This window comes from Cenococcum geophilum, assembly GCF_001692895.1.
Source record: "Cenococcum geophilum 1.58 unplaced genomic scaffold K441scaffold_48, whole genome shotgun sequence".
Taxonomy (NCBI): Eukaryota; Fungi; Ascomycota; class Dothideomycetes; order Gloniales; family Gloniaceae; genus Cenococcum; species Cenococcum geophilum.
Genome location: NW_027137606.1, coordinates 1,230,238 through 1,374,416, shown reverse-complemented (window position 1 = coordinate 1,374,416; position 144,179 = coordinate 1,230,238). Strand labels below are relative to the sequence as shown.

The 144,179-nt window shown below is 37.1% G+C and overlaps 15 protein-coding genes and 1 non-coding gene across 16 annotated transcripts; 8 read left to right on the top strand and 8 right to left on the bottom strand.

Moving 5' to 3' along the window:
• Positions 1-1,789: 1,789 nt before the first annotated feature.
• Positions 1,790-2,158, bottom strand: K441DRAFT_666481 (uncharacterized protein). The gene has a single exon (XM_067649668.1). It carries the CDS (start codon positions 1,989-1,991, stop codon positions 1,824-1,826), a length of 168 nt encoding a protein of 55 aa, XP_067499874.1. The 5' UTR covers positions 1,992-2,158; the 3' UTR covers positions 1,790-1,823.
• Positions 2,159-76,206: 74,048 nt separating this feature from the next.
• Positions 76,207-76,716, top strand: K441DRAFT_666479 (uncharacterized protein). The gene has a single exon (XM_067649667.1). It carries the CDS (start codon positions 76,316-76,318, stop codon positions 76,493-76,495), a length of 180 nt encoding a protein of 59 aa, XP_067499873.1. The 5' UTR covers positions 76,207-76,315; the 3' UTR covers positions 76,496-76,716.
• Positions 76,717-78,576: 1,860 nt separating this feature from the next.
• On the top strand, positions 78,577-80,928 carry K441DRAFT_579708 (dual specificity protein phosphatase-like protein PPS1; the record flags this gene model as incomplete). Its single annotated transcript, XM_067644340.1, has 6 exons — positions 78,577-79,348; positions 79,426-79,512; positions 79,564-80,469; positions 80,524-80,644; positions 80,695-80,751; positions 80,805-80,928. The coding sequence occupies 6 exons, from the start codon at positions 78,577-78,579 to the stop codon at positions 80,926-80,928; spliced, it is 2,067 nt and encodes a 688-aa protein (XP_067499872.1).
• A 476-nt stretch (positions 80,929-81,404) lies between these two features.
• On the bottom strand, positions 81,405-82,520 carry K441DRAFT_643633 (uncharacterized protein). Its single transcript, XM_067646725.1, has 2 exons — positions 81,989-82,520; positions 81,405-81,875 (listed from the first exon to the last, which is right to left on the bottom strand). The coding sequence occupies exons 1-2, from the start codon at positions 82,412-82,414 to the stop codon at positions 81,705-81,707; spliced, it is 597 nt and encodes a 198-aa protein (XP_067499871.1). The 5' UTR covers positions 82,415-82,520; the 3' UTR covers positions 81,405-81,704.
• A 523-nt stretch (positions 82,521-83,043) lies between these two features.
• Positions 83,044-84,610, top strand: K441DRAFT_707870 (scavenger mRNA decapping enzyme). Its single transcript, XM_067653744.1, has 4 exons — positions 83,044-83,332; positions 83,391-83,847; positions 83,915-84,105; positions 84,157-84,610. The coding sequence occupies exons 1-4, from the start codon at positions 83,251-83,253 to the stop codon at positions 84,414-84,416; spliced, it is 990 nt and encodes a 329-aa protein (XP_067499870.1). The 5' UTR covers positions 83,044-83,250; the 3' UTR covers positions 84,417-84,610.
• Positions 84,419-85,463, bottom strand: K441DRAFT_246974 (uncharacterized protein). Its single transcript, XM_067640745.1, has one exon. It carries the CDS (start codon positions 85,355-85,357, stop codon positions 84,821-84,823), a length of 537 nt encoding a protein of 178 aa, XP_067499869.1. The 5' UTR covers positions 85,358-85,463; the 3' UTR covers positions 84,419-84,820.
• A 147-nt stretch (positions 85,464-85,610) lies between these two features.
• Positions 85,611-86,333, bottom strand: K441DRAFT_580114 (uncharacterized protein; the record flags this gene model as incomplete). The annotated part of the gene is made up of 1 exon (XM_067644363.1): positions 85,611-86,333. A coding segment is annotated over one exon (723 nt), but the record flags the coding sequence as incomplete, so codon positions are not given.
• Positions 86,334-87,796: 1,463 nt separating this feature from the next.
• Positions 87,797-89,855, top strand: K441DRAFT_643628 (Clp1-domain-containing protein). Its single transcript, XM_067646724.1, has 3 exons — positions 87,797-88,669; positions 88,762-89,022; positions 89,080-89,855. The coding sequence occupies exons 1-3, from the start codon at positions 87,847-87,849 to the stop codon at positions 89,385-89,387; spliced, it is 1,392 nt and encodes a 463-aa protein (XP_067499867.1). The 5' UTR covers positions 87,797-87,846; the 3' UTR covers positions 89,388-89,855.
• Positions 89,276-90,744, bottom strand: K441DRAFT_643626 (SAICAR synthase-like protein). Its single transcript, XM_067646723.1, has 2 exons — positions 90,627-90,744; positions 89,276-90,566 (listed from the first exon to the last, which is right to left on the bottom strand). Exons 1-2 carry the CDS (start codon positions 90,686-90,688, stop codon positions 89,516-89,518), a joined length of 1,113 nt encoding a protein of 370 aa, XP_067499866.1. The 5' UTR covers positions 90,689-90,744; the 3' UTR covers positions 89,276-89,515.
• Positions 90,745-91,473: 729 nt separating this feature from the next.
• Positions 91,474-93,667, top strand: K441DRAFT_689586 (uncharacterized protein; the record flags this gene model as incomplete). The annotated part of the gene is made up of 4 exons (XM_067652315.1): positions 91,474-91,692; positions 91,771-92,157; positions 92,211-92,575; positions 92,638-93,667. The coding sequence occupies 4 exons, from the start codon at positions 91,474-91,476 to the stop codon at positions 93,665-93,667; spliced, it is 2,001 nt and encodes a 666-aa protein (XP_067499865.1).
• Positions 93,668-115,601: 21,934 nt separating this feature from the next.
• On the bottom strand, positions 115,602-117,510 carry K441DRAFT_699290 (uncharacterized protein; the record flags this gene model as incomplete). Its single annotated transcript, XM_067653144.1, has 4 exons — positions 117,181-117,510; positions 116,937-117,128; positions 116,694-116,883; positions 115,602-116,639 (listed from the first exon to the last, which is right to left on the bottom strand). The coding sequence occupies exons 1-4, from the start codon at positions 117,504-117,506 to the stop codon at positions 115,602-115,604; spliced, it is 1,746 nt and encodes a 581-aa protein (XP_067499864.1). The 5' UTR covers positions 117,507-117,510.
• A 357-nt stretch (positions 117,511-117,867) lies between these two features.
• K441DRAFT_666470 (uncharacterized protein) lies at positions 117,868-118,727 on the top strand. The gene is made up of 3 exons (XM_067649666.1): positions 117,868-118,045; positions 118,107-118,338; positions 118,390-118,727. Exons 1-3 carry the CDS (start codon positions 117,916-117,918, stop codon positions 118,490-118,492), a joined length of 465 nt encoding a protein of 154 aa, XP_067499863.1. The 5' UTR covers positions 117,868-117,915; the 3' UTR covers positions 118,493-118,727.
• A 2,215-nt stretch (positions 118,728-120,942) lies between these two features.
• K441DRAFT_580223 (uncharacterized protein) lies at positions 120,943-122,071 on the top strand (the record flags this gene model as incomplete). The annotated part of the gene is made up of 4 exons (XM_067644370.1): positions 120,943-121,130; positions 121,312-121,762; positions 121,887-121,952; positions 121,994-122,071. Coding segments are annotated over 4 exons (783 nt in total), but the record flags the coding sequence as incomplete, so codon positions are not given.
• A 2,098-nt stretch (positions 122,072-124,169) lies between these two features.
• Positions 124,170-124,848, top strand: K441DRAFT_487840 (ankyrin; the record flags this gene model as incomplete). The annotated part of the gene is made up of 2 exons (XM_067641956.1): positions 124,170-124,390; positions 124,680-124,848. Coding segments are annotated over 2 exons (390 nt in total), but the record flags the coding sequence as incomplete, so codon positions are not given.
• A 1,582-nt stretch (positions 124,849-126,430) lies between these two features.
• Positions 126,431-126,621, bottom strand: K441DRAFT_t27. Its single transcript has one exon. It is a non-coding gene; the product is annotated as a tRNA-Tyr (tRNA).
• A 3,866-nt stretch (positions 126,622-130,487) lies between these two features.
• Positions 130,488-130,661, bottom strand: K441DRAFT_579824 (uncharacterized protein; the record flags this gene model as incomplete). The annotated part of the gene is made up of 1 exon (XM_067644343.1): positions 130,488-130,661. A coding segment is annotated over one exon (174 nt), but the record flags the coding sequence as incomplete, so codon positions are not given.
• Between the last annotated feature and the right edge of the window lie 13,518 nt (positions 130,662-144,179).

Genomic DNA, 144,179 nt, shown 5'->3' with positions numbered 1-144,179 from the left:
TATTTAACTACGTAGCACCAAAGTTTAACTAGTATATTTCCTTAAAATAGAAGTAACCTTATCTTATAGTTAACTATATAGATTACACACTTAATTACACTATTATATAAGTACTTATATAGCGGACAAGGCTTAAAATTAATACCTTAGGGTATTAATTCGTCTTAAAATCTACGGCCGAATTCCCCCTTTTTATTATCTGCTTAAATCCAGACAGCTCTATTACTAGTAAATCTCTCTACTCTTACGATAATCTCTTTAATATATAGCAGTACTTCTTTAGTTTAGAGGGTTTTAAGAGGAATAACCTAGGTATAGCGTGTGGCGTTATTTAGGGCTAGGAGGTAGTAGTTATAACCTCTAATTAATATACTAATTCATCCCGTAGTATTAAGGTGTAGCCCTTAATTAGGTACCTTCTCACGCCTAGTCATCTTCTTACTTAGTATTTCTCGCATCTTCCCTACTAGGCAAGCTTCGCATATACTCTTACTAATTAGTACTACTCTCTTCTTAAGCCTTATACCTAGTAAGGAATGCTATAGCTTAAACAGGTCGCTATAATTTATATATCCAGTTCGGCGGTGCTATAGCTTAGCATCTGTTTTACTAACGTTTAGTTATAAATTATATACTTTTACTATTGTATTAAATGCTTCCTAATACTCTTATAGTACATAGAGGTTATTTCTTATAATAGCCTTAAATATTACACCTAATCTATACTTGCTAGTAGCTTAATCGTCCATATTAAAAGTAATTAAGTAGCCTTCCTAAGTAAGAGTCCTTACTAAGATCAGCTTAATTGTCTTAAACGAAGGTATAAGCCAGACGTCTTTTAGCTTTAGGGTACCGATTTAAACTTAACCATAGCCTATAGTAGGTACAATAGTCCCATTCGCAGTACGGACCTATTATGGCATATTCCATCTCTTTAAGTATATTAGGTCTAATTGGTTACTAGTAAAATACTTAGTTGCTCCTAAGTCAAGAGCCTAAGCTAAAGACATCGTTATAAGTATAGCACGTTTAGGGTCAGGGTTAAGGTAGATCAAATCGCTATTAAATTCTTCCTCAGCTATTGCTATATTCCCTACTTCCTCTACCTTAGAAGTACCTTAATCTATCTTCTTAGCATTATTAAGTTGGAATTATCTAAGCAGGGGATAGTCCTTTTAGTAGTGACCTTTCTAATAACATATTCTATACTCGTCTCTTTCTAGTTGTCTTAGCTCTTTACTTACTTAAGATAACAAGCTATGGCGATTACGTAAGGAATGGTTAAATCTACCAGTACGACCTCTGCCCCTTATTCGACCTTAACCTTAGTTTCCCCTTCTCCCCCTAGGTTCGTCTTTCCTCTTATATACGAGTGCAGCAGTCTATATAGGGAAAGCAGTCTCTTGCTCCTAAAGAAGGGTAATACAGCTCTTAAGGTCTTGTTTGTCTTGTAGGCACTAGGTCTTCGTATTCTACCACGTAACATCGCTTAGTAGGGCTAGAAGGAGTTGTTCTTTAATATCGTTGTTAGTTAGTGCTTAAGATGTTAAGGCTAGATTAATCTTAAATCGATTCAGTATAGTCAGGAACTTAATAATTCGCATCTTTATAGGGTTGAATATAGTGCTATAGAACTCTCTGCGAAGTCTAGAGATATAGACCTTGTCATTAGCCTTATTAAACTTCTTTATTCCTTCCCACATTTCTTAAATATTATACGCCTTTATTATTATACGCATCTCTTCCTAACGGTCGTCTCCTATTAAATTATAAATGATCTTATTTGCTTCCCCTCGTCTTCTTCTCCTATTAGCTGAATTAACTCAAGCTGGGTCTTCTATACCGGTGACGAAATCCCATCCTTCTGCCATAATTAGGGCTGCCTCGCAGGTGCGCTCCCAGTCTGCAAAGTTATCTCCATTAAAAATGACAATTTTGCCTACCTTGTGATCGTACGTAGGTGTTGTTGAGGTTGAGGTAGAGGAGGTCATTTTTAGGGGTCGATTTTTGAGTTAGGAGGTATTGCTACCCAGGAGAGATTTGCTACCCGGGCTCATAACCTGTTAGAATTACAAGGTTATAGGGTCACAGCGGAGCTTTCTTGAGGGTCTACTTGATGATAGAGATGACGCAGACGATGAATATTGATTGATTCGTGATGCAGTAGATGCGGTTGATGTCTATCTAGATTGCATGCAGAGCTTGACCTCGCAAGGTGTCCAGAGCTTAGTCAGCACCTCATCGCTAATTTCTGACAAGCTAAGCTAACATCTTATAGCAGGTCGTCGCAACTAACGCGTCTTAACGCATTACGATTAAGAAAGTAAATAAGAAAAGGAGCTTTAGGAAATACTATAACTAAGCAGACAAATAGAAATCTTCTATACGGCCATTACCTACATTCCCTCCCCCACCTTAGAACTTAACTATCCCCTAGTTAAACATCCTACACCTACGGCGAAGCCTACTACGGAGCCTACTACAGAGCCTATTACTTAAGCGTCCGTCTCCAAAACCATCTCTAAGGATTAGACGATTCATTCTTTTTCCTAGCTTTAGCTGTCTTATCTATAGGCTATAACCTAATCTAGATGTAATCTCCTAGTTATACATTCCTCTCCTATAGCTGTGCCTGCTGCTGCTTAACGGTTGTCCTAGTTATACGGCTGTCTCTAAGGGTTAAGCAAGTCTGCGGATATTGCTAGCTAGGCGTTACTAAGTCCATAGGCCGTACTTAATAGCAGTCCTCCTAGTTCGTCTATATTTCGTTATTATTCTATAGTACTACTCTATTATAGAAAGCTGGTTGCTACATCTGTTCTTTCCTTAGTTTATCTAGGTTAATTCCTTAGTATATACAAAGCTATTCCTTAATACCCTCTAGCCGTGCTTTATTACCGAGCCACGGAAGTACTAGTCTAGGTCAATCGCGCGTCCCTACTACTAGCCTTTCTTAATTAAACAGATATACAAGTCCTTGCTAGATAAGATCCTTAAGCCCTTAGCATTTATACTTAGTGAAATAGTGTTTGCCTCCGCATCCAAAACAGGTCTACGGGCCTTGTCCTTACGGGCCTTGCTAACCCTATATATCCTACTATAGCCGTCTAAAGGTAGTAGAATCTTATAGATATTAAGAGCTTTACGGATATTAAGAACCTTATAGAGGTTAAGAGTCTTACAAATATTAGGTGCTATTCCGCTAGTCTTTATATCCTAGTGCTGGGCTATATCCTTATACTAGGCCTTAAGCTAGGCCTTAAGCTAGGCCTTAAGCTAGGCCTTAAGCTGCAGCCTAATTTAATAGCGTTGTAAGCTCCTTTAGGTCTATCTATATTTAATTAAAAAACGGTATCAATTGTGCAGCTACCGCAAGCTCCGTCTTAGTCGGTTTTAGACCCCTTAGCTAGCTTACCATTTCGTCCATTTTCTGGTCTACGGTAGGGGGTAACTACTACTATATTAGGGCTCCTCCGTATATACCTAGTCTTTGCCGCCGTAGCTCTTATATAAGCTAGATATTTAGGACATCTTCTTCCAGAAGGACATCCATTCGCTTAGCGCCCTCTATAGCCACTATTCTTAACTCTACGGCCTCCTTTAGTCTTTCAAATATAAGGGTTCTAGGCTCGTCTGCTACGGCCCCTGTCTTTTCTATTACGTGCCTATAGAATTTAATAGGGAGACCTTACATAAACCACCGCCCCTTCTCTTGCTTAGTAAGGTTTCCTACGGCTACCGCTTTAGCTAAAAAGATAGTAAAGTCCTACACATAGTGATGTAATTCGCCTGGCTGCTTCGCTAACTTTCTAACAAATGCTTCCACAAAGTCTCTTATCTCTATACGTCAGTAGTAGTCCTTAGCTTAATATTCGGCTTAAAGTTTAGTTACTAGTCGGCTCCAGTCGTCCTATTTAAATTCCGGCATCATCTAAATAGCTTCCGCGTATAAGCCTTCGTAATAGTTAGGGAGACACGCGAGCCTACGATCTTCGCCTACGTAGTACCTTTAATATATGCCCTCGTAGTCCTTAATAAACCTAGAGATATTCTTTCCGTTAAACTGTGGAACTCCCTACCTAAAAGGATCTGGTATTGCTACCGTTAGAATAAATACGTAGTGTACTTCCCTTGCTGCCTAAATAGGTAACTACTGCGGTTGGTCTGCTTGTATAGCTATCTAAGGTAAGAGTATCCCAGATAGCTGTCTTAGTGGTACTTTAGTACGTGTATGCTACGGCTAGTCCACTTATATATCTATATCCCTAACGGAAGGCACCTACTTCTTAACGCCTAAGGGGGGGTCTCCCTAAGAAAGTATAGAGTCTTCATTATCTATAGCCGCTGGGCCTTAATACGTCCGTCTGTTTTAGCCTACTATTATTCCACGCGGTAGGGTACTGCTACGCCTTAGGCTTCCGCTTGCATCTGCTCCTTTATAAAACGCCTCTAGAGCCGCCGCTAATATAATCCGGATAACTTAAAAGAAGATAAAGCTAAGCCAGAATAGGAAGCTTTTAAGGACAGATCCGATCTCGTGTGCTTGCGACCTTACTTAGTATTGTCTCTGTTCTTAAAGGACAGTACTAACTTCCTCTGTCGCCAGATGTCTTAGATCTCATTTCTATCTAATTAATTGGCCCTTAGCTACCTGTCGTCTCTATATCTTTAACAAAGCTCTAGCTATGTCCGTGCGCAGGTAGAAGAAATATTAGCCGCTGTTAAAGTTGTCTAATTGGCTCACTGGTTCACCTAACGTCCTTACTCATAACTTTCCAAGACACTCTTTTGCCACTCTTTAGCCTATACGTCGAGTCTAATGTCTATCTTTTTCGCTATCTTTCTATTTAGGGACTACCTAATTCCCCTTGCTATCCGATACTGCCTAGTTCTCTACTTTCGTCTCGTCTATCTAGCTGGTCGTTCTTCTATAGCTGTCCGTTCCTTTACAGCTAGTTGTTCTTCTATAGTCGTAGTATATTCCTACATATCTTCTATATATAGAGTTGTGTATAGAATACCAGACTTCTAATCTAAAGAGCTTGCCGTCGTCCCTATATGGAATGCCATAAAATATATAGGAGGGTACGACCACTCTTAGATAGGAAAGTCATAGTGCCGTCTATCTGTCTGTCGGTCGGTCAGTTAGTTAGTCAATCGTCAGTCGTAATCAATCAGTAGGAAAGCAGTTAGTAAGAAGAAAGGAAAGAATGTATTCCGGTAGGTTGTGATAGAGAGAAAAAGAGAAGCCAAAGGCTCGATATATATAGGAAAATGCCAAGGCACTAAGCAGTGGCCCATTTTACCCCACTACACTAGGAAGGTTACTAAGGAGTATTTAAATTATTAAAGAAATAAGCTAATAAGGTATAAGCTATATAGAGGGCTATAACCTATTAAAATACTAGAGAGATTATAGGAGGTTATATTATAGGACTTTATTATTAAGTTACTAAAATTAAGAGACCTTATTACTGGATAAGATCATGACGTGATTTTAGTAATAGTAGATAAGCTTATAAAGTGGGGATACTTTATAGTATGCACGGAAGAAATCTTAGCGGAAGATGTTGCTAAAATCTATATTAAGGAAGTGTTTATAAGATATAGAGCACTAAGTAAAATTATATTGGATAGAGATCTAAGATTCGTAGTAGTATAGGAGGGTACGACCACTCTTAGATGGGAAAGTCACAGTGCCGTCTATCTGTCGGTTGGTCGGTTGGTCGGTTAGTCGGTCAGTTAGTCAGTCGTTAGTCGTAATTAATTAGTAGGAAAGCAGTTAGTAAGAAGAAAGGAAAGAATGTATTCCCGGTAGGTTGTAATAGAGAGAAGGAGAGAAGCTAAAGGCTCGATATATACAGGAAAATGCTAAGGCACTAAGTAGTGGCCCATTTTACCCCACTACATACCTCCCCTATTAAGAACGTTGTCCCCTAACGTTCTATACTATAGAAGAATAGCAAAAGTAAAATAGAAAAAGGAAAGTATATCCTTAAAAGAATACAGGTAACCTTATCCTTAGCCTTTCTATAGAACTATCCTATAGTGTCCTTTTTACTAGCGGTAACTAAAATAGCCGTAAACCAGAAATGATAATAGCAGTAGCAGCAGTAATAGTAACGGTAGTAGTAATAGTAAAAGGTAGATAGTTAACACAGTAAGATAAAGCAAAACGGTTAGTAATAGAACAGTCGGTAAAAGAACTTAGTTTATATAGTAAGTAATAGGACATCTAGCAGCAGAACTTTTAGTAGCAGAAATCTTAGTAGTAGGACGGCCAGTAGCAGTTAGTTAGTAGTAGTTAGTTAGCGGCAGTCGGTCAGAATAGTAGCGGTAAAATAGTTGTATCGGTGGAATAAAACGGTGAAACAGTAGCAGTAGAATAGCTAGTTAGAACAATAGTAGTAGTAGCAATAGTAGTAGAATAGTCGGTTGGCGGCGGTCGGTTAGAGTAGCGGTTGGTGGAAACTAGAACGGAACAGGTTAGTTAGAATAATTGGGCGTTATAGCAGATCTAGTAGATCTAGCAGTAAAATAGATCTAGTAATGGTATAGATCTAGAATAGTAGAGATAGAGCAATTGGTTAAGATAGTAGGGATAAAACAGTTGGATGGAATAGTAGCAGCGGCGGTGGTAATAGGGTAGTTAATTAAGACGGTAGAGGCTATAACCCGACTTAATTGTTTGGCTGCCGTTTAATATTAAAACTCTATATTTAGCTCTATATTAGTCTGCATCTAGCTATACATCTAGTTGTGCATTAATAGCTCTGTATTGTATACCCTGCGCCTATATCTGCGTCTGCGTATATACGTGTATGGCTGCCTTAACTGCTAGCCGAAGACTATCTAATTGGTTGGCGACGATATGCTATAACTAATCGTTCGGTTGTTCGATTAAGATAGAAAGTTGGCCCAATTGAAGGCTCTGACTATTCTAACTTGTATGCGGAGACGGCGTTTAAACTAATTAAGATTTAATAAGGCCCTGGCTTAACTTAAGGTATCCTCTGCTGTATATAAAGCTCTATATCCGTAGGCAGCCGATTAAAGCTTCTATATAGACGTCTGGTCGGTTAAGGCTTCGCATCTACCGTTTAATTAAGGCTTTGCATATATAGGCGTCTAGTTAAGCTACCGTACTGTTATCCAATTAAGGCTCTGTACCTATATACTTACTATTTATAGACTCTGCGTATAACTCCGTGTAAGACTCTGTGTAAAGCTCTATATCTATATCTATAGGAAAGATCGTTCTAGGTAACTAATCCGTGGGTGTTAAGATAGGCGGCAATTGATCTATAAGGGGAGGGGTAGTTAAGGGAAGAGGCTCTTATAAAGGCTCTAAAACGTTAATTAACCGTGTTTCTAACGTTCTTTTAGCCATATACTGGTTTCTTAATTAATCTAACTTGACTGCGGAGACGGCGTCCGATTGATTAAGATTTAACTAAGGCTCTAGCTTAACTTAAGGCATCCTCTACTGCACGATTAATTAAGGCTTCGCATCCGTAGGTTCCGCATTCGTAGATAATTAATTAAGACTCTAGCTGCGTAGTTGTTCTGTTAACGCTTCTATATCTATATAGTCGATTAAGGCTCCGTATCGTATAATTAGGGCTCTTAGTGTTTACTAGATGTCTAATCCAGAGGCCTGTCTTAAGACTTCCTTCTTTGCGAGCACTAACGGTAGCTTTCTCTAAACCACTATAATAGGCCTAGTGCTTTTTTGGGATGTCCTTAATAGCTGCTTCCTTCTCTTTCTAGGCCGTCTTTATACTTAGCTTCCTTAGTATATCCTTAGGCTTTTGCGGCTGCTTCTTTGTTCCCGCTGCTAGCAGTACACTTGCGTATCCTTAATCTTCTTCCAGCTTAAGAACCCTCTTAAGATTGTCTTCTGCTTTTAGTCTCTTTATTACTATCCTACTAACTTTATACTTTATTTAAGTCGTCCTTCAAAACCATCCGGTGGCAGCTTCTCGGCTATTATAACTACCTTTGTTGTATATCCCTTGGCCTTATATCTATAATGCAGCCCTTTATTAGACAACCTCTAAGGAAAAGCGCTGGTTCCTGTACGTCTAATTCCTATTCCCTTTATAATCCCTAATAAGGTCCTTTACTAGCTTAGCCAGATACGGCTCGGTCCTATCTTTAGTCGCATGAAGATGGCTTAGGCACGCGGTGCTTTGTTACTAATATCGTGCTACTGCCTTTGTATAAGTCCCTTTCTTGTTACGGTGTCCGTTCTCGTCTTATAGCTGGCGCAGTACTGAATTTAGATAGAGGTTGCGAAGCTATAATTAGCTGTCGTTTAAATAAGGAATAAAGTCGGCCTGGTTAAAGGCTCTAATTTAACGATATTTAACTGATTTAATTTAGGGACAAGACGTGCTAATATTAAGGCTCTGGCTTGGTTCTTTAGCTGGCCGTAGGTCTGCATCTATATACGGCTGATTATGGCTTCTATATAGTTGTTTGATTAATGCTTTATATATAGCTCTACGTCTAGCTTTATATTATACGACCGGCTTTATATCTATGCAATTAATTAAGGCTCTTGGTGCCGTTCTTATTGTATAGCTAGTATATTACCAAATTCTAGGGGCGGTATAGAGTTCTGCCGGCTTTACTGCTGAATAAACTAATTAGGATTTTCCGTGCCCGGTATAGAAAATCGCTATTAGCTTAGTAATAGGCGGTAAGCTAAACTAATATCTCTGCAGTAGGTTATCTTAATTAACGCGTTAACGCGTTGTAATTAGGAAAGTAAATAAGAAAGGAGCTTTAGGAAATACTGTAATTAAGCAGATAAATAAAAATCTTTTATACGTTACCTACGTCCCCTCCCCCACCTTAGAACTTAACTGTCCCCTAGTTAAATATCCTACCCCTCGGTAGAGCCTGTTGCGGAGCTTACTATAACACCTGCTACAGAGCCTACTGCGGAGCTTACTGGTTAAGCGTCTGTCTCCAATGACCGTCTCTAAGGGTTGGACGATTCTAATAGTAGTCCTCCCTAGCTTTAGCTGTTTTCTTTATAGGCTGTAACCTAATCTATATATAATCTCCTAGTTGTATATTATTCTCCTACAGCTTAGTAGCTGTCCTACTGTCTCTAAAGATTATGCGATTTTAATAGTAGTCCCCCTAGTTTATACTTTTCTTATTACTAATCTTTAGCGCTACTCCGTTATAGAAGGCCCGCTATTACGTCTATTCTTTCCTTGGTCTGTTTAGGTCTGTCCCTTAATATATATAAAGCTAGTCCTTAATACCCTTTAGTCGTCCTTTATTACCAAGCCATGGAAGTATAGGTTTAGGCCGCTCGCGTATTTTAGCTACTAGTCTTTCTTAATTAGACAGATATATAAGTCCTTGCTAAATAAGATCCCTAAGCCCTTAGCATTTATACTTAGTGAAACGGTAACTCCCTCCGTATCTAAAACAGGTCTATTAGCCTTGTCCTCGCGTGCCTTGCTAACCCTATACGTCCTACTACAATTGTCTAAAGGCAGTAGAATCTTGCGGATATTAGAAGTCCTACGGATATTAATAATCCTATAGAGGTTAAGAGTCTTACAGGACAAAGGGAGCTTAGGCACTGTTCCGCTAGTCTTTATATCCTAGTGCTAGGCTATATCCTTATGCTAGGTCTTAAACTATAGCTTAATCTAATAGCGTTATAAACCTGTCTAGGTTCTTTTAAATTTAGTTAAGGAACGGCATTAACTATATAGCTGCCGTAAGCTCTATCTTGCTTAATTTTTAACTTAACTAGCTTGCCATTTCGTCTATCTCCTGGTCTATAGTAGGTAGTAACTGCTACTATATTAGGGCTCCTCTATATATACCTGGTCTTACTAGGTCTAGAAGTCTTCCTTCTCTCCTATAGTTAAGCTCCTTAAGTTCTAGGTCCGTTTCCTAGCTAGCTTAACGGGCGTTAGCTATCTTATTTGGCTAAAAGATCGTAGGTAGTTAAAGGGTAGTATCTTTACTTATAACTATCTGCTAATTATAAAACTACTTAACTAGCTAATAAAGGCCCTAATCCTTGGGGTCTATTTTTAATAGACGATCTGCGCCCTTATATAAACTAAGTTTGTCCTTTATAGCTTTTTACAGCTAATAAAAGTCAAAGGACGTTTGTCTATCTAGGTTAGCTCCCGTTTTAGCTATGGCGTATCTTTAATATTTAAGCGGAAGTCCTTTTATAAACCAGTATCCTTGCTAACCGTTATCTAAATTACCAGCTTTATGTTACGGGACGGGGCAGTGGCTACAAGACGTATGTATTCGAGGAGTCTACAAGACGTTGCGCGATCGATCGTAAGGGTCGAGGGCGTAAGGAGGTGATATACCTACGCGTAGCTGATATAAGCTATACGCGAGGTGTACGCGAGAGCACGGGGCTCTCCTATGGAGGCCCCTACAGTAAGGTTCCGTAACACTACCCCCCCTCCTATAGAGGCGGAGCTCCGGCGACGCTGTGGTTACTATATACATATAGAAGGGACACTTAGGGTATAGAAAAGAAGAAAAGGGGGGTATTACTAAAGGCTTAAAACAACATCATATAATAAGGCTTGGCATCTAAGAATTTAACCAATTAAACAACTTCGACCGCCGGTCGAAGTTCCTAGACATCTCAACAATATTCCAGTTACGTAATCGCACTTTACCGCAATCTAACGGCAATCTAACGGCAATTTGCCCCTACGTGGCAATATATAACGGTTTAACTCTATAAGGGCTCCCATAGAGGATTAGGTATAAAATCTCTACTTAGGCCCAGTTTCTATAGGTTCGTGTGGTAAAAGTCGCTAATTAAATCCTTTGCATTTTTAAAGTCTTTCTATAGTTGCCATTCTAGCTGGTCTATGTCAAATCCTATATATATAGCTCTATAGTAGAGCCGTCGTCCTCTACCTTTACTAAAGTATTTAGAGTTAATAATTCGTTTAACGGTCCACTCCTTATGGTTCTCGTCTTTATTCTTATCTTAGATTAGTACTAGTAGGGGTTTAGGCTATATCTACCCCGGTAAGGGGTTAGGCTAATAAAGGTATAGTAGCTATAGGTAAAATACAGGCTATATCCTATAGGTGGCTAGGGCAGGCGGGAGCTCTAGCTCGTATACGGCTCCCCTATTAATAACTCGTTTAATTAGGTAGGGGCCAAGGTTCTTATAATTAAGTGACTTTATAGGCCTCTGCGTAGAGATATTGCGTGCATTTAGCCATACCTAGTCGCCAACACGCATCTCCGGTGGTAGCGTTCTATAACAGTCAGCGAAGTAGGCCTACTTTACTTAAGCCTAGGCCATTTCTCCCTTACAGTAGTTGAGTAGATTTTTTATGCGGTCTACATGCTGGTCGGTAAGTAATATCTTAAGGCGTTTTCCATATAGTAGTTTCTTATTAATAGGTTCTAGTGGTTCTATGCCAGATTAGGGGTAATATCCCTTGTTCGCGAAGAACGGGGTAAGTCCTATAGTAGTTAAGACGTAGTTATTCGCTACGAATTCACCTAGTAGGAGGTAATCCACCCAGTTATCTTAACTATAGGCAACTACCTATTGTAGGTACGCTTTTATGCTAGCATTAGCGTTTTCCGGTTGCCTAGTAGTTTTATAATAGAAGAATATAGACATCTTAACGGAGATACTAAGGCGTTAGCAGATTTATCTCTATATATTAGAGCCGAACTATATGCCTTAGTCGGACGTAATTAAGTTAGGTAACCCATATAATCAGTAGATTTCGCGGAGGAAGGCGTTAGTAACGTCGCTAACGGCTACGCCTTTAGTTAGGACGTAGTGGCGCTCTTTTATAAGTCGGTATATTATTATAAGGATATTCTTATAGGTATGGCCATGTTGCTTATAGGGTAGTAGGTTAACAACGAAATCTATGGCGATATCTGCCCATCGTCGTATAAGTACTAGTAGAGGGTGCAGTAGTCCTTAGTACTTTGTATTAAAGGCCTTAGCGCGCTTATAACCGTAGTAGGCGCCTATAAAGTGTTTAACTAAGTCTATTATTTTAGGCTAGAAGTAGTATCGGCTAAGAAGCTTATAGGTTCCTTTTCTGCCTAGGTAGCCGCTTAATTGGAGGTCGTGGGCCATTTAGATTAGTTGCCGTTATAGATTTTCTAAGTTAGGGACGAATAGACGGCCTCTATAATAGAGCCTATTTTCTTTTACTTCTAAGGCTGCTATATTAATCTAGCCTAAGCTTTAGAGTTTAGTCGGCAGCGTATGGGCGCTAGCGGTCTTTACGGCAATAAGTTAATACAGTAATAGGTTAACAGAGGTGTTATATACCGTAGTGATAAGCTCGTTAATTTTAGGAGGTAATTTTAGTTCTATGGTATAGAGCTGAGGTACAGTTAGCTCTATTATAGGTAGCATACCTAGGGCCAAATTCCGTGCTTTTAGGATTGTCTATTGTTGGAACTAGTTATAGGGGTTATCTTTAGACTAAGGAAGGTCTTATAAGCAGCGTATTAGGCTATTAGGCTTAGTACCTTATACTCCTAGCCTGTATACAATTTTAAAGTTAAAACTAGAAAGGAACTCGTTCCAGTGTACTTGGCGTTAGTTTAGCTGTTTTATAGTTATAAAGTACTTAAGGTTGCAATAATCCGTAAGAACTTTAGTTGGCTAGTTAGGTTCTGCTAAGGAGAGTTCCGGTTGGAATTCCTTAAACGCTTATATAATTATAAGAAGTTCCTTATTATAGATCTTATAGTTATATTCTTATAGTGTAAGCTTAAATAAATAGAATATGACTAGGTAGAGGAGACCGTCGTCGCCTATTTAGAAGAGGACGCCTGCGTTAATATAGTCTAAGGAGTTAGTCTTAAGATAGAGTTATTGTCCTGGTATAAAGTAAGCTAGAATAGGTGCTTTAGTAAAAGCATCTTTAAGATCTTAGAACGCCTTCTTATATTTAGGCATCTAGATAAAACGTAGATATATTTTTCTTCCTTTTATAAAAAGGCCCTTTGTTTGTATTATTACTATAAGTGGTGCTATAACACCTAAAAAGTTATATATGAATTTTTAATAGAAGTTAGCAAAACTAAGGAAAGCTTGTACGTCTTTAATACAGTTAGGGGTTTGCTATTTGGTAATTATATGTACCTTTTTAGGGTCCATACGGACACCCTTAGTAGTAACGATTAGTTTAAGGTATTTTACTTCTGTAACTAAGAATTTACACTTCTTTAAATTAATATAAAGTCCTATATCCCTAAGGCGCTGTAGGACCTTTTAAACGTGCTTAGTATACTTAAAAGGGTCATCGCTATAAATAAGTATATCGTCTAGGTACGTAGAGTAAAAGTCGTTAAGGTAGTCCCGTAAGGCGTTATTAATATAGCTTTAAAAGCTGCCTAGGCCGTTATATACGCTAAAGGGCATAATAGTATATTTGAATTGGCTAAAGCGTAATACGAATGCGGTTTTCTATTTATCACCTTCTCGTATTTAGAGGCGGTTAAAGGCGGCAATAATATTAAGCTTAGTATAGATTTTGGCTTAGCTAAGCCGCTTAAGAGTCTCACGTATAAGCGGTATAGGGTATTAGTTTTTAATCGTAATAGCGTTAAATCCTCTATAGTCAACATAGAATTAAATACCTCCTCCTAGCTTCTTAGTAAGGAGAATAGGGGCGGCTGCTAGGGATATACTAGGGCGAATAAACCCTTTATTAAGGTGTTTGTTAATATACTTTTTAACAACTAGAAGTTCGTCTTTTAATATTAGGTAGGGTCTCTTATAAGATAGCGTTTTTCCTTATTTAATATTAATGGCATAGTTATTAGGTCAATATAGGGGGAGTGTATCTACGCTCTTTTATAAGTATATGTTAATAAAGTTATAGTACCTCTTAGGGAGGAGCTTACGGAGTTCCTCGTTGGTAAGTCCTTTTTTAAGCTTTATAAACTTCTTAAAGTCTAAAGGTAAAAGTCCGTAGAGTTCTGCGGGGGTATCGTTTTCTAAAAGGTTAATTATGTCTATCCTATTACTATAGAGGATATGGTCCTATTCTTTATCAAGCTTATATAGTTATAATTAGGAGGCTACGGTAACGGTCTAGCCTTTCCTACATGCTATGCGGTAGAAGGCCGCGGCACTTATATAGTAGCAGTTAGTTATAGGTAAGGTAATAAGGGGTTCCTTAAGTTAGTATCCTAGGGAGTAAATAGAGGCGGCTAGGCTATGTCCTAGGCAGGTCTCTCTACAGTATTTAAAGTTAAAGGTTACTTCTCTCTTTTTCTAGTCAATAGCGGGGTTATATTATTTGAGCCAGTTTATTCTAAGGATAATAGGGTAGTTAGTAAGTAGTATAATATAGGCCCAGAGTTCTTCCTAGTGCCCATTTATATCTAGGTAGAGTTGTGCTATATAGGTAATCTTCTATGCGGTATAACTACCGTTAGCGAGTTATAGGGCGCGGGCTTTAGTAAGGGGTAAGGTAGGTAGGTTATAAGTACGCACGAATTAGGTATCTATAAATTTATTAGTAGCTCCGCAATTAATTATAAAACGGCTTTTATATTATTTTTTAGCAGTAGTTCCTATTATAGGTAAAACTATCTATTTCCGTCCATTTATCTTTATTAAGTTATCTATTAAGCAGGCTAATATATAGATCCCCTTATCGTCAGGGCATCCTAACCTGCGACTTAGGGCTAGGACTTGGCGTTTTCCATTTCCATATCTAACTCTACCGCTATTACTACATCTTCGTCTTATACGGTAGTGGCATATAGCAATATATTTGGTGTTTAAGGTACTAGGTTAGGTATTAGGCGGCAGCTGCTAAACCTAGCTATTAGGCAGTTTAGGCTATAGCTATAATAGCCTTCTTAACAACATCTATAGCAACGCTTTAGCTTCCAGAGTAGCTCGCGTTCTCCGTCTAGTAGCTTCTACGGGAAGGTTAGTATAAAAAGGTCAATATTAGGACCAGTAGTGTTACTTAGGGTAGTAGGCGTTAGTGGTTTAGTAGGTCCGGAGGGCTTCTATAGGGAGGTCTTCAGGCGGGGGTTTACAGTAGCAATCTAATTTAGTTATCGTTTAATCTTCTATATAGCTGCTACCATATTATAAATATTATTATAGTTATAGCTGGCAGCTGCGTAACTAAGGCGATAAGTGACTTTTTTAAGGAGATCTTCCTAGTTTTTAGTATTATCTCGGGCAAGGGCTCCGGTATATTCCTAGAATTTAATATAGAACTTATTAAATAATTCGGTAGGGCTTATCTTTAGGGCACATAGTTTAGCTCAGTTGGTAGCTAGTAGGTTATAGTCGCGGTATATTAGGTTAAGATCATTAAGGACTTCTTAGTGGGACTACCACTTCTAGGGGCTATTGGTCTCCCATTAGGCGAAGAGTCTATTAAATAGTGTACCCTTTATTCGCCCAATAATGTAGCCAATCTTAATATCTTCCGTAGGAAAAAGGCAGGCGCTCTAAGTTAGTTTCTCGCGGATTTACATCTTCCAGTGGCTATATTCTTTGCGGTCTCCCTAGAAAACTAGGGGATTAGGGTAACGTACATTAGACCCTATAGTAGCAGCTTAGGTTTAGTTATTATAGCTTTTATTATCGCTTTAGTAGGGGTTTCTATTAGGTAAGGCTACTCGGCGCTAACTCTCTATTAAGCGTTAAGTAGGTGAAGTTGCCGGGGACATAGAGACTTAAGTGGCGTTATATACAGTAGAGAGGTATCTAGCATTATTACAAATATGCTCATTAAGCTAAGATTATAGGTATTTAATTATGCCTTCTCTTTTAGTAACTATAGCAATAAGTGCAATCTTAGCCTTCTTTAACTATTAGACGTCGCGTTTAAACATACGGAGGTTGTCTTCAGTTTCTTAACGCGTGTTATCGGCGAGCGCCTCACGAGCTTGTAGGTCTTAGATGATATCGTGATCTTAGGTAGTATGCATCTTGGCTTATATAAGCTTTAGGTGGTAGTTCTATAAAAGGCGGTAGTATTTATCAGGTTCTTATGCTACCATTTTTACAAACGTCTCGGCGTCTTATATTTTAATTTCAATAGATAGTAGCCCTTCCACTTGCTTATCCGTAGTTATATAGTTAATAAAAGATAAGACATTATTAGTGTTTATCTCCTTAGGGGTTAAAGCTAGGGCTAATAAATCAAATTCTCCTGGAATTAATTGGCGTTGTAGGTTAAGTATAGGTATTGGATTATTCTTTAGGTTTAATATAGTAGCTAGTAAGAAATATTGTCTTACTATCGTGGGTTCCTTAGAAGTATAAAGTAAGGTAACTCATAGGCACGCTACTTTTAGCAGCGCCTATAGTATTACAGAAACGTAGAATTAGTTATAGGCTAGGTGTTAGTAGTAAAAAGGCGCAACGTAATATCATGGGACGGGGCAGTGGCTACAAGACGTATATATTCGAGGAGTCTACAAGACGTTGCGCGATCAATCGTAAGGGTCGAGGGCGTAAGGAGGTGATATACCTACGCGTAGCTGACATAAGCTGTACGCGAGGTATACGCGAGAGCACGGGGCTCTCCTATAGAGGCCCCTGCGGTGGGGTTCCGTGATATTTAGTAGCCTTTTAAAAGATTAATGCGAACTATCTATAGTACTCGCGTATGCTATTTAGCGGATTGTCCCTATACTACTATATATAGGCTTCTAAGAATTCTACCGTTTCTATTTATTAAAATTAGTCACTTTCTTAGTATTCTGCCCTAAGCTTTCTTATAAGCTCCGTCTAGTTACTAGCTATAAATTTAGGCAAGCTTCGGATCTACATCCCTATTTAGTAATTATAGTACTTTAAAAGGCCCTAGTACTTTTCCTTACTTATTATATAGTGTTGGACGTATAGCCGTTCGTACTGCTTAATAAACTATAATATGTTCTACCCTATAAAGTACGGAGTTCTAACGGTTCCTAGGGCTAGTATAGGCTGGACTATAATGTAGACCTTATCTTAAGCCGTTAACCGCTATCTACGTATATCTAGAGCTTCCTTAGGAGCTTGTAGGTGGTCCTTACGGCTCTTATCCTTTATCTACTAAGGGCTATTGGTCCTAGGTGTTATGGGTAAGCGCTGCGGTAGGTTTACTTATATGGCCGTAGTCTTAATAGAGGGTATCCTAGATAGCTGTCCTAGTGTTAGTTTATACTTAGCAAAAGAAGTATAGGCTTTAGTTCCTTCTGGCTGCTTCTTAACGCCTAGAGGTCGGTCTTTGTAAAAGAGTATAAAATCGCCATCTTTTACTACTGCTGGGTCTCGATACGTCCGTCTATTTTGGCCTGCCGTTACTCCGCGCGGTAGGGTGCTGCTAAGCCTTACACTTCCGCCTGCATTTACTTCTTTATAGAACGCCTCTAGAGCTACCGCAGATATAATCTGGATAACTTAAAAGAAGATAAAGCTAAGCTAGAATAGGAAGCTTTTAAGAGCAGATCTAATCTTATATGCTTATGACCTTACTCGATATTATCTCTATTCTTAAAGGGCAGTACTAACTTCCTCTACCGCTAGATATCTTAGATCTTGTTTCCATTTAATTAACTAGCTCTTAATTACCTATTGTCTCTACATCTTTAATAAAGCTCTAGCCATGCTCGTGCGCGCGCAAGTAGTAAGATATTGGGTAACTCTAACTACCAGTCAACGTCGTCTAATTGGCTCGTTGGTTTGCTTAACGTCCTTATATATAACTTTCCAAGACCTTTACCACTCCTTTTTGCCACTGTTTGGCCTATGCGTTAAGTCTAATGTCCGTCTTTTCCGCTGTCTTTCTGTTTAGGGACTACCTGGTTCCCCTTACTATCCAATACTACCTAGTTCTCTACTTTCGTCTTATCTGTCTAGCTGGCAGTTCTTCTATAGCTAGTCATTCTTCTACAGCTAGCGGTTCTTCTATAGTCGTAGTATGTTCCTATGCGTATATAGTTATATATAGAATGCCAGACTTCTAATCTAAAGAGCTTGCCGTTATCCCTACGTGGAATGCCATAAAATATGTAGGAGGGTACGACCACTCTCAGATGGGAAAGTCATAGTGCCGTCTATCTGTCGGTCGGTCGGTCAGTCGGTCAGTCGGTCGGTCAGTCGGTCGTCAGTCATAATCAATTAGTAGGAAAGCAGTTAGTAAGAAGAAAGGAAAGAATGTATTCCCGGTAGGTTGTGATAGAGAGAAGGAGAGAAGCCAAAGGCTTGATATATACAGGAAAATGCTAAGGCACTAAGTAGTGGCCTATTTTACCCCACTACAGTAGTATTTTAGGAAGTATTTTTAGCGGAATAAGGAGTTTAAGTAGTAACTTCTACCGTATATTACCCGCAGACAGACAGTTAAATAGAAAGATTAAATTAGATACTAGAGCAGTATCTAAAGTATTATATTAATTACGTATAGAATAATTAGGTATCGTTATTACTAGTTATATAGTTTGTATATAATGCAACACTATAAAAAGGAATGGGTATATTACTATTTAAGGCGAATTACGGATATAAGCTAAAGACATTACTATTGCTATATTAAGCGAAGAAGATAAGTAGTAGAGCTAATTAAAGAATAGAGACTTTAATAAATCTTTATATAAACCTTATAAAAATAGCTAAGGTAATATAGCAAAGAATAAAAAAATACTATAACGCTAAGAGATCTAAGGGACTAGATCTTAAGGAGGGAGATAAAGTATAGCTACTATATAAAAATTTTAAGAGTTAATAACTAAGTAAGAAGTTAGACTATATTAGACTAGGACCTTTTAAAATTACATAGAGAATTTTACTAGTTATATTTAAGTTAAACCTACTAGCTAAGATAAAAATCTACCCTATATAGTATATTGTAATACTAGAGCTAGCATACGGGAATATTAAACTATTAGCCTATAAAGCAGATACGTATAGAGGATAAGAAGAGGATAAATAGTAAGTTTTAAAGATTATTAATTATAAGGATATCGATAATAAAATATAGTATAAGGTTAAGTGGATAGGCTATAATAAGACTACCTAGGAGCTACTAGAAAATCTAAAGAATGCTATAAGAAAGGTATAGGAGTATTAGAAGAAAATAGGTTAGGCAATATTAATAAGGAAGGATTGCTAAAGAATAAGTTACCTAAGGGGGACCTAGGAAGAGCGACTACTAAACTACTTAGAGTTGTTCCCTTTATTATAGGAAGAGAGTTAGTTCTCTTATTACTAAGTTCCTATAGACCTTGTTCTATAAGTTTCTACTCCTTAAAATAGACCTTCTTATGTACTTTCTTAAGACGAATTAACTAAGTAGACGTAGCAAGACGAGACTCGAGGGCCCGTTGTTAAGTATTGGTGGCCTCTTTCTTAGCGTCCTAAGAACAATGAAGTTCTGCTAGCGTAACTAAGAGCTTATTATTAAGCTTTGTAGTAGCAAATTAAACGCAAGACCCTATAATAGATTACTTAGGGAACTTAAAGACTATTAAGAGTTATAGGGCGTGTATATTTAGCGTTAGAAATAGAGCGAATATTATAAGATAATTGAATATTTGCTTTAGTGCACTCTAAATAAGAGAATAGTTGCCGAGATAAAGGACTCGCCAGCGTAATATAAACTAACCCCTTTTTCGCATAACGAGAACATGGAGACGGCATTATTTCACCTAGTAATAGTATAGAGGCAATTGTACGCGCACGACAAAGGGTTAAAGAAGAAGAAATTGCTTTAGGTATTATAAGTAACGATATTAACCAAATTAATTAGACGGATATTATACCTCTAGTAAATAACTTAGAGATACTAGGAATCTTTAAGGACGAAGATAAAGAGAAGGGAGATGGTGTTATAGATGCTTTAAGTACAATATTATAACTACTAGGAGAGGAGTTAAAAGAAGCTAGTTAGTTAATAAGAGCACGGTCTAGAATGGATTTGGTAGAGCTATATAATAAGGAATAGTAACTAAGGTTATATAATATGATCTATATAATCTATAGGATCTATATAATCCGTGATAGAGTAGATAGAGCGTACATATATTACGTATAAGAAGGATTTTATAGGAGTACGGTTGTGTATTTAAGGACCCTTAGTCCCTACCTAGATAGTTCCTTCCTTATAGTGATTTTTAGAATATAATTGGAGTTAATCTATTAGGCAACCACTCCACCAGTTATTATTCGTTGTTAACTTTAATTTATATCACCTATATACCTAGCCCATTAATAGAACCTATTATAGTACTTGCTATAAGGTTCTGTTATATTACTACTAATAATAATTTATTAAATAACGCTATTTTTTAAAAACTTTTTAGCTAATAAACGCTTGCGGATTCTTTTAAGAAATAGTAATTAAAGTCTATAGGTGCGTTAGGGATTAAAAGTTTAGTTAAAAGTTAAGCCGCTTCTATAAAGAGAGTTAGCTATATTATATTATTTATAAGAAGTATAGGATATTACAATATTACTAAAGCGGCTTTAGCTATTAGATATAAAATTAAGCTTTATATTATATAAAGGCCTAAAGGGGTAGGGCTATTAGTTCTTTTAGCCTTTACCTATAACGCTTCCTAGAGATTAAATTTACCTAATATTAACAATTTTCTTATAGCTTTACGGCACCGGTCTTATTTTATAATATTTAAAATTGTATAAAGATATTTAGTTTAGATAGGATAGTATTAAGAGCTTTATTTTAGTTAGATACTTTCTTTTAGACTAATATATTTTAGCACTACTAACCGCCCTAGCTAAGCCTAAAAAAGCGAATATCCTCCCCTTATAAACGCCCCTATATAGAAGTTACTAAATATAAAGATCCTATATTAGCGTATAATTACTAACACGTAGATCTAATAATATTATACCCTCTTTAGCTACTAATAACGGCCTTAATGAATAGCATGTAGATATATAAGAGTAGAGTTATACTTCTAAATAGTAGTATCTCTAATTTATTATAGGCTATAGAATATCTTCTCTATAATTTATTAAACAATATCCTTAAGCCTTTAAGCCGGCGGGCGAATCCCTTATACTATACCTTAGTTAAAAACGCTTATTATAAGATTTCCTTACCCCTTTTAATACCTACGGCAACCTTATGTAAAGATACCTAAATATAAATAGTATAGCGTGTTTAAATGGAAACCCTAGCGGCTCTAGTTCTATAGACGTTAGTAGTAATAGTAAATAAATAAGCTATAATAAGGCGTAATAGGTATCTAGAGACTAAATTAACGGTAATACACTACTAGTAATTAGAAACAGTAAATAGATAAGCTATAATAAGGCGTAATAGATATATGGAGACTAAATTGACGGTAATATACTACTAAGAATTAGTAACAGCGAATAGATAAGCTATAATAAGGTGTAATAAGTATATAGAGACTAAATCAGTAATAATACGCTACTAGTAATTAGCGACAGCGAATAAATAAGCTATAGCTCTGCATAATAGGTATATAATAAGTCCTTTAATAGTGCGGTTGCTATAAATTCTACTTATATATATTAATAAATTTCTTCTAAAACTCTTATATCGTTATATACCCTAGTTTTAGGTTTTTAACGCGGTATAATAATAGTTTAATAGTATCCCTTATTAAGCAGAACTAGTAGTTTAAGCTTAGCTAATAATCGGCACCGTAATTATTACACTAATACTATTTCTACTCCCGTTCTATTCTACCCATTATAAACTAGCCTAGTAATAGCTCTACCTACTCTCTAAATACGGGATAGTATAACTAAGTAGGACTTAGGAGTCCTAATAAGGGCCAAAAGCTAACGTATATACTACTAAATTATTTAGATATTATATTAAAATGCGTCGTCCCGTAAAATAGACTATTGGGCCTATATATAAAGAGTTTATATTAACTGCTTTAACTCCTAACTTTAGTAGTATATCTAATATCTTTAACTTAAATTCCTTATTTGCGTTAGCCGCTAGAGTTACTATACTAAAGTAAACTATGTTAAATATACTATTTTCGTAAGCTTATACGCTTTATTACTTTCTATAGTATCTGTTAAGGTAATAATAGGTATAGTTTTGGTTAGCGTAGTCTTCTAAATCTTCTATATTGTCTCCTTTAGGCTAAATTATACGAGGTTTATATACGACTTATTAATTACAAATACTATATATATCCTATTCCGGTAATCCTTTATTAGAGTTTTATACTTACTTATTTTTTATATTACTATATCTAATTTTACAAGCTTACTATAAGTAAAATTGTCTAAGTAGTAGGGCAGTTTAGAGGGGTAGGCTTATTAGCCTATTTATATTTTACGCACTAGGTATACTAATTCACCAACACGCACGGATATTAAAATGCTTGGCATTTTAAATAAGCCTTAAACATTTAACACCCTAATGCTTAGGCTTTACCATTTTTATTAGCGAGGATTTAGTAGTAATGTTTTTAATGCCTTAAATATACCGCTAAAGGTAAGCAACTATATAACCTATGTTTCTCTACCTATAATAGGCTACTAACCCTTATTTTTTATAGGCATACTTATAACGTCCCTTCTTATCCTTTATAATATTTAGCGGCCTAATATAAACCCTATATATGCTCTAATAGAAACTACTACGCTATATAACCCCCCGTAACGGGACTAGCCTAATTATAGTAGAAATGTAACGGAACCTTATAGTAAGTACTATAATAGGCTCGTTAATGGGCTAGGTGTGTAGGTAATGCAAATTAAAGTTAATAACGTAATAATAACTGGTAAAGTGGTTGCCTAATAGATTAACTCTAATTATATTCTAAGAATTATTATAAGGAAGGAATTATCTAGGTAGGGACTAAGGGTCCTTAAATACACAACCGTACTCCTATAAAATCCTCCTTATATATAATATACGTACGCTTTATCTACTCTGTTACGGATTATATAGATCCTATAGATTATATAAATTACATTATATAACCTTAGTTATTATTCCTTATTATATAGTTCTACTAGATCTATTCTAGACTATACTCTTATTAACTAACTAGCTTCTTCTAACTCTTCTCTAAGTAGTTATAACATTATACTTAAAGCGTCTATAACACTATCTCCCTCCTCTTTATCTTTATTCTTAAAGATTCCTAGTATCTCTAAGTCGTTTACTAGAGGTATAATATCCGCCTAATTAATTTGGTTAATATCGTTACTTATTATACCTAAAGTAATTTCTTCTTCCTTAACTGCTTGTCGTGTCCGCACTATTGCCGTAATATTATCTCTTAGTAAGATTATATTATCTCCGTATTCTTATTATACGAAAGAGGGATTAGTTTACGTTATACTAGCAAGTCCTTTATCTTAGCAACCATCCTCTTATTTAGAGTGCACTAGAGTAAATATTTATTTATCCTATAATATTTGCTCTATTTCTAATACTAAATATACGCAACTTATTACTCTTAATAGTCGTCTAGTTCCCTAGTTAATTTATCTTAGGGTTTTATATTTAATCTGCTACTATACGGCTAGATAATAAACTATCTATTACTTTAGTAGAGTTATATTGCTTCTAGGACGTAGAATAGGAGGCTACTAATGCTTAGCAATGGGCCCTTAAGTCTCGTCTTGCGGTATCTACTTAGTTAATCCGTCTTAAGAAGGTTTATAAAAAGGTTTATTTTAAGGAGTAGAAGCTTATAAAATAAGGTCTATAAGAACTTAGTAATAAGAGAACTAACTCTCTTCCTATAGTAAAGGGAATAACTCTAAGTAGTTTAGTAGTCGCTCTTTCTAGGTCCCCCTTAGGTGACTTATTTTTTGGTAATTCTTCTTTATTAATATTACCTAACCTATTTTCTTCTAATACTCTTATACCTTTCTTATAGCGTTCCTTAAATTTTCTAGTAGTTTCTAGGTAGTCTTATTATAGCCTATCTACTTAACCTTATACTATATTTTATCGTTAATATCCTTATAACTAACGATCTTTAAAACTTACTATTTGTCTTCTTTCTCTCCTCTATATATATCTGCCTTATAGATTAATAGCTTAATATTCCCGTATACTGGTTCTAGCATTACAATATATTATATAGGGTAGATCTTTATTTTAGCTAGTAGGTTCAACTTAAATATAACCGGTGAAATTCTCTATATAATTTTAAAAGGTCTTAGTCTAACATAGTCTAACATCTTACTTAGTCGTCAACTTTTAAAATTTTTGTATAGTAGCTATACTTTATCTCCCTCCTTAAGATCTAGTCCCTTAGATCTCTTAGCGTTATAGTATTTCTTTATTTGTTATTATACTATCTTAGCTGTTTCTATAAGGTTTTTATAAAGATTTATTAAAGTCTCCATTCTCTACCTAGCTATACTACTTATCTTTTTTGCTTAACGTGGCGATAGCGATGTCCTTGGCTCGTATCTATAATTCGCCTTAAATAATAACGTGCCTGTTGGTTATATAAGGGGATATTACGTAGCTACGGTTCGTAAATAGTATAATAATTGTTCTATGTTCTTCTTAAAGAAAGGGGTGAGGAACTTAAGGTTCCTTACTACGCTAGTACCGCGGCGGCACGTAATGGCAACTTGCCGCACGTAACGGCAACTTGCTATATATGACGGCAATATACCTTATATAGTAACCATTTACCTTTATTCCTAACACTAGCAACTTTTCTTTTATAGTTGCCATCTATATATATATACCGCTTAACTAGCGGAATAAAAATTAATCCTCCTTACTTACTATTNCNATTATAATNTAAGTCTCGCTNTCCCAAAATTTGCCTNTTAGNANNTNGTNCTTTCTTNCTTATAAGTTATGGGTAGGTATCTTATTAGTAGGGCCGCTAAGGCGCTAGCGGTAAGCGAGCCAATAGCAATTTTCTATCCTAGGGATAGAAAATCCTAATTGGCTGGTTTAAGTTAGGGTCTGCAAAATCTAACTAATTAGACAACTTTGATTGCCGGTTAAAGTTCCTAGATATCTTAAGACCTTATATAACTAAGAAATTTTTAGGGACTCCCTTTTAACCTAACCTTTAACTTATATATATAGAGTATTCGTATTAATAAACGTCTCTAGTGCCTTATTTGGGTTCGCCTTCGTCATTACATCTACCAGGTTATCTTAGCTATTAATTTATTAAATCTTAAAGAGTTTTTAACGCTCGTAGGATTGCCGAAGTGCTATAATATTAATTATAAGGCGCTTCTCCTTTATAATACCGAGCTTAACTAAACACTTATAGAGGGAAAATAAATCGGTACACACGATTGTAGGGATAATAGGAAATTTAAGTCGATCTATAATTATCTTTAGGGTAGTTCCAATTGCAATTACTATATTAACTCCGCCAACTATTCTATATATCTCTAACGCTAAAACACTTTAGGTAACGCGCTTGCTCTTAGTTAAGCTCTAATAAATAAGATTGCTATAGATTATAAAGTTATTCTCTCTAGTAAATTCGTTCGCAATAATAATCTTATATCCTAACTAGGAGCTAAAATCTTTATTATTTATAAACAATCTATTAACAAATATAAAGAGCTTGGTAGTAAGAAGATTAATAGGCACGTAGAGTAGTCCCCAATTGAGATGGTTTATTTGCTAGAAAAGACGCTTATTTAGGGTAAGGATATTATTCTTAATTAGTTTCTAGTATTAAGCCGTAATAGAGAGATTAAATAAAGCCTTAGGTTAATAGATAGAAGTAATATAAGCTTCGTAAGCACGTTACTCCACATATCCTTACTTTGGAGAATTAACGTTAATAACGTCGATCTTCTTACCTTAACCCTTCTAGCGCAAAGCAATGGAATCCTTATTTAGGGAGAGGATGCATCTATTAAAGAGTAATAGTGTTGTTAAGTTAAGCTTTTTCTTTAGCTTTGCTATAAGATTTGCCTTTACTAGCTTATCCTCTTTAAGAGCTAAGAATTGGTCGTCTCCTAAGATAATTATATTATTAGTTTATATACCGACGATTCTAAATAGGGTTCCCGTAGTTGTAATAAGGAAGTAGGGATTAAATATAGAAGTAGTTATTAAAAGCTTCTCTTTATGGTGCTTGCTATAGGTAGCCTACTAGTAAGTTCCTACCTCTGTAATTCTATATAATGGCTTAAGCACAACTATAATCGTGTCTTTAGGATACTGGTGGCGAATTTACTCCAGAAGGTATGCCAATATTAAGCGCTAAAGGTGCGTCTCTAATTGGGTGTAGGCTTAAGTAATATCTTATAAATAAACTGCTATTTTATTCTTTATTAAGGAGGGAGCTAATATAATAATAACTTGCTAACTAGCTCGTTAAATTATAGGAGATTGTATAAGAATTATCTCTTTACTATTATTGTTATAACCTTAGATAATAAGCCTTAATTTCTTAAATAGGGCGTTAGTAGCTTTGCCCTTAATCTTATTAACTATTTTTAACTTAAAAATACAAACTCCATTAAACTTAGTAGGGTTATATTTCTTAAATTTAAAGACTCCTCTTGCGATAAGACCGTCGATCTCCTGCTTGTTGGATGCTTGGAAAGGAGCTCCTAGGGTTATAATATAACCTTTCTTTTAGAGCTGTTTTACGAGCTTAAAGTTAGCCTTCTCTTTAGCTGTTATAAAGGCCATTAATAACTTAACTTTATTCTTAATAGCGGCAACAAATTGTTCTTTAAAATTAATAAGGTGTTAGCAATTTTATAATCCCTTTGGGCGACCTTTACCGCGTTATAGTTGTGGTATATCTACTATAATTATATCGGGATTGTAGTTACCTTTTAGAGTATATTAATTGTGGTTCTCTTCTAGGGCATCTTCTAGGGCATCCTATAAAGGCTTAAAATTGTTATCTTTATAATAAGGCTTAATAACAGTTAAATAAAATTAGGTAGGTCCGTAAGGCATCTAAATAGTATAAGTTTAACTATTAATTATAATAAGTTAATATAGGCCTAACCATCCTCCCCTTTTACGCTATACGCGTACTTTAGACTAAAGTGGCAGATCGAGCGTAGTTAAGGTATTTAGGCCATTTCTTATTCCTAGTACGTTATTAACCTAACGTATAGTATAGAGGCGTTGCACCTCCTTTATTGCCTTATAAATTGCTTTAGCTTATTATATAACGGAGGGAGATAGTAAAGAATTATTAGTTATTCGTAGGTAGGCGCTAAAGACTAGTAATATAGGTATAAGTCTATCCGGGCTAGCGGAATTATTAATAGCTTTAACAGCTATTTATAAGGTAAGTTTTTCGCTAGTATCCTTTAGTTTTAAAGAGATAATCTTATATACGTGGCGTAATGGCGCGTAATATTGCTTTACTTTTCTAATACTATTATATGCCTTAATAGGGACTTCCTTAACCTTAATTGCTATTGCCTTTATTTATTATTAGAACTTTATAGATAAGAAGTTCTTTCCTATATTATGGACAATTTAATTAGGGGGTCCTAGGTAGACATTAATTTAGTATAACTAAAGGGTATTCTATATATTCCTAGCTAATATATCCTTTAAGAATTGTGCAGCTTAAAAGGAAGTTAAGAAGTTAATAACTTAGAGTACTGGCTTACCGCTAAGATATATAATATTAACAATAATATAGAAGTTAAAGTTATAGTTATCTTTAAGGGTAAACTTAAATCGGCCAGGGGACCTCTAGTTTATTTGGTAGTAGTAGTAGTATTTTATAAGATGCTTAATTGCCTTAACCTTAACTTTATAGCCTACTTGCTAAAGAACCCTAAGTAATTAGTAAACTAATAGGTAACTAAAACGACGGTATAGTTGGCGTAACTCTAACTTAGTTAAATAGCTTTAAGCAATACTCTTTTCTAGTTATTAAAGGAGCAGCTAAGGGTAACCTTACTTACGTATAATAGGCACCCAATTATCTCCCTACACGAGTATATTCTTAAGGTTATTAAGCTTAACGCCTAGTTTGTTTATATCTTTAATACAAAATAGAAATAGGGTGTTTATAGAAATAACGTGAAAAGTAATGTACCCTAAGGGGGTTTAAACCCTAATTGTGCTGAGAGAGATTGTAGTACCTTTACCAAAACGAATCGTATATTGGCCTGCCGTTAAATAGTTAATCTAAACAGAGCTATTAAGCTACTAAAGGGCTTAAACTTAAGGTTCTCCTACTATAGATACTCCTGCGGCTTTAGTATCCGGTATAATACTATAGAAGATATTTGCCGAGTATCTGTTGTTAAAGGAAAACACAAAGCTCTCCTTTGGCTTATTAAAGATATTTAACTTTATAATAAAATGGAGCGTAAATTAGTTATTAAGAATAATAACAGTTTGTATACCATTTACCTTACCATACTTAATAAAGTATTGGTTAGGTAAGTAGTCCTTAATTTCTATATCTATAAGGAGCTGTTCGGTCTTATTAACCTTACCCTTAAGGTCTTTTACGCCTTTATATTAAACTAGGAAGCTTTAAAAGTAGGCCGTAGTAACCTTATAATTTCTAATATTTCTTATACTCTAACGGAACTTGTTATATGCCTCTTTTCGCTTATTAAGGGAGTGTCTAGTTAACTAGTAATTTGGCTTCTTATAAACGTAGTACTTCTTTTAGCAATTACTTTAAAATAAACCTCTACCGGGACCTCCATAGTTGCCTTATAGTTAACGTTAATTATACCCTCTTTTATATTCCCTACTATAGCTACTATATATTTAATTAGTCTAGTTATAATTATGTTGGTTAGGAATACTTAGTTGGGTAGGGTTTTTGGTATAGAACTATTAAAATTCTTATATTCGCATTATAGTACCTATAGTAAAGCGTAGCTTAGTATATACTCCTTTAAATATATCTATAGGTTTATATAGCGCTAAGTTGCACTTAGGAACGCTATAGCATACTAAGATAACCTGGTCCCTTAGGCTGTTCTTATTTTAGTAAGTTTTAGTAAAGCCACGTTAGATTTTCTAAAGTTTATTAAAGAGTAGTTAAAGGCACTCTAAATAAGTCTTTATTAGGTTAAAAGCGATAACTCTTTAGAATATAGTCTCCTGCTATTTAGATATATAAAGCTAATAATTCTTATTAGTCTTAAAGTAGGCTCTAGTAAGCTAAAGCATTATATTAAAGCTATAGTTTTTACCTATAATATGGTCGTAATAGAATATTACTACCTATCCCTTTAACATAATAGAGAAAGCGTAGTGGTACTAGTAGCGTTAAATTTTAACCTTATTACAACAGTTATAGAAGACCTATAGTTTTACTCTAAGCATATTATATAGTTTTTCTCTAAACTTCTTCTCTTTGTCTAAATATACCTTTATTAGATTTGTGACTTCTTATAGTAAAGGCTTACCGGTTAGCTAAAGTGGAGGAGGTAGAGGTAGAGCAACTCTAAGTAGGAGAGCACCTCTAGGTAGGGGAGTAGCTTTAGGTGGGGGGTTAGCGTTCTAGGGGTTTTAATATAAATTAAAGTTGCCTTCTAAAGAATATAGGTTGTTTTTAGGTTTCTATAGTTAACATATAATCTTAGCTTCTGTCTATATTAGTTTATCTATACTAGTAATAACGGCCTAAATATTACTAGTAATTAGGTTACCGTTCTTAGTAATATATACCCCATTCCTATAGAGAAAGTCTTAAAAATCCTAAATAATATTAACGTTGCTAAGTGCCTAGGTATTAGTAGTCTATCCTATAAAATCCTCCCCAAAATACTCCTATAGTTGTGAGTCGGCGTAGCATCTATTTTAGTAGAATATAATATAGTGTAAAAGAAAGCCGTTAACTTGTTTTACGGTATAAGTTATTATATTAAAGGCGAATTCGTCCCAGTCTTTATTAATAAATTTCGTGTGCTTAGCTACCCTTGGTGGTAAGGAGTCTTTCCAGTTATTTAAAGTAGGCGTAGCCATGTTTTTGGAGGAAGGGAAGTGTTATTAGTATAGGGATTGTCGTTTGGTACGCGTTCGTGACGTATATTTATAATTATAGGGCTTAGGACTAGTTTTAGCCTTAAATCGTAAAGACTTATAAAGCGTGTTGTTCTGCGTAATAGACGCAAGAATCTGTAATTTTAGAAAGGCTTAGGACTAGTTCTAGCCTTTAAATCCTTAGATTTATAGAAGAGTTTTATTTAAGGTTTAGGACCAGTTCTAACCTTAAAAGATAGCTTCCTCTAGCACAAGTAGCACTAGTACAGTGGCTTATCTCTTCTTAGTAGAATACCTTACTGTTCTATAGTATAACAGTAAAGTTAACTACTAATTAGTGTTGGTTATATAAGGGGATATTACATAGCTATGGTTCGTAGATAGTATAATAATTATTCTATGTTCTTCTTAAAGAAAGGGGTAAGGAACTTAAGGTTCCTCACCACGCTAGTGCCGCGGCGGTACGTGATGGCAACTTGCTGCACGTAACGGCAATATGCCTTATATGGTGACTATTTGCCTTTATTCCTAACAGTGCCCATTCCTTCTTATAGTATTATATTGTATATAAACTATATAACTAGTAATAATAATACCCAATTATTCTATGCGTAATTAATATAATATCTTAGATACTATTCTAGTATCTAGTTTAATCTTTCTATTTAACCGTCTGTCTATAGATAATATATAGTAGAAGTTGCTGCTTAAACTCCTTATTCCGCTAAGAATACCTCCTAAAATGCTGCTATAAATCTTAGATCTCTATCTAATATAATTTTACTTAGTACTCTATGCCTTATAAATACTTCCTTAATATAGATTCTAGCGACATCCTCTACTAAGATTTCTTTTATGTACGCTATAAAGTATCCCTACTTTATAAGCTTGTCCACTATTACTAAGATTACGTTATAATCTTGTCCCGTAATAGGATCTCTTAATTTTAGCAACTTAATAATAAAGTCCTATAATATAATCTCCTATAGCCTCTTTAGTATTTTAATAGATTATAACCCTCTATATAGCTTATGCCTAGTTAGTTTATTCCATTAACAATCTAAATACTCCTTTATAACCTTTCTAGCTATCCTCTAAATTCTATTAATAATGTATTCCTCTTAGAGTCTTAATACTAAGCCTATAGCTCCGTTGTATCCTTATATTAGTCCCTTATAGAAATCTTCTATAAAGTGCTCCGCTATACTTCTTAGGATATACTTAGCTTTTTGGTTTTCGTATATATCCGTCTATAGCTCTTCTAGCTATACTTCTAGAATTCTTTATACCTAAAAACTTTCTAGTATCTTATAGACTTTCTTTAACTTATCTTCTTAAGTTGCTATAATTTTTAGATAATTGTACCTAATTAATCCGTCTATATCTTTTTATAGTAAAGCTCCTAATAGCTTCTTATCGTTTTATAGTTCGGCTTTTTAACTTAATACATTAGCTCGTATGTTGTCTATACCTTTAGTATACTAAATCTTAAAATAGTATTCTGTAAGTATTTCCGCCTATCTAACCTGTCTTTAGTTAAGTTCCTTTATTATTAGGAATCCTATTAGGTTCTTATAATCCGTTTTAACTATAAATAGTTTCTCTATACCCTATAAGAATGCTTTTTATTTCTTTAGTACTATAACTATACCTAACAACTCCTTGTTGTAAATATTATAGTTTAACTCTAGTAGTATTATCTTCCGACTATAGTATGCCACTAGGTGCTATCTATCTTAATGCTTTTATATAAAGTATACCCCTAGTATAAAGTCTAATATATTTGTTTCTATAACCGTCTCTAGTCCTAGTTAATAGATTTTAAGAACTAGCTCCTAGGTAAACAACCGCTTAACCTTTTTAAACAGCCTTTATTACTCCTCTCCCTATACCTATAATTCTTCTTTCTTCGTTAATCGCGTAAATAGTTTAATATCTTTTAACTATTACGCTATAAACCTTCTATAGTAATTATAAAACCCTAGGAATAATTTTAACTACGTAACGTTCTCTAGTTCTTACTAATTCACTATAACCTTAATCTTCTTTAGATCTATACTAAGTTAGCCTAGTTTAATAATAAATCCTACAAAATTAGTCTTCCTAGTAAAGAACTCGCATTTCTTAATTGCTACTAGCATCTATTCTTTTTATAGTCTCTTTAAGACCTATTTAATATATCCTCCATACTCTTTTTCTATCATTAAGTAGATAATAATGTTGTTAAGATATACCATAACAAATTTATCTAAGTATTCCTCTAATATATTGTTGATTTGCTTCTAGAACGTTATTAATATATTTATAAGCCTAAATTGCATAACTAATGGTTTATATAGTCCTTCCTTTGACCTAAAGGCTACCTTTTATTTATTACCTTCCTTAATTCTAATCTGGTAGTACGCCTATCTTAAATCTATCTTTATAAAGATTTGCGCATTACCTATCCTATCTTAGATCTTACTAATTAAGGGTAAAGGATACATATCCTTTTTAGTAATACTATTTAACTATCTATAGTCAATACATAATCTTAGTTTACCGTTCTTTTTTAGTACGAACAGTACTAGATAACCCGCTAATAACTATAATAGTTTAATATATCCCTTTTATAAGTTTTCTTAGACAAACTCTTTTAATGCTTTACCCTCTTCTTTAGTAAGCTTATAGATTAGAAAGAACCTTAGACTTATTCCTAGTTCCAATTCTATTTTATAGTCCTATACTATATACTTTAACAGCTTTTCACTTTCTAGTAACTATAGTTTTTTGCCATACTTATGGTATCTCTTTAGTATATAGCTTAATCCTTTCTCTATTTCTTTATAGGTCGCTTCTACTTAGTACTATACTAACTTAGCTTATTATTACATTTTGCGGCGTTAAGTATCTCTAATATTAACCTAGCCTATAACCTAATTAATCTTTAAATTATATTCCTATAACCAAGGCATTCCTAATACTGCCTTATTATTTCCTAGTGGTAATATATTAAAAGATATCTCAATTTATCTCCCTTTAATAGTTAGCTAAATTAGTCCTATTTTAAGATTAATAATGCCTCCTCCGTAGGCTATTAGATCTCCTAAAATTGTTACTAATAGGTAAAGATACTCCTTCTATCTATATGGTAACTCTATTCTTTTAACCACTACTAGTAAGATATAGTTCCTTATTACTCTACTATCTATTAGTGCCTTAAACTGTTAATCTTACCACTTTACTTATAAATTTAGGTGTTATTCTTAAATTCCTTTAAGGGTTTAAGGCTCTACCACTAGTTCCCTTTAGTTTTATAGGCCTCCACTTTTCCTAACTATTAGCTGCTTAATTCTGTTTATACTTAGTTTAACTTAGGCCAATATTTAGTTCGCTTTTTATCTTTAATATACTATAGATAGGTATTCTCTAGGTATTCCCACTATTGTTATTTATCTAGGCATTCTTTTATAAGGAATCTTCCTAGTTAAAGTATTAAGTCCCCTTATTCTTAAACTTCTATAGGGTGCCAACCATATATATACTTAGCGTTTTAGTATTTCACCTTATCTGTTAACCAATATATTCTTACTAGATACTTCCGGTTTTTATCTTTAGGTGCTCTATACATATTATATACATTATCTACGTATACTATCTATGCCAATATATAATATACTTAGTGTCTTAGGTTAACTCTTAGCTTATCTTTATCCTTAAGTTTAAACCTTTCTTATATTAATCTAAGCGTTATAACTTTATTTATAGGTACTAAGATTTATCTCTCGCTTCTCTAATCCTCTAATTACTCCTCTAGATCCTTTAATATTATAATTAAGGCCCCTTTAATATAGGTTATAGCCTTCTTCATAATCGGGTAGTCTTAGATAACTTTTTCGTCTAGCTATATATAGAAATCTTCCTACTTATTATTATATCGTTATCTATACTACTTTTAGTATAACCCTTTAAGTATATACGGCGTGTCCGTTAAGAAGTATCTCTTTATTACTGCGTCGTAATAGCCCTTTATATATTGTTCCTTAAACCTAGTTAGAATCCCTAGATCCTCTTCTTATTCTAGTTTAGTAAGCTACTTAGCTCTTAGTGTACCTATCTTAGGTTTATTGGTGATTTTTTACACTAGAGCTCTGTCCCTTATACGTCCCAATATACTAGATCTCTTATCTAGTTTCTATTCTTGCTATAAGGTAATTCTTACTCTAAATTCCTCTATAGTTTCTTTTATTTACGCCTTATAAGTAGATTCTTAAAGTCTTCTTACTTCCTAATCTTTGTATTAAACTTCCGGTCTTTAGGCTAAACACTACATTTACCTAGTAAGTCTTTTAGGTCTATATATCTGTCTCCTAGTCTAACCGCTGTTTATATTGCAGATTCCCTAATCTATAAAGAAGCCTCTTACCTCTTACTTATAGGTGTCTTAATTTATACTCCAAATTCTTAATCCCTTAGATTCTTTAATCCTAAGCTCGCTTCTAACTTAAGCTTAGCTCCCGCCTTAGTCTAACTAGGCGTTTATAGTATTTTTATCTTATCCTAAGAGTCTTAAATCTTACTTATCTTATCTTAAGAGTCTTATGCTATTAGGAATTCTTATCCCAAGCTTATTTATATGTTTCTAAACTAAGCTGCTACCCTACTCCATTGGTTTTCGTCCGTTATAGGTCCTTAGGTATACCTTATCTCATTTTAAGAATCTTAGTCGTCTCTTATCTTATCTTAAGAATCTTAAGCCTTTAGCCTTTTGCCTTTATTAAGTGCCAAAGTAGTTCATTATCCTACTTCTCTTACGTCTTATAAAGTAATAGATATTATATCTAGCGGGGTTTCGATCCCTACTAATGTTCCCTATTCTATAGTGGAATTATCCTCTGCCTTTAATATAACATCTCCAAGGTCTACGTGCTCTTAGTAAGCCGCTCTTATTGCCTTATTATTATAAAATATTTCGCCTACGTTAAATTTATTATTCTTAATATCCGGTCTATAAACTGGTTTATTAGTTCCCCTATACTCTATAGATTTTAGCTTCTATAGCTAATAACTTACGCCATACTTAGCGTCTTTATAAATTTAGTATGTATTATTATAACAAAATATAAAACTCCTAATTAAATATTCTTTTGTTCCTCGCAGTATACTATCGTCCCTCTATATATATATATCTTCTGCTAATTAGGTTCCCTTTATTACATAGTAACTTTAACTATCTTTATAATCCCTTGCGAAATAACCTTATTTCCCGCAATTTATATAAGCTCTATCTTTAAACTATTAACTTTGCTATAGAGTCCGCCTAAACATCTTCTGCTATTAAGATCCTTGGTTTAGCCTATGCTTCTTAGTCCTATAATTACTAGATCCTTAACCTTTAGGTTTTTATAGTTTCTTACTCTATTTTTTATAGGCTTCTTTAATACCGCTTAGGTCTATTAGCTCTGCGCTATACTATAGTTTCTAACTTAGCTTTGGTTATTACGTATTCTACGCCTTATATAACTATAAAACTCTATCCTGGCCTCTCTTAGCTTATTCCCTTTAGTAGATCCAATTATTAATCTTAATTACTTAATCTATTAATTCCCTTAGGGTATCCGCATCTTCTATTAGGATAATTGCGTCCTAGACTTTAGCTTTAAGTCCTTATTTATACTATGCCATAAGCGCCCTATTATTCCACTTAACTTATATAGCTAATATCTGGAATTATATCGTATATTCTATTGCTAAGGTTTATTACGTAATATCTTAAAGTTTTCTTTCCGCCGTAGTAACTGCCTCTAGGTCTCTAAATATCTGTATAAGTTATTCTATAAATCCTTCCTAGCTTAAAAATATAAACCGTACCTCCTAATTAGTAGTTGTTATTCCGCTTACTTATATTTCTATAAGGTAAGGTTTAAACTATTTAAGTGCCTTTCCTGTTAGGAATAATCCTACATAGGCTATTCAATCCATAGGTATTAGTAGCTTTACTCCTTCCTATATAACTTTAAAGTGCATTTACGTAAGAAATCCTTTAAGTTTCGACCTCTTTCCTAAGAATCTCTTAATTAATAGTAGCTTAATCTTTGCTACTCTAATCCCATTAACCCTTTCCTCTAACGTTATATTATTTATTATTAACTAGTTAACTATCTCTTATAGTTATCCGGCCATTACAGGTTGCTATATATTAGTATCTGCTATACTAGTATCGCCCAACCTTAAAGTAGTTACCTCCGTTAATAGTGTTATAGTAGCTGCTTTTAGTGGTATATTATTTAACTTTCTATATTTAATACCGTAACTAGGTAGTAATTATATAACGGAACCTTATAGTAAGTACTACGATGGGCTCGTTAATGGGCTAAGTATATAGGTGATATAAATTAAAGTTAACAACGTAATAATAATTGGTGGAGTAGTTGCCTAATAGATTAACTCTAATTGTATTCTAAGAATTACTATAAGGAAGGAATTATCTAGGTAGGGACTAAGGGTCCTTAAATACACAACCGTACTCCTATGAAATCCTCCTTATATATAATATATATACACTCTATTTGCTCTATTGTAAATTACGCAGATCCTATAGATTATACAGATCATATTATGTGACCTTAGCTACTATTCCTCATTATATAGTTTTACTAAATCTATCCTAAACCGTACTCTTATTAACCAACTAGCTTCTTCTGACTCTTCTCCAAGTAGTCGTAATATTGTACTTAAAGCGTCCGTAATAAGAAATGTCTTAGTAAAACACTCGATAGATGAATTCCGACGCTTTGACCAAATTCTACTAAATTTTGCTAGCTTAATTAACTTCTGCCAAATTCTGCCAGATTAATTAAATTCTATTAAAGTCCGTTAAAGACCGCGTGTGTATATGCGCACGCATCGACCACCAAGCCCCTAACTATTTAATTATATAATTCTCTTATTATTCCTTTCTCTTCTTTACGTAATGTCTTGTTCTTAGCAAGAGCTATATACCCTTAAATTTAGATAGAATTTATATCATTCCTTTAAATCTTCCCTAAAGTCTCTCCGCGCCCTTATATTATATTACATTAAGAATAACTACTATTAAAATAGCAAACGAACTTAAACCTACTGCGTTAACTACGAGTATTATAGCCCTAGTTAGGAAACAGTTAACTATAATACAACAGCTCTTTATAGATGCTTTGGCCCAATAGCAAGCAATATTAAAAGCTTAGTATTAGTAATTAATGGGAATAATCTATAAAGAACTCTGTAACCTTAAAGCACTTATATTAAAGACCCTAATAATAACACCTATAAATAAAATTAAAATAACTATATACGAACTTAGCCTGTTAAATATAAACCCTAAATTAGTAACGGTAACTTAACCTATACCTATAATAAACCTAATACCTACTATAAAATCTAAAAGGCTTTCTAACCCTCTAATATTTAATGGAAATTAAAATAACCTACGTCCCTTTATAACTAAGCTCTGTCTTAAACTTTTAATAAACTATAACTAATACCCTACTAAAGCTAGCAAGATTAGCTATAGAATATCTTATTTAAGTAAAGACGCTATATAAACTATAGACCTATTCTTCTATAACGGCACCTTTATTATTTTTAAAATCTTTATCTCTCTACTAAAATAAATATATAATAACGCTAGCCGTAAATATACAGCTGTTACTAAACTTAAAAACCTATAATAATAGAACCAAGACTTTACTAGCTTCTTTTTGGAATTTTTAGGCCTTATTAATAAACTAGATTAGAATAAAGCCACTAGAGTTACTACTCTCTATTAAGCTATTTTAGATAAAATTAGAGCATAGTTAGTAGGTAAAGAACTGCTAAAGGACTTACCCGAATTTGCTATAATATATTAACGAATTAATAAGGACCTTTAATATAATAAATAGACTTATTCCTTAAAGCCAACTATACCTTATGTTTAAAACTCTACGAAACCGGTATATACCCTAAAGCGCGACCTATCTCTAAGACCTAGAAGCCCTATATATAACCCTATAGACCTTAATACTAACCGATCCTATATATTCTTAGGAACTAATAAATAAAGAACTTAAGCTATAAATGGAGAATGCTTTAGATGCGGTAAAAAGGGATATATTTAAAGGAATTATTAAACTTACCCTTTTGAAAAGGTCTAATGTAGTTCCTCTTAGTCCTTAAATTATACTTATTCTATAAATTATACTTAATTTCTATAAAGCGTCTTACCTTTAGTTAATTTAGAAAATGAATTATTCTAAGGCTAAGTCGCGCCTTAGGATAAGAAGTGGAAGAGTATAAGTATCTAAGCTCTTCTAGCGCTGATATATAATATAACTCCCTTAATATACTTAGCGAAATTTAAATACTTAAAAAATAGAAGGAAGTATAAATCCTTATAAATAGCGGAGCCACTAATATAGGCTTTATTAATACGAACTACGCGAAAACTTAACGCTTAAATTTAAAGAAACTTAATAAGCCCTAAGGACTATAAGGCTTTAATAGTAAGCCTTTAATATACGGCGAATTAATATACTACGCTTTTATAAAGATGCGGATAGGCAAATACCTTAAATATATTTCCCTATTTATAACACCCTTAAAGCATTATAAGGTAATACTTAGATATAAATAGCTAAAATAATATAACCCTTTAATTAGCTGGGTTAAAGAAATACTAAAATTCCGTATAACCTACTATTAAAGTTATTACTTAAAATACCACTTGCCCTATAAATATACACATAACTATTTAAATTTAATATAATATAAATTACCCTTACTATAAACCTTAAATTAATATAATAAAGTTATAACTACCAATCGCGGTAAAGAATGCGAAGATAATATATTTAAACCCTTTAAAATTTATATAGTATAAGCCGCACCCTTTTATTTATTAGTAAGAAAATGAGACTATAAGATCTTTACTATAACACTAGAAGATATTAAGAAGGTATTAAAACTAAAGCAATATATTAACCCCCAACCTCTTATACCTAAAGAATATTATAATCTAATTAATATGTTTAAGAAACAATTTATAGACCAACTACCCCCGTATTAAGATAAGCATAATTTTAAGATAGAACTTAAACCTAGTATAATGCTAAAGTTTGGCCCGTTATATGGTATATCGCAAGAAGAGCTGCTTATAATGCGATAATACCTTAAAAAACACCTAAAGAAAGGATTTCTTCGCCCTAGTTAATTACTATTTACCTTACTTATACTATTTATTAAGAAACCTAGAGGAGGCTTAAGGTTCTATATTAATTATTAAGCTTTAAATATAATTATAATTTAAAACTAATACACAATTCCTCTGCTTTAAGAAACGCTTAACCGCTTAAAAAAAGCATAATACTTTATAAAGCTTAACGTAGTCACTGCTTTTAATTAAATCTATATTTATAAAGGAGATAAAAAGTATATAGCTTTCTATACACAATAGGGACTTTTTAAATACCTAGTAATGCTATTTAGTGTAAAAAACGGTCCTAGTATATTTTAGTAATATATTAATAATACGCTTCGCGAATTCCTTAATATATTTATTACCGCGTATATTAATAATATCTTAATCTATTTGTCTTTACTTTCTAAACATTAGAAGCACGTCTAAATAGTCCTTAAACGCCTATAAGACGCGGGCTTATAATGCGATATTAAGAAATATAAGTTCTATATATCTAAAGTTACATACTTAGGCCTAATTATATCCCGTAACGGAATTAAAATAGATCCTAAGAAAATTGCTATAATTATAAACTAAGAAAGTCTTAGTAGTATATAAAACATCTAAGGATTTCTAAGATTCGCAAATTTCTACTATTAATTTATTAATTACTGTATAATTACAGCACCTAGTATACAAACGCGTAAATACGCGTTCGTGCACCAACCACCTACGTGCTGACTAATTAGGGGGGAGGCGCATCAGTATATAGACCACGTAGTCTGCTTTATACAATTAACAGTCACTATCTAAACAAGCATACAATACTACATGTATTTCGTGCCCGTGGATACGACTTACTTATGCTATTAAGTTAGTATAAACACTAATTAGTAAGCGCGTATAGATCAGCAATTATTTAATACCTCCCCCCAAGCGATATATACGACAGCGACTACCTATTTAGACTCCTAGTACGACCTACTAAAAGGTTAAAAGTTAGGGATTACGGACTTATCTCTAACTTTATATACTTATTTAAGTCTTAGTATAGTTTATTAGAAGTTATAGACGCGAATATAGACCTATATGGAACCCCTATTCTTAACCCCCTCAAACCTTAAACCTCTTTGGACCTTTTGCGGAAACCTCTTACCCTCCTGCGAACTATTATAGACCCGTTAATTGATTTTACGGACCGTTATAAGACCTCCCCCACCCGTTATAAGCTGCTACTACCCGCTATGCACCACACTATACTATAATATGGTAGATATTAGCAAGCAAGTTAGCGAAGGTTAAAAGAAGTGGAGATAAGGCGTCGACGTTACGTCTATAAATGACGTTAACAACTATATTAGCTTTAAAATCCTTAAATATAGATACTTTGAGCTTATAAATAACGACCTGTGGGAGCAATATAAGGAAGACTTTACAGACTTTACGGAAGCTATTTTTAAGGCTTGTAACCCTACTGCTATCCGTAACCTATAAACCCTTTTACGTTACTAAGGCGTATGGGTTAAAAGGGATAAACGAGTTACTGTTGCACGGTCTCTATATAATATACTACGTAAGGAGGACTAAACGGAATGGACTAAAGAGTAGATCTTAGATTACATTAAAACCAGCAACCTCTTCGCCTCTTTTAAACTTAATAGAATCTCTAGCCTTATAGCTGACCCATTTAACTAAATTCGTTCTATAAACCTAAGTGGTATTAGAATTAATCTTACTGGCTAAAGTATATCTAATACTTAAGTTACGGACCACAATACCCCCGTAACCCAAATTATGGACTATAATACCCCTGTAAACCAAAATACGGACCAAATTACCCCCGTTATTTAAGTTATAGATCCGTAAGCTATATATCCGCAAGCCATAGATCCGTAAGTTATAGATTCGCAACCTACCTAAGTAAAGACCTACGGTAAGGAGCTAGCTAACCTGGCTAAGCTCTATACTGACGAATCTAAGTACAGCGGTAAAAACGATAACTTTAACTTTAAACTTACTATCTTTACGGACCTCTGTTGGAAGGCTGATATTCCTAAATAGGAATTTAGCTAAGCCTACTCCACTATGCTGCGCGGCCTAGCACTTAACTATTACTATACTAACCTTAAGAGCAACCCCCTTAGTGTTCCCTTTAATAAGCTATGCAAAGCTACGCGTAACTACTTTAAAGGACCAGAATATAAGTGTGATATTCTTACCTAATGGAATGCGACTAAGCTACGGACCGTAATTGATAAGAATACTAAAAAATCGACTATAGAGTGCCTACAAATTCTTATTAAAGACCTTCGGCACCTATAGTACGGCCTTAACACCAAGCTTTGAATAGACGACTTCCTATATAATAAACTTATTATAGCCTACTAGGAAGTAGAGCCCTGTAAGTATACCTACTATAAGCCTACAGATACCTTAGCTGGCCTCATTAATAACCTACGCTCCTTTATTGTAACGTATAAAGTCTTAAACCTACTAGGCAGCACTTAAGCCTTTATTGCGGATATTTAATATCCGTAAACAGACTTAGACGTCTACTTTACGGACCGCCGCTACCGCTAGCAGCACCTATACCGACTAAATCCTACCCGTAACCCTTATAGCAACCCCCGTATAAAAATATACCCCCGTAGACAAACCAGCTAGAAGTGCTTTGTGTGCGGTAAGGAAAGATGTTAGTCTATAAGGCATACCTAGGAAGAACGTAATAAATCTAGGAAGAGACTTAATAGCCATATTAACTAGTTTATTTTGGAATATAAAGGAAAGGAAGTAGAAGAGCCCCCTAATAAGTTAATAGAAGCCCTTATAATTAACTTTAACTTAGACGCTTAGGAATAAGAGACCTTAGAGATATTCCTAACTACTTTTAGACCTTTTACGGATAGCTAAGCCTTTAATATTACGACCGTATTAGCTAACCGTTTCTTTATACACTTAGTTACGCCCAAAAACTATTCCGTAAGTACCCCTATTATAGATATTATAGATTATAAACAGGACCTATTTGCATATATTACTACAAAACGCTATACCCCTAAAGAATTCTATGGTGTTATAATCGACACAGGTGCCTCTAAGAAGTCTACCGTAGGCTATGGATAATACCTCATATATAGGACTACTATAAATAACAATACGGACATTGATATTACGTAAACTGGGGCCGTAAACGTCTAATTCGGCATCGGCTTAACCGCATTAATTGGATTAGTTAAAGTTAAGACTCTAATTGGCCTAGTTAACTTCTATATAGTAAAAGCGGATACCCCCTTTCTACTCTGTCTTGTAGACATGGATAGGTTATAGGTGTACTATAATAATATTACGGACACCCTAATTAGCCCCGTAACTGCCCTAGGAAGCAAGTATATTACCCTACCAATTATATAACGATTTAGACACCCGTTCCTTATATAGGGAGAGACTTTACGGACCTACATTTAGGAATCTTTCGACTATAACCCGTGCTACCTTACCAGTACGGAGATCTACTACCTATACTGCTGTTTCGGCCACCTGTTAGCCGAAAAGCTGTATAGAGTCCTTAAACGCTCTGGATATAACAACATTAATAGAAAGGCAATTAACTACCTAACTAAATACTGCTCCTTCTGCTAGAAATACGGACGTTCCCTAGGCCGATTTAAGTTCACCCTTTATAAGGACCTTAACTTTAACTACTTAGTGTACGTAGATATTATATATATTAACGGCAGTCTAGTATTATATATAATTGATAAGGTAACCCGCTATTAAGCCGCCCGTTAGTTGTAAAATATATCCATAAAATATACTTGGGATATTTTACGGACCTGCTAGATCGATATATACGTTAGACCTCCGCAGTATATCACCTATAACGCCGGTAGGAACTTTATTAGCAAGGAATTCTAGCAGTATACTACGGCCATGGCTATATTAACAAAAGCTGTTCCAGTTAAGGCGCATTGGTCCGTTAGGCTTATTAAGTAAGCTTACCTAGCCTTATAGAGAGCTTACTAGATTATTACAGACGAATGCAAGGACATCTAAAAGGAACTGGCTCTATAGATGGCCGTAAAAGCCGTTAACGACACTGCTGGCCCGGACGGACTAGTACCTACCCTCTTGGTTTACGGAGCCTACCTAAGGATAAGCAACCTAGGCCCTCCTACCCCGTCTATTACGGAACGAGCAGCTACAATATAGAAGGCAATAACTAAAATAGTCAAGCTACGGGCCAAGTAAGCTATTAATAACGCCTTGTACTACCGCAACGGACCTAACACGACCCTAGTACACGACCTCCCACTTAACTCTGAAGTCCTTGTATGGCGTAAAAGCGGCAGTTAAAATGGACCTTATTATCTACTGGCCGTAGAAAACGAGACGTGCTGCGTATAGCTTCCTAGTGGGCCAACCAGCTTTAGAAGCACGTCCGTAAAACCCTACTTTTGGCCCAAAAATACCTATAACGTCAAACTAGACAAACTGGAAGCACCCGTTAAACTAGACGAACCGAAAGCACCCGCCAAATTAGACAAACTAGAAGCACCCTTACCTACCCCAGAAGTCCCCTAGAAACCCACTAAACCTACTAAACCTACCGTAAAGTATAGTTGAGGACGCCCCTAAAAGCACCCCATAACTAAGAATACTATAATAGAAAATTACCTAACCTCCGCAGGAATATCCGTAAGGTAATCTCCGCCTATAGATATATTAGTTCTAGTATAGGAAACCCTGTTTACGGACTTATAACATAAAGAGATTAATAGACTACTTAAAAAGGGTATCTTTGCGGTTATAATAGAGAAAGACGTCCCGTAAGGCGTCCGTATATTTAACTTACGCTTTATTAATAAGATTAAGCACCCTAGTACTAATAAAGCCTTTAAGAAATTAAGGCTTATTGTATAAGCTTATAACGACAAGGGAAAGAACTTAGTCCTTACGCAATTGCCTATAATTTAACGAGTTAGCTAACGAATTATACTTATACTTACGCTGGGACTACAGTAAACTAAACCCGTAGCCCTATACTTACAGGATATCTCGCAAGCCTATATACAGTCCAACACCTACCTAAGTAGGGACATCTTTATACGACCACCCCGTGAGCTTAACCTATAACTAGGAATAATTTTATAGGTTATAAAACCTCTTTACAGAGTACTAAAAGCTAGGAACCACTAGTTTAAGATATACCACCAGCATCACGTTAGTAAGCTTAAAATGGAATAGTTAACCTATAACCCCTGCCTCCTATACAGCCTATTAAACGGCCTTAGTATTATTAGACTTTAAATAAACAATACCCTATTCCTAGCAGACTAGACCTTTGCGGATGCTAAAGAAACTAAACTATAAAAGGCTAAGTTCTTAGTAAAGCCGTAAGAGTAGTTAACTAAGTAAAATCTAATTAAGTTTAATAGAGGCCTAATTATATAAAAGGGTAACCTAATTAAGCTAACTTAGGAACGCTAAGCTTAAAACCTAAAGCTTATTATAGTAAAGCCTACGGACCTTACTAGTTCCCGCGGAGAGACCTATAAGACCGTAAATATAAAGGACTAATACGCTATATAGCGTATAAGAGGCGCCTATATTACCATAGTCTGCTAACCCAAATCTACCTACGACTTATCCTTTACGGCCTAGGTAGTAGATCCATAAGAAGAAAATATTAAGCAGCTTAATAAGCGCATTTAGTAGCAAATTAATAATGCAGTAAGGGGACTTACTTTTATACTACTAGACCTAAATTCCCTTAGCCTACTGGTATTTATAAACGCCTCCTTTGCTAATAATAAAGACCTATTATTACAAATTGGCTTTATAATTGTACTTATAGACCGCAATTAGGACGTAAATATACTGTACTAGTCTTCAATTAAGTATAAATAAGTAACCCGTAGTGTACTAGCTTCTAAACTATATATACTAGCTTATGGATTTAATATAGCAGCTGCAATTAAATTAACGGTCTAGAAGATTCTATAACTGGAGCAGTTACCTCTGGTTTTATACACCAATTTAAAGTCCCTTTACGACTGCCTAGTTAAACTAGGTACGACATAAGAGAAGAGGCTTATAGTTGACCTAATGTGCTTACGTTAGGCCTACGAACGACGTAAGATTATGAAGGTTAAATAGATTAGCAGCGGAGATAACCTAGTAGACGCCATAACTAAGGCAAAGCCGTGTTAAGCCCTTAAAACCCTAATTAATACAAATAAGCTTAACCTAAAAGTTATAGAATGGGTAGAACGGGACTAATGGAGCACCTATGGTATATCTACGGCCCGTTAGAAGGCCGTATAACTCGTTATATGGTATAGGTAGAAAACGGTAGAAAGCTACGGTGGAACTTGGTAGACTCACGTAACCTACTAAATTTTACAGGGTGGTTAAATTAACCAATTACAATTTTCTATCCCCGGGATGGAAAATCGCCATTGGTTCGCTTAGCACTAGCGCCTTAGCGGCCCTTAAAATCTAACTTATAGCTCGTTTACTGCCCGTTAAAAGGCCGTATAGTTTATTTTACGGACCGTAAGTAGAACTTACGGCTAGCTTGGGGCACCGTTTGGAAGGCAGCCTAGACGGCACCTTAGGGAGATTTCCTATATATTTTCTTATGTGTTTTATGGTTCTATTAAGGCAATTACGGAGGCTGTATATAAGTGGTTTTATTTTCCAAGTACCGCTAGTGTATAATTATAGCACCTGGTGTATAAACGCGTAAATACGCGTTTGTGCACTAACTACCTACGTGCTAACTAATTAGGGGGGAGGCGCATCAGTATATAGACCACGTAGTCTGCTTTATATAATCGACAGTCACCATCCAAACAAGCATACAATACTACATGTATTTCGTGCCCGTGGATACGACTCACTTATGCTATTAAGTTAGTACGAACAATTACTTTTTAAAAATTATTTAGCTATTAGTAAACTTAATAAGGAAAAACGTAAGACTTAAATAGATTACTAAATATAAATAAACTTTTAACGACCTAAAATATTATTTTATAACTACTTTAATTCTCGCCTACTTTAATCTGGACCTTAAATATATTGTTAAAATAAACTTATTTAATTATATACTAGGAGGAGTATTATTACAATATAATAAGAACGGCGAGCTACGCCTAGTAGCCTTTCTCTTCCGGAAACTTACCCCTACTAAATTAAACTATAAGATATATAATAAGGAACTACTTATAATTATTAAATGCTTTAAATAATAGCGTCTAAAACTTAAAGGATTGTTATTCCTAATACGCGTATTAACAGACTATAAAAACCTATAGTACTTTATAACTATAAAGTAATTAATATAGCGCCAAATTCGTTAGGCCGAATACCTCTTATAATTTAACTTTAAGATTACGTACCGACCTAGTAAACTTAATTAAAAGCCTAACTTATTAGTATAATAATTATAAAACTTACCTATAAACGCCTCTAATAAACGGATTATAAATTAATTATAAATTCTACTGCCCCCTAAACGCTTTAAGAAACTACGCCCTATATTTTTAAATATAAAGCTTAATAAAAATAAATTAAAAATTAATAAGTAGGATATAGAAATTAATAAATTAATAGAGCACAAATATAAGAATAATCCTTAGATAGTAGATATAATAAAAGCAATTTAAATAGGGAAATGGCAATATAAGGATATTACACTCGCTAAATATAAAATCTATAATAATCGGTTATACTATTAATAGAAGATAGTAGTCCCAAATTCCAAACCCTTACGATTTAAAATACTTAAATTTATACATAATTCCCCTATAGTAGGGCATCCTGGCCGTATAAAGACCTATAATATTATCTAACGAGTATATTACTGGCCTATAATATATAACTATATATAAAAATACGTTTAAGTATACAGAATATACATACGTGGGAAGACCTCTTATGTAAAGAAGTAAGGAGTACTTTAACTATTACTAATTCTAATATAAAGATAGCGAGATATCTTAATTAACTTTATAGTTAACCTACCTAATAGTAATGGGTTTATAAATATTATGGTAGTTATTAACTATCTTATAAAAATACGATATATAATTCCTATAGACTTAATTAATGCAATATTAGTAGCCAAATGTTTTATTAAGTACGTCTTTAAGCTATATAGACTTTCTAATTTAATAATATCCTACCGCGGAAGCCAGTTTATTTTAGACTTTTAGTAAGCCCTATATAAACGATTAAGCATATAAATATAACTCTTAACTATATTTTATCTAAAGACAGATAGTTAAACTAAAACTATAAACGCGATTATAGAACAATACCTATAAATATACTGCTCCTACCTATAAGATAACTGGGAAAAGTAGCTACCTTTAACTAAGTTTACTTTAAATAATATAAGAAACAAATTAATAGGCGTAACGCTATTTTACGTAACCTACAAATAAGACCCTTAACTTAGATTTAAACCACAACCCAAAATCAATACAACAGGACCTATAATTAAGAGGATTTAATTAATTAACGTGTATAACTTTACTAATTAAATAAAGCAGTTAACGAAACTATTATAAAGTAAATTAGCATACGCTTAAATAGTATAGAAATAGCATATAAATAAAGAATAAGCTCCCGCGTAGGACTTTAAAAAAGGTAATATAATTTACCTAAATATAAAAAACCTAAAGACTTAATAACCCTTAAAGAAACTAGACTAGAAGTTTACGGGCCTATACTAAATTAAGAAAAAACTAAGCCTATACGCTTATAAGCTTAAACTGCTAATTAAGATAAAATATTATAGTGCTATAATAAAGTAGACTAAATAACTACGTTATAGCATAAAGAGGGGAAGAAGGTAGAAAGGGGGTATTGTATATAAATAGTAGGGCTAGCCGCTAAGTCATTAGTAGTGGGCTAGCTAATATTAGGAAATAGTACAAGACAGTATAAAACAGTATACGTTAGGTTAGTGCCGTAACAGTACTCTTCTCCCCTAAATAGTTTAGTCCCTAAACTAAATAAATAACTTAAAAATAGGCAGTATACAGGATTGCCTATTTTTTACTATAAAGATATTAGTTCCGCTTACCGCCCTTAACTAAGCTAATAGCGATTTTCTATACCGGGCATAGAAAATCCTAATTAGTTAGTTTAGTAAGTAAGGTTAGCAGAACTTTATACCGCCACCTAAATTAATCCGCATGGCGTTTTTTAGTAAGAGTTTAGCTAATTAGATAACTTTAACCGCTAGTTAAAGTTTTATAACATCTTAACTACTACAAATTTTAATACGGTGGTTAGCCGCAACTTTAGTATGACTTTTTCTTATCTTGTGCCCAGTCTGGGGGTCCTAGCTTCTTAGGGTATTACTTATAAAAGCGCTATATAGCTTATTTATAACCCTTTAGGTCTTTTTTTTAGCTGCTAAGTTATATCCTTATAATATTTCCATTTAATCTTATAAGTTAGGCCCTGGGGGTCTTTATTATATATATTAAGGATTTTCTTAAACTCCTATTTATCTTCTATATTGCCGTTATTATCTCTCTCTCTACCACTTATCCTTATATATTACGGCGCTCTATAGTATTAATATTTACTTAGCTAGGGATCTCTTTAGCAGCCTAGAGGCGGACCTTAGATATATAAAAGAATTTATTTACTTAAATATGGTTTAGGAGGTCTACTATAACTACCCCTTAGTATACTGCAAGTATGGGGTATAGGCCGTCCCATTTATCGTCCTATTTCTTCTTAAGTTTTTTTATCTTTATATTTTCTAAGCTAACTATAACTATATCGCCTTCATAGAATAACGCGCTCTTATCCCTATAGGTATTAGTATTATCTTTATAGCGTTACTGTAAAATCCGGGCTAGGGCCTTAAGCTATATTAATATCCGCTTAAAGCGGTTGGCTATAGAGTTTACGCAAAAAAACTCCTTCTTTACTTATACTAATAGTGTTAATAGGTAGGGGCTAGTAGGCTTAATTCCGAGGCGAGGGTTAAAGCTATAGTTTATAAAAAAATGGGGAGATACCTGTGCTCTTATTAACTTGGTTATTTATAGTAAACTTAGTAAGCGGTAGGTAGTTAACCTAGTTATTTTATATAAAGCTAATAAAGGTATAGAGGTATTTATTTACGGCAGCGTTAATAATTATAGTTTAGCTGTCCGTTTCTAAGTATTAGGCTAAGCTTAGTTATAAGGTTGTCTTAAGGCGTTTACTTAGTTATTGCTAGAAGTCGCTAATAAATTATATACCGTAATTAGAGATAATTGTACTTAGTACATTATAGAGCTTATATACGTTATTAATAAAGCTATTAACTAGCTCCTTTATTAAGAGTCCTATTACTAAAATAAGGTGTTATATTTTAGTTAAGCGGTTTATAATAATAAGGATATATTTATATATTTTACTATAGTATTAATATACCGGTAGCGTTATAATATAGTTAATTAAGATATTAGTTTATAGGCAGGTAGGTAATTTTAATAGCTTTAAAAAACCGGGTAAGGTAGAATAGGGGGTCTTAGTATAAAAATATAGGGTATAGTCTTTAATAAAGGTAGCTATAAACTAGGAGATTCCTAGCTACTAGTATATTTGGTTTAAAAGGTTAAGAGTTTTAACCCAGCTAGGGTAACTAGTAGGGCCGCTACTATAAGAGCGATAGGTAACTTTTAGGTAAAGGTTTAGGGCGTTAGGGACAAAGAGATATTAGCGGAAGTAGATTTATCTATTAATAATATTATATTCTAACTTATTACAACAAAGTAATTTCCTAATTTTTTTTAGCTAATAGTAAGCTTTCTAATTATATAGGGCCGCTATTATATCTCTTACGAGTTTATTCTCCTAGTATTCTAACTAGATTAACTTATCTAGTAACTTTTCGGCTATTTTAGGGTCTAGAGTGGCTATAAACTCCGTATTATTAGAATTATAGGACTTATATAGTAATTCTTCTAAGATTATAGGGTTAACTTTTTAGGGCGGTATAATAACTTAGGCTTAGTAGTGGAGGTATTTATTATTAGTGTCCTTAGGCCTTATTTCTAGTAGCTAGCTTAGGGTATTAGGGAGCGTAGCTTTGCTATTAGGTCTATATATAACTATAAAGTTAAACTATAAAAGGGACTCTGCCTACTAGACTTAGCACTAATTTAGCTGCTTAGTAATTATAAACGTCTATAGATTTTTATAGTTAGTAATAATTTTAAACGGCTCCTTAGTCCCTTATAGCTTAGGACGCTATTTCTTTAAAGCTTTAATAATAGCTAAGAGTTCTTTATTATAGATCTTATAGTTATACTCTAGCGTAAAGTGCTTTATAGAGAAGAATACGACCAGTTTTAATTTTCCATCGTTATTATACTAGGAAAGGACTCCGCTAAAAGCCTAATTTAATACATCTGTCTCTACTACTATTTTCTTTATATAGTTATAGTATGCTAATACTGGTGCTAAAGTAAAGGCTCCCTTAAGGGCCTTAAACAATTTAGCTTGTTTTAGTCCCTATAGCCATCTAATATCCTTCTTTAGGAGTTTTATTATAGGTATAGCGATATTAGAGTAGCCTTAGATAAATCGTTAGTAGAAGTTCGCAAAGCTAAGAAATTATTATAGTTCTTTAGTTAATATCGGGTCCTTTTATTCCTATAAGGCCTGTACCTTTTCAGGGTCTATAGTTATGCTATTAATTAAGATAATTAAGCTAAGGTATTTTATTTTAGTAGAGTAGAACTTAGACTTATTAATATTAATCTAAAGTCTAGCATTACTAAGTCTTTAGATAACTTTATTTATATACTTAGTATACTTAGCATATATTTTAGAAAAGATAAGGACGTTATTAAGGTAGGTAGTATAGTAGCTATTAAGGGCGTTATATAGAATATAGTTAATATAGTTTTAAAATATAGTAGGTGCGTTATAGAGGCCAAATAGTATAATTAGTATCTTATAGAGTCTAAACCGGGTAATAAATACTATAAGCTACTTATGGCTCTTTATAATCCGGATCTGGTTAAACGCAGTAATTATATTAAGTTTAGTAAAGTACTTAGCACTATAAAGTACGTTAAGTGTCTCGCGGATTAGCGGTAATAGGTACCGATTTTTAATAGTAACTATATTTAGGCCTTAGTAGTTATAGTAAATTCGTATACCGCTGCCAGGCTTAGCAGTAAGGAGGAGTGGTATAGTAGCTAGTAAGGTTAATTTGCGGATAAAACCCTTATCTAGTATCTTATTAATCCACTTCTTTATATACCTAAGTTTAGTAGGTAAGAGTAATCTATTTTTATAGTACGGGGCCTAGTTTCTAGAGATAATCTTAATTTTATGGTCCTATAGTTGGTAAGGGGGCAGCTTATCTATATTCTTAGGGAGGAAGTGCTTAATATATTTACGAAACTCCTCTAGTAGGCGTTATAGAATATCTTTACGGGTTAATTCTAGTTTGCTTTTTAGGAATTTTTAATATTAGTATTAACTATCTTCCAACGTAAAAGCTTGGGTTTAGTTTTTAGATTTATTTTAAGGAAGTTATAAAAATAGGGGGGGAGCACTTTATAGGCTTCCTTTATTATATAGTCGCCTTCTACTAGCTAGCGAAAAAACCTTTCTAATAGGTTTAGTACTTCTATTAGGCCTATAGGCAGCTCTTCCAGCAGCTATTAGTGCTTATCTTATTTAACTAGTTCTACTAGCTTCGCTATATAGATCCTTATTACCTTTACGTCTTTTTATTTATAGAACTAGGTGAAATTAATAGTATAAGTGTATTTAATATTGTCTAGGTTAGGGCGTATTTAGTTCTTCGGTGCTATAGCTAAGCTAGTATAGCTTAGTTAACCTAGGGGGGCGGAAATAAGGCAGTAGCCTTATATAGTACGCGCGGGAGATAGGTATAAGGTTAGGCGTTACAGTAGCGCGGTTTCTATTATCTAGGTTTTAGTAGTTCTATAGCTAATCCTTACTATAACGCGAGCTATAATATGCGTATATAGTATATAGCTTAGTTCTAAGTATTAGACTAGGTAGCTAGGGTTTAAATAGTACCTAGGTTAGGGTTAGATTCTTAGTAGTAGCGGTATAAAGCGGACCTTATTTCTAGGTCTTAGCAAGGCTAGCTAGCCCGTTATTTTAGTCTTAAGTACTAAAATAGTCCAGTTTTCCACTGTCTTATTTCTTTGCAGCTATATAAGCTCCCCTTTATTAAGAACGTCTTTTACTATTAGGGCTTTATATATAGTCCTAGGTACTAGGCTTAGTAGTGCTAAGTATCTATATAAGGCGTCCCTACTACCGTTAGTTATCCCCTATAGGAGGTAGTGCCTAGAGTAGTAGTCTAAGTTAAAGTAGATCTTAAGTTTCCTAAAGCTAGGACGGGGCTTATACTTTTAAAGCTAAGGCATACCTAGGATAATTAGGGTAGTAGGTAAGAGTTTAATAATAAAAAAGAGCATAGCTTTAGTATAGAGGCCGATTAACATTTAGGTGGTAAAGTAGTCCGTAATAAGCAAAGTTAGGATACTATTTATAAGGCGCAGTGGCCTAGGTACTAGTAGCTTCTTAGTTATAATATTATACTTTCTTATAATAGACTTTGCGTCGGCAAATGCTATTATAGTACTACTTAAGTCGACTAGGCTTACTATATTAATATAAACTTAGGGGTATAGGTTATGTAATAAGAAGAGTTAGGTTTAAATAAGGATTAATTTCTTATTACTATTTACTAATCTAAGATTAAGTAGTAGCTTACTAATAGAAAGGACTAATTAATTTAGTAATAGGGACCTAATCTTCTTATCTTCCTCCTTATATAGTTTAGACCCTTAAATACGACTTAGTCTAAAGGTTTACCTTTTAATAACTAGGGTACGGGGCTGTCTTAGCAGGGCGGTCTAGTGTCCGTCTAGCTAGCGGTATTAGTTTTAGTCTTAGTTAGGGTATAGGAAGATAATACCTCGCTAATAACATAGCTATATTTGTATTCGCTAGTACGGAGTCGCCAATACTAGGCATTATTAACGGGTTAGGCTCCTATATAGGGTATGGTTTAGAGTAACTAAGCTATAGGGTTAAAGGGGGGGAGTCGTCCGCCGCGGCTATAATAGGCTCTATAGTTGCCGCGTTTATAATAAACTCTATAGTCGCCGCGTCCGCGGTTATTAGTTCGCGTTATTTAATAGGGTGGTATTAGGACTAGGTTTACTATCTTAGTGGGGTTATAGGCGTCCTTTTAGTGGCTAGGTAGGCCATAGGCAAGGTATAGTCTATTATTAACGCGGCGCTTACGCTTTATATCTAAGATTCTATTAAGGTCTATAGGTTCTCCAGTTACTGCTAGGGTTAGGGTTAATATAGGGGCAGAGGCTTAGGTAGGTAGGCGGTAGTTAGCGTTCTTCTTAAGGTTAGCTTAGTGTGTATAGTTTATAAGGTTCTTAGCAAATATATCTATCTACTTACTTTAACCTATATAGTCGCTATTATTAATTTTATAGGTAAGTTTAAGTACCAGCTCTTCTATCTTTAGAGAGATAAACTTTTAGAGTAGGTCCACCTTCTATTTATCTATTTTCTTAGCGCGGACTATTAGCTTATTAAGCTCACCCTTCTAGGACTAGTAATTACGCTCGCCCTAGGAAAAATAGTTAAGCTTATTCTTTGTAACCTAGGTTATATTAAGGACCTTATAGTAGGCAGTAAGGTCTTTAAGTATATCTTTTTTAGTGGGCCATTTCTACGCAGATATATTGTTTAGGTTCTTATATATAAGCTTTAGGCCCTACTTAATAAACTTATAGGCCTTATCCTCTAGTATATCTAAGATATAAAGGATCTGGGACTAAACTATATTAAAGTAGTCCTAGTCCCGGTTAAAGACTCCCTTAATCTTAATATGCTAGGTCTTAAAATTAGCTTATTATTCTAGCGGGGTACCTTTTCCGCTAAATATTAGTGGGTCTTTAGATCTCCGTTTTTTCTACTAGGTTATTACCATTATTATAGGGGTCAATTATTTTAGAACGGCGATAGTCTCTATTTAAGAGTTAATAGTTCCTATTTAGAAAGCAATAAGGGCACTAAGGTTTTCGTTAGCTTTCTTATTGGCGGTATTTATATTATATATATACTATAGTCCTACTTTAATATTATTAAGGAACTCATTAGTATAGTTAATAAGGGTAAGGTAAACTTTACTAGGCTTAAAGGTCTTAGGGTACGGTAGGGAGCAGCGGATTGTTTACGCGATATTAGGGTATATTTCTATAAAGAGGTTTACAAAAACGTTGCGGGGGTTCTAGGTTTTAGCAATTTTGGCATTATTAGTGTCGCCTATTTAGGCGCTAGGTAAAAACTAAGGATTATTCTAGGACTATACTAGGGATATATTAGTTTTAGCAGAGGCGCGTATAGGTTGCAATTGCTTTAGGGCGGAGGTTAATTAGCTAGGGTATAAGGAATTAGTAATCACAATAGGGCGTAAATTAAATATACTATAAACTATTATAGTGCTGCAATAAAGTAGACTAAATAACTACGTTATGGTATAAAGAGGGGAAGAAGGTGGAAAGGGGGTATTATATATAAATAGTAGGGCTAGCCGCTAAGTCACTAGTGGTGGGCTAGCCAATAGTAGGAAACAGTACGAGACAGTATAAAACAGTATGCGTTAGGTTAGTGCCGTGACATAAAAATATATCCGACGTTTTATATAAACTTACTGTAACCTTTAAAAGGTAAACCTTTAACTCGCGAAGTGCCGCCGCTATCTTCTATAATTATTAATAAGGGCAATAGTTTTTACTTTATTAACTTAATTAATAATATACGATAGAAAATATAATCTAAATAATTTAAACTTCTTATTAAATAGGAAGGATATAAAATATAAACCTAGAAAACCTATAACTAGATTAAGGCTAACGCGCCTTCCTTAGTAAAAGAATTTTATAAGGACTATTCTTTGCGGCCTACTTTAGCTAAATAGACATAATATAAAGGCAAATAACTGCTACCTAATATAAATATATAAAACATAGTAGCAGAAAGCTCGAAATTAAAAAAAAACTTAAAATATATTATAATGTTTATAATATAATTATATAATACATAAAATATTAAGGAACTTTAACCGCCAGTTAAAGTTATCTAATTAGTTAAATCCGCCTTACTAAGACCTACTATAAAGATATTAGTTCTGCTTACCGCCTTAACTAAGCTAATAGCGATTTTTTATCTTAGGGATGGAAAATCTTAATTGGCCTATCTAACGATAGAATTAGTAAAACTCTATACTGCTACCTAACGCGATAAGTTATAAGTCTTAACTAAAATTAAATTATTTGGACCTTTGGCTAAAAGGGGGGGTACTATAACGGGACTAGCCTAGTTATAGTAGGAATATTTTAATAAAACACTTAACAGATAAATTCTAACGCTTTAACTAAATTCTGCCAAATTCTACTAGCTTAATCGACTTCTGCTAAATTCTGCTAAATTAATTAAATTTTACCGAAGTCTATTAAAGACCGCGTGCGTATATACGCACGGATTGACTACTAAGCCCCTAACTATTTAATTATATAATTCTCTTATTATTCCTTTCTCTTCTTTACGTAATGTCTTGTTCTTAGCGAGAGCTATATACCCTTAGATTTAGATAGAATTTATATCATTCCTTCAAATCTTCCCCGAAGTCTCTCCCCGCCCTTATACCTTTAAACAATCTCCGCTACGTATAGCATTCTATAATTAATATATATAATAGCCGCTGTGCAGGCCGCTATATATATTAGACGCCTAGTATCCTATCTATATAAATATATTTATAGTCCCTTCCTACTCTTTATAATATTTAGCGGCCTAAATTTTATATATAGCTGTAATTAGACCTTTAAATAGTATACTATACGCGACTATTAACTAATCTTTCCCGCGCCTAGTAACCCTTTATAAATACATCCCCTTTCCTAATATTTAATAGTTTTTAATTTTAACCTCTACTCTAAAATAGGCGTTTAAATAGTATATAGCTAATACATCTATAAAACTAGCGGCGGGGTAAAGAACTTAGAGGTATATAGGATGTGCTTTAGTAGATTTATTTATAGCGTCTTCTTACTATCTAGCAACCCTAACTTACGCCTTAAGCACTATTCTTAGCCTTTACCGATCTTTACTACCCGCGATATTAATAGTGTCCTTATATTTTATAAACGTCTAATATAGCTAGGGGTAAGAAGATATTTACCCTATAGAAACCCTCTTTTTACCTTAATACGTTTAATAACCTTTATTTAAGACAGGTATTTACTAGTCTTTATTACTTATAGCACTAGCATTAATTAGGCATTAGTACTTCTAGAAAAAGTCTTTATTACCTACCATATATATATTTTTTTAGGCTAACTTAGCTAGTTTATATTACGGACGCTTTAAGTACAATATTATAACTACTTAGAGAAGAGTCGGAAGAAGCTAGTTAGTTAATTTAGGCACGGTTTAGGATAGAGCCGATAGAGCTATATAACGAGGAATAGTAACTAAGGTTATATAATGTTGTACGTAGTATACGCAGTATATAAAGGGAATGTACGTATAATATATATAACACGTACCTTACGTATAAAGGGGATTTCTTAGGAGTACGGTTGTGTATTTAAAGGACCACAGTCCCTACCTAGATAGTTCTCTCCTTTATAGTAATTTTTAGAATATAATTAGAGTTAATCTATTAGGTAACCACTCCACTAGTTATTATTACGTTATTAACTTTTGTCTTTATATTACCTATATACCTAGTCTATTACGGAACACCCCTATAATACCTTGCACACGTCCACCTATCTCTACTAACTCAGCAATTAGAGACTAACCGCGAAATGGCAATCTAACGGCAATCTAATGGCAATTTAACGGCAATCTATGGCATTCTGCTATATTCTGCCAAGTTCCACTAAATTCTACTAAGTTCTACTAGGACTACAACCTAAACCCTATTCTGCCTATATACGTGTTAACTAAGTAACTAAGTTAACAATATATACCCTTTCTTCCTATTTTCCTACCTTCTTTCCTTACGCAACGTCTTAACCTCCTTACACAGTTTATATACATAGCTTAATAATATCTACCTTGCTATATATTATCGTCGCTTATACTTACTCCGTAACACTACGTTGCGTCAACTACCTATACTACCGTTAATATGCAGAACAAACCTAAAGCCCCTATAACGGCCGCTAGTATTATATCTATACTTTAAGAATAATTAGTAGAGATATAGAAGTCTTTTATAAACGCCATTAAACAAAACTAAGCTACTTTAAATTAACAATAAGCCAAATAAAAAGCACGATACTAGTAATTAATTAAGAACCTCTAAGAAGAAGTCCGCGCCCTTAAAATACCTACACCAGAACCTTAAGACTAAACGCTATCTCTAGAGATAAATACGCGGAGCGCAAGCCCTAAACCTATAGTAGCTACTATACTAAAACGATCCAAACAACTCCTAGATCCCCTAGTATTTACTAGTAAATAATAAAAGCTCTAATTATTTCTAAGCCAGCTTAAAAATAAGCTAACTAATAACGCTAACTATTACCTAACTAAAGCCAACTAACTCTGTTACGCCCTAAGTTAACTAGAAGGAGATATAGCTAACCTTATTAAACCGCTTTAGCCAAACTTAGTATAAAGCCTAGTTATACTTCTTAAAGCTATATATAGTAACCTAAACCGCTAAGCTACTGCTTAAAGAAAGATAAACTATATAACTTAAGGAATAAAAAGTTTCCCAGTATACTTCTCTAAATTTAACTATTATGTAAAGGAAATAGGCTAGAACAACTCCGCACTAATTAACAGCCTTATTAAATCCTTAAGCCCCAAACTAAAAACCTCCCTAATAGGCGTAGACCTACCGGGAGCCCTTAATGCCTGCGCAAATATTATTAATAAATAATATAATAATATACTACGCCTAACACCGAAACCCACTCTATAATATAATACGGCAACCCCGCGAATGTTTATTAAGTTATTGTCACAGCCTAAGCACCCTAACGCTATAGATATTAACACTAGGACCCTAGGGTACGCCCCACTAGGGTCCTCTAAATAAGAATAACACATTAAGCTAGGCCTCTGCTTTAAATATAGAAGTAGCTCTTACCTCTCTAACTACTGCTCCGTCCCTATACCTAAATATAAATTACAAACGGCTAATACTAGCAGCCGTTTACCGTATTAATCCCCCGGCTACCGTCCCTAATCTCTATCTGGTTCCAGCCCTATATCTAATAAGTACTATTTATAAAGACAAAGCTATAGCCGACGTCCTATAAGAACCCCACCCTAATCGCCTCTAAAAGGAAGGTCCTAGAGCTAAGTCGCTCTTTAGGACGGCTCTACTATAGAATCTCATTAAACGCATTTAACGTCATAAACTCCAACTCTTAGGACCGTAGCATAACTATTAACTGCCGTCTTCAGCAGAATAGTTAATAGGCTAATACTTAAATCCTAATTAACACAGGAGCTAGCGGCATAGGATTTATTAATAAGATCTTTATATAAAATAATGGTTTTACCCTAACCCCCCTTAACTAGTATATTAATATATTTAGATTTAATAGTAAACGCACCGTCTTAGGCCGTATTACCCACGTAGTATTCCTAAGACTCTAATACCTAAACTATAAAGAATTAATTAAACTTTTCGTTACCACCCTAGGTTACTTAGTAATTTTTAAATAACCCTAGATAAAGCTATATAAGGTAACTATTAATTAGGATAACCTTAAGCTTCTATTTACCGCCTCCCGCTATAAGTAAAAGTGCCTTATAACTTATTACTTAGACCTAAAACTAAAATCTAAGAAATCCACCACAATCTACTAGTCTAAAATTTCTATAACTGTCTACCCTATACCTAAGAAATCTACCAGATTCTACCAACCTAGGAATTCCACTAAATTCCACTAATATAAGATTTCCACTAATGTCCACTCCACGTTTAAGAATTCTACCGACATCCATTAAGGATCTAAAAACTCTACTAAATTCTATAAGTTATTACTAAGCACTATACCGCCCCGAGCTAAGTAAAAGCTTAAGCTCTATATACAAAAATACTAAAAGGACTAATATTCTACTATAAAAAGGATTCTTAAAGAACCCGAACCTAAATCTAATACTAACTCTATACCTAATACTAAACCTAAACCTAAATAAGAAACTATAGACAACCCAAGCAAGCTTAGTACCCTAGATATCCGCATAATTAGAGCTACCCCGCTAGCGCAACTTACTAAGAAACCCGAGTATATAATCTTCGCTGTTACAACGGCTAATATTAAGAAGGCCTTAGCACTAAAGAAGCACACTAACCCTACCACGAAGGTACTAATAGAGTATTATTATCGCCTAGATATATTCTTATAAAAGGAAGCTAATAAGCTACCAAAATACCGACTATACAACTATAAGATTATACTTAAAGAAGGAAAGCAGCCCGGATTTAGACCCTTATATAAGATGTCCTAAAATAAACTCTAAGTGCTATAAAAGTATTTAAACGAGAACCTAAGTAAAGGATTTATTAGAGTAAGCTCGTCGCCTATAGCTGTATTAGTGATCTTTATTAAGAAATCTAGCGGTAGTCTACGCTTCTGTATAGACTACTAAGCTCTTAACGCTATTACCATTAAGAACTAATATCTGATCCCGTTAATATAAAAGACGCTAAACTAATTAAGTAAGGCTTGTTACTATACAAAGCTCGATATTATCTCTACATTTAACTATCTCCGCATTACAAAAGGGGACAAATAGCTTACTGCATTTCGTACCTAATATAGACTATTTAAATACTTAGTAACACCCTTCGGCCTTACAAACGCTTTAAGCTCGTTTTAACATTATATAAATAATACCCTACGCCCCTACCTGGATATCTTTTATACTACTTATATTAACGACATCTTAATATACAGTAATAACCTAACTAAATATTAGAAATATGTTAACCTTATCCTATAAGCCCTATACGGAGCTAGTCTATAATTAGATATAGATAAATATAAGTTCCATAAAACGGAAGTTCTATACCTTAGACTCCTTATTTCTATAAACGGTATATAAATAGACCTAAAGAAAGTCAAAGTAATTATAAACTGGTAAGAACCTAAGAACGTTAAAGACGTAAGAGACTTTATAGGATTTGCTAATTTCTACTAACAGTTCATTAATAACTTCTCCGCCCTAGTTTTACCTCTTATAGCTCTAACCTAAAAGGATAAAGTTTTTATCTTTAATAAGGAATGTAAGAAGGCCTTTACCTATCTAAAGGTTATATTTACTACTGCGCCTATACTCTAACACTTTAACCTAAACTAAATAAGTGTTATAAAAGCTAACTCATCTAACTATGTTACTAGAGGCATCCTATCTTAATATAATAAGGATAGAGTATTATACCCTATAGTATACTTCTTAAAATAACTAAGCCCAGCTAAATACAACTACGAGATCTACGATAAGAAATTGTTAGCTATTATTAGATATTTTAAACAATAGCAACCTAAACTAGAAGGCGCTAGATTTTTAATTAAGGTCCTTAGCAACTATAAGAACCTGCAGTACTTTATAACCACAAAATAGCTAAGTTATCGTTAGGCCCGCTAGTTAGAATACCTATCTTATTTCCAATTCTTAATTATATACCGTCTAGGCGTTTAAGGTTAGAAGCCTAATACCCTAACCTAACGCTTATAAGACGCGCCAGCCCTAAAAGAAGCGCGCTCTTACTAAAATTAGACCCTACTTCGCCCTAAACTATTTAACCCTTCTACTAAAGATCTTATGGTATACGTCCTTAAAATAACTAATTAATCGATTAAATAGATTATAGTTAATAAATACCTAAATAACAAGTTTATCTAAGAGACGCTTAAGCTAATACAAAATAGCATCAGACGCTCTAAAAAGATTTCTCTAAGTAAATGCGAAGCCTACAGAAACCGCTTATATTACTAAAACCGTTTAGTTATCCCTAATCACAATAAGCTTAAGCTTAAACTCCTTAAACATATATACAATCTACCTATTGCCGGCCACCTAGGCTAAGGAAAGACCCTAAAACTACTCTAATAGGAGTATTATTGGCCAAACATATATAATATAACACGAAGGTATGTCTCTAGTTACTACACCTACTGACGAGCTAAAGCCTCGCATAAGACATATAACGGTCTTTTAAAGCTACTACCTATTCCAGACCAAAGATAGAAGGATATCTTAATTAATTTTATTATTAACCTTCCTAAGAGTAGAGGCTATATAAACATTATAGTAGTTATAGACCGACTATCTAAAATAAGACACTTAATCGCCTGCCCCAATATATTAACGCCTACCGTCGCCTAACTATTCCTAGATTATATATAGAAACTCTACAAACTCCCTAAAACGATTATCTCCAATAAAGGCAGCCAGTTTATCTTAGCATTCTAGAAAAAACTAACTACTTAACTCCATATTAAAGCACTGTTATTTACCGCGTATTACCTAAAAACGGATAGCTAAACAAAACGCGTAAATACTATAATGGAACAGTATATTCGGATATATATGTTATATTTACAGGATAACTAGATTAACTGGCTTATATTCACTAAGTTTACAATAAATAATTCCGTCTCGGAAACTACAAAAGTCTCCCTATTCCTATCCAATTACGGCTAGCACCCATAAATAGGTTTTAACCCCTTTAATAATATTCCTCACCCCGCTTATTACACCTTATAAGTTATAGAAGCAAATAAATTTGTAGAGAAGATAGAGAAACTATAACAGTTCCTACTAATAAGATAATATATGCTTAATCTGTCTATAAAGCCGCAGCAAATAGGAAACGAACCCCAGCACCAGCCTACTAAATTAGTAATTTCGTCTAGCTAGATATAAGAAATCTAAACACAAAACAACCTACTAAGAAACTTAATTAGAAGAACGCTGGCCCTTATAAGGTTAAAAAGGTTATCTCTCCTTATGCCTACTAACTGAAGCTCCCTAATACGGTTAAAATCCACCCTATATTCCATACGTTAGTTCTCCACCCTACTACCCCCGTATTAGACGCCCTGCCTAGACAGATATAAGACCCTCCCCTACTAGTTAAAGTAGATAGTAAGAACGAGTACTTTATTAAAAGAATTAATAATATTAAGTATAATAAACGGAAACGCCAATATATGTATCTTATAAAATGGAGAGGCTTTATTAAGTCCTTATGGGAACCCGTTAACTCTGTAGGACTTATATAAGCCACAGAAGACTTTTATAAACTCCACTTAGAACTACCATAGCCCCATCTCGCAGAAGCTTAAGTTTAAAGGGGGGGTACTATTACGGGACACCCCTATAACACCTTATACACGTCCACCTATTTCTACCGACTTAGCAATTAGAGACTAACCGTAAAATGGCAATTTAACGGCAATCTAATGGCAATCTAACGGCAATCTACGGCATTCTGCCATATTCTGCCAAGTTCTACTAAATTCTGCTAAGTTCTGCCAGGACTATAACCTAAACCCTATTCTGCCTATGTACGTATTAACTAAGCAACCAAGTTAACAATATATACCCTTTCTTCCCGTTTTCCTACCTTCTTTCCTTACGCAACGTCTTAACCTCCTTACACAGTTTATATACATAGCTTAATAATATCTACCTTGCTATATATTATCGTCGCTTATACTCACTCCGTGACAGCCTATTAATAAGCCCATCGTAGTCCTTACTATAAGGTTCCGTTATATAATTACTACCTAGTTACGGTATTAAATACAGAAAAGTTAAACAATATGCCACTAAAAGCAGCCACTATAACGCCATCGACAGCGGTAACTACTTTAAGGTTAGGAGGCAATACTAGTATAGCAGATACTAACTTGCAATAACCTATAACGGTTAAATAACTATAAGAGATAGTTAACCAGTTAATAACAAATAATGCGGCGCTAAAAGAAAGGGTTAATAGAATAGGAGCAGCGAAGATTAAGCTACTATTAATTGAGAGGTACTTAGGAGAAAGATTAAAGCTTAAAGAATTCCTTACGTAAATGTACTTTAAGGTTATACAAGAAGGAGTAAAGCTACTAATACCTATAGATCGAATAGTATACGCGGGACTATTTCTATTAGGAAGAGCACTTAAGTAGTTTAAGCCTTACCTTATGGAAATATAGGTAAATAGAATAACGACCACTAATTAGGAAGTACGATTTATATTCTTAAGCTAGGAAGGATTTACGGAATAACTTATATATATATTTGGAAACCTAGAGGCAGTAACCACGGCGGAAAGAAAACTCTAAGATATTACGCAATAAACCTTAGTAATTAAGTATATAACGCAGTTCCAGACGCTAGCAATATAAGTTAAATAGAATAATAAGGCGCTTATAGCATAGTATAAATAGGGACTTAAGGCTAAAGTCTAGGACGTAATTATCCTAATGGAAGATGCGGATACCTTAAGGGAGTTAATAGATTAAGTAATTAAGATTAATAATTAGATCTACTAAAGGGAATAGGCTAAGAGAGGTTAGGATAAAGTTTTATAGTTATATAAGGCGCAGAGTACGTAATAACTAAAGCTAAGTTAAAAACTATAGTATAGCGTAGAGCTAATGGACCTAAGTAGTACTAAAGAAGCCTATAAGAGATAAAGTAAAAAACTATAAAAACCTAAGGATCTAGTAATTAAGGACTAAGGAGTAAAGGCTAAGCCAGGGATCTTAGTAGCAGAAGACGTTTAGGCGGACTCTATAGTAAGAAAAATGGTTTAAAGAGGAAGCTTATATAAATTACGGAAAATAAGGTTATTACGCTAAAGACTATAGAAGTAGTTAAAGTTACTATATAGTAAAAGGAATAAGACTAGCAGACAACGTATACGTATAGAGGGATAATAACATACTATAAGGAACAAAAGAATGTTTAATTAAAAGTTTTGCGTTTTATTATAATAACGTATACTAAATTTATAAGGACGCTAAGTATAGCGTAAGCTATTAGCTATAGGAGCTATACTTAGTAGAATATAGAGGAACTAATAAACTAGTTCATAAATCGGATATTAAGGACGATAAATTTAACGTAGGCGAAATATTTTATAATAATAAGGTAATAAAGGTAGCTTACTAAGAGTATATAGACCTTAGAGATATTATATAAGAGGTAGAGGATAATTCCACTATAGAATAGGGAACATTAGTAGGGATTAAGACCCCGCTAGACACGATATCTATCGCTTTATAAAACGTAAGAGAAGTAGGACAGCGAGCTACTTTAGCACTTAATAAAGGTAAAAGGCCATAAACTTAAGACTCTTAAGACAAGATAAGGCAAGCTTAAGGACCTATAACGGACAATAATCGATAGAGCAGAGTAGTAGCTTAATTTAGTAATATATAAATAAGCTCGGGACGAAGTTTCCCAAAGGCACAAGATTCTTAAGACGAGATGAGTAAGATTTAAGACTTTTAGGACGAGATAAGAACACTAAGTAAGCCTAGTTAGACTAAGGCTGGAGCTAAACTTAAGATAGAAGCAAGTTTAGGATTAAGAATCCTATAGGACTAAGATTTTTAGACACAAATAAGGACTATTAAAGAATATAACACCAAGATTAAGAAGTAAGAAGACTTTAAGGATTTACTTATAAGGCGAAAACCAAAGGAAACTATAGAAGAGTTTAGGTAAAGAATTATCGTATAGTAAGAATAGAAACTAAATAAGAGATTTAATATACTAGGTCGTATAAGGGACAAAGCACCTATATAAAGAATCACTAATAGGCCTAGGGTAGGTATACTAAGAGCTAAGTGGCTTATCGAACTAGAAAATAAAGAGGATTTAGGGATCTCTACTAGGTTCGAAGAACGGTATATAAAGGGCTGTTATAATATAGTAATAAGAAAATACTTCCTTACGGATAAGCTGTATACACTCTAATAGCTATACTAAAAGTGGTATAGATAACGATATAATGACGAGTAGGAAGATTTCTATATATAGTTAGATAAATAAGTTATTTAAGACCACCTAATTATAGAGAAGGCTATAACTTATATTAAAGGAGCCTTAATTATAATGTTAAAGGATCTAAAGGAATAATTAGAGGACTAAAGAAGCGAGAGGCGTATCTCCGTACCTATAAATAAAGTTATAACGTTTAGATTAGTATAATAAAGGTTTAAACTTAAAGATAAAGATAAGTTAAGAGTTAGCCTAAAGCACCTAGTATACTATACGCTATTATGGATTGTATATATAGATGATATATATAAAATATATAAGAATCCAAAGGAAAAGAATTGGAAATACTTTATAAGGATATATTAGGCGCTAGATAAGCAATAGTATAGAAATGCTAAGTATATATATAGATAGTATCTAGTAGAAGTATAAGAGTTAGGGGACCTAATACTTTAACTAGGAAGATTTCTTACGGAAGAATGCTTAGATAAATAATAGTAGTAGGAATGCCTAGAGAATATATATTTATAGTATATAGAAGATAAAAAGCGAACTAGGTATTAGCTAAAGAACGAGCTAAGTATAATAGGATTAAGCAGCTAATAGTTAGGAAAAGTAAAGGCTTATAGAACTAGAGGGAGCTAGTAGTAGAGCCTTAAACCCTTAAAGGAATTTAAGGATAATACCTAAATTTACGAGTTAAATAGTAAGATTAGCAGTTTAAAGCGCTAATAGATAGTAGAGTAACGCGAAACTATATCTTACTAGCAGTAGTTAAGAAAATATGATTACCTTATAGATAGAAGGAATAACCTTACCTATTAGTTATAATTTTAGGAGATCCAATAGCCTACAGGAGAGGGATTATTAATCTTAAAATAGGACCTATTTAGATAACCATTAAAGGAAGACGAATTAAGATATCTTTTAATATCCTACTATTAGGACAGGATAAGGTAGTATTAGGAATGCCTTAGTTATAGGAATATAATCTAAAGATTAATTGGATTATAGGTTAGGTTAATATTAAGGATACTTAATACTATAAGATATAACAATAAACTAAGTTAGTATAGTACTAAGTTAAAGCGATATATAAAGAGACTAAGCGAGGCTTAAGTTATATACTAAAGAGATACTATAAATATAGCAAGAAACTATAGAGCCTAGAAAGTAAAAAGCTGTTAGACTATATAGTATAGGATTATAAAATAGAATTAAAACTAGAAATAAGTCTAAGGTTCTTTTTAACCTATAAGCTTACTAAAGAGGAAGGTAGAGTATTAAAAGAGTTTATCTAGGAAAACTTATAAAAGGGATATATTAGACTATCGCAGTTATTAGCGGGTTATCTAGTACTATTTATATTAAAGAAAAATAGTAAACTAAGGCTGTGTATCGACTATAGATAGTTAAACAGTATTACTAGGAAGGATAGGTATCATTTACCCTTAATTAGCGAAATCTAAGATTGGATAGGTAATGCGTAAATCTTTATAAAGATAGATCTAAGATAGGCGTACTATTAAATTAGAATTAAGGAAGGCGATAAATAGAAAGCAGCTTTTAAATTAAAGGAAGGGCTATATAAACTATTAGTTATGCAATTTGGGCTTATAAACGCACTAGTAATATTCTAGAAGCGTATTAATAATATATTAGGAGAATACTTGGATAAGTTTATTATAGTATACTTTAATAATATTATTATCTACTTAATAACTGAGGAAGAATACGAGAAATACGTTAAATAGGTTTTAGAGAGACTATAAAAAGAACAGATGCTAGTAGTAATTAAAAAATGCGAGTTCTTTACTAGAAAAACCAATTTTGTTAGATTTATTATTAAACTAGGCCAACTTAGTATAGATCTAAAAAAGATTAAGGCTATAGTAAATTAGTAAGAACTAGAGAACGTTACGCAGTTAAGATTGTTTTTAGGGTTTTGCAATTACTACAGAAGGTTTATAGTATAATGGTTAAAGAATATTAAACCATTTACGCGGCTAACAAAAAAAGAAGAACTATAGGTATAGGGAAAGGAACAGTAAGAATTATTTAAGAAAGTTAAGGAATTATTTACCTAGGAGCTAGTTCTTAAGATCTATTAACTAGGACTAGAGATAGTTATAGAAATAGACGTATTAGACTTTATATTAGGGGCGTGCTTTATATAAAAATATTAAGATAGATAGCACCTAGTGGCATACTATAGTTGAAAGATAACACTACTAAAGTTAAACTATGATATTTATAACAAGGAGTTATTAGGTATAGTTACAGTACTAAAGAAATAAAGAGCATTCTTACAAGGTACGGAAAAACTATTTATAGTTAAGATGGATTATAAGAACCTAATAGGATTCCTAATAATAAAGGAACTTAACTAAAGATAGGTTAAATAGGCAGAGATACTTACAGAATAATATTTTAAGATTTAGTATACTAAGGGAACAGACAATATATAAGCAGACGCTCTAAGTTAAAAAGCTAAACTACAGAATAATAAAAGCTATTAAGGGCTTTACTGTAAAAAGACATAGATCGATTAATTAGGTATAATCACGTAAAGATTATAGTAACTTAAGAAGATAACGAACTAGAAAGAGTCTATAAGATACTAGAAAGCTTTTAGGTATAAAGGATCTTTAAAGTATAGCTAGAAGAATAGTTAGAATATCTAGGAGAGGAGATATTATATAAGCATAGAGAGGCAAAATATATCCTAAGAAGTATAGTAGAGCATTTTATAGAAGATTTCTATAAGGGAATAACTTAAGGATATAACGGAGCAATAGGCTTAGTATTAAGACTCTAGAAGGAATATATTATTAATAGAATCTAAAATATCGCAAGAAAAGTAATAAAGGAGTGTCTAGATTGCTAAAGAAATAAACTAATAAGGTATAAGCTATATAGAGGGCTATAACCTATTAAAATACCAGAGAGACTATAGGAGGTTATATTATAGGACTTTATTATTAAGTTACTAAGGTTAAGGGACCCTATTACCAGATAAGATTATAATATAATCTTAATAATAGTAGACAAGCTTATAAAGTGGGGCTATTTTATAGCATATATAGAAGAAATATTAGTAGAAGATATTGCTAGAATCTATATTAAAGAAGTGTTTATAAGATATAAAGCACTAAGTAAAATTATATTAGATAGAGATCTAAGATTTATAATAGTATTCTGGGAAGTATTTTTAGTAAAGTAAGGAGTTAGAGCAGCAACTTTTACCGCATATTATTCGCAGATAGACGGTTAAACGGAAAGGTTAAATTAGACGCTAGAATAGTATCTAAGATATTATATTAATTACGCGTAGAATAATTAGGTATTACTATTACTACTAGAATCTTGTTATTGGGGAGGACGCAGCCGGATTTAGAGGTTCCTCCCCCCCGTTTTAGGAGGCTGTTTCTCCTTACTTAGACCTATATTTATCGCCGCTTTTATAATATACTAAGCATGCTAAGGACGGCAGGGTCTTCCTTACTTACCTACTAAACCTAAAAGCTCCCTAAACGTCCCTTGGCGGCTAACGTTATTTAAAAAGCTATAGACGTCTACCGCCTACTTTTATCCTTATCCTTTTCTAAAAGCACTACCCTTATATAACGAAACCTCCCTTCTATACTACGCTCCTTTAACCCTTTTCCTACAGTAGCTATATATGCATTTTCCCCTATTATTATATTGTTTACTTCTAATACTTAATTTCTAGGTTTCTACCTATAGGGTTTTTTTGCCCTATTCCGCTCTTAAGAACGCCGATCTTCTATAGAGCCTTTTTTAGCGTTCCTATTAATAGCAGTCGCTCTTAAGCTAGCTTCTATATATAGGCAACTAGTAGCTGCTAAGGTACTAAAATACTACGCGTTTAACTACTATACCTTCTTAAAGTAAGAAATGGCGAAATATAGATCTAGTCTTTAGCTTAGACTCTAAACTAGGTAAGCCGTCTTATTCTAAGCCAGCTTCGGACTTAAATTTAAGCTTTAACTCTAGAGCTAGGGAAGACGCTAATTCTAAGGGGGAATATTTGTAGTAGAGAATTGCGTATTATAAGGACTAAAGAAGGGCAAAGTTAAAACAGAAGCCCTGCTCTACTTCTCTTATTAAATATAAGTTTTAGAATTAGAAAAAGTTCGTTTATATTTAAACTAAAATTTACCTTGTAATACTAACGATTTGTATTTAGGTTCTACCTAAAAGTTAAGTCTAACCCAATTAAGGCCCTTTATTAGTATATAGCTAATATATTTAAAATATACCTTAAATAGCGCGTAAAGAATTCTTAAATTAAGAAGGAAAGTATAATCTAGGCGTACTAAAGACGAATACTATATAAATTTATAAATATAGCAGGCTATAGTATAAATAATAGTGCAGAATTTAATATACAAGATATAGGTAATCTTTAATTTTTAAAAAAAAAATCCTAGCTAATTTGTTATAGTGGATCCTAACCTACTTAACTCTAATATATAAGCTAGATACGTTAAAGAAAGAAAAGGATATAATATATATGCAGGACTTATATATAATTATTAATACCTATTAGATAACGGATATAAAGCCTTACTATAGTTGTTTTCAAGTGCAGATAGGAGTAATCCTCCTCCTCTTTAGTGCTACGGCAATAAGACCCTAAGCTCTTATTAAAAGTTTAAGCGCGAGAGGCTCTAATAAAGCGCTTTTATATAAATATATTATAATCCTAAAAGTTTATAATATAAAAAACTTCAATTAAACTATAACTGTTACCCTTGTAAGTCTTATATATATTAAGAATTCTAAAGGTATAGGTAGATGGTATATAGCGACGTTAATTAAAGATAGCGCGAATGGTGTTAATAGACCTATAGTAAGAGGTTTATTTTCCGTCTTAAAAGCATCTTAGCTTTTTATATTCTATCCTATCTTATAAGCCTTACTATTACGGATAATATATTTTAACGCCATTACACTTTACCAAAGAAGATTTTTAGACTTAAAATCCTAGCAAAAAAAAAAAGTCTTAAAGTAAAGTTTAAGAAGGAGATAGAGAAACGACCCATCTTTTAAGATATTAAGATAATGGCTAGTTATAGGGGAGTGTTAGACACTAAAGCGTTCCCTTACCAGAAATGCCGTAATTACTATATATAGTTAGGCCGAATGGCTAGGTTTAAATAATTACTTAAACTTTACTAGCTACGATAAGCGTTTAAAAGGAAATTAAATAGTAAGTATCTAATTTAATATAAATATATATATTAACTAAGTTTTCTAGGCGCCCTTACTTTAAAAGAGCAAAATTAGATAATAGGTTATTACGGCGATACCTACTAACGGTTTTATTTACCTAATTTAATTAAGTGTAATTTCTAGTTAATCTACTTTAGGACTCTATTATAGGATAACCTTATCTAATATACCGCGTAGATAGGGATCTTAAGGAATAAGCGGGCCCCTATAGGTCTAACTAATAAGCAAAAGCTTAAATTCTAGCTAGAACTTAATTAACACCCTAATATTTTATAGCTTTATAGGAAATAGGAGCAATATAAGTAAAAGATTAAAAGCTAGGAATATTACCCTATTAATACCATAAAGGGAATAAAACTATATAACCGTTATAATAAAGCCAGATATAAACTTTATAGTATTATAAATATCCTACGTAAATAAAAAGAGGACTAGGTTATTTTTAATTTTTATAACGCCATTAATAATTATAATATTAAAAGATAGCTTAGTAGTAGCGTTAGGATGGAAATTCCTACCCGTTTAGCTATATAGTATAAATTTTATAAACATACTGCTATTACTAAACTACTATCTTAGGCGCTAAATAAGCTTAAAGAAGGACACGCTATAAAACTCCGTATAAAGTTTATCCGTAATCTTATTAAGTATTATAATTAATAAAAGAGTTAGCAGAATAGGATTCTAAGCAAGGCTATTAGATTTTAACTTAGGTCTAAAGTAGATTAAAGTATAATAGGCGTAAAAAGAGGTATAAGTAACGCTAATACTAGTACCTATTAATAGGTAAAGCAGTAAAAAGAATAGATTAGCTTAGACTTACCTTTCTAAGAAAACCTAGATAAGACGTAGAGCGCGGTCCTAATTAAGGAAGAGGGTGTTAAGATAATATAGCTATTATATCCTATAACGTTTACTAATCTTATTTATTTTATCTATATCGGTAATAACTAACTCTTAACGCTAAGGTAGACCCGCCTATTTACGAAAAAGGATATACTATAGAAGTATTTTAATAATCACGTTATAGAAGGAGTGTTTAGGTAGGGGTTCTACTATAAGCATCCTTATTACTTAGAGTAGATTAAAGGACTTAAGTATTTTAAAAATTACGTAGCCCTTATACATGGCGTATAGCATCTAATTAAGAGGTACCACTAGGTAAGTCGCCTTACCTATATAAGAATCTTATACTAACCCTCTAGTACCTATAGAAAGGTATATAACTGGTAAATTTAGAACTATACGTTCTTTATATATGGGACCTTTTCCTAGTTATTACGCGCTTATCTTATTATTCTTTACCATTTTTTATTTTATTTTAATCTATTATTATCTAATCCTATTCTAGTATTTAGTAGAATAGATATAATAACTAAGATTTTATAATTCGTTTAGTTACCTATTAGTTAGTTAGTTAGGGTTAATTATACTAGATATTTAGTTAGCTTTTACCTAAAAGCCTCTATTATAGGCAGCTGTAAGTATAGGAGATTAGGTATATATAATCGCTTTATAGACTTTAAACTTTAGCCCCTAGTATATAAGTTTTAAGTTGCTATATTTCTTACTTTTTATAAACTATGCTAAGCTAAGCAAAGCATTTTTAAATAATATGTTTTATTAGTTTTCTTTCCTAGTTCTAGTTTTAACTGCGTTTTAAGTAATATTTAAGGGTATAATTTAGTATTAAACAGGACAATTAAGAATAAGAACTTTGCTTTATTAAATATGGCTTTAAAGCCTCTATATATATATTAAGAAGTCATTATTAGCTTTATCTAATCTGTAACGGATTTAGTTAATTAGTTAGAGCTTTAAATATTAGTCGCTTAACTACGGACTAATATAACTTCTAAAGTTTTAGGTTAATATTTAGCTTATATATATGCTAAGCATTTTCCGCTACCCCTTTAACCGGATAAAGCCAGTTATATAACTAGAAAACCCTACTATCTATATTTAGTAAAAGTAATATCCGCGCTTTTTATAGATTATTTACTATAATGGTAACTTAGACTACTAAAAGCGGTAAACCCTTCGCTAAAACCTTAGCAATACTAATACTAAAAAGGGCCTTTCTTAACTTAAGGAAAGAGCGTAAAAATATATTAGGAATCCCCCCACTACTAGCCTATAGAATAACTTTAACGCTTAATCTATTGCACTATATTTAATAGCGCTAGCTTCTAACCCACTACGTAATAAAACCCACGCCTATAAAAATTAAAAAGTGCTTAGTAGCGTTAATACCTATTTAAACCTTCTCTACTATCTACTTTAGATATTTAAACTCCTTTATCTAATCTTTAGAGATTATAGTATAGCAGATTTTAGAGTTAAGAGTTAATTTAATTGCGATATAGTTAGTATTTAAACCAATAATATAAATACGCTATTGTAATATTAATTAATAATTTTTAAAATTAGTCTTTTACTTACCCCTTTATTAACGTTAAAAAGTTATTTAGTTAAAACACTTTCCTTAAAATTAACTTAGCTAGTAAATGTATTATAGAAATAGAAAAAATCCAGGTCCTATATCTAGCTATTAAATTCCTTTACTAATCTACTATAGTTAAGCAATTCCCTATACTAGGCTTCTCTATCCTATATATTAAGTTTAAGGGTAGATTTACGACTTAAAGCTATATATAGGATTTCGGATATTTTGTTAAGCAATAGGGATATTTAATTAGAATTAATAAATAGCCTAAAAGGGGAGAACTAGGCGCTACTAGTATATCTAAAAAGATAAAGGTATTAGCAGCCCCATCTTAGTATAGAGAGGTGCGGTTTTTACTTACCTAAAAGTTAAGTGTAGTTAATAGTAATAAGGTCTTTATAAGATAGGATTGATAATCCTTAGGAGTCTATTATATATATAAAAGACTTAATTAGCCGAAACCGGCGCCCTTAATGCCGTATTATAAATAGTAAGATATAGGTTGCGGTATAAACTGTAACGGAACCTTATAGCAAGGACTATAATAGGCTCGTTAATGGGCTAGGTATATAGGTAATGTAAAGATAAAAGTTAACAACGTAATAATAACTGGTGGAGTAGTTGCCTAACAGATTAACTCTAATTATATTCTAAGAATTACTATAAAGGAGAGAACTATCTAGGTAGGGACTGTGGTCCTTTAAATATACAACTATAATCCTAAGAAATCCCCTTTATATATAAGGTACGTGTTATACGTGTTATATATACATTCCCTTTATACACTATATACACTATGTATAACGTTATATAACCTTAGTTACTATTCCTTATTATATAGCTCTATCGGCTCTATTTTAGACCGTGCCTAAATTAACTAACTAGCTTCTTTCGACTCTTCTCTAAGTAGTCGTAATATTATACTTAAAGCGTCTATAATACTATCTCCCTTCTCTTTATCTTTATCTTTAAAGATTCCTAATATCTCTAAGTCGTTTATTAGAGGTATAATGTCCATCTAATTAATTTAGTTAATATTATTACTTATAATACCTAAAGTCCTTTCTTTTTCGTAAGCGCAACGTCGTGCTTATACGGTTGCTGCGATATTATCTCTTAATAAGATTATGCCGTCTCTATATTCTCGCTGTTTAAAAAAGGGGTTAGTTTATATTATATTGGCAAGCCCTTCCTCCTAGTAACCCTCTTCTTGTTTAGAGTGTACTAAAGTAAATATTTATTTGTCCTATAACGTTTACTCTATCTCTAATATTAAATATATACAACCTATTATCCTTAATAGCCGTCTAGTTCCCTAATTAATTTATCTTAGGGTTTTGTGTTTAATTAGCTGCTATAAAGCTTAATAGTAAGCTGTCTTAAGCTCTTACTAATTTAGAATATTCTTAGGACGTAGAGTAGAAGGCCTTAAAGGCTTATATTACGGCATCCGCTTAGCTACTCCATCTTAAAAAGGTTTATAAAAAGGTCCGTTTTAAAGAGTAGAAGCTTATAGAATAAGGTTTACAGGAACTTAGTAATAAAAAAACGAATTCTCTTTTAATAAAGAAGGAAATAGATCTAAGTAGTTTAGTAACTGATTTTCTTAGGTCCCCCTTAGGTAACTCATTTTTTAATAATTCTTTTTTATTAATATTGCCTAACCTAATCTCTTCTAATACTCCTATATCTTTCTTATAGCATTTTTTTTAAATTTTCTAATAGTTCCTAGGTAGTCTTATTATAGCCTATTTACTTAACCTCGTACTATATTTTATCGTCAATATTCTTATAACTAATAATCTTTAAAACTTACTATTTATCTTCTTCCTATCCTCTATATATATCTGCTTTATAAACTAGTGGCTTAATATTCCTATATACTGGCTCTAGCATTATAATGTATTATATAGGGTAGATCTTTATCTTAGCTAATAAGTTTAACTTAAACGTAATTAGTGAAATTCTTTATATAATTTTAAAAGGTCTTAGTTTAACGTAGTCCAACTTCTTACTTAGTCGTTAACTTTTAAAATTTTTATATAGTAACTATATTTTATCTCCCTCCTTAAAATCTAGTCCCTTAGATCTCTTAGCGTTATAGTACTTTTTTATTCTCTTTTATACCTTCTTTACTAATTCCATAAGGTCTATATAAAGATTTATTAATATCTTTATTCTTTCTTTAGCTATATTACTTATTTTCTTTGCTTACCGTAGTAATAATAATGTTCTTGGTTTATATCCGTAATTTGCCTTAAATAGTAATATATATATTCCTTCTTACGGTGTTGCGTTATATATAAATTATATAACTAGTTATATTTCAATAATTTAATTTCGCGATGCAGATGCAAACAACTTAAATTCACGTGATGTTCTAACTTAATCAGGAAGGAACTAAACTCAATCAATGGGGGTGGGGTCTATAATTAAATAGTCGAGGGTGGGCACGTGCACACGCAGTCTTCGACAGACTTCGGCAGAATTCGATGAAGTGGCAGAACTTGGCAGAATTCGCTTCAAGCGGTTTTCATCTATCGAGCGTTTCACCGAGACATTTCATTGGCAGAACTCGGCAGAATTCGATCGAGTTGGCAGAATTCGGTAGAATTCGGCAGAATTCGACTAAAGCGTCGGTTTTCATCTGTCGAGTGTTTCACCGAGACATTCTTACTGTGACTGGGCTAGTTCCGTTACACTGCCCTATAATCTGCTTCTAAAGTGATTATTATATTTTTATTGAAGGAGAGTCCACCTTTAGATGATTAATGACCATGACAAGGCTATGCTCGAATATATGAAACTCTGTGGAAAACCAGAGCGGGGCATACGCTGCAAATGCTCTCGAAAAAGAAAAAATAAGGGGTCGTTCGGTTGCAAATGAGCTCAAGATCATAATCTGTTCGATCTGTGCGCCTTTTAGTGTCGCCCGTTTCGTAATTAGTGGCGGCTACTACCGTGGCTCAGTTGAATCTGTAATTGAGTCGACCGTTCGGTAAACCTCCAGATTGGTAGGCGATTTGAGTGACCCCCTCTGCCACTAGGCCTCTATCGCGACTCCCTGCTTTGGTGTAGTATGGAGCCTCCTCCACGGCCAACACCCTCTCGCCGGTCGATCTTTTCTACACCTGCGCCAACCTCCCGTACGAGCCGCAGTACGAACCCCCCCCCCCCGGAAATAAGCTCATCGTGATCACGAAGGTTAAGATAATGACAACATAAAATAAGGCTTACAACTGCGACAGCAGTATCACAACTGGGGCGTGTGGAGTCGCCATATCATAAGAATTCGTCACTTTGGCATGTATGCGAAAGCTCCGGGGTCAATATGGAATATATAGAACGTATTGAAGCGGTGCCAAGAGCCTCATTTCAACTACTGTATACGGTATAGCTTGCAAATTTGCTGCGCTTACCAATATGGAGGAGCTCCATATTCAAAAGTCGTCAGATCTACCGAACAACAGCCTCATATTCAGATTTGAGCTCCAGATCAGTTACATTATGGAGCCTCAATATGAAGTTGCAACCGAACGATCCCTAATCCGGACACCATCAAATCCGAATATTATCCACTTCGAAGCTTCTGAGAGGTCCTAAAGAGGATATCCAAGGATGCCACACCCTTATCTGAAACATGTCAAGCCCGAGGTGGTGACTTGCAATCGTAGATGGTCGATCGGTAAGAGTAGTCGAAGATTTGCGAACGGGAAGGAGGGTTGGGTGTTGGAGTGAACGAGTGGCAAAACGGCGCCGATCAAACAGTCTGTATGGCAATTTGACCCTGTGCATCGAGTTGTGGGGTAAAGCGAGAAGGCGAAAGATGACGATCGCAGCAGCTCACAAGGGCCCACCCTGACACGCTACTTACGGCACCTACTCGTGGCACCCACTAGTAAGCAGCGCTTACTAGTGGTCCCGGGCTCAATGCAACAACCGAGCTCAATGCAACTTTTATATTTGTATGGCGTCTCATACAAAATCGACCTTTTTCCAAGTTGAATAACTTAACAATACTACATAGAAATTATATAAGAATTTAAAGGCTTATATATAATCCTTTAAAAATCAATAATATAACTTATTTAAAGCTGATATTTATTGTATTTATTGTATTTCTATACTTTTTATTATTATATTTTATTTAAGGCCAGTAAATACTAAAACTTCTATAAAATAGAAAATTAATATTAAAATTAAGTTTCTTTATACTTATTTAGGTATAAAAAAAAGAAGTATATATATTTAATAATTTATTATAGCGTTGTTGTTGAGTTATTCAACTTGGAAAAAGGTTGATTTTGTATGAGACGCCATACAAATATAAAAGTTGCATTGAGCTCGGTTGTTGCATTGAGCCTGGGACCACTAGTAAGCGCTGCTTACTAGTGGGTGCCACGAGTACGGCGTAGCTGCTTCGTGCAGCGCAGCTACTCCACAGTTCCCCCGCTGATGGATTGAAGCTTGTCTGCAGTGAACGGCAAGGCCGGAAGCTGGAGCTACCATGCAAGTGTACCTCACACTCTAGCGCACATATTCGATTATTAAAACCGATCCCATAGCTAGCAGAGACGCTCTGCTATTTTCGTCCCTCGTCTGTCCGGGCTCCGAGGCGTGTTAGTGTTTGGCCCAAGATGGTGTGATAACGTCCGATAAGCTGTCCAAGCGCTGGCTCTACAGTCTTGGTCGACGCCGAACGGCTACGGAGAAGATTGCATTGGTGTGCATTTTGCCCAAAATAAAGGCTAGCAGTTGGACTCGGGACGAAAGAAGAGGGCTGATGGCTGCATGCGCTGTGCCTTATTCGCACTGACCCCCTCGCCCATTCACTTGGCTTGGCCAACCGAGCGTTCCGCGCAAAGCCACTGGCCCACTGATAACTGGGGTGAGGGCGAGCTTCCAGCATGGCGCTGTTCGAATCGATGAGGGCGGGGACCAAACAGAGGCATTCCCTCGTTGCCATCTGTACCACCACTCCCACCATTCCCGCGACCTTTCTTCCTCTCCAAAATGCTGCCCATTATCGTCCATCCATACCAGAAGCCATAGCGATTCTTGCGCTGTCCGGCCTTGATCTCATTGTGCATCTTTATTGTAATTCGCTATCTGCTATCAACTGTTAGCCCTTTGGTCCAGATTCCCAATTATCATCTGCCGATCCTCCAGCGCGGCGTTGAAACACTTGATGCAAAGCCCGAAACTGTTCATCCAGGTACGAGACCATGCATCATTGTCACAGAAGATTGCCACTCATGCTCACGAATTGCTCTTTCAAGGCTCGTTACGTCTTCGCCCGTAATATTGTGGCACTTCAGCTGCATCATCACACCTCTATTCACCCACTCTAGTCTTTAACGACTCTACATCCGCACAATCGCTACTGCAGCCACCCGCGGACTATTACCCTCTGATACCATTACATGAAACGGCCCTCCTGTGCTATTCACAATCCACAGCCTCCTACGCGGTTTTGAGCCCACTAGGTTGGCTTTGAGGTTTGCAGATTTTATGCTTTACCTTGGTTATGATGCGGCAAGCGCCCAAGCACTGAGGCAGTGAAGTGCTGAAGCACCAAAACTCACTCGTGCCCCACCATCGTTCGACCCATCTCACACAAACTCTCGTCCGTTCGCCACGATTCTGGCCCCCGAAATACCTAGATCTCACAAATATCGGTCGTCATGGCTGCTGCGGTAGCTAGGGCACCTCCTATGCCTGGACGCTCTTCGACACCACCTCCCCACCTTACATTAAACACGTCCTCACGAGGAACACCGGCAGCCGTTCCTAACAAGCACATTCCCGTTTGCTCTCCAGGCCCGGTACCAGTCCGAGGTCTTGAGACGCCTCCAGCATCACCGCCCTCCAAGGATTGCCTTATCGAGACATCGTCAATCACCTACCCTCCGAGCAGTTACTGCAGCGAATACTCTAAAGATCCACCTGTGTGGATGATTAGCGCAAAGAGGCTAGCACAAGCCTTGGAGCACATATCTACCCAGCCTCTACCTTACCCTGAACAAGTGTTTCCGTGGCTTCATGGCCTCCATGCGGAGAACCAGATACAACTTGCCTTTTTCGTGTCTCGCCGGAAAAGCATAAGAAAGGTGCCCAAGTGCATTCGAGGTATCACAATTGTCAAGACGGGTGGCGATTTGAGCTCGTCGAAGTTGAAAGGCGCTATTGCACCCGATGAATTACTCCAATGCAAGGGTATGACCGATGATTCTAACTCTTTTATCGAATGTGATCCCAGAGATGGCTTCTCCGTCCGAAACTTTCAAATTCAGGCTTGCAAGATGGCTATGGTGTCTGATATCGTTATCTATGGTGACGAGGGGACACATCCGTACGACACAATCGCTCTGGCTAAAAAAATATCCCGGGCTCAGAGGGCCTACGAAGTGAAAAATGGTGTTCAACGGGGTTTATTCAATACTTTCATGTTGGCCGGTAAGTCCTTTTTGGATAAGATGCCTCGCGATATAGTGAATAAATAAGATTTCGGATAAGAACGCTGACTCAGCTAGATCCATTTGGCCTAGTAGAACAAAGGTATCCTGATCTCGTAGCAGTAGATTCCGAAGGATGCATGACCGGAAAAATTATGGATTTCTGTAGGTCCTCTCATTCATATAGCAGTCTTGCTTCGGAGTTAACACTACCAGTTCACTGGGAGCGACTAGAGATGTGTGCAATGTCCAAAGCTTCCGAAATTAGCGCCAATGTGTATATGGGTCCTACTCCCGACACAACGATAGAATCGTCATCGGGAGATCAGGAATTCGATGTTCATATCGAAGCGAGCGACCTAGCCCACGTTCCCGAACCGAGGTATCTCAATAATTTACGGGCTGGATTTCGAGATCCGAACCATCTACCTCTACACATTGAGTTCCCTTCTTCCGGTAGTATCATACCTCCGACATGGTCTCATGCAGAAGTCGATAGCCTAATGGAGACATGCAAATGGATCTATGAGGTTGCGAATCCTCAAGAGGTCAACAAGGCAAAAGAAGAAAAAGATAGTGAGGGTGGCAGCATTGAGCTCGCAACTATTGCACGACCACAGAAGATCTTGATACATTGCACAGACGGCTACACCGAATCATCGCTACTTGGTTTAGCTTACTTCATGTATGCCGAAGGCTTACCAGTACACGATGCTTGGGTACAACTCCATCGGGAGAAAGGCCGCAACTTCTTCGCGTATCCAACAGACGTTGCGCTTCTGACGGCAATCCAACCTCGCATCCTCCAGGCATCACCTCGCTGGCGAGGAGATTTCCTATCTATTTCTGAGCCACAGTGGTTATCACGTATTGATGGCAGCCTGCCCAGTAGGATCCTGCCCTACATGTACCTCGGTAATCTTGGACACGCAAATAATCCTGAATTGCTCAGAGAGTTAGGCATTACACGGATCCTTAGCGTTGGAGAGTCCATCTCGTGGCCCGAGGACTTGAAGAAGAAGCTTAATTGGTCTAATGATAACCTGCTTTCTGTCGACCGAGTTCAGGATAATGGGGTTGATCCTCTCTGGAATGAGTTCGATCGCTGCTTGAAATTTATTGGTGAGTGGTGTGACAATCAGGATGCAGCATATTTCTAACCCCATGGTTATTTAGAACGCGGGAAATTAGATGGTACAGCTACACTAGTGCACTGTCGAGTCGGTGTCTCTCGCTCGGCCACTATTTGCATCGCGGAAGTTATGAACGAACTAGGCTTATCTTTCCCAAGAGCATAGTAAGTTAATATTCTACCCCTACGCACCCAGGTGCTTACAATTTACATAGCTGTTTCGTACGGGCCAGGCGCCTTAATGTTATTATTCAGCCTCATCTTCGTTTTACGTAAGTACATACTAATGACTTTCATTACGGATTGTTTGTTGATGACGTTGTAGATACGAGCTCCTTAAATGGGAAGAATTTCAGCGCCAGAAGCGCAACGAACCTCTCCGCCGCGAACTTGAGTGGGCAACAATTGCCCGAGAGATCGCCCTCATGAACAAGCCTTATTCGCGATAGAAACAGGCTTGTGGATACGCCTTCAATTTTTTTGACTTTTAATGATGCTATCATACGATATAATCACGACGATATGGCTTTTGATCACGGGCACGAACTTTCTGAAACTGGATACGACACATGTTTAGGATCGGGAATCAACTACGGCGTTTTATCCAGCATCTGGGTATTCCTTTTAGTGTCAGAAATGGCGGTGCAGCGAATGGGAGCGAAATGAGCAAGGTTTACGATCTTTTGTGGAGCTGGATTTGTTCAGTCATCAGCAGAAGATTCTGGTAATCTTTGCGTCCGTGTTTCACTTCTATCTCGCTGAAAAAGGTCTGCTCAGGACTTTTCTATTCTACTGTTGTATTTTTTCTCCACACTTTGCCTTTTTTTTAATTAGCTCATCTGGCTTCGATGGACCTGCTTTCATCTCTCAAGAAGATTGTGTGAACATTACGTTACGCTCGTTGAGAGTCCAAGGTTAAGGGTTTGCTTTTTGTTGGGGCTTTGCATGTGGAAATCTCCTTGCTGCACTTACTATAGTGCTCTTCTTATTAGATGTGAAATCAAAGGAGATTTTGAAGAATCGAAGAAGCCCATTCATTATGTGCTTTGGTCTAAGAATGCCAAGCATCAAAGCTCAACAATTAACACATGCATTCAAGGAAGACATTAATCCCATATTCAAGCCCTTCCCAGTACGCCGAACTCCGCATCCACGGTGTTCTGAGAATCATGCTGACGACGACATGTATGAAACAGCATAAGTAAATCCAAAAAAAACTCTACTTTTACGACTCCCCAAACCGCGAGTTCATCAACTCATCAACATGCGCTCGCTGCGAAGCGATATTTTGCGCTTCCTGCTCTTTCAAGAGCACAGCTAGCACCTCGAGAGGCGGGTTCAGACCTAGTCTGTGCGCGCGCTTCCAACGCTTCATGCGGGCGACACCGATGCAGGGCTATTATCAAAACACATCAGTATACACAGCACCCCAAAAAATACTCTCCAGGTAACCGCACAAAATCCACCGGAACGGTTCACCGGATTGGGAAAAAGGTAGGAAGAGTATACCCCATACTGGCCGCTAGTATCCCACTCCCTCAGCACCTTCTCATGCAAGCCCAATGCCTGCTGGTGCACGCGTGGCGCCATGCGCGCATCCTCCTTCGCTGCCCAGTACTTCTTGATGCGCGCTTCGGTGACATGACTCGCTTCTTCTTCCTCTGGCGTTAAGGCTACTGCCTGCGCGGCGGCTTCTTGCGCTGCTTGCTCGAGGATCGCTGCTTCGACTGTTGTCGGGGAGGTGGGTTCGGGGTCGCTTGGGGCTGAGAGATCTGCTTTTTGGAGTGAGGAGATGGGGTGGGCGAGAGAGTCCTTTTTTTGGGAGCGGGTGCCGCTGGTCGGTTTGGTTACTTTGTTGGTGGCGCCGTGGAAGGCGAGGGTCGATTGGGTGGAGGACCTGGTCGCGGGACCGGAGGAACGGCGCTTAGGTGGCATATTGAATCGATTGAGGTGGATGAGATGAGCGAGTGGGGGCGATGCTGGGGTAGTGATGAGGTCGGCTTGGGATAGATCGATGGTGGTGAGTGTGCGGAGAGGGGATGATGAAATGAGATCGCTTGCGTCGCCTGGGTGATCGTCGGCGCGCGGAAGGAGACGCGGGAGCAGGTGACTTTAATAGGACAGGGTCTCGACAATTTCTTGCCTGCCATATCGCCGTCTGGTTTGCTGCGACTTGTATTTTTTCAAAATTGCTTCGCTATTTTTCCTTGCGGCGAAACTTATCTGTCCTTTGCGGCTTTGGCGATCTGTAAGTGCATTTTCGTCTGAGCTCTCTGGCTCAGGCTTTGGCTGTGGCTCGTCCTCTGTTTTCGTGTTTCTTTGGTGCATCTTCTTCTGTTCTGCGAATATCTTCCACAAGCGTTTCTTGCTTCTGAACATCGGGAGAACTACCGGAAGCACTATTGGAAGTAACTGCCCCAGGTATCTGACTCGCCGCTGTTGCTACAATCATCCGAGGAATCGCTGCCGCTATCACTGGACTCGGAGGAGGGACCGTCGCTATCCGTATCTGTTAACCACTAGTCATCAGTATCCATCGTGAGCCTCAGCACGCCGAATGGGCCAGGGAGGGTTATTTTGTCCATCGCTTCGCGCTGTAGTTTCGATTCGAGTGAAGGGTGGGTTTGTGAGAAGGTAAGACTTCAGCAGAGGAGATGGGGAGCAGTGTCTTATATACATATTCTGTCAGAGCGCATCGAGTGTTGTTGTAAAACCAATCTCCCAACACATAACTTAAAACCAACTTACTTTCGACCGGCTACCTCTATCCCATGAAAATGGCTTCAGAGCCCCCCGCAGCGGCAGCAGAAGCCCTGATACCACAATTCCAACTCGAACGGCTGCTCAACCAAGGTAGTCCCTTCTCCCCATGCCTTCCCGCACATCAGTGTCATTTACCAGCCACAAACAGACCAAGCCGGGCGCCGCATTGTGCTCCTAGGTACCATCGCTTCTAAACCTGCCATCCTCCTTGCCGAGCGCGCCGCCTTTGCCACCGACACCGCACACCTCTCCTCGTTCGCTAGCTCGCTCGAAAATATCAAGAACCTGGGCGCCAACGATATCTACAACTGGTTCCTAGCGTCCTCGACTTCGACCCCGGATCCTGCATCGCAACCACCAGATCTCAAGCTCAATCTAATCTATCCGTGTGGCGAGCAGCATGTCAAGAAGTACTCGCAGCAGGGCATGCGCATGGTCACAGAAACACCTGAGATCTACCGCGATTATGTAAGGCCGTTTATACAGAAGAAGAGGGAGGAAGGACGGCTAAACTGGGTCTTTAATATTATTGAAGGCAGGACGGAGCAGGAGGATGTCATTTATCGCGAGCATGGGGAAGAGGGTTTTTTGCTACTTCCAGACCTGTCAGTACTAGAATGGAGTTTCGCTTAGACCCACGGAGAAATCGAGCTAACGAGAACTACCATATAGCAACTGGGACCGCAAAACGATGACGAGCCTTCATTTGCTTGGCATTGTTGAGAGGCGGGACGTTTGGTCCGTGAGAGACTTGCAGAGGAAGCATATCACATGGGTAAAGCATATGCGCCAGAAACTGCTAGATGCGACTGTCAAACTGTACCCTGAGCTTGAAAAAGACCAGTTGAAGCTCTACGTGCACTGTGAGTGTACCTCCTCCCCTGTATCTAGCAAGACGCTAAAGGTGGCTTTAGATCAACCCACATACTACCATTTTCACATCCACATTGTGCACGTGGCTTTGGAGGCTAGCGGTACGCAGGCTACTGGCAAGGCTCTGGGACTGGAGAATATCATCGGCCAGCTGGAAATGCTACAAGCAAAGCCAGCGGAGGTGGGTGATGAGGCAGGTATGGCGGATGTGAGCTTGACGTATCATTTGGGAGAGGCAAGTGAGCTTTGGACGGATGTCTTTCAACCTCTTAAAACAGGACGCAACAGAGAGATGAAATAAGTTTTCGGCTAGAAGTTAGTGATAGATTGGACAAGAGCTAAGCGCTTATCAGCGTTATGGTAAAGATTCCAGCTCACTACTTGGTGCCTTTTATATTCAAGAAAAATCTTCTATTGGGTTGGCTATCGAAATCGAAGATGAAAATTAAGTAGCAAGCATTCAGCACAGAGACTGCGCTATCTCATACTTCACACAAACTGGCTGAGAAACATTGACGTTGAGTGTCCCTTCGAGCAATATTCATAATTGAATATGCTCCAATCTCTCCTTCAATGCCCTCGAGTATTTTCAGATACCCAGAACACCCAATGCGCAGGTCGCATTCGCAAGACATCTTCTCAGTTTAGTAACAATTGTGAAAAGCTCCTCACATGAGTCATCAATATCACGACGCCTGCCTCTCACTAATATCTTCCCTTCTTGTAGCAATTCTCTTCCCCCTTTGCGTGTTCGTGGTACTCGCAGGATTCCCTTGCGGGGCATGTGAAGTCTCTTTTAGTTTTCTTCGCATTCATGAAGGCTAAAGCCACATCTTGGAGGCACTCTGCATTCCCAGCAGCCATTTGTATGAATGCTTCACTATCATAATATAAACAAACCTCTACAAACAATCGTCGAGCTGGTGAGTTTTGCGGAGTGTTCTGATATACTTGTTGGACCTCATGCGGAAATGTGCGTATCGTGTTCATTTTATTGATGATTGCGTCCATAAGGGCATCTCTGAAGTGCGAATCCTGTATTTTCTTCCCAAATATGTAGGAATCGAAAAGCAACCCCCACTCGGCTGTCGAGGACGTGCTTGAAGCGTTTTCCTCTTCATCTTCTGATCTAGTGAAGATATATCCAAAGTAGAGCCACATGTGGTAAATCGTGAAGATCTTCACCTTGTCGTCAGGGAGATGGATCACTCGTTCTTTTGCCTTCCGCCGCCCCCTTTTCATGATATTTCTGAAGAAGGGGGAATGCTCGCATAGGAGTTGTTCATGGATGTGAAAGTCCGTCGTAGGATTGCTGACTCGAACTGTAACGATACTACTAGTGATTCTTGATGCTAATTAGCTAATTGAATACCTGTGATGATAGTATTTCCTTACTTTACAGATTTTGGCATGAGTTTCCTAACAGAGGTAGTTGCGTCCGGTTTTCTGCCGTGAGTTAGCGCAGGTTGAAGTGGCTTGGTGGATTGCGAGAAACTTACCGCCGAGACTTTTTCTTGTGGGCTTTCGGTTTCTTAACTGCTTTGACTGCCTGGCACTGGATGGTCCTGGTAGAGGCTTTGTAGCATGGCTCTCCTTTAGAAGTGTGCTCGTGATATAGACAAGAATCGCGCACGAAAGGTGCCACACCAGTGTAGTCTTCGGGTGATTCGATTTTCTTATACAGAGCTCGTCCAAGTTCTACCAAAAAATCTTGATTAAGATCAGGCACAACATCATCTTCCAGCCATGCTTCGCCTCCTACCCAGACATATGCGTCCACCATAAGGCGTCTGATCAAAGCTCCTGGCGGTGTGTATTCCCATATTTCGCGGGAGTTTATAGAGTAGCTGTCGTCTTCCTCGCTTCCTTCAATAATAGCATCGATAATGGCATCCTTGAAATCGGAATCTTGGATCTTATCCCCGAATACATAAGCGCCAAAGAGTCCGTCGTATTCTACAGTCGATGTTTTGTCTACTTCACCTTCAGGCTTAGTGAAGATACGATTGGAGTAGAGCCACGCCACATAAACCTTGATATTTTCAGGCTTGTCATCGGGAAGTTTAAGAATACGGTCGTTATCTCCTGTCCATTTCTTCTTCATAGCGTTGGTGAAGAAAGGCGAACGGTCGCAGAGAAGCTCTCTGTGAACAAGGAAGTCGGTGGGGTCATCGGGGCCTACACGAAGCGTAATAATGGCACCGTAGATCCTGATTGAATTTAGAATTACTCTGAGCCGGTGAATTCAATCGGCTTACTTCGGAGCATTGCTTGAAAGGCTTCGTACGTTTTGCAATAAGTCAGGGTTCCTAGCTAGAGGTTAGAGAAATTTTGAGCGATTGCTGGGAACCTTCGATGTAAAATACTTGGGTGTTACAACCGACGGGGGAGTTATCACCGGCATTGCTTGTCGTCTAAAAGCTTTGATAGAGGCTTCCTTAATCGTTCGTGGTGTTCCTAGGACAATCCTTAAGCCTATAAAGATCGGTGGGTAGATTCAGTATACCATAGTCGTCAAAATCGTCAGTTTAAAAAGGTGTGCGGTCACGGCTCTAGTGGTAGGTTTTTCGCGACCCGATTTGGCTAAACTTTATATTAAGTCGGCTAACAAGATCTATATCACTAGAAGTACGATTGGAAGGCATGCTTGATAGTATTGTAGATTAAATCTATATAGGCTATACGCATACTTCTGATTCTGGTGTTCCGTATGTATGGATCACATACTCGATGGGCACCAGCGGGTTAAGGGATAAAGCTTGACGAAGGAGTACGTTGAGAGCTCTCATGGAGTCTTCCGACCCGTACTTCTCACCTTCTAAAAACAGAGAGCTCTTTACGCCATGTCTTTCACCTTCATTCACCATATGTTTTACCCATAAACTCTATGTGAATTTTTTCTCGTGTCGGTTCCGTTTTAGCCTTTGGGCGTGAGCAATGGCCGCTTTTACCTGAGCTGAGGGTGAGTGACCCTGAGCAGAGCCTGAGCATCCTGATCATGCCCTGAGTCATCATACTTCGGGTCCCATTTTGGCTTTACCTCAGCGGGCTCAGACGTGATTTTTTAGCTAGCGTCGGAATAACCTACGCCGTCTTCCGAATTGCGAAATCACGTCTAAGAGCCTTTGGCGAGTTTTGTTGGAAGCGTAAGCAAAAATCTTAGTTTTAGCGATTTTATAAAGGGATTTCCTCTACAACGTGGTAAAATAAAGTCTTTAAAAGTTCATAGATATATCTTAGGGGGCTATTTTATATACTAACAGCTTTAGAATTATACTGTCCCCTCCCGAATTTAAGATTAATTTCGTTAAAGTTAAAATTCCCGTTGTTAAAAGCGTAAGTACCTTTACGTACCCTTATATACAGGCCCACGTAAGATATAAAAAGCCTAAAATCTCATAATCTATAGAGCTAGATCTCCTAAGTAATTTAACATAATTTTTACCTTAAAATACGTTGTGGGGAGATTAATTAATTTTGTTGGGGTTTATAAGTTTTCCTTACAAAAAAAGCTTATGCTTCCACACAAATCTCGCCAAAGTCCAAGAAATCGATCAAATATCCAAAGGAGATTAGCGCGCCAGCGCAATCGATTTCTTGGTCTGAGCTTCTGAGGTAATCTGCTTGGATGCCTGCAGCATGTTCCAACACCCGCCAAGCCCCTCAAACACCAACCACGCCTTCAGCCGAAGCTAGCCCACCACCCCTCCACGCACACCCCCGAACCCGTCATGACCACACTCCCCGGCCTCTCCCTCTCTGCGCCGCAAGAAAGCTTCCCCCAAACCTCTGTCTTACGCACTCAGGACCTGCCCGCCGGCTCCGAATACCGTTTCGAAGTCTCCTTCTCGCGCAGCTTGGGCGTTAAGCTGCTCAGCGGCACCGCCGAGCTCTTTGGCACCGAGCTCGCACCCAACACTAAGGACCCGTACACCTTCTCCGGCACGAAAGGCGCGATATACACCTGGCATGGCTGCAAGCTGGAGCTGTCGGGCGAGGCGGAGAGCGAGTACACGGCCGAGGAGACGCAGATGATGAGCTATGCGAACGCGCACTTTGCGCTAGAGAACGTCCGCGAGAGAGCGAAAGCGGTCGGGCAGATGGGCCCGCGCGTGCTGGTGGTCGGGCCGGAGAATGCGGGCAAGACCAGCGTCGTGAGGATCCTGACGGCGTATGTGGTTAAGGCTGGTCGCCAGCCTGTTGTGGTGAATCTGGATCCGCGCCAGGGGATGCTGAGCGTGCCGGGCTCGTTGACGGCAGCGACGTTTGCGTCAATTTTGGATGTCGAGGAGGGCTGGGGGAGTAGTCCTATCTCGGGGCCGAGTCCGGTGCCTGTCAAGATGCCGCTGGTGTACCATTATGGGCTTGCTAGTCCAGAGGAGGGGAAGACATTCAGGCCATTGGTGACGCGGATGGCACTCGCTATGACGAGTAGGCTGGAGGAGGATGCGGAGGCAAAGACTGCAGGCTGTATCATAGATACACCAGGTGCTATCAGCCATGGGAAGGGAGGAGTATACGAGAATATTCAGCATATAATATCTGAGTTTTCGGGTGCGTACATTCGTGATGTTTGCCCTCTATTCTTGACATCCCTCGTCCAAAAATATGACCCCAAGCAAGCCCGTGCTGACTAGCCACTATAGTAAACGTACTCCTTGTCCTGGGCTCTGAACGGCTTTACAGCGACATGTCACGGAAATTTTCTAACCGCCCTTCTGAAGAGCCAGTCTCGGTCATCAAACTTGACAAGTCAGGAGGTTGTGTAGATCGAGATGAATTTTACATGAAGCAACTCCGGCAATCACAGATACGAGCATACTTCTTCGGGCATGGAGTTAACACGCTCAGCCCTCATACCCATTGGGAAGACTACAGTTCTGTGCACATCTTTAAAGTTGTGGAAGGTATGTTCTTAGTTGAATTACGAGACAAAATGTTTTCATAGCCCTAACTCATCTTAGAAGCTAAAAATACCAATCGTTCTTTCTTACCTGGCGACGATGATGATGAAAATGCCTCCACTACAATTTACGAAAAGGTTCAACCATCTCCAATGATCCAGAACTCACTCCTAGCTGTCACAAATGCAGATCCAAATGATAGGCAAGAGGCGATTCGAGATTCTAGTATTATGGGCTACGTATATGTGGCAGACGTGGAGGAGGCAAAGCACAAGATTAGATTATTAGCACCTCTGAGTGGGCGAGTCCCACCACACGCGATGGTTTTGGGGAGTTTTCCAGAAGACGTTGCTGATCTTGTTGGTTAACTTTTGTCATTGTATCCCACAGTCCGACTTAGAGCGGATCAAGTCTTTGGAGGGTATCCGATTATGTACTCTAAAACTATAGCTACAGAAATCTCAAATACAATATTCAAACATCCTTCCAATGGGGTTTAGCTGCCATGCATATCGTCATTGACCCTTGTTATGAGATCCGTTAATATCTTGACTGTGCTTCGCACACCCTGTAATACGTTCTCGTCTGGGCCTTGTCCAGGCGTCCATTTTGCGTGTGCGAAGTCGATGAGTTTGACTGTAGCAAGCTTAGGGAGCTCATCCTCTTCATCTTCGTCATCCTCTTCGTCATTGTCGTTATCATCCCTATCCTCAACATCATTGCTGTTCGGCGGAGTGTTCTCCAGGATCTTCTTCGCCGCATCAAATGTCTCGACATCACCTTCATACACCAATAACAAGCTCGCTGAATACATCCGACTCTCCTTCCGCTCAAAGATCTCCTGAATATTTTGCACATCGATGATAAACCGCTTCAAGCACTCCGAAGCCCTCTCAAAATCAGCTCTTGTGCGCTTTGCCCCAAACTTGGGCGGCAAGATGTAATCCGTGAAGCCTTGCATGACGTTTTGCACACTTAACTTCCTCCCATACATTTTATTGTAGACCCAGTATTCCGTCTCTTTCTCTAGATCCACTAATCCTCTTAGCTTCTCATCCTGTGCCGTCGGATCCTTAGCTCCTTGACCCTGCCAAGTCCTCATACCAGCAATCCGGAGGCCCAGAGGGCTGCTAGTGCTCTCTGCAGCCACCTTATCCAGGCGTGCCCGCTTCTCGGGCCGGGCATTCTCGTCCCATAAGCGTGCGCCGAGCTTGATGTCGAGGATGTTGGGCTTCTTGAAGCCGGCGGCGATGTTCTCGAGCACGATGGACTGGTCCGTCTGCAGCTTCTTGCCGTGTATGCGTTTAGTCTCATCTTCTCCTATAGCGACCACAGGAACGACGGGAATGGGCGAGTCTGCCCCGTTGACGGATGACGCGGCGGTCGAGGGTTGCTGGGATGAGCTCAGCTGCAAGGTACCCATAAAGGTCGGCATGTAAGCGGCGAGGTCGGGGTGCGAGAGTCTCGTGGACTCGTAGAAGGCGATTTCGGTAGCCGTGCAGGGCTTTATGATGAGTTCGCCCGACGGGTCGGAGAGTACACCGTCACTGGGGCCAATCGGTGAGCATATGTAGCATGTGAAAGCAGGCACGAGCACAGGTACTTACTGGCCGGCAGCAGCATTGGAGAAGGCGCTGAGGGTTGAAGGGTCTAGATTGGGTATGGCCATGAGTGTAGAGTGCCTAGGATTGCGATTGAAGATGCATTATATATGTCTGTGAAAAGGTGGCTGCAGTAGTGATGATGACGGATGCTGGGGGCCGTTTTGTACACGCCTCGGTAGGGCTGAGCTCCCCGCTCCCCTGTACCACGACTCATGTACTGCAGATATGTAATACATGCAGGTCCGCCTGACTCGCCTCAACACAAAATCAACGTCAAGAGATTTTGTGTGCTTTGGGGCTGGCCGAGTAGCAATGCAAAAATAGGCGGAGCCTTCTAACGACGTAGTCTTTCACCAGCCATCTATGTTGTCTAATTTGGCACACCTTCACCTACTACGTGTACTTACCCGGAGCTCTACTTGCCTCGTATTGTGCATGCCGCCTGCCGCGAGTTGCACAACACGCGCCGCTTGCGACTTCATCACTTCATCTGTTTTCCTCTCTGTCTCTCGGACTTGAGCTTCTTCAAGTTGAATTACCATTTCTTGCCACTAGCCAGTTCTTTTCATCTGAATTCAAACGCAGCATCTCTTCATCCACACCTCATCTTTATTCAGCCTCGCTGACCAGGACACTAACACCTACGCGGGGCAACGCGGGGCAACGCAGAGAGACAAACGGGCGCGGGGCGTATACAGTTTTGGGGCACTCAATACCACTACGCCAAAACCACGATCTTGAACAGATACACAACACTGAAACTTCATCTGCAGGGCGCTAACAGATTACTTTAGCCTAGCTGAACCACGTAGTTTGAAAGACAGCCCTATATATCCTCAAGACTATCAATATGCCTTCTGAAGAGACCACATCACTAACCGACGTGCACGAAAGCAACGAGGCCGGCCTTGGACAACAGCCTCGCTCTACGACTGGTAACCCACTCGAGCACTCTCCGTCACAAGGCCTAGGAGAATCGAACGCCCGACCTGACGATAAGGCAGAGAGCTCTGCTTCAGGTACGCCTGAAGTAGAAGACCATCCCGATGGTGATGAGATTCGGAGACAAGTACGTAAGATACAACATCTCTTGAAACATCTGGAGCACTTCGGCAGAATTAAGGCTCATATATCTCGTGTTATATAGGTCGAGTACTATTTCTCAGATGAAAACCTCCCCACTGACAAGTACCTTCTCGAGTTCTGTCGTGGTAAAGAGAACCTCCCCGTCTCCATAGGTCGAATATGCGGCTTCAAAAAGATGCGGCACTACAAGCCGCGCAAGCAAGTTGTCGCAGCTCTCCGAAAGAGCGCTTTTCTCGACGTGTCTGAAGATGGCAAGACTATCAAGCGGAAGATTCCTCTGAAAGGCCTAACAATTCTGGATGACAATAATAGCGATTCTGATGGTGCTCTAAGGCCTGAATCCACACTCGCAGCAAAGCTAAAGGAGGCGAAGAAGGCGAAGAAGGCAAAGAAACTTGTGATTCCGCAGCCGAACAAAGATATTCCTGCTGGGATGACAAAAAATATGGTAAGGACGTTTCTGGCCATATTTCACCCCTGCGTGCTTACACGCACACTCAGATTAAACCCCATGGTTTCGAAGAGTATTATGTCGACGGCCCCATTACGCCTGCTGAATTCAAAGAAGAGGAGAGTATGTACGACCCGAGCGTCTCTTTCATTGAGCGCATTGAAATCGCCATTCAGCGCTTCAAGCAAAAGCGACGCATGCACGAAATTTACTCCCAAGTCTTCAACAAATGGATGAAATTTGGCGGCGTTGATTCTGCTCCTCGCCAATTTACTGGCCGGCTGACGCAAGAAGAGATGGAGGGGAAGGATGCAGGAGAGATCGCGCGTATGATGGCAACACACCAGGTGGACTGGGATCGGGAGGATGAGGAGCAATGGGCTGTCGACTTCGAAGGCGTTGCTAAAGCATTCCTGTACGTCCCTACATCCACACCTTATCCTTTAGAAGCTAACCAACCCATCCAACCCACCATAGCTCATCCTACTACCCCGCCTACTTCAGCTACTCCACCGCAGAAGTCAAACGCACGACCCAAGTCCTCCGCTCCTTCTACAACTACCTCCTCCACCATAACGTGTGCCCAGAGCATGAATCCTCCATCCTCGCCGCCCGCCGCATCTGCGACCTCGCCGACCACGAACTCCCCGCCATCCGCGCCGCCGGCACCTCCCTCCCCGGCTCCTTCAACGTCGCCTGCTCCAGCCTCTTCGGCGGCTTCCACTCCACGCTCTACACGGGCGACAAAGGCTGGGCCGACACCACCCCCCCGCCTACAGCCTCAGACTGGGACAACATCGGCATGTCGTCGACCGTCGGCATGCGAGGCGAGGAAGCCGCCGTGGTCTTCAAAACCGGCATCGTGGCCTACGGCACCGAGGCGCAGTACGACTTCGTAACGGAGCGCGGCATCACCGCGATGGCGGTGCTGCGCGACGAGCTCGTCGGGCTCGAAATCGCGTCCCTCGTCCCCGCCCCGCCCGATATCTGCGAGCTCTACACAGCCCAGAACGACATGTGGGCATACAAGCTGTCGCTGACGCCGCTCGGCAAGATGCGGTGCGCGCCCTGGGCGGTGCCCAGCTTTGACGAGTGGGACCTGCCGGCGACGAAGCGGGCCACGCTACGGGATAGAGAGTACGAGTTCTGGGTCGAGGATAAGGTGCTGGATCAGTGCTTTGTGGGCATGAAGATGGAGGCGCGGGTTATGGAGTTGAGCTGTGGCATCTGGGTCCTCGACAGTGTCTGTGAGGTGCACTGCTCGTTCTTCACATGGCTGCCGAATGAGCTGCTCATGGAGAAGAGACCGAAGGAGGTGGTGTGGCTTAAGTCGCGCGAGGCACAGGAGGCTGAGAGGGCGGAGGCAGGGGAGGAGGGAGAAGGGGGTTCAGGAGGGTTGGAATCTGGGACGGGAGATGAGTCTGCTGGACTGGGTGGCGGTGTGGAGGTCATGTCGGGGAATCGCGGGGGCGAGGACGGCGTGTTGGAGTTTGCGGAGGAGGCGTAGAGCGACTTCGTGGTGTAGTATCGTACCCCCGCCTTTGAGCTTCTCACTTTCTCAGGTGCCTGATGGGCATGCAGGGTGTTATTATTCAAGGCCTCTCCAGCCCGTTCACGGCTGACAGAATTTTATATTTGTAATCTTGTTGACGGGAAATCCCCCTCAGGTTTAGTGGGCCCCTTGGGGCGTGGTCGCCTCGCTTGGCCACCCCCTCCCATCCTCGACCGCCTCCTTCCTTCCTTCCTCTCCCTCCCTCCCTTTCTATTTGCTCTCACCTTCCCGTGCTCAATATAAGCGCATAGCACCTCTAACAGCCAACTTTTTTTTTCGTTCTTACTTCGCTACCTCCTTAATTTCCCTTATCTTATTCTACCCCCTCTAAGTATTATCAAAGTAGCCCTGTACCCTTCCTCTCTACTTTACCGCGCTTATAGCGCGCTTCGTTATCGCCCTACCGCGAACTCACAGCTCCCTGCGTTTACCTATTCACATCCCATCTTTTAGCTCTCTTCCGTTCTATAACCTTGCGATATCCCCTCTTTAGCCTCTTTTTAGAGGTTACTTGCTAGAAAATCGGCCTTTTCGTTCTATTACGGACTTAGCTTTCTTTACCGCCGTTGACCTCTCTACTCTAATCTCCCTTACCCTCTTTCCCCTTGGTCCCCTAATCTAAATTAGGCTTAAGCTTTAGCTCTAATTCCTAGCCCTACTCCTAGCCACGAACTCCGCGCTACATCTCCCACTTAAATAACTTAAATCCTTGGCGTAATAGTTACTTTAATAACACTAGATAGATACACACGGTTCGGACTAGGGGTGGCGGTTCCGGTGCGACGCAATCCAGCCGGCGCGGCGGATTATCCGGACTTAGGCGCGATAGGGATATATAGGGATCGCCCGCCGCACCGATACGACGCGACAATATAACAGCGGAGCCGTCACATGTACGAGTAATAATAAATACTATGAGGCTATATTACGACTTACTACAATATGTCCAATTAGTAAAATGCCTTACCTTCAGCGTGGTTTTTATTTTCAATATTGGCCAATCAGATTGATCAATATTGGCACTAATTAATATTGGCGAGTATTGGCGAGTATTGGCGAGTATTGGCGATATTTGTAATATTTGCAGATCCTCTTGGCGCCCCTTTAAAAATATTAACTTGAACACCGTACGGGCGTTTATATAAACGTTTGTATAGGTGTTTGTGTAGGCAATTAATTAATAAATAAATTAATTATAGAGCCGTTTATATAGACGATTATAGAGTCTTCCTAGTATATTAGTGCTACGTATTAGTAGAGCTTAGAGTAGAGTAGAGTGTAGAGCTTTAAGTAGAGCTTTGGTAGGGCTTTAAGTAAAGCCTTATATAGAGCTTTAATAGAGCTTTAAGTAGAGCTTTAAGTAGAGCTTTAAGTAGAGCTTTGAGTAGAGCTTGGTGCAGAGCTTTGAGTAGAGCTTTAAGTAGAGCTTCGTGCAGAGCTTTGAGTAGAGCTTTGAGTAGAGCTTTGAGTAGAGCTTTGTGCAGAGCTTTTGTAGAGCTTGGTAGAGCTTCGTGCAGAGCTTTTGCAGAGCTTTGGTAGAGCTCCGCGCAAAGCTTCGCGCACAGCTCCGTGCATAGCTTACCCCTACGAGCTTAATTATCTTATAAAACTATTAATCTGTGTTAATAATTTATATAATCTTTATTTTAGAGTAAGTATATTTCTATTATAATAATTTTATCTAAATTGTTGCTAATATTTAAATATTGACACTGCAAATATTGGCTGGAATTTCGCTTATTGAAAACCACGCTGCTTACTTTCGCAGCTACCGTTTCTACCTCGCTGCGCCCTAACGGGATCTCTATTTCGCAGGCCACCCTATTAGTCTGTAAGTCTGTGCAGTCGATGCGGTACGGACGGTACGGCGCAGCAGCAGCATTAACCTTTATTAGCTGCGCCGGATCTAGCGAGCTCCGCTCTCGTATATAAGGACTGCGAAAGAGATCTACGTACTAAAGGGCGTCTTAATACCGTTTACTTCTTCACGGCTACGTTATAATAACCTTGCTTATGCGCAGTAAATGGCTGGATTTACCCCGCTTTACTACCTACGGCTAACTATTCCGTCTTTTTAGGCGTTTCGGCGGTAAGGGAAAGCTACTAGGTCTTCCCCCGATAACTATCACATATTGGGGGGGCTGATTTGGCGCGGTTACGACCTAGGTTAATACAAGGTTAGGGCTACCCCTGCTGATAACGCGCCCGAACCCCGCACGAGGTCGCGCAGCAACCGCCCCCGAGTACTTTTACACGCGATTTTGGGCGAAAAGGTACATAATTTATGTTAAATCGGTACTTCTGGACGGTCGCGTAATGTTATTCTGAATTTACAATACCTAAACGGGCTCTATTCCTACATTAAGGCGTCTTAGTTACTATAGTGCAGTCCTATATTAAGACGTCTTAGTTACTAGAGTATTAGTCCTACATTAAGGCGTCTTAGTCGCTGCGGTGCAGCCCTATATTAAGACGTCTCGGTTACTAGAGTATATAGTCCTACATTGAGGCGTCTTAGTTACTACAGTGTAGTTTTATATCGAGACGTCTTGGTCACTAGTAGAGTCCTATATTAAGGCGTCTTAGTTACTGCAGTAGTCCTATAGTAAAATAGTATTATATATATATATATACTACTTAATATAGAGCCTTTCCCTCCATTTCCCTCCCCTATCTAGTAGTTAGATATTCTTATAAAGCCAATCTAAAAAACGCTGGCCTCGTAGCTGTTCTAGCTAGTTAATAGCCTATCTCTTATCTCTTGCCGTACCGTCTTCTACGCGCCATCTTATATTCTTAATTATCTTACGGCGACGGCTATAGAATATAGCCTCGCCGTTAACCCGCTAGTGTGCCCCCTAGCAGCAATTAAGAGCTTTAATTAATGGCCTACCTGCTAGCCCTAAAGTCCACTTAGCCTAGAGCTAAAACACTAAATTACCGCCCTAAAGTATCTTATATTTCCTTAGCGGCGCCTATAGGTTAAGGATAAATGGGAGAGGTTAAGTGTTAGCTTACGGTAGCTGCGGTAGGGGTATAGTAGAAGCTTACGGTAGCTGCTGCGGGGGTATAGTAGATGTTATAGTAGACGTTATAGTAGACGGCTAAGCAGGCTCTACGGTAGTAGATAGTTAAGGACCTCTTAGTATCTTTTTAGGGGTTAGATATACGGGAGAGGGTTTATCTAAAGATAGAATTTAGCCGTTAATATATTTAGGAACGGACGCGGGTATAGGTATAGGTATAGGTATGGACATAGGTATAGGTATAGGGCTGTTTAAAGATGGATGTATGGACTCTGTAGGCCCTATCTAAATACCTGTCTTCCCTTACTAGATTTATATAGGTGTAAATAATGCTAATAACCTTTCTATCTCGCTAAGGCGTTCTAAGATCGTCTATATGCGTAATTAAACCCCCTTTATCTCTAAGATTGCGGCCTTATATCTTAGCTTAGCTACGGCCTTATAGGCGGGCTAGTATTTCCGCATTATTATTTTGTTTAGCGTAACTATACTGGCCAGTAAGCTTTTTACCTGCGCGGTAAACCTCTAGTACTCCTTATAGCTAAAGAGGGAGTCTTTTTATAGGGGGTAAAGCGGGAACTGCTTACGTAGGATTACTAAGTCCTATAATAGGATTACCCTAAGCGCGTAGAGAAGGCGTAGAAATCCTAAGCCTGTAAGATTAAGCCATATAACCTTATTATCGGCCTTCTCTAAGTAGTAGGTCTCTATGCGTTTTAGCTAAATATTAGTCTTAGGCTATATCTTTAAGTAGAGGGCCTCCTCTAGCACCTCTTGCGCGTGGGGGAGAAAGTAGCCCTTTCCTTCCTTTAGGAAGCCGGTAATCGACTATATAAACGCGCAAGGTAGATAGCTAAGGTAGGCTCCTATTATTACGTCCATATTCTAGCGTCCGGCCTATCTAATTTAGATCTCCTTAATACTGCTAAGCTTAATATGCCGGACGCTCTACTTATAGGCGCTATAGGTCTTCTCCTTTAAGTAAATTCCTACCCCCTAGAATATCTTCTTATTTTATTTAAATTATATATAATAGCTTAACGGCTATTGCGGTACTTTAATGCTACTAGGGAAGACGTATAGGTTATAGTAGTTCTCTAGCTGCTAAAAGGATGGGAAGCTCTTAGCGCCGTTCTTACCCTAGCGGTTAAAGAAGTAGAAGGCTATTATAGAGAGAGGGTAGAGGATAGGGTTAGTATTACGCATATAGCCTATATACTTAACCTTACTATATTTGTTAGGAATAGGGCAAATTGCCGCCATGTAAGGCAAATTGCCGTCACGTAAGGCAAGTTGCTGTTACGTGTCGCCGCGGCACTACCGTAGCGAGGAACCTTAAGTTCCTTGACCCTTACCCCTATTTATAAAAATAAGAATAATAACCATTATACTATTTACGAACCGTAGCTATATAATATCCCCTTGTAAGTCCAACACTAATTAGTGGTTAACTTTATAGTTATGCTATAGAACAGCTAGGTATTTACTAAGAAGAGACAAGCCACTGTACTAGTGCTACTCGTGCTAAAGGAAGCTATCTTTTGAGGTTAGAACTGGTCCTAAACCTTAAATAGAACTCTTCTATAAATCTAAGGATTTAAAGGCTAGAACTGGTCCTAAGCCTTCCCTAGATTATAGATTCTTGTGTCTATTATATAGAATAACACGCTTTACAAGTCTTCGCGATTTAAGGCTAGAATTGGTCCTAAGCCCTGTAATTGCAAATATACATTACAAACGCGTACTAAATGACAATCCCTATACTACTAATATTCCCTTCCTCTGAAGATATAACTATGGCCACTCTAAACAACTAGAGAGACTCCTTATTACTAGGGGTAGCTATATACGCGAAACTTATTAATAAAGATTGGGACGTATTTACCTTTAATATAACAACCTATACCGCAAAATAAGTTAACAGCTTTCTTCTACACCATATTCTATTCTACTAAGATAGCTATTACGCCGATTTATAGTTATGGGAATACTTTAGGGAGGATTTTGTAGGATGGACCGCCGACACCTAGGCACTTAGCAATGTTAATATTATTTAGGATTTTTGAGACTCCCTTTAAAGGAATAGGGTGTATATTGCTAAGGACAGTAACCTAATTGCCAGTAATATTTACGCCGTTCTTATTAGTATAGAAAAACCAGTATAGACGGAAGCTAAGATTATACGTTAACTACGGAAACCTAAAACCAACCTATATTCTTTAGAAGGCAACTTTAATTCGGAACGAAACCCCTAGAACGCTATTCTCCTACCTAAAGGTGCTCTACTACTTAGAGGTACTCTTCCTCTACCTTTATTATCTCTAACTCCTCTATCCTAGCTAACCAATAAGTCTTTATTTTAAGAAGTCACGAATTTAATAAAGGTATATTTAGATAAAGAGAAAAAGTTTAAAGGAGAATTATATAATATGCTTGGAGCAAAACTATAGGTCTTTTATAACTGCTGTAATAAGGTTAGAATTTAACGCTATTAGTTCCATTATACTTTCTCTATTATATTAAAGGGACGGGCGGTGATATTCTATTACGACTATATCACAGGTAAAAACTATAGCTTTAATGTAATGCTTTAGCTTATTAGAGCCCACTTTAAAACTAATAAAAACCGCTAACTTTATATATCTAAATAGCGGGAGACTATATTTTAGAGAGTTATCGCTTTTAACCCAATAATAACTCGCCTAGAGTGCCTTTAACTACTCTTTAATAAACTCTAGAAAATCTAACGCGGATTTATTAAAACTTACTAAAACAAGAATAGCCTAAGGGACTAGGTTATCTTAGCATGCTATAGCGTTCCTAAGTATAACTTAACGCTATATAAACCTATAGATACGTTTAAAGGAGTATATGCTAAGCTACGCTCCGCTATAGGTACTGCAATATAAACATAAGAATCTTAATAGCTTTATACTAAAAGCCCTACCTAACTAAGCGTTCCTAACCAATATAATTATAACTAGACTAATTAAATATATGGCGGCCGTGGTAGGGAATATAGTAAAGGGTATAATTAATATTAACTATAAGGTAATTATAGAGGTCCTTGTGGAGGTTTATTTCAAAATAATTGCTAGAAGAAGTGCTACGTTTATAAGAAGCTAAATTGCTAGTTAATTAGACACTCCCTTAATAAGTAAAAAGAGGTATATAACAAGTTCCGTTAAAGTGTAAGAAATGTTAGAAATTGTAAGGTTACTGCGGCCTACTTTTAAAGCTTCCTGGTTTAATATAAAGGCGTAGAAGACCTTAAGGGTAAGGTTAATAAGACCGAATAGCTCCTTATGGATATAGAAATTGAGGACTACTTACCTAATTAATACTTTACTGAGTATGGTAAGGTAAATGGTATATAAACCGTTGCTATTCTTAATGACCAATTTACGCTCCATTTTATTACGAAGTTAGATATCTTTAACGAGCTAAAGGAGAGCTCCGCGTTTTCCTTCGACGATAGATACTTGGCGAACGTCTTCTATAGTATTATGCCGGATACTAGAGCCGCAGAAGTATCTATAGTAGGAAAACCTTAAGTTCGAGCCCTTTAGCAGCTTAATAGCTCTATTTAGATTAATTATTCAACGGCAGGCCAACACACGATTCGTTTTGGCAAAGGTACTATAATCTCTCTCGGCATAATTAGGGTTTAAACCCCCTTAGGGTATATCACTTTTTACGTTGTTCCTACGAACACTCCGTTTCTATTTTGCATTAGAGATATAGACAAACTAGGCGTTAAGCTTAATAATCTTAAGAATATACTTATATAGGGAGATAATTGGGTGCCTATTATACGTAAGTGGGGTTACCCTTAGCTGCTCCTTTAATAACTAAAAAAGAGTGTTGCTTAAAGCTATTTAACTAAGTTAGAGTTACGCCAACTACACCGTTGTTTTAGTTACTTATTAGTTTACTAATTACTTAGGGTTCTTTAGTAAGCAGGCCATAAAGTTAAGGTTAAGGCAATTAAGCATTTTATAAAATACTACTACTACTGCTAAATAAACTAGAGGTCCCCTGGCCGATTTAAGTTCACCCTTAAAGATAACTACGACTTTAACTTCTATATTATTGTTAATGTTATATACCTTAGCGGCAAGCTAGTACTCTAAGTTGTTAACTTCTTAACCTTTTTTTAAGCCGCATAATTTTTAAAGGATATGTTAGCTAGGAACGTATAGGATACCCTTTAGTTATACTGGATTAATGTCTACCTAGGACCCCCTAATTAAATCGTCTATAATATAGGAAAGAACTTTTTATCTATAGAGTTCCGATAATAAATAAAGGCAATAGTAATTAAGGTTAAGGAAGTCCCTATTAAGGTATATAATAGTATTAGAAAAGTGGAGCGATATTATACGCTATTACGCCGCGTATATAAGATTATCTCTTTAGAACTAAAGAATGCTAGTAAAGAACTTACCTTATAAATGGCTATTAAAGCTATTAATAATTCCGCTAGCCCAGATAGACTTATACCTACATTACTAGTCTTTAGCGCCTACCCATAAATGACTAATAATTCTCTACTATCTCCCTCCGTTATATAATAAGCTAAGGCAATTTATAAGGCAATAAAGGAGGTATAACGCCTCTATGCTATACGCTAGGTTAATAACGTACTAGGAATAAGAAATGGCCTAAATACCTTAACTACGCTTAATCTGCCACTCTAGTCTAAAGTACATATATGGCGTGAAAGGGGAGAATAGTTAGGCCTATATTAACTTATTATAATTAATAGTTAAACTTATACTATTTAGATGCCTTACGGACCCACCTAATTCCGTTTAACTGTTATTAAGCCTTACTATAAAGATAACAATTCTAAGCCTTTATAGGATGCCCTAGAAGATGCCCTAGAAGAGAACTATAATTAATATACTCTAGAAGGCAACTATAATCCCAATATAATTGTAGTAAATGCGCTATAACTATAACGCGGTAGAGGTCGCCCGAAGGGATTATAAAATCGCTAACACCTTATTAATTTTAAAGAATAATTTGTTGCCGCCATTAAGAATGAAGTTAAGTTATTAATGGCCTTTATAATAGCTAAAGAGAAGGCTAACTTTAAGCTTATAAAACAGCTCTAAAAGGAAGGTCGTATTATAACCCTAAGAGCTCCTTTCTAAGTATCTAATAAGCAGGAGATCGACAGTCTTATTATAAGAGGAGTCTTTAAATTTAAGAAGTATGACCCTACTAAGTTTAATAGAATTTGCATCTTTAAGTTAAGAATAGTTAATGAGATTAAGGGTAAAGCTATTAACGCCCTATTTAAGAAATTAAGGCTTATTATCTAAGGTTATAACAATAATAGTAAGGAGGTAATTCTTACGTAATTTCCTACGATATAACGAGCTAGTTAGTAAGTCATTATTGCACTAGCTCCCTCCTTAATAAAGAACGGAATGGTAGTTTATTTATAAGATATTACTTAGGCCTATACCCAATTAGAGACGCGCCTTTAGCGCTTAATACTAGTATACCTTTTAGAGTAAATTTGCCACTAATATCCCAAAGATACGATTATGGTTATACTTAAGCCACTATATAAAATTGCAGAAGTAGGAACTTATTAGTAGGCTACCTATAGTAAGCACCATAAAGAGAAGCTTTTAATAACTACTTCTATATTTAATCCCTGCTTTCTCATTATAACTATAGGTGTATAATTACAGCACCTAGTATACGAACGCGTAAATACGCGTTTATGCACCAACCACCTACGTGCTGACTAATTAGGGGGGAGGCGCATTAGTATATAGACCACGTAGTCTGCTTTATATAATTAACAGTCACCATCCAAACAAGCATACGATACTACATGTATTTTATACCCATGGATATAACTTACTTATGCTATTAAGTTAGTACGAACACTGATCAGTAAGCGCGCACAGATCAGTAATTACTTAATACCTCCCCCCGAGCGATATATACGACAGTAACCACCCGTTTAGACTCCTAGTACAACCTACTAAAAGGTTAGAAGTTGGGGATTACGGACTTATCTCCAACTTTATATACTTATTTAAGTCTTAGTACGGTTTACCGGAAGTTATAAACGTAAATATAGACCTATACGGAACCCCTATCCTTAACCCCCTTAAACCTTAAACCTCTTTGGACCTTTTACGGAAACCTTTTACCCTCCTACAAACCATTACGGACCTATTAATCGATTTTACGGACCATTACAAGACCTCCCCTACCCGTTACAAGCTGCTACTACTTGCTACGCACTATACTACACTATAGTATGGCAGACATTAGCAAGTAAGTTAGCGAAGGTTAAAAGAAGTAGAGATAAGGCGTCAACGTTACGTCTACAAACAACGTTAACGACTATATTAGCTTTAAAATCCTTAAATATAGATACTTTAAGCTTATAAATAACGACCTATAGGAGCAATATAAGGAAGACTTTGCGAACTTTACGGAAGCTATTTTTAAGGCTTATAACCCTACTGCCATCTATAACCTACAAACCCTTTTACATTACTAAGGTGTATAGGTTAAAAGGGACAAACAAGTTACTATTGCACGGTCTCTATACAACACACTATATAAGGAGGACTAAACGGAATAGACTAAAGAATAGATCTTAGATTATATTAAAACCAGTAACCTCTTCGCCTCCTTTAAACTTAATAGAATCTCTAGCCTTATAGCTAACCCATTTAACCAAATTTATTCCACAAACCTAAGTAGCATTAGAATTAATCTTACTGGCTAAAGTATACCTAATACTTAAGTTACGGACCACAATACCCCCATAACCTAAATTATAGACTATAATACCCCTATAAACCAAAATACGGACTAAATTACCCCTATTATTTAAGTCACAGATCCGTAAGCTATATATCCGTAAGCTACAAATCCGTAAGTTATAGATCCGCAACCTATTTAAGTAAAGACCTATAGTAAGGAGCTAGCTAACCTAGCTAAGCTCTATACCAACAAATCTAAGTATAGCGGTGAAAACGATAACTTTAACTTTAAACTTACTATCTTTACAGACCTCTATTAGAAGGCTGATATTCCTAAATAAAAATTCAGCCAAGCCTACTCCACTATACTACGCAGCCTAGCACTTAACTACTACTACACTAACCTTAAGAGCAACCCCCTTGGTGTTCCCTTTAATAAGCTATATAAAGCTACGCGCAACTACTTTAAAGGACTAAAATATAAGTGTAATATTCTTACCTAATGGAATACAACTAAGCTACGGACCGTAATCGATAAAAACACTAAAAAATCGACTATAAAGTGCCTACAAATTCTTATTAAAGACCTTCGGCACCTATAGTACGGCCTTAACACTAAGCTTTAAACAGACGACTTCCTGTATAATAAACTTATTACAGCCTACCAGGAAGTAGAGCCCTATAAGTACGCCTACTACAAGCCTACAGATACCTTAGCTGGCCTTATTAATAACCTACGCTCCTCTATTATAACGTATAAAGTCTTAAACCCACTAAGCAGCACTTAAGCCTTTATTGCGGATATTTAATATCCGTAAATAGACTTAGACGTCTACTTTACAGACCGCCGCTACCGCTAGCAGCACCTATACCGACCAAGTCCCACCTATAACCCCTATAGCAACCCCCGTACAAAAATATACCCCCGCAGACAAACCAGCTAAAAGTGCTTCGTGTGCGGTAAGGAAGGATATTAGTCTATAAGGTATACCCGGGAAGAACATAATAAATCTAGGAAGAGACTTAATAGCCGTATTAACTAGTTTATTTTGGAATACGAAGAAAAGGAAGTAAAAGAGCCCCCTAATAAGTTAATAGAAGCCCTTATAATTAACTTTAACTTAGACGCTTAGGAATAAGAGACCTTAGAAACATTCCTAACTACTTTCAGACCTTTTACGGACAGCTAAGCCTTTAATATTACGACCGTATTAGCCGACCGTTCCTTTATACACTCAGTTACGCCCAAAAACCATTCCGTAAGTACCCCTATTACGGACGTTATAGATTATAAGTAGGACCTATTTATATATATTACTATAGAACGCTATACCCCCAAAGAATTCTACGGTGTTATAATCGACATAGGTGCCTCTAAGAAGTCTACCGTAGGCTACGGACAATACCTTATATATAGGACCACCACAAATGACAATACAGACATTAATATTACGCAAACTAGGGCCGTAAACGTCTAATTCGGCATCGGCTTAACCGCATTAATTAGATTAGTTAAAGTTAAGACTCTAATTAGCCTAGTTAACTTCCACGTGGTAAAAGCGGATACCCCCTTCCTACTCTATCTTATAGATATGGACAGGTTATAGGTGTACTATAATAATGTTACGGACACCCTAATTAGCCCCGCAACTGCCCTAAAAAGCAAGTATATTACCCTACTAATTACACAATAATTTGGACACCCGTTCCTTATATAGGGAGAGACTTTACGGACCTATATTTAGGAATCTTTTAACTATAACCTATGCTACCTTACCAGTACGGAGATCCACCGCCTACACCGCCGTTTTGGCCACCCGTTAGCCAAAAAGCTGTATAGAGTCCTTAAACGCTCTGGATATAACAACGTTAATAAGAAGGTAATTAACCACCTAACTAAATACTGCTCCTTCTGCCAGAAATACAGACGTTCCCTAGGCCAATTTAAGTTCACCCTTTATAAGGACCTTAACTTTAACCACTTAGTATACGTAAATATTATATACATTAACGGCAGTCTAGTATTACATATAATCGACAAGGCAACCCGCTATTAAGCCGCCCGTTAGTTGCAAAATATATCTATAAAATATACTTGGGATATTTTACGGACCTGTTAAATTAACACATACGTCAGACCTCCGCAGTATATTACCCACAACACTAGTAGGAACTTTATTAGTAAGGAATTCTAGTAGTATACTACGGCCATGGCTATATTAATAAAAGCTATTTTAGTTAAGGCGTATTAGTCTATTAGGCTTATTAAATAAGCTCACCTAGCCTTATAGAGAGCTTACTAGATTATTACGGACGAATATAAGGATATTTAAAAGGAACTAGCTCTATAGATGGCCGTAAAAGCCGTTAATAACACTGCTAGCCCGGACGGACTAGTACCTACCCTCTTAGTTTATGGAGCTTACCTAAGGATAAGCAACCTAGGCCCTTCTGCCCCGTCTATTACGGAATAAGCAGCTATAATACGGAAGGCAATAACTAAAATAGTTAAGCTATAGGCTAAGCAAGCTATTAATAACGCCCTATATTACCGCAACGGACCTAATACAACCCTAGTATACGACCTCCTACTTAACTCTAAAGTCCTTATATAGCATAAAAGCGGCAGTTAGAATGGACCTTATTATCTACTAGCCATAGAAAATAAGACGTGCTACGTATAGCTTCCTAGTAGGCTAACTAGCTTTAGAAGCACGTCCATAAAACCCTACTTTTGGCCTGAAAACACCTATGACGTCAAACTAGACGAACTAGAAGTACCCATTAAACTAGACGAACTAAAAGCACCTACTAAATTAAATAAACTAGAAGCACCTTTACCTACCCCAAAAGTCCCCCAGAAACCCACTAAACCTACTAAACCTACCGTAAAGCGTGGTTAAGGACACCCCTAAAAGCACCCCGTAACTAAGAACACTATAATAGAAAATTACCTAACCTCCGCAGGAATATCCGCAAGGCAATCTCCGCCTATAGATATATCAGTTCTAGTACAGGAAACCCCGTTTACGGACTTATAACGTAAAGAGATTAACGGACTACTTAAAAAGGGTGTCTTTGCGGTTATAATAGAGAAAGACGTCCCATAAGGCGTCCGTATATTTAACTTACGCTTNNTTAACAAGATTAAGCACNCTAGTACTAANAAAGCCTTTAANAAATTAAGGCTTNTNNTANAAGCTTATAACGATAAGGGAAAGGACTTAGTCCTTACGCAATCGCCTACAATTTAATAAGTTAGCTAATAAATTATACTTGCACTTACGCCGGGACTATAGTAAATTAAACCTGTAGCCCTATACTTACGGGATATCTCGCAAGCCTATATGTAGTCCAACACCTACCTAAGTAGGGATATCTTTATACGACTACCCCGTAAGCTTAACCTATAACTAGGAACAATTTTATAGGTTATAAAACCTCTTTATGGAGTACCAGAAGCTGGGAACCACTGGTTTAAGACGTACCACTAGTATTACGTCAGTAAGCTTAAAATGGAACAGTCGACCTATGACCCCTACCTCCTATATAGCCCATTAAACGGCCTTAGTATTATTAGACTTTAAATAGACGATACCCTATTCCTAGCAGACTAGACCTTTACGGATACTAAAGAAACTAAACTATAAAAGGCTAAGTTCTTAGTAAAGCCGTAAGAGTAGTTAACTAAGCAGAATCCGATTAAGTTTAATAGAGGCCTAATTATACAAAAGGGCAACCTAATTAAGCTAACTTAGGAACGCCAAGCTTAAAACCTAAAGCTTATTATAGCAAAGCCTACGGACCTTACTAGTTCCCGCGGAGAGACCTATAAGACCGTAAATATAAAGGACTAATACGCTGCATAGCGTGCAAGAGGCGCCTATATTGCCATAGTCTGCCAACCCGAATCTGCCTATAACTTATCCTTTGCGGCCTAGGTAGTAGATCCGCAAGAAGAAAATATTAAGCAGCTTAATAAGCGCATTCAGTGGCAAATTAACAATGCAGCAAGGGGACTTACTTTTATACCACTAGACCTAAATTCCCTTAGCCTACTAGCATTTACGGACGCCTCCTTTGCTAATAACAAAGACCTATTATTATAAATTGGCTTTATAATTATACTTACGGACCATAATTAGGACGTAAATATACTATACTAGTCTTTAATTAAGTGCAAACGAGTAACCCGTAGTGTACTAGCTTTTAAACTATATACACTAGCTTATAGATTTGATATAGCAGCTGCAATTAAATCAACGGTCTAGAAGATTCTATAACTAGAGCAGTTACCCCTGGTTTTATACACTAATTTAAAGTCCCTTTACAACTACCTAGTTAAACTAGGTATGATACAAAAGAAGAGGCTTATGGTCGACCTAATGTGCTTACATTAGGCCTACGAACGACGTGAGATTATGGAGGTTAAATAGATCAGTAGCGGAGACAACTTAGCGGACGCCATAACTAAGGCAAAGCCGTATTAAGCCCTTAAAACCCTAATTAATACAAATAAGCTCAACCTAAAAGTTATAGAATGGGTAGAACGGGACTAACGGAGTACCTATGGTATGTCTACGGCCCGTTGGAAGGCCGTACGACTCGTTATATAGTATAGGTGGAAAATGGTAGAAAGCTACGGTGGAACTTAGTAGACTTACGTAACCTGCCGAATTTTATAGGGTGGTTAAATTAACCAATTACGATTTTCCATCCCCGGGATAGAAAATCGCCATTGGTTCGCTTAGTACTAGCGCCTTAGTAGCCCTTAAAATCTAACTTACGGCTCATCTACTGCCCGTTAAAAGGCCGTATGGTTTATTTTACGGACCGTAAGCAGAACTTACGGCCAGCTTGGGGCACCGTTTGGAAGGTAGCCTAAACGGCACCTTAGGGAGATTTCCTATGTATTTTCTTATATGTTTTATGGTTCTATTAAGGCAATTACGGAGGCTGTATATAAGTGGTTTCATTTTCCAAGTACCGCTAGTATATAATTATAGCACCTGGTGTACGAACGCGTAAATACGCGTTCGTGCACTAACTACCTACATGCTAACTAATTAGGGGGGAGGCGCATTAGTATATAGACCACGTAGTCTGCTTTATACAATCGACAGTCACTATCCAAATAAGCATATAATACTATATATATTTCGTGCCCGTAAATACGACTCACTCGTGCTATTAAGTTAGTATGAACAATAGGAACTCTATTTAGAATTATCGGCATATAAACTAATAATATAATTATCTTAGGAGACGACTAATTCTTAGCTCTTAAAGAAGATAAGCTAGTAAAGGTAAATCTTATAGTAAAGCTAAAGGAAAAGCTTAGTTTAATAATACTATTACTCTTTAATGGATGCATTCTCTCCCTAAATAAGGATTCTATTGCTCTACGCCAGAAGGGTTAAGGCAAGAAGATTAACGTTATTAATGCTAATTCTCTAAAGTAAGGATATGTGGAGTAACGCGCTTATAGAGCTTATGTTGTTTCTATCTGTTAACCTAAGGCTTTATTTAATCTCTCTATTGCCGCCTAATACTAGGAACTAACTAAGGATAATATCCTTGCCCTAAATAAGCGTCTTTTCTAGCAAATAAACCATCTTAATTGGGGACTACTTTATATGCTTATTAATCTTCCTACCGCTAAGCTCTTTATATTTATTAATGGATTGTTTATAAATAATAAAGATTTTAGCTCCTAGTTAGGATATAAGATTATTATTATAAACGAATTTACTAGAGAGAATGACTTTATAATTTATAGTAATTTTATCTATTAGAGCTTAACTAAGAGTAAGCGCGTTACCTAAAGTGTTTTGGCGTTAGAGATATATAAAATAGTTAGCGGAGTTAATATAGTAATTGTAATTGGAACTACCCTAAAGATGATTATAGATTAACTTAAACTTTCTGTTATTCCTATGATTGTGTGCACCAACTTATATTCCCTCTATGAGTATTTAGTTAAGCTCGGTATTATAAAAGAGAAGCGCCTTATAATTGATATTATGGCACTTTGGTAATTCTATAAGCGTTAAGAACTCTTTAAGATTTAATGGATTAATAGCTAAGATAACCCGGTAGATGCGATAACGAAGGCGAACCTAAATAAGGCACTAAAGACGTTTATTGATACGAATACTCTACGTGTATGAGTTAAAGGTTAGGTTAAAAGGGAGTCCCCAGAAATTTCTTAATTACGTGAGGTCTTGAGATGTCCAGGAACTTCGACCGGCGGTTAAAGTTGTCTAATTGGTTAGATTCTCTTGCCAAGACTTTTTAGAGCATAATATTCTGCAGACCCTGACTTAATCTAGCCAATTAGGATTTTCCATCCCTGGGATGGAAAAAAAATCGCCATTGGCTCGCTTACTGCTAGCGCCTTAGCGGCCTACCCGTCTTTGCTAACTGCTGTATTGTCGCATAGTGTTTGGTCTTATTGTACACTATCTGGTATTGTTGTATCCTGTCTGTTTATATATATATAAATGGCAACCACAAAAAGAAGAGTTGCTAGTGTTGGGAATAGGGCAAATTGCCGCCATGTAAGGCAAATTGCCGTCACGTGAGGCAAGTTGCTGTCATGTGTTGCCGCGGCACTACCGTAGCGAGGAACCTTAAGTTCCTCGACCCTTACCCCTATTTATGAAAATAAGAATAACAACCATCATACTATCTACAAACCGTAGCTACGTGATATCCCCTTGTGAGTCCAACAATATTAATTCTGCTTCCCCTATATTATTAATATAATTATATATAGCGCTAGCTTGTCTAGTTTAGGCCCTTTATTCTCTAGTTTAATAAGGATAAAGTTAGTAAGCTAAATATCCCATCTACTCTCGCCTTAGGTAATAGTAGTATAGCCTAAGGAACGGGTTAAAAAACGGTAGCCGTAAATACTCTATATAGACCGTAATATATAAACCTAATAAATACTTAGCCGTAGTTTAAAGGTAAGACTTAACTAAACCTAGTATTTTAGAGCCCGTCTCCTAGTACTAAGTAATTGCCTTTTTAAGCCCTTTAACGTTATAGCCGCTAGTAATTATAAATAGGCCTTAATTAATAAAGTTAACGTATTAAATCTGGTCCTTGTCGCGGCGGACACTGTCTAGTACTGCTAAGAGCTTCGCCCCCTATAGCGGCTGCGAGGTCTTGCCTTTTAACTGCTATACGTAGAGCTTAGTAATAGCGGAGATATAGCTATTTATAACTAAGTATTGGACGGTCTCGTTAAATAGGGCGTTTAGGGCCTCCTTATCCTATATCTCTTCCTCCTTTATAGCTTCCTTCCCTGCGGCTGCGGCTACCCCTATAGCTGCCTTTCCCCTTAGCGGCCCTCCTGCGGTTGTTTTCTACCTCTTCTTCGCCCGCTCGCCATCTTTTTACATCTCTTTCCGTTTTAACTTCCGTTTTTAATAGCCAGCGGCCCGTAATTCTTAATTAATAACTTACTACTCTAAAAATAAGTAAAGCTTATCTTCTGTTACCTAGGCGCCGTTTATATTGCCTTCTAGTCTTATATACCAGTCTTCCCACTCTTTCTACTTTAGCTCGTACGCCCTTATAGTATTCTTTAAGCGCTAGGCCTTATAAATATCCTATAGCCATACTGTTTAGGCCTTAAATTCGTTCTGGAGGCTATAGGGGGAGGAGGCTAGGGGGGCTTCTATAGTAGACTATAGGGTAAGAAGATTCCTAAAAGACTCTATATCCGTAAGAGGTAAGGGGGTAGACATGTAAGCGCGGCATGGGTAAATAAAGCTACCGAACGCGTAAATATTAATAGAGAAGGAGAAGAAGAGGGCTCTATATTATAGAATTAGAATTACAGTAGGCCTTTCTATATAAAATTAGAAGCCCCGCGCGAGCCAGGAGCTAGCGCGGGCATAAGAATAGCAGAGGGTTGGAAAATAGGTTTATCGAGGCGACGATGAGGTCGAAGGCGCGCGATAAGGACCTCTATACTAACCCAGTACTAACCTAGGCCTCAAAAACGCGTCCGAAAAGTAGGGGCCACTACCAAAGGGGGGGGTGATATTTGGACGATATGTCGCGGACCTTAGGGGGTTGTGCGTAACCCGAGGTTATACCAAGCCTAACCCCGACCTCTGATACCTCAGGATGCCCCCAGGGCAAACCCCCGGACACCCCTCGGATGGCCGTCGGGACGTGCCGGAGGCACGTGCCCGTAGTATATAGTCTCTCCGATCCCAGAGGCCTTACTTCGTCTCCTCCACAACCTATCCTGTTCCTACAATCGTGCCTTATAGCCCCCTGTCTACAAAGTCCCCTCACACACATAATAAATAGGTCATCAGAAATATTGCAAGAGCGTTTAATTTCCCTATGGTTAGAATCCAACCATAAACGAAATATGCTTTGAAACAAGTAAAGGGCATGATTATTAGCTTTCCTTTTAGCTGTACATAGCAGAGCGCACCTTCCGATATCACTTATTATTTTATTTCCTACCACTAACGGAAGCATATAAAAATATCCCCCTTGAAACTTTGGGACTACTTTAACTTCTAATAGATTAAATACTCTTGCTTATCCGGAAGTTGACTTGGAAAATGCGCCCTAACTTTTGACTGTGATTATGCCAACTTAGCTGGCAAAAGAATTTAAGACATGCCAATTAGAAATTTAGTGTCACGAAGCAGAAGTCGGATTTTGTGGTAGTTACGGCGAAGAAAGTCTTTTCAGAGGCGGACACTTCTCAAGATCTGAGATGAACTAAATCCAATACATAATACTAAACCAATGGCTAAACAACTCGCGCCTCCATCGAAAGATAGCTATATCATTCCTTAAGGAAGAGAGGTAGTATATGCAAGCTGGACTAACAGTATAGATGCATTTTCTAGGTTTGATACAAAGAGGGACTGATGCTGATTGTAATATCTTCCCTTTTATTAACACTGCGATGACTAAGCGAGTACAATATTTCTGAAGAAGAATCAAGACTTACCGACCACGTGACGAACTTCCGGCCTGTTACCCACCACCCTCTTTATCGCCTGCACCTACCTCATATATATATAGTCTCTGTTTCTTTATGGATCAATCGACACACGAGTTCCTGACCTTGTATTCTCCAGTTAACACAAACGCTGGAAATCTGCTGCTCTTTATATGGTAATAATTTTTCCACTGCAGATATCGCTAATTCCTTGCACACTTTTGTAGAGGACTGTACGTGTATGCGATGCATCTGCTTTATAGGGAGTTGCAGGCAGGGCCCTGATACAGTTGCAAGTTCTACGCCTGCGTGAAGGTAGAGCTTCGTGAGGAGCTTCGCGAGAGCTTCGCGAACTAGCTCAGGGGTAAGCCGTGCACGGAGCTCTGCACGGAGCTCCTGACGAAGCTCTGTGCGAAGCTCTGCAAAAGTTCTACCAAAAGCTCTACAAGAGCTCTACCCACGCTATAAATAGGTGAATAGAGCGCGCAGTGCACAGAGGGGGGTTCCAAGAGGGTCCCCCCCTTGAAGCTCTGCTCGAAGCTCGTACGATAGTTTGCACAAACGTCTGCACGAACATCTAGACGAACGCTTGCACGAACGCCTACATAAAGCTCTGCTCAAAGCTTTATACGAACACGGCCTTCAAAAACAAGCCTAAACCCAAGCTCTATGTAGAGAAGCTCTGCTCAAGGCTCTACGCGAAGCTCTACATAGAGCTCTATCCCTTCGGCTGGTAAAATGGGTCCTACGGTTATCGATAAGAGCCAGCCAATAGAATCAATAAGATCAAGCCTCCGTGATGAGAAATATGAGGTCGTAGAAACTGTCGATATCTATATACAATTGCTATATACACTCAATCTTTAGAGCGGAGTCGCTCCAAATGAGGAAGCCAACACTTGTCCTTCCTACAGAACGGTATGTGGCAAACAGAGCAGCCATATAGAGTTTTTGGAGCTCTATGGCGCCTCCTCCAACTCTTACTATCGCGAGCTTTGCGAGTTGTATTTTGTGAGAGCTCTGAGAGAGGCTTTCTACGCCCTCTATGTTATACTTGAGTCTTCCTGCCGGTCTCTATATAAGCAGAGCAGAACTTCTGATCGCGTTGTATAAACAGCTTCACAAGCTTATAATCCTCTACCGGGTACCACAAAATATCACTTGTAGAGTAGCGCGTTGGCTTCTCCCGAATATACACTCGCGAGCGAGTTGATTGCTTAAAGAGAGCCTGCCGAAGATCCTTCCGAAACTGCTTATGTGTATCGCGAGTATTATTGGAGGAGGTGTAGGAGGAGAGTAAAAAGCAATTAATAAGAATAACGTTAAGTAGGAAGTGCTATAAAGGCTTCTAAGTCTTTATATGTGTCCGCTAAGTATTGTAATAAAATCGTCTTTGGTCTACTAGATCTACGCCTAGCATATAGTGATTATAGTTGTTTATGAAGGTAGGAATTGGCAGATTTTTAACGACGTTGTTACCGAATACCTTACGGGTTTGTTTAGTAGAGCTAGTAGTAAGAGCAGGACGCCGGCGAGAGGTAATAACTGATTTCTTCCCTATGGTGATATATGACGTCAGCGGGAAGTGTAAGAGAGAAGCAAGGTGGATTTCTTACCGTTGTCAATTGTACTCATAAAAAGGACGATTTAAGCGTCTTTCCAAGCAAACTCTATTACTTGTGAGTTCTTTGAGGTAGCTCCGTAGAGCGTGCCCCACGGTATCTAGGCTATATGGTAGAGCTTAAGATGAGAGAGTCTTTTATCGATTTGCTTAGCGGGGGTCTTCCTTCTGCTTCCTCCAGCGTTAATTAAGATATCGCCTTCGGAGTCACCTAGCTCCTCGCGCTTTGTTTTGGTTGTTCATACGGTGCCTGCACCTCTAATTCCTAATTGGCGAAGCCTTGTAAGAAGTTTAACACTTGTAAATAGATTGTCGAGCTAAATGACGTGACGCCCTAGAGAATAGAGAGGCTTATTCGTTTCTGAATCGCGCTGAGTGAGCAGATTAAGTATAACTGCCTGCGTCTTTGAAAAGCCTTCCTCCTTAGTAAATGTAGTATTAAGATCTACCGGGCCCTTTTTATCGCCTTTAGCGTGCCACAACCAATTAAGGACGTAGCCCTCGTTAGCCAGCACCCAAATCTTAAAGCCTTCGGGCGTTAGTTTCAATGGAATATTAACAATTTCGGAAGCGCGTCCTATAAAGCGTTGGATCGTCTCGTTAACTACAAGGTAAGTTCCGGGGGTATAAAGCTTGCGACAGCTTAATCGGAGGTGTTCAGAAAGGTCGTTAACTCTATTAAATGTAGTACATAATGTAGAATCGTCCTTTGGCCAAGGATCTATACACCTAAAATAGCGATTAAGCTGCTGAAATCTCACAAGGCCAATATAGTTTTTAACTACATGGCCTGCGCCAGCTGGCTCTATATCGCCCCAGTAATCCTTAATGGCAGATTCTACGGTAATTCCCATATAAATCAGTACTCTAAAGTAGGCATACAGTTCCTGCCTGTTTGTCGGTTTCCACTTACGCGTAAACTTAGCTTCCTCTGCAGGATAAAGCTCTATATATTTATTTATCCACTCTGCAAGCTTATCCATAATATCATTAATAAAGAAGAGCTTAAATATAGCTAAGGGGTCGTGTAGATTAAGGTCGGGAGGAAGATTTGGGGTGCCATGGTCGTTAAAATTCGCGATATGCAAGGGCTCGAAGTAGGGTAACGGCCACGGCTGCGGGGGGGGTTCTTTTGCTTTCCGAGTCGGTGGAACTGAATATTGAGTCGGTCGAACAAAGTCTATATCATTAGAAGTACGATTCGAAGGCATGGTTGAGAGAAATATATCATTGAATCTATGTAGGTCATACGCGTACTTTTGATTCTAGTGTTTTGGTGTTCTGCGCACGGTCCAATTCTCGTAGGACCCTACCAGCCGAAGGGATAAGACTCCGTCTAGAGATCTGCTAAATCCTGCGCAAAGCCTCGCTGAGGAACTCAATGGGTAGATTCTAGTCATATCTAAGATTGAATGCCAATTTTATTTCCTTTTAGGAAGTCACTGCTACCTAAAAAGCGGAAATATTGTTTTAAAGATGTTTCTCCGCATGGCAAATTACACTGTCTAATATAAAATTACCATACAGCATCTTCACTACCATCCCCAGACTCCCCTTTAACTAGCTCATCCTTGTACACCGGTTCAATTTCCATTTCCAATAAAAGCGACTGCTCTGACGCCTTTGACAGACATAATGTAATCTGTCGTGTAAAGAAAGTTTTCATAACTCCAAATCTGCTCTCCTCGTTCCGCTCGATCGTATCTTTAATACGCATGCCGGGTCCGCACAACGTAAATATCAAGGCCGTCACATCCGTGCTAGAATTAGTCTTCGGTATTTCTTGCACCACTTCTTCTAGGCTCTTCTCCTGAAACCGGCCGCCTTTGGGGTTCCAGATTTCGCAGTCGAAAAAAGGCTCACGCGACTTGACTACCCGATAGATGAGGTTAAGACGGGGCTTTGGCCGTGAAGCTTGCTTTGGCGCCTCTTTTGGCTCAGGTGACTGGTTTACGGGGGGGTCCGCAGCTGCTTTGGCTGTTGTAGCTGTAGCTGTGGTCGTGTTTGTTGGTATTGTCTGCGGTCCAGATTGTCGTAATAGTTCCGTTACACCACTGGCCTGTGGCGCGGATTGTTGCGGTAAATTTTGGGGCGTTGGACTCCGTGGTGGATCTGTAACACCCGGGTTGTCTGGTGAAGGATTTGATTTCTCTAGGGATGCATTTGCCTTCTTCGGGGAAGTCTTGGCATGTGGCATTTTGGGGCGGTGAGTTGGGGCCTTCGGTGGGGGACCATATTCACTTAGTGCCTCATCTATCCCGTCGGCCAATACGTAACCGGGTTTCTTCCATTGTATCCTCTCCCGCGCGGACTTGCGTTTACCTGAACTGGAAGGAGGAGATGGCTCATTAGGTTCTGCTATGCCGTGCTTAGGTTCAACTTCGTGTACTTTCTGCCGCTTTGCTGGGTGTCTCTCCTCAGGATGCCCGTTAGACTCGGCGAGACTACGCTTGAATGCCTCGATAGGATCCGCAGCCCAGATCCGATGGTGAACTGTGCAGTTCCGAGGTGGTGTTGGGGTAGATTTTCCACCGTAATCTATACGATCTTCTCTCTAGACAAATTTAGCATATACATGACCAGGGCTATGTTCAGCAGAAAGACTTACTTCGGGGCTAGATGGGACATTGTACATGTCATCATCCGTAGCTTCAAACCTACCGCCGGGGTTCATGCGCCCAATTCGAGGTGTACGTGGTGGACTAGGACGTCTGGCAAATCCCCTGGGTTCCTCTTTCACTCTTTCTCGCTGTCCAAATCTTGCGTCCCCCAATAATGTCTCCGTTGATGGACGAGGGCTGAAGATACGGTTAACTGGCTTTCCAGCATGCAACACCATGGACTGACTTACTATGAAGGTGTATGAGACCTGCTGCCATTCTCTAGTTCTGAATCCCCATCATCTACCTGAATGGGATCGGTCACACTCTGCCCGCGTGTATTTAGACTGGTGGAGCCATCGCGATCCCTTTTCTTGTACTTTTTATTACGGAATTGTTGTTGATTAAGGCGGAAAAAAAGTTGTTTCATAGTTGACGTAATACTGAACATTGTTAGCGACACAACCAAAATAATTGTGGATTTGGCAGCTGCACAATTTCTGATTTTTAGAGTACTCTAATTTTATAGAATTGCCCGCATCGCCCTCAATGTCAGGCCAAAAGACTCTGCCATAATTTTGCTCGTCGAGAAATTTGCGGGCCATTTTCGTAAGTTCCGATTGATGCTCTGGAGACTTCCAGTCGTGCAAGTCAACGCCAGGGACACCAGTGCTCGTCCGGTAAGTCCTTCTAAAGGCTCGAACAATATCATTAAAGCCTTGTGCCCGACTGGATGAAGCGTCGCCAAAATTAAGCAGCTTACGCAAGTCGGTGATTTTTGGTAGGCTGGAGGCTGTTGCTTTACTGCTTGGGGAAGACATTGTGGTTGTAAGGCAGAGATGTGCTAGGAGGAGAGAAAGTGTGGGTAAGAAGGAAGTTGGCGGGGACGGGAAGAACACCCCATTTTCGCTGCGCAAAAGTCGTCTTCTCAGCACTGCCACTGCATGAACTTAATCTGAGACGTTGGGGGCTTCGGGGAACACGGGACAATCACCTCACGGCCAATGAACTACCATGTCTCTAACGCATGCGCCCACCTTACGTGCCCACCGTTTGCCACTTTTGATCCCAGCAAGGCTGGCTTGGTTATGATGCTGCCTAAGTGATTATGCACTTGGTACCTAAAAATGAGTATAAAAGCCCAATGTTGTCCTGTAAGATCTTAGCTCCTTGTCCCTCCCTTCTCGCTCAGTCCGTCACCCTTGTTGCCCTCATCCACAACCTCCCACAATGTCCGATTCTCTGGTACAATATACACCCTACTCCCTCGGTTCTGACTGCAATTGGATCAACATGAAGTGTGTGGCCTTACTCCTCGTAATATATATTTTATACAGTTGGACAAAGAGTCGAAGGGATAGTAAGCAACCCACTGTCCAGATCCTGTTGATTTACTGCGGAACTAAATCTTATTTCTCTAGGCTCCTCGCCACAACAGAACAATATAGCAGCAGAGGACTGCACTGCAGAAGAGATCAATACCCCAGCGCAGACCAATACATTAGCGCAGATCATTACACCACCACAGATCATTACACCACCGCAGATCGATACACCAGCACAAATCAATTCAACAAATTTCGCAGAATATCACGATAATATGGGCAGGGTTTACGCTTTATGCCGCCCTACCAGCTCAAAGTCACCAGCAAGGTTGGAGTCCCAATAACCGTCCGCGATTGTAGCTGATAAACCTGCATGCAGACGGCAGATTTCTATATCTCCAAATAGTGCAAAACACTCTTTGGTTTGTAGGATTGGGGTTAGCTATGCTAAAAGACCCAGGTTTGCGATTCTAGAGTCCTGATGCAATTGGGATGCGTTCTATGATTTTATTAGTTTGGGATGCAGTTGGTATCTTGTCATGCTTTATCGTCCTTCCTGCGAATACGCTTCGCGCTTTTTCCTTCACAGCTCTTTCTCGCGTCCTTCATGCTGCTATTCCCGCAACAGAAATCCTTTTATTACCATAGACGATGGAGTTATTGTCAATTATATAACAACTTACTAAAATCCGCCATGAACCCATACTTCCGCAAACCATCGCATTCCTTCAATTGCAGGTTTAGAATCTGTTCATATTTTAAAATAATCCTTCGATCGCTGCGCTAAAATATTTTTTCATTGTAGTTACGCGGGATTGAAATCTGGCGTATGCGCAAGCACGGGTGCGCATTTATTGGCCCGCTGAGACACCAGCACCTTTGTCGTCCCCACGGAAGAACTATTCTAAGAGTTTCCAATGCAAATCCAAGCCAACAGGAATATTCTTTCAATACGGTTTCCTTAAATCTCCCTACAGTAGCTCTGAAGTTGTGGTAGAGCTCCGAACTTAGACCTGAACAAAAGGGTTAGCAGGCAGCTCGTTGCAAGGCGTAGTCCGTTCATTGTTGTCATAACATACGTGTTTATAATAAGTTATTAAAGCACTTTAAAGTAGAATATCCAGACAAGCTTTTATCTACCGAGGAAGTTTTTGATTATTTAAAGTCTATATTATTACTCCCCGAGCTAGGCTGAACTGTTTTACGGGATGTGGCTAAGGCCAGAAGGCAACTACTCAGGCAACGATCTAGCTAGTACGACGACTCCTGTTCTCTAACTTTCGTATTGCTTCAGCCGTTTCCGGATATTCAAGTACTATTCGACAGAATTTCTAACGCTGGTCGGAATGCTAATTAACCTTTGCGGTTGCTTTATATAATTTTTCGAACTAATACATCAGTATAGAAAAGGCATCCACCGTATATTGGCACACTAATTCTACAGTTCTTGTAGATGCGAGTAGGAATTAGAGGCTTCGTTAGCATATCTTCAAGTAAGATATTGCCAAGAATTGTTGCTACACGAAAATCATCACACACGAAATTTTGGTAAACAATTATCTCGCAGCAACAGACGACAGTTTTCAGCTCGTTATCGATAATGAAAAATGGCAGATAACAGGGCATGACAGCCATCATTGGATTATTAGTCTAGGAGAAATTCGAGCACGACAGTCGTGCGACAGTTGGCAGGCAGTCTCGTGTCTGGGCAGCGTCAATCAACCTAGCTCGACATACCCGCTTTGAACTATGATTCTTGGGGAGGCCATTACTGCCACGAACGATCCTTATTATAAAGGTGGGGCCTTGGCTTTACGCGAGCTTTGGACAAGGGAACGCCGAGTTATTCCTTTGGGTGGTGCGCATAGCTAGTTATTTCTTTTTTTAGAAATTCTTAGTTGAAGATAAGCCAATCTTTCAGCCTCGCGAGTAATCTCGCCTGATAAAGCTCAAGAAGTGAGCCTTGTCAAGTCATCCCTTCGTGTGGCAAGTTTTCTTGGACTTTTCGTATATGCACGCCTCATAAGCCAATCTAGAGGCTCTATACCGTATAGAGCTTGGTGTTAAAGCCTCCGGTCAGTGCGGTTGCTCAGTGAAGGTGCAGGCGCCTCATTGACGCTTTTGACGCTTAGATATTGCGGTAAACAGTAGCAACGTGGCCAGGAAGCCCATAATATTTAGTGTAGTTGATCAAAAAGCTTTAATATCAATTTTTCAGTCCTTATGCCGCCCAAAAAAAGTCATGCGTCTTCGGCTCCGAAGCCTCCAAGGTTGGTTAATAAAGGGCAGAAACTTATAGTCATGATGTCATACATCACAACTTTTTGCCCAGCTTCTTCAAAAAATATACATATGGGTATTTATAGTGGTGGCCTTCTGCAGTATTTCATCAGCATCGCAATATTGACGCGTTTTGGTAAGGCTTGCTAATAAAATCACGCTAGCTAGGGTGCCTGCAGCATGTTAACCCAGGCAGGAGCGCCCAAAGCGCCCAATACGAAAAGTCTCTTTTGCTACACAAAGGGATTTAGGCTGGCTTGCGATTGTTTCTCTAAGGGACCAGCAACCAGGACTTCCACGCCATACCGCCATCACCCGGCCAAGTCGAGAATATCATCTTTGGCGGAAAGAGGGACAAGAGGAAACAGAAGAATGAAGTACAGACTCAATCATCCGATGCAGGCATCCAGCAAAGAAGGCTGGTCCCGTACCTTCACCGAGCAGTTCACAGCAAAACGCTACCGAACTCGCAGAAGGTCATGGCGCAACCTATGCTAGCAACGCGAACACAGATGCGACGATACCTCCCCTCATAAACGATAATGCTACTGTGACGGGCCACTCCCAACAACCTGCAAGACCGTTATCTTAAAGAGAGCAGACAGAGCAGAAAAAGCACAAATTATTCCCAGGCAAAGCTTTGGTTGGCAAACACAAATACAAGCTTGGGATAAAGGTTCTGAAAGAGCCAGGAAATGCATCGCGGGCAGTGGACATTACTTTTGTCCACGGTCTCACTGGGGGCGCCTTTAATGCACGGCTTGAGGATAAGTTTGGAATATGTTGGCCACTTGACCTTTTGGGAAATGACCTACCAAAGGCTCGTATGATGACCTTCGGGTACGATGCGGATGTCATGCACGTAAAAGGCCCGATTTCTTAGAATAATCTCGAAGACAGTGCGGAAACGCTTCCAAATGATTTGGCGAGTTGGACTGGTAAGGTGTTTTCATCTCTTGACACTATTTGCCCCTAGGACTGGACCTATCAGTCTTTGTAATTCCGATCTAGTGAGCTGAAGTGTCGACGCCCAATTGACCCAAAAAGACCGGTCCTTTTGGCGAAGCCAAAGAGGACGTATTTTACCGGTTGACATGAAGCCAGTTAAGAAGGATAGGAAGATCGTCTGGATCGTGCACAGTCTTGGTGGTCTCATGACTAAGAAGGCTTTGTGTATGTCTGGGACGAGCCCCGAAAAGCATCTTAAGCAGCTACACAATTCGACGATTGCAATCGCGTTTCTCGGCACACCTCATAGGGGATTATGGATGGCAGCGTATGCAGAAGCGGTTGTAAGGTTCTTGAAGCACGTCCGAAAACAAATGAGCCAGGACATTGTAGAGACTTTGAAGCAGACTTCTAGTATTCTGGATGATGTCGAGAACGCTCTCGACAGATGGGTTCGGAGTAGGGCCGCCGACATCGACATTACATGTTTCTATGAGGAGTTAGAGTTACCGATCGTGGGTGTGGTGAGTATTGAATCCTTCCCGTCTATGGAACATATGAGTTCAGATAGGTCGTAGACACCGGTTCTAATATCTCTAAGCATTGACGCCTTTTATAGATTTACCTAGAGTTCTAATTGATCTCTAGGTTGTGGACAAAAATTCTGCCAAGCTCGGTGGTTCTAGCAGGATCGGCATCCACGCAAATCACATGGTACGTAGTCCTAACTAAGAGTTCGAATTTGGAGTCCAAAGGACATGATCAAATACGCCAGCCCTGACGACGTCGGCTACAAGCGAGTAAGGCAAGAAATTGTAAGATGGCTAGGTTAGAACCGTTCGCCTGCTACGCAACGTACTCGACTGATGGGATGACTATGTAGCTGGATTGCAGCCAGAGCTTAATGACTACCAAAAAGTTTCGCAAGGACCTTAATAACTTATTGAAACATTTCTAATAACTGAGAATAATGACTAGAGTGCTTGGAGTCTCTATGGTTCCCAGGAATGCTAGATAGGCTACGTGATTTAACCCCCCAATAGACGAGACATGCAATTGGAATTTTCAACACCCCAACTACCTTAACTAGCTTGATCAAGCTCCCGTATTGTTATGGATTAAAGGAAACGCTGGGTCAGGCAAATCAACACTGATAAAGCATTTGTTGCAAGGGCTTTCTACCAAAAAAAGCTCCATCGTCGTATTATTCTTCTTCAAGAAAGAAGATGCAAAGAACAACGCTTGGATTCTTTCAGTCAATTCATTATTAACTCCTCAAGAGGATGCCTAACGCTGTGTCCAGTTTGACGAAAGCGTTCCTTGAAAATAAGAACGGAAAGCATCGATCAGGGGCATATGAAGACTTCCATGAGCAGGCGCCTAACGACATGCCTGAACTGACAACTTACCGAATCCAGACAGAGCCTGATTGGTTAGAAACGGAGCTCCGAGTGTTAGAACTCGTGAGGATTAAATTGAAGAGAATCTAGCTACTTCTGTAGGGGGGAGGGATCCCCCCTGAAGCACCCCTGAACTAGGCCCTATTTGGCGTCTGACACCGAGACATTCTGTCGATATCACTTCGGGAATGTGTTAAACGCCATTCAATACGAATCTTAGTTGATGCATTGGATGGGTGCTTCAACGAAGAGGAGGTTATCAGCCTAATTAATTAGGCCCAAGATTTAGCCACGAAACTGCGTCGATCCTGTCACTCCTTTGGAATATGCTTCTCACGTCGAGAATACCCGATCCTGTCTTTAGATGAGGGCCTTCGAATTTCTGTCGACTCAGGAAATAAGGACGGTATCGGTACCTTCGTCTGCCACGGACTTCAACGTGAGGAGTTGAGCGAGCATGCAACGGCTTTGCAAAAAGACTTTGAGAGCAGGGCTTCTGGGAACTTTCAATGAGCTGTATTGGTACTTAAAAATGTGCGTGGTTTGTCACGACGAGGCTTTCGTCTTCAGGACATCCAGTCCGAAGTCAGACGAATTCCAAAAGATATCTCGGACCTCTACTATAAACTTTTAAAAAGCATCAAAGAAGGACCACCCGAGGAACGGAGACGCTCTGTAAGGCTGTTGCAGTGGGTGTGCTTTGGATTCGAATCTCTGACTTTAATACAACTCAGGGACGCATTAGCGATCGACCTGAGGGTTTATTACGATTCGCTGGCGGAGTCACTCAGACTGCGATGTTACAGATACTGTAGGTCGGATGCAACGTTGGCTGATTGACCTCTCGCGAGGCCTCGCTGAGCTGCGGGAACATGCTGGCCAGATGGTGGTACAATTCAATCACCAAACGGTCTACGGTTTTCTTAGGGACAAAGGATTCCAAATCATAGAAGAGCCTTCCCGATTAGACATGAGCAGTTTGAGTCGAGTCTACCATGAGTTGGCCCGATGCTGCATCTTGTACTTTGCTACGAAAGAAATCCTATGGGCTACAGGACGGGATATTCCCAGTCTTAATAATTTCTTCAAAGGAAGGACAGATCTAGTTGACGATGCGAGCGAAGATATGCAAGTCGAGTTTGACGAAATTGAAATCAAAAGCGGAACGGAACACTCCGTAAGCACCGCATTGTCCTTGGCTCCGACTCTAGCGGGTTCCATAAGTGAATCTGCACTGTCGGGGGATCCGAATGACGTAGAAATAATGATTAAGAGTTACCCTTTCATATCATACTCAACCGAATATTGGTTAGATTATGCTGAACTAGCGGAAAGGAACGGCATCTCGCAGGAGAATCTGCTAAAATACTTTCGTTGGCCTTCGGATCAGATTCTGCGCCACTGGATAAGAATGCGGCAGCACGTCTTCTCTGATCGTTCAGAAGCCGGACTAACGCTAATGCATATTGCGGCTAAACGTGGGCTTTTAAGTCTTTGTCGAGCAATAGCGGAGAAAGCAGAAACCAAAAAAGATGTGGACAAGCCCGATGACAATGGATGGACACTGCTGATGCATGCTGCCGCCTGCCAAAGCAGAGAGGCCATTGTGGAGTTCTTACTCAACCAGGGTGCGGATCCCAACACCAAAGATGGAGAGTGGGAAACGCCTCTTTTTAAGGTAACATCGCGAGGAGGTGAAGCCACTACAAGGTTGCTACTTGAACATGATGCCGATCCGAATTTGGCGACATGGTCCAATGACACCGCTGTCAATAGCTGTCTTTTGGGAGCATGATGGCGTGCCGGTACTCCTCCTTAAGCAAGGTGCAGATCCCAATATCCTAGACGATGATGGCGAAACACCGCTGCTGCACGCAGCGCGAGGCAGGTCCTTCACGATTGCTCGCCAGCTCTTAAAATTCATAACAGATCCGAACGGCGACCCACCTGCTTCTGAGACCCCACTTATCGTTGCGGTGAAACGGAAAGATCAACCTTTGATTGCCCTGCTCTTGAAGAAAGGCGCAGATCCGGATCGAAGGGACGCCCAAGGCAGAACACCATTAGATTATGCTGTTCGACATGATTTCAGGGGTGCTGTGCAGATGCTGCTCGGGTACGGGGCGAACCCAGGTTGTACCGACAAGTTGGGCCAAACCCCTCTTTTTCATGCAGCATCGTTTGGGCGTGTAGAGATAGCGCAGATCCTGCTTGCTGCAAAGGCTTCCCCAACTTTGGGTAGCTCTGATGGTAAGACACCATTGGAGCGGGCAGAGACTGCTGCAGAGGGCCTGAAGAAGGTGATAAGTGCGGACGAAAGCGCCCAGAGAGCAAGAATTCGCAAAACAATTTCGGTTTTAAAGGATCCTTCCAGAAAAACATATCAAGAAGACGACTTAGAACAGCTAAACTAGCTGTCCCAGGCGATCGAGACAGTTTACCAATCTTTGGAAAAGTGGAAATGGATCAGATCACCTTGCTTGGCCTAGCACAGGGTCAGCCAGAATCAGCCGAGCAAAGGGCACATCTTGAAGCTACGTGGGAGATGAACATTGAAGATTTGCATCTCACTATTTCGCATGAAAATAGCCCAAAGGAAGAGTGAATTTCACAGTTTATAGGTCTCCATCCACGCCAGCCATACTTTCTACAGGTCTTAAGTAAGTTACCAGGCCAGGATTTCCTTCAAAAGGTGTTTGAGCCTTGCTGGCCTTCCCGGTTGCTTGAATGGTCATGGTCAAGCAATGGGGAACGGACTGAGTGTATTCTCAAATGTGGCTTATGAGTTCAGAAAAAGGTCAAATGTGTGAAACTTATTGTAGCTGCAGCGCGCATGCATGCTCAAAAGGATGACTCACGATAATATTTCCCATTCGTGGAAACCATCCTGGCGCTTAAAGAATTACGCAACCAAGACGAAGTGTTGAACGCCAATTGGCGCCAAAAGGACCGGTCCTATTGGCAGCGCCAATTAGGACAATATATAGCCTCAAATTCCGGTCGACATGACCTAACTTTGATATAGTAGTAACCGACGCCAGGCCGACAGTAGCCGACAGTAACCGCCACTTGGTCGACACTAGCGGCTGAATTCGCTTTGAATGAGTGCCGATCCCAATCGTTAGAGGTTTATTGGCGACTTTGTATATATAGTCATCCTTCATAGTTCAATCTACCCACGAGGTCGTTGTTTCTGATTGGGTAATTCCGTCCAACAGGCAGTGAGAAGATACGGTTGCACTTGCAAATGGTAAAAATGCGAAAAATGCGGAATCTCTAACAGCTATCGAAGTACTAACGGACAGCGATACCTCATAGAAAGTAAGGCGGTGGATCAAAGATACGGTGGTGAAGATAATGCCCATTGCTACGCTAGATGCCTTTAGCGTGCTCAGAGGTACCACGGCACTTTTATAAACGCTCCAGCATTTGCCGCTGGAAAAGCTGCTAGTGCATACGCGGTTGACGTTGGCTGTTTAGCCTATTGGACAGTTACGACCCAATCACGCACTTGACTTAAATCTAAGGAACCGTTAGCCTGGTGTCATATAAAGATTCCGAAGACTACTAAAAACAATGTTAGATAGGAAACTAATCGATTAATAGATTGTTTTAAGAAAAGTGGCTAGGACTGCCTTCAAGATATCTGTCGTAATTCGTTCTAAAGATGCCTTTTCAAAAGCTTAAAAGCAGATGCCAATACAAGTTTTAAGTCTCTAAAACTGCAAAAAAATCTCTCTGGCAGGTCAGGGCAGATTAAGAGAAAAGATTTACATCTACTCAAAAATTAAGGGGTCTTGCCGCGATTCGAACGCGGGGCCTCTGTCGAGCATGTAAGTGTGACGTTCAGTTTGTAAGTCGGTACCAAACTTACCTCGCATTTAACTCAGGTTCACCCTAAGCTGTGAAATTTATTAATGGTACTGTCATTTACAGTAATAATGATTAACCTACCGAGAATCATACCACTAGACCACAAGACCGTTTTATGCTGATTGGACAGCGGAAATTATAATTATTTAATATATCAACACGAAAGCTTCCGAGATGTGTGTCTCGCTTGTGCCCCAAGAACAACAAGCCACCACTGCCAGCTGCCTAACGTTGCTCTATTCCTCCACCTTACTCTTTATAATTCATTTCAATCCCATTTAACCCCACTCAGTAATTTATAGCTATAGTTAGTTATAGATATTTAGTAAAGTCTAGCAATGCTAACTCTAAAAAGTCTTGCTTAATGAAAATTAAACACTTATAGCTAGCTCCCTTGCTAACGATCTACTCTCCCTTATTTTATTATTAACTACCTTTATAGGAGATAGACTATAATTATAACATTTATATTCTAATTAATCTATTAAATACTATATAGAACTATATATAATGGGGTTATAGACAGGCGTGGCACTAAGTTTATTAAAGTAATATAATTATAACAAAGCCTTATAGCAGGAACTATAGTAAACTTATTAATGGGCTAGGTATATAGGTAAATAAGAAGTTAATAATGTAATAATAACTAGTGGAGTGGTTGCCTAATAGATTAACTCTAATTATATTCTAAGATTTACTACAAAAAGAAGAACTATCTAGGTAGGGATTATAGTCCTTTAAATACATAACCGATTATTCTTAACGGGAAGAGCACTTAAGTAGTTTAAACCTTACCTTACGGAAATGCAAGAATATAGTATAATAACCACTAACTAGGAGGTCCGGTATATATTCTTAAGTTAAAATAGGTTCGTGGAATAATTAACGCAAATATTTAGAGACCTAGAGGCAATTATAATAGTAAAAAGAAAGCTTTAAAACCTAGTATAAAGGACTTTAGCAATTAAGTATATAACGCAGTTTTAAATATTAGTAATATAGGTTAAATAGAACAATAAGGCGCTTATAGTATAGTATAAATAGGGACTTAAGGCAAAAGTCTAAAATATAATTATTCTAATAGAAGATACGGATACTCTTAGGAATTTAATTAATTAAGTAATTAAGATCGATAATAGGATCTACTAAAGAGAGCAGACTAAGAAGGGTTAGGATAGAGTTCCATAGTTATATAAGGCGCAAAATACGCAATAATAAAGTTAAAGTTAAAAACTATAGTATAGCGCAGAGCTAATAGACCTAAGTAGTACTAAAGAATTTAAAAAATAGAATAAATAATTATAGAAACCTAGAGGACAAGGATTAAGTAATTAAAGGTCTAAAAAGTAAAGGCTAAACTAGGGATCTTAATAGTAGAAGACATTTAGGCGGACTCTATAGTAAGAAAAATAGTTTAAAAAAGGAGCTTATATAAATTACGGAAAATAGGGTTATTACGTTAAAGACTATAAGAGTAGTTAGAATTATTATATAGTAAAAGAAATAAGACTAGTAGAAGATATATATATATAGAGGAATAATAGTATACTATAAGGAACAAAAGAATATTTAATTAACAGTTTTGCGTTTTGTTATAATAACGTATACTAAATTTATAAAGATGCTAAGTACGGCGTAAGCTATTGGCCATAAGAGCTAAAATTATTAGAGTTTAGAGGAACTAACAAACTAGTTTATAGATCGGATATTAAGGACAATAAGTTTAATATAGGCGAAACATTTAATAATAATAAGGTAATAAAGGCAGCTTACTAAGAGTATATAAACCTCGGAGATATTATATAAGAGGTAGAGGATAATTCTACTATAGAATAGGGAATATTAGTAGGGATTAAGACCCCACTAGATATAATATCTATCGCTTTATAAGATATAAGAGAAGTAGGATAATAGACTACTTTAGTACTTAATAAAGGCAAAAGGCTATAAGCTTAAGACTCTTAAGACGAGATATAAGATGACTAAGATTCTTAAAATAAGATAAGGTAAGCTTAAGGACCTATAATAGACAATAACCGATAGAGCAAAGTAATAGCTTAGTTTAGTAATATATAAATAAGCTTAGGACAAAGTTTCCTAAAAACATAAGACTCTTAAGACGAGATAAAAACTCTAAGTAAGCCTAGTAGGACTAAGACTAGAGCAAAGCTTAAGATAAAAGTAAGCTTAGGATTAAGAATCTTATAGGACTAAGATTTTAGCAATAGAATAAGAACTATTAAAGAAATTACGAGTAAGGCTTAGTAATAGGATTAAAGTATTAACACCAAGATTAAGCAGGGTGGTTTTGGATAATGCGAATAAGCGAGCATAAAATATCCTTTATCCAATAGAATATGTATAAATATCGCAATTAATAAGGATAAAAGTGCCCTGTGCGGAGCTTTTCTACCCCAACCAAGTAGAATAGGACTCGATTCTAGCAGAATTTAGCAGATACTGCAGATATTGCGGATATTATAGATATTGCGGATATTGCAGATATTATAGATATTGCGGATATCGCAGATATTGCGGGTACTGCGGATATTGCGGATATTATAGATAGGCGTAAGGTATTATAGGGTCCCTATCTACCTTTCCCCCTAACTATATAATAGCTATATACTTAGAGAAAAATTACCTATTTCTCTTATAGTTCTTCTTTAATGCCAATTCTTTAAACACTTTATTTTCTTAAGAGTTTTAGGAACTATCTACATTCTCTCCCATAATACTATATAACGTCCTCCTAAAAAGACTCTTTCTAGCTTATCACTTATTGCTGGAATTAAGAGAATTTTGATTGCTATAAGTGAGAGCTATGGCCAGCGTTTTCGTTACTGTTCTTAAGACCACCACTGAAGTGCAGTTATTAAAATCTTATATAGCGTCTTAGAGATAAAGTCCTTATACTCGTCCTGACTTTTTAGTCGAAACATTATACTATTAAGATCCTTGGCAATCTTATTAAACTTATTAAGGTCTTAAGCTAGAGCTAGCTTTTTGTATAATGATATACTTCTAGGCGTAGAACTCCTATTCCGATATCTTTCCTAAAGCTCTTTAACGTTGTTAAGTGCAGGCTTACGCCACTCCTTCTTCTAAACCTGCTTAATATATCTCATATAACGGGCTAGATAAAGAATAAGTGCAGCGGCGTAAAGGGGTGAGTTATCTGTTTTATGGTAATACCTATTAAAGGTATTCTAAGCATTTTTAATGCGTTTAGAGAACTCCTTATTAGATATATACTCCTTCTATTATATATTAGCTAGGAAATAAAAAGGGGAGATAGACTAACCTGGAATTTATTAAGGTGCTTAATTATAACGTCTATTATAAAAAGCATATTCTTAAGCGTTGCTTCGTGTCTTTGGCATTTTAGGGTTGCCTAGTAGAATATCTAAAGAAAGCTTTTTATTATACGAAGCGCCTCCTAGTCCTTTGGACTAAGATAGTCCTTTTTAAGCGTATTAAGGTTATACTTAGTATACGTATTAAGGGCAGACTCTTTCTAAATTACTATGCTAAGTATAAAATACTAGCTATTCTATCTTATACGATTATTAAGCGGAATTATTCTCCCTATAAGACTTTTAAACTCCCTTATACGACCAGCTAAGCTGTGGGTGTGTATGGTAATATTATAAAGCTTTCTAAGTGCGCTAAGTTTCCAAAATAAATTACTTTTCTTTTTCTCCTCTTTTAGATCTAGCTCTTTTCCTTCTTTATATAACTTAATATTATTAAGACTAATTAAGTTTTTAAAGAGGAAAGCCTATATAGCAAGGTTAAGAATATAACCCTAACAGCGGATCCGTTAGTAGACGGGATTCCATTTAATTCCTTCTTCCTAAAGAAGCCAGTCGCTTATCGTATAACAGAGCTTATTATTTATAGTATGGTTATTAAATATAACGGCACCTAGCTTTCGCGTAATCCCGTAGTCCTTAAGTACTAAAAGAAGAGTATTTTATTGCTCGTCCCTATTATAAGAGGCTACCATACAAAGGCCAAGAAGAGCGTTTGTAAGCTTTTCCTGGCTATTAATAAAATGGCCGCAAATTACAAGGAGAAGGTAATTATTTAGAGAGGTCCAGATATTAACGGAGAGATAAATACTTGTTAGTGTAGACTGCAGCCTCTTTTATATAATATTCTTTTGCGATAGCTATAAGTTATAGATCTTTTTACTAACTGTTAAATGGGCTATAGTTATATAGCCGTCTACTTTAGGATTAATTAACTATAGAAGAACATGGAACTCTGGCCACTTAACTATCCAAAATAGTAAGTTTTGTATAATAATTAATATAATAAGGGCCTTATTAATAACTTCTTTATTTAGGACCGTTTGGAGTACTTTTAAATCTAGCTCTTCTGTCTCATTTTAAGATGACGCTTTAAGGTAAAGGTCTTTTAATTAATCCCGTATTACTTCTTTCGTATAACTAGTTTTAGGCTTAACTATAATGCCATGCTTTAACGCCAAGTAATTTTAGAAGTTAGAAGTTGACTATGCAGCGTATGACTTTGTGCAGTGTTTACAATAGAATAAAAGACGGGCTTTTTTATTTCGTACGGGCTTATTACTACCTAGTGGACGGGTATGCTCCTATGTCAAAAGAGCTGAGCGACCTCTTATATTTTTTGATTTAGAGGTATTAATAGAGTTAAGAGCTTCTGATTCCACTTCTAAAGCCATATTTTATACGATAATAAAGAAGAAAAAGGCGACGAAAATTTATTTGGGGTATGCCAAGACTTATCGCGATAAGATTTATCCAAAACCACCCTAAGATTAAGAAGTAAGATAACTTTAAGAATTTATCTACGAGATGCAAACCAAAAGAAACTATAAAAGAATTTAGATAGAGAATTATTATATAGCAAGAATAGAAACTAGATAAGAGATTTAATATACTAGGTTGTATAAGGGATAGAGTATTAGTATAAAGAATTACTAATAGGCCTAGGATAGGCATACTAAGAGCTAAGTAGCTTACTAAACTAAAAAACGAAGAGGATTTAGGAATCCTTACTAGATTTAAAGAACAATATATAAAGGATTATTATAATATAGTAATAAGAAGATACTTCCTTACGGATAAGCTGTATATACTTTAGTAGCTATACTAAAAGTAGTATAGACAACGACACAATAATAAGTAGGAAGATTTCTATATATAGCTAGATAAGTAAGTTATCTAAGACTACCCGATTATAGAGAAGGCCATAACTTATATTAAAGAAGCCTTAATTATAACGTTAAAGGATTTAAAGAAATAATTAGAGGACTGGAGAAGCGAAAGACGTATCTTAGTACCTACAAATAAAGTCATAACGTTTAGATTAATACGGTAAATATTTAAACTTAAAAATAAAGACGAGTTAAGAGTTAACCTAAAGCACCTAGTATACTATACGCTATTATAGATTATATATATAGATAATATATATAAAATGCATAAAAACCTAAAGGAAAAGAATCGGAAATACCCTATAAGGATATATTAGGCGCTAGATAAGCAATAGTATAGAAATACTAAGTATATATATAGCTGACATTTAATAGAAGTTTAAGAGTTAGGAAACTTAATACTTTAACTAAAAAGATTCTTTATAGAAGAATACTTAAATAGATAATAGTGGTAGGAATACCTAAAGAATACGTATCTATAGTATATTAAAGACAAAAAGCGAACTAGGTATTAGCTAAAGAGTAAGCTAAGTATAATAGGATTAAGCAGCTAATAGTTAGGAAAAGTAGAGGCCTATAGAACTAGAGGGAGCCAGTAGTAAAGCCTTAAACCCTTAAAGGAATTTAAGAACAACACCTAGATTTATAAGTTAATTAGCAAGATTAGCAGTTTAAAGCACTAATAGATAGTAAAGTAACGCGAAACTATATCTTACTAGCAGTAGTTAAGAGAATAGGATTACCTTATAGATAAAAGGAGTAACTTTACCTACTAGTTATAAATTTAGGAGATCTAATAGCCTATAAAGGAGGTATTATTAATCTTAATAGATACATTAATTTAGAGCTCTTGCTGCACCCGGCCCAAAAAGACTAAAACCAACCAAAAGAACCCTAAAAAACACCTAGAGAATCCCCCTAAGATGTATGCATCGCAGGGGAGGCACACGTTAAATGACGGTGGTTTGTACTTGCGCGCGTCCACCAGATCCACGCCTAGCAATGGCCCTCTATAACAAGAATGGGCGAATACTACACCATAAAGCGGAAAGACCTCTATTAAGAAGGCATCTAATAAAATATAAAGCCTATTAGACGCGTCTAGTATCCGCAGTTATGGGGGAGTAACCGTTAGCTATAATAAACTAATACAGCTAGTAGAATAGCTCCGCTAGCCTAGCGAACCTTAGGCGCCCCTCTAGCAAACCCTTAATTAAATCCTCTAACAGCTAAGCAAAATTAAAAATAAATAAAACCCCTTTTTACCGGCGAACCGCACCTAGGCCACCGTAGCTGTGTATTTATAGTATAGGAAACTTACCCCCCTAAAAACAATATCTAGGTATATAATTACAATATAACTAAACATAGAAAAAGTAGAGGGGCTTAGGGGATAATTAGAAACAGAAGTCCTTACGGAGATTCGTAAAGAGGTCTATAACGCTATTATAGTTTATAGTCCGATACCTTAGAAGCGAAGACATTAGAGTTACCCTAAGGGACCAATAGGTAAAGGAATGAGCCGTTAGGGCAGGGGATAGGCTAGGAGAACGTATTAGCATAAAAGTACTCCGCGAAGATTACCCAGTTAAAGTCCTAGTGGTTCCCCTAAGCCTTAGGGTAGAAAAGGGACACTAGGCGGATAATACAGTAACTATATATAAGATAGTAAAACAAACGGAACGCCTTATACTAGGACTTAAAATTACCTAAATCTAATAGCTTTAATAGGAAAATACAAACTAAGTATATAATAAGAATAATAAAAAAATATAAGGGTCGCTAGAGACTCGCTAGAGAAACGCTAGTTAAACGTATAGCTCCCTTATTATTAGCACACATATACTAGGAATGTAAAAACTCCTTATTTAAAAAGGTATTATTATAAATGGCCTTATATATAACGCAAGGCTCTATAACCACAGACTACGCCTAAAATAATACTATCGCTATATATAATAGGGGCATACCCAATTCATATACGCGGTGTAGGTATGCTGCGGCTACTATACAGGCCCCTATAATACAAGACACTGCTTAGATTAAGACTAAATAAAATGCGTAAACTGCCACTAAAGCATACATAAGGCGTGGGAGAGAGAAAACTGTATTAAATACAGGAGACGGAAGGTAAGGGCTTAACAGCTACAGGAATAACTGCACGCTAGGTTATATAAATAGAAATAACAGGCAATAAGCTAAGGGGGCGTAGGTGCCTTTCTAGCGTTTCCTACCTTTAATACTAGGGGGCTAGGCTAGCTATTCCAAGCCTTAACAGGCCAGAAGTAACGCCGCGTGATATTACTAGACCGTATAGGGATATAAGGGAGAGAACGCCCTATAGGAAGACCCTTATAGACAGCTATAGCAAGCTTAAGACCGGGACAATTAAGAATTAGACTTAACGCGGCAAATATAATATTCGCAGCCAACTCCTAAAGGGTATATAGCTAACTAGTAAGAATAGGGGAAGAACTAAAGATAATAATAGATTTAGATATAGAAGCGCTAGTAGAAACACAAGATATAGGAATAAAAAGCTCTATATAAAATAAGTAGTAACCAGGGTGTAGATATAAAAGACAGAAGTTTTAAATATCTTAGAGAAAGTGGAAATAAAAGAAGTAAGGAATAATAGAGAGGCGAAGGACCCTCATTGGGGGTCCGCTACCTATCCATTATATAGTATAACTGTAGTAACACAAACCACCGTCTTATAAGGCCCTTACTAGACAGTTTAGACCTAGAGAAATACTATATCCTTACTATATAAGAGCCGTACTATAATACCTACATATAATTAATATACTGCCCCTAAGGATTCCAGCTCCTATATAATCCAAAAGCAGCTATACGCATATACTTTATAATTAGTAAGACTATTAGCTTGTCCTTATAGTTATAACAGGCAGTTAATTTAGATATTATAGTTATAACAATCTAGATATATAGAGGACCGGTATAAATCATTAATATATATAACCCTAGGGTTAAAGGGGTCCCATAAATAGAGAATATTATATTAGTAATAAGCTTACTTAAAACCAAAGGCACAGAGTCTATCCTATTAGGAGACATAAACCTCTACTACCCGCAGTAGGGGGGTATCTATATTACTGCTAAATAACAGGTAGAGTGCCTACTAAAAGCTATAAATACCTAGGGGCTTAAGCTGGTCACCCCCCCTAAAGCAATTATATAGCAATAAGGATCCGCTAAAAGTATAATTAACCTTATATTTATGGACGAAGGCCTATACTAAAGACTTAAAAGGTGCAACCCTAAAGAAGAATAGGCACTTACTTTAGACTATATCCCCATCTAGATACAGCTAGATTTGGACATTAAGGCGTAACTAAATAGCAAAAGATACGCAATAAGAATGCTTAAGGCAGATAGTTTCCTTAATATAGTTAAATAACAACTTTAAGACCTAGAAGAAATCCACCTAATACTAAATAAGCAAGGCTTATTAGCTACCTCTAAGGAAATCAACTAAAGACTAGAAAGGATTTAGGCAGCAATTAAAAATGGGCTAGAAGAGTACTGCCCGGTCTTAAGACTAGACCCCTATACGTAATACGTATAGTCTGTATAATACGCGGTTCTTATAGCTAGCTAATAATAAGTAAGAAGGAAATACTTAAGTAGCTATAACCCTAAAGATAAGAGACGATATAAAGACACAAGAAACCAGTTAAAGAATACCCTAAAAAAAGAAGCAAGAAATAACTAGAAACAATTTATAAATAAGTATACTTTTAACCCGAGCCTCCCCTATAATAAGGGCCTGTAGGCTATAGTAAAATAGGTAAAGAAAAAGGCAGGGCGATTAGTAGAAGACTTATACTTACTACCCCTATAAAGAGCAGGGGAATTATAGGCCACTAATAATAACAATAAGAAGGTAAAGATCCTTATAGAAAGGTTCTTCCCTTAACCGGCTCTAGTAGACCTTAGTAATATTACGGGTAAAGCACCGGTAACCTACCTATAGGTTAACAGCGATATAACAATAGAGGAAATAGCCAGAACTATTAGCCGCCTTTTAAATAATATAGTACTGGGCCTAGATAGGATTCTAAATAAGGCCTTAAAGACCTATAGACCACTTATAGCACCCTAGCTTACAGATATAGCCAAAGTATACTTTACTATAGGCTACTACCCACGACTCGGAAGATCTATAACGACGGTTATCCTATAAAAAAAAGGTAAAGCAGATTACTTAATCCCAGGAAGCTACCGCCCTATTACTTTAAAAAACACCCTTAGCAAAATCTTAAAAAAGGTAATAGCGGACCGCATAGTAAACACGGCTAAGGAACACGCCCTACTACTACAGAGCTAAATAGGGGCAAGAAAGAACCGCTTAATACTATTAGCACTTACGCTACTCGCTACCACCATTAAATCTACATAGGCGATGCGAAGGGACTTTGTAGTATTAATGCTTAGCCTAGATATTAGTAGCACCTACAACAATATACCCCACAAGCGTCTTCTATATATCCTTAGGGCAAAAGGCTTCCTAGAATAGATTATATAATTTATCTAAGGATTTATAGATTAGAAAGAAATATTACTAGTTTTTAGCGGATACTAAAGCCCCCCTATTGCAGTTATAACAGGAATACTATAAGGATTACCCCTCTCGCCTATACTCTTCCTTTTCTTTATAAGCAACCTACTTAACTCCTTTAAGGAAGGGGCAACCTAGGGGATAGGCTTTATTAACGACACAAACCTAATTATATACGGGCCATCAGCCGTAAAGAACTGTAGAATGCTAGAGAAAGCTTATAACACCTATATAGAATAGGCAAGACGATATAGAGTCCAATTCTTATTAGAGAAATACCAGCTAATCCATTTTATAAGAAAACGCAACCAATCTATAGATCTTTAGCATATAATCCGCATCTAAGGCTTTAGGGGTTAACCAGTTTAGGGCCTAAGGATATTAGGAGTATAGGTAGATAGTAAGCTCTAGTGGAGCGTATATATAGCGTAAGCGGCCTATAAGGGCTAAGTATAGTATATTGTATTATTTAGGATCGTCAATTCTATATAGGGCCTATGCTTCTAGAGGTTACGCCTACTATATACAGCAGTTGTCCGGCCAACTATAATATATAGGTCTAGTATTTGGGCCATTAGAGAATCTAAGAAAGGCCCCCCTAAGTCGCTCCTTAAACCACTCTAAAAGGTCTAAATAGCTTACCTTTAGAGTATAATAGGCGGATATAAGCGAACGGCCACAGCACTGCTTAAGAAGGAAGCCAATATTCCCCCCCTATAACTATATATTAAAGCCGCTGTAATATAAAGGGCCCAAAATAAACGCAACTCTAATATTATAAAGTATATTAAGACGCGCCTAAATAAACTATAGAGGGACCCTAGGGTGCCCTATAGGAGAATAAACTAATAACCCTAAAGTAGGGAAGATATATTAGAGAAATAGGTAAAGAAAGCAGAAGAAAAATAGTGCTACTTTAGGGCCCAGGCCCACATAGAGGAGGAAGAAAGACGCGTAAGAGGCTAGTAAAGATAATAGTAAGAGAGAAAAAGGAGCTAAAGTAGAGTATAAAAGAACGCTAGGAAACTATCTACTATAATATAATACTAGTTAGACCAACGCTAGAGAGGTATATAGAAGTTAAAGGTATAGAGGCTAACTAAAATAAGAGAAACCTAAGCCGTAGCATAGTTAACGCTATAAGGGGTAAACACTCTAAGGCTCTAAGAAGGCCTAATAAAGGTAGAAAATATAATGGCGATACTCTTAAAAATAGAAATAATAGGATTAAAAGACTAGCTCTACCGGGTGGGCGTCCTAGTAGGTAGCCTAAGATATAAATATGGCTGGCTAAGATAGACACCAAAACACGTAATACTGTTATGCCCCTTACACACTAACTAAAAAGTAATACTTTTAGTAGCTAGTATAGAGAACTATAATACACTACTCTTAATATAAAAAGGCCTTAAGGCGGTTACCTAGTAGCTTATTAGCTAAAATATATTAAACCAGTTCTAAGTTATAAGGGAAATAGTAATAAAGGGTAAGGGGGCGAGCAACAGGCGCCCCCTAATGACTCTATAGTAGTAGAGTAAAGTTTACAACACTAGCGCGTCTATAGGCTTATTACGGTAGCAGTAGTTCCTAAAGAGGTTAAAAAGTAAGGTAGTAGAAGCACTATAAGTGACTTATAGGCGCCTTATAGGCGCCTTATAGGCGAGTCCTAAAAGGCGGGGAGATAGATTACGGGGTTTTCTCAAATAGAGTTTTCTCCCCATATGTATATAAGGAGTAGTCCGCGTAGGCCCAATAGGGATCCGAATCAGACGTTAAGCAATAAATTATTATTATTAATCTTAAAACAGGACCTATTTAGATAACTATTAAAAGAAGACAAATTAAAATATCTTTTAATATCCTACCATTAGGACAGGATAAGGCAGTATTAAAAATGCCTTAGTTATAGGAATATAACCTAAAAATTAATTAAATTATAGGATAGGTTAATATTAGAAATACTTAACGCTATAAGATATAATAGTAAACTAAGTTAGTATAGTACTAAGTTAGAGTAATATATAAAGAGATTAAGCGAAGCTTAAGTTATATACTAAAGAAATACCATAAGTATAGCAAAAAGCTATAGTTACTAAAAAGTAAAAAGCTGGCAGATTATATAGTATAGGATTATAAGATAGAGTTAGAACTAGGAATAAGTCTAAGGTTCTTTCCAACCTATAAGCTTACTTAAGAAGAGGTAAGTATACTTAAAGAGTTTATCTAGGAAAACTTATAAAAAAGATATATTAAACCATTGTAGTTATTAGCAGGTTATCTAGTACTATTCATACTAAAGAAAAATAAAAAGCTTAGGTTATACATTAACTATAAATAGTTAAACAGTATTACTTAAAAGGATAGGTATCCTTTACCCTTAATTAGCGAAATCCAAGATCGGATAGGTAATGCGCAAATCTCTATAAGGATAGATTTAAAATAGGCGTACCATTAAATTAGAATTAAGGAAGGCGATAAATAGGAGGCAGCCTTTAGGTTAAGAGAAGGACTATATAAGCTATTAGTTATACAATTCAGATTAACAAATACATTAGTAACGTTTTATAAATAAATTAATAGTATATTAGGAGAACACCTTAATAAGTTTATTATAGCATACCTTAACAATATTATTATCTACTTAATAACTAAGAAAGAATATAGGAAATATATTAAATAGGTCTTAAGAAGACTATAAGAAGAATAAATGTTAGTAGCAATTAAGAAATGCGAGTTCTTTACTAGGAAGACCAATTTTGTCGGATTTATTATTAAACTAGGTCATATTAGTATAGACCTAAAGAAAATTAAAGCTATAGTGAGCTGGCAAGAATTAGAGAATATAATATAGTTAAGGTTATTTTTAGGGGTTTATAACTACTATAGAAGGTTTATAGTATAATAGTTAAAGAATATTAAACTATTTACTAGGCTTATAAAGAAAGAGAAACTATAGGTATAGGGAAATAAACAAAGAAAGTTATTTAAAGAACTTAAGGAGTTATTTACCTAGGAGCCAATTCTTAAAATCTATTAACTAGAACTAGATATAGTTATAGAGATAAATATATTAGACTACGTACTAGAAGTATATTTATTATAGAAACATAAAGACGTATAGTATCCAGTAGCATACTATAGTAGGAAGATAATACTACTAAAGTTAAACTATAACGTTTATAATAAGGAGTTATTAGATATAATTATAGTACTTAAAGAATAAAGAGTATTCTTATAAGGCGTAGAAAAACTATTTATAGCTAAAATAGATTATAAGAACCTAATGGGGTTCCTAATAATAAAAAAACTTAATTAAAGATAAGTTAAATAGGTAAAGATGCTTACAGAATACCATTTTAAGATTTAGTATACTAAAGGAACTAAGAATATAAGAGCAGGTGCACTTAGTAGAAAGGCTAAACTATAAAATAATAAGAAACTATTTAGAGTAATACTACGCAGAAACTAAGATGGATTAATTAAATATAATTACCCTAAGCTAGTAATAACTTAAGAGGATAATAAACTAGAAAGAGTCTATAAAACACTAGAAAGCTTTTAGGTATAAAGGATTTTTAAGGTATAGCTAAAAGAACAGTTAGAGCACCTAGAGGAAGAAATATTATATAAGTATAGAGAGGCAAAGTATATCCCAAGAAGCATAGCGGAGTACTTTATAAAGGATTTCTATAAGGGGATAACTTAAGGATATAATAGAGCTATAGGCTTAGTGTTAAGGCTTTAAGAGGAGTACATTATTAACGGAATCTAGGGCTTAGCGCGAAAAGTTATAAAGGAATGTTTAAATTATTAAAGAAATAAACTAATGAGGTATAAGCCATATAAAGGGCTATAACCTATTAAAATACCAGAGAGACTATAGGAGGTCATATTATAGGACTTTATTATTAAGTTACTAAAGTTAAGAGGTTCTATTACCGGATAAGATTATAACGTAATCTTAGTAATAGTAGATAAGTTAACTAAATAGGGCTACTTTATAGCATATACAGAAGAAATCTTAGTAGAAGATATTACTAAAATCTATATTAAAGAAGTGTTTATAAGACATAGAGCACTAAGTAAGATTATATTAGATAGAGATTTAAGATTTATAGCAGCATTTTAGGAAGTATTCTTAGCAAAGTAAAGAGTTAGAGTAGTAACTTCTACCGTATATTACCTGCAGACAGACGGTTAAATAGAAAGATTAAATTAGACACTAGAGCAGTATCTAAGATATTATATTAATCACGCATAAAATAATTAGGTATTACTATTACTAGTTATATAGTTTATATACAATATAACACTATAGGAAGAAATAGGCATATTACCATTTAAGGTAAATTATGGATATAAACTAAGAATATCGTTGTTACTATAATAAGTAAAGAAAATAAGTAGCATAGCTAAAGAAAGAATAAAGACGTTAATAAATCTTTATATAGACCTTATAGAATTAGTAAAGAAAGTATAAAAAAAAATAAAAANGTANTATAATNCTAAGAGATCTAAGGGACTANATCTTAAGGAGGGAGATAAAGTATAGCTACTATATAAAAATTTTAAGAGTTAACAACTAAGTAAGAAGTTAGACTACGTTAGACTAGGACCTTTTATAATTATATAAAGAATTTTACTAGTTATATTTAAGTTAAACTTACTAGCTAAGATAAAGATCTACCCTATACAGCATATTATAATGCTAAAGCTAGTATATAGGAATATTAAGCTACTAGTTTATAAAGCAGACACGTATAGAGGATAAGAAGAAGATAAATAGTAAGTTTTAAAGATTGTTAGTTATAAGGATATTAACAATAAAATATAGTATAAGGTTAAGTAGATAGGCTATAATAAGACTACCTAGGAACTACTAGAGAATCTAAAAATCGTTATAAAAAAGGTACAGGAGTATTAGAAGAAATTAGGTTAGGCAGTATTAATAAAGAAGGATCGCTAAAAAATAAATCACCTAAGGGGGACCTAAAAAGAGCAGTTGCCGAACTACTTAGATCTATTTCCTTCTTAGTTAAAAGAAAATCTATTCTTTCGTCGCCGAGTTCCTACAAACCTTATTCTATAAGTTTTCACTCCTTAAAAAAAACCTTCTTAAGACAGATTAGTTAAGCGGACGCCGCAAGACAAGACTTTAGGGCCCGTTGCTAAGCATCGGCAGCCTCTTGTTTAGCGTTATAAGAACAATGTAATTCCACTAGAGTAATAGATAGTTTATTATCTAGCTATGCAGCAGCAGATTAAACATAAGACCCTAAAATAGATTAGTTAAGGAACTAGACAACTATTAAGAGTAATAGGTCGCGTATATTTAGTATTAGAGATAAAGCAAACGTTATAAGATAAACAAATATTCGCTTTAGTATACTTTAAGTAAAAGGACGGTTATTATAAGGATGGACTTACTAACATAATATAAACTAACCCCTTTTTTAAACAATAAAAATACGGAGACGGTATAATCTTACTAAGAGATAATATCGCAGCGATAGTGCGAGTATAATAAACAGTTAAAGAAAGAAAAGAAGCTTTAGGTATAATAAGCAACAATATTAACTAAATTAATTAGACGGATATTATACCTCTAGTAAATAACTTAAAGATGTTTTAAATCTTTAAGGATAAAGATAGAAAGGAGGGAGATAGTATTATAGACGCTTTAAGTATAATATTATAACTACTTAGAGAAGAGTTAGAAGAAGCTAGTTAATTAATTTAAACACAGTCTAAAATAGAACTAGTAGAACTATATAACAAGAAATAGTAGTTAAGGTTATATAATGTAATCTATATAATTTATAAAATTTATAAAATTTATAATAAAGTAAATAAAGTATACATACCTTATATATAAAGGGGATTTCTTAGAAGTATAGTTGTGTATTTAAAGGACTACAGTCCCTGCCTAAATAGTTCTCTCCTTTATAGTAAATCTTAGAATATAATTAAAGTTAATCTATTAGGCAACCACTCTACTAGTTATTATTACGTTATTAACTTCTTATTTACCTATATACCTAGCCCATTAATAAGTCTACCATAGTTTCTACTATAAGGCTTCGTTATATATATAACCTTAACTACTATTCCTTATTATATAGTTCTACCGGTTTTATTCTAGATTATACTTTAATTAACTAACTAGCTACTTTTAACTCCTTTCCTAGTAGTTATAATATTATACTTAAAGCGTCTATAATACTATCTCCCTTCCTTTTATCTTCGTCCTTAAAGACTTTCAATATCTTTAAGTTATTTACTAAAGGCATAATATCCGTCTAATTAATTTAGTTAATATTATTACTTATTATACCTAAAGCTTCTTCTTCTTTATACACCTAACGTTATACCCACACTATTACTGCAATATTATTACTTAGTAAAATTATACTATCTTTATGCTCTTATTATGTAAAAGAGGGGTTAGTTTATATTATATTAGCAAGTCTATCTTTGCAATAACTATCCTTTTATTTAAAGTGTACTAAAGCGAATATTTATTTACCCTATAATGTTTAATTTACTTCTAATACTAAATATACGCGATTTATTACTCTTAATAATTATCTAATTCCCTAGTTAATTTATTTTAGGGTCTTATATTTAATCTACTGCTACTTATCTTAATAGTAAGTTATCTTAAGCCCTTACTAAGTTAGAATGTTCTTAGGATATAGAATAGAAGGCCCTAGATACTTATATCACGGTATCCGCTTAATTACTCCATCTTAAAAAGGTTTATAAAAAGGTCTATTTTAAAAAATAGAAACTTAGTAATAAAAAAATTAGATTTTCTTTTAATTAAAAAGGAAATAGATCTAAGTAGTTCGGCAACTACTCTTCTTAAGTTCCCTTTAGGTAATTAATTTTTTTATAATATTTTTTTATTAATACTACCTAACCTAATCTCTTTTAATACTCTTATACCTTTTCTATAATCTTTTTTAAATTCTCTAGTAGCTCCTAGGTAGTCTTATTATAGCCTATCTACTTAACCTTATACTATATTTTATTATTAATATCCTTATAACTAATAATCTTTAAAACTTACTATTTATCTTCCTCTTATCCTCTATATATGTCTGCTTTATAAACTAGTAGCTTAATATTCCTATATACTAGCTCTAGTATTATAATATACTATATAAAGTAGATCTTTATCTTAGCTAGTAGGTTTAACTTAAATATAACTAGTAAAATTCTTTAAATAATTTTAAAAGGTCCTAGTCTAACATAGTCTAACTTCTTACTTAGTTATTAACTTTTAAAATTTTTGTATAGTAGCTATACTTTATCCCCCTCCTTAAGATCTAGTTCCTTAGATCTCTTAGCGTTATAGTACTTTTTTATCCTTTCTTATACCTTTTTTGCTAATTCTATAAGGTCTATATAAAGATTAATTAATATCTTTATCCTTTCTTTAGCTATACTACTCGTTTTCTTTACTTACTGTAGTAATAATAATAATATTCTTAGCTTATATCTATAATTTGACTTAAATAGTAATATACTTATTCCTTCTTATAGTATTATATTATATATAAACTATATAATTAATAATAGCGATACCTAATTATTCTATACATAATTAATATAATATCTTAGATACTATTCTAGCGTCTAATTTAATTTTTCTATTTATTTGTCCATCTGCGAATAATATATAGTAAAAGTTACTGCTTTAACTCCTTATTCTACTAAAAATACTTCTTAAAATACTACTATAAATCTTAAATCCCTATCTAATATAATCTTACTTAGTGCTCTATATCTTATAAACACTTCTTTAATATAGATTTTAGTAATATCTTTTACTAAAATTTCTTCTATACATGCTATAAAGTAGCCCTATTTAGTTAACT

Bases quoted from the DNA above. Each gene is read 5' to 3' on its own strand.
- K441DRAFT_643628 (XM_067646724.1), top strand. From the start codon at position 87,847: ATGACCACACTCCCCGGCCTCTCCCTCTCTGCGCCGCAAGAAAGCTTC. The intron at 88,670-88,761 runs GTGCGTACATTC...TAGCCACTATAG, and splicing joins TATAATATCTGAGTTTTCGG to TAAACGTACTCCTTGTCCTG. The intron at 89,023-89,079 runs GTATGTTCTTAG...AACTCATCTTAG, and splicing joins CATCTTTAAAGTTGTGGAAG to AAGCTAAAAATACCAATCGT.
- K441DRAFT_643633 (XM_067646725.1), bottom strand. From the start codon at position 82,414: ATGCCACCTAAGCGCCGTTCCTCCGGTCCCGCGACCAGGTCCTCCACC. The intron at 81,876-81,988 runs GTATACTCTTCC...TTTTGATAATAG, and splicing joins ATACTAGCGGCCAGTATGGG to CCCTGCATCGGTGTCGCCCG.
- K441DRAFT_666479 (XM_067649667.1), top strand. From the start codon at position 76,316: ATGGAGGAGCTCCATATTCAAAAGTCGTCAGATCTACCGAACAACAGC.
- K441DRAFT_643626 (XM_067646723.1), bottom strand. From the start codon at position 90,688: ATGGCCATACCCAATCTAGACCCTTCAACCCTCAGCGCCTTCTCCAAT. The intron at 90,567-90,626 runs GTAAGTACCTGT...GATTGGCCCCAG, and splicing joins TCCAATGCTGCTGCCGGCCA to TGACGGTGTACTCTCCGACC.
- K441DRAFT_666470 (XM_067649666.1), top strand. From the start codon at position 117,916: ATGTCCGATTCTCTGGTACAATATACACCCTACTCCCTCGGTTCTGAC. The intron at 118,046-118,106 runs GTAAGCAACCCA...TTATTTCTCTAG, and splicing joins GACAAAGAGTCGAAGGGATA to GCTCCTCGCCACAACAGAAC. The intron at 118,339-118,389 runs GTTGGAGTCCCA...ACCTGCATGCAG, and splicing joins AGCTCAAAGTCACCAGCAAG to ACGGCAGATTTCTATATCTC.
- K441DRAFT_246974 (XM_067640745.1), bottom strand. From the start codon at position 85,357: ATGAAAAGGGGGCGGCGGAAGGCAAAAGAACGAGTGATCCATCTCCCT.
- K441DRAFT_707870 (XM_067653744.1), top strand. From the start codon at position 83,251: ATGAAAATGGCTTCAGAGCCCCCCGCAGCGGCAGCAGAAGCCCTGATA. The intron at 83,333-83,390 runs GTAGTCCCTTCT...AGCCACAAACAG, and splicing joins CGAACGGCTGCTCAACCAAG to ACCAAGCCGGGCGCCGCATT. The intron at 84,106-84,156 runs GTGAGTGTACCT...AGGTGGCTTTAG, and splicing joins GTTGAAGCTCTACGTGCACT to ATCAACCCACATACTACCAT.
- K441DRAFT_666481 (XM_067649668.1), bottom strand. From the start codon at position 1,991: ATGACCTCCTCTACCTCAACCTCAACAACACCTACGTACGATCACAAG.